The sequence below is a fragment of the Euprymna scolopes genome, chromosome 19, assembly GCF_053919585.1.
Source record: "Euprymna scolopes isolate OS-2025 chromosome 19, ASM5391958v1, whole genome shotgun sequence".
In the NCBI taxonomy this organism is placed as follows: domain Eukaryota; kingdom Metazoa; phylum Mollusca; class Cephalopoda; order Sepiida; family Sepiolidae; genus Euprymna; species Euprymna scolopes.
The window spans coordinates 22535111-22657006 of record NC_136500.1 but is presented as its reverse complement, the minus strand read 5'-3'; the positions used below and the strand labels follow the sequence as shown (position 1 = coordinate 22657006).

The 121896-nt window shown below is 33.6% G+C and overlaps 1 protein-coding gene and 1 pseudogene across 1 annotated transcript; both read left to right on the top strand.

The window, feature by feature from the left end:
* Positions 1-23425: 23425 nt before the first annotated feature.
* On the top strand, positions 23426-102700 carry LOC145303487 (ubiquitin-related modifier 1-like). The gene is made up of 5 exons (XM_080144906.1): positions 23426-23513; positions 45576-45649; positions 94160-94241; positions 99776-99824; positions 102605-102700. Exons 1-5 carry the CDS (start codon positions 23482-23484, stop codon positions 102671-102673), a joined length of 306 nt encoding a protein of 101 aa, XP_080001032.1. The 5' UTR covers positions 23426-23481; the 3' UTR covers positions 102674-102700.
* Positions 102701-112648: 9948 nt separating this feature from the next.
* LOC145240631 (5S ribosomal RNA) lies at positions 112649-112766 on the top strand (annotated as a pseudogene).
* Positions 112767-121896: the final 9130 nt, after the last annotated feature.

The following is a 121896-nucleotide window of genomic DNA, read 5'->3' as shown; positions in this document are numbered from 1 at the left end:
TTGTTTATGAGTGAAGAAGTGACACCAACATGGTTAGTAAAAAGCAATACAATCCTCATACCCAAAACGAGCGAAAAATAACGTCTTAATAAATACAAACCAATCTGCTGTCTCATTATGTAAGCTACTGAGTAAATTTTGAAGTCCCTAAGCCAAGACTGCCAACAAAAGCCAACCATCTGCTCTTCATAGATGATCTCAAGCTGCGTGCCAGCTGAGACACTAACTGAAGTCAACGTTTACAGGTTGTACATACTTTCTTCAAATATATTAGAATGAAATTTGGCCTGGACAAATGTGCAAGTGCTGGGAAGATCCACAGGAAAAGAATTTAAGAAATACTGCAAATCATTGTCTATTGAGTATATGACAGGTTTCAGGCTCCTAAAATTTGTACTAGAATTGTTCCAAGAGTACTTGTAAAAGTTCAGTTGTAAAAGTCACATTTTTCTGACAATTGAAGGTTCAATCTTCAGTGTGGGCGACTGAAAACGTAATTGCGAATTACTTAGAACTTTTATCCAGTCATGGCTGGCGGAATGAGAGCATACTACCCCCGTGGATTAAATAAAGGGTTTCTTCAAAATTCCGATCAAATTCCCAGGTTTGACAGAAAGATTCCTGATTCTGACAAGATACACCTGAAGAAGTTTTGAGGTTACATCGACCGAAATGTTGTGAAAATTGACATTCAATGTGAGAACAGTAGCCCGAAGAATCAAAATAATATGTAAATGTATTAAATAATAATATAAAAATACTATTATAGATTATTTCCCGTTAATTTTGATGTACACTAATATTTTTTCCATATTTCTTAAAGATTTCCTGTTAGTTTAATTTAAACTAGCATAATTAGCTTGCAAGTTAGTTTTGAGAAGGGTCAGAATTTCTTCTTAAGAAGTAAGGAAAGCATAATATGGATGCCTCCTGCTGGAAAATTTTCTTTTGTGCAGTCGATTACTTTGACTCATTGTCACTAAAGAAAATGGAAAATGGGGTGCTTGTTCAGTATTCCCTCTATATTAAAAAAAAAATGCAAAAAAAAAATCTGTGTAATGTATATACTAGTGATGGGACGGTTCAAATATTTTTCCTGATTTCGATACAATTACCAGTGTTGTCTTAAATTCCCAAATCCGATATAATTACCGATTTCGATTCCAATTCCTTTAAAACCTATTAATATGTAGTTGTAAATTTTTATTTTTCAGATTACCGTAAAAACTCATGTATTATAAGCATATATCTTCACAAGCCTGAGACATGCACTTTTTAAAATGATTTATAGATTTTAAATTTACTGGTAGTGTCAACTCTATAAATATCATTTCAACATTAATATGAGCTGTGGAAAATAAAGTTTTAAACAAGTTAAAACTAAAAATAAGCAATTAAAGGCATCATTTTTGACATTGGAAACTAGGCATTAACCTTTTCGATTCCGATACCAATTCCATTACCCCCAAATGTTCCGATATTTCCAATTCCCGATTCTAATTTCGGTTAATCGTCCCAACACTAGTACATACCCAAGAAAACAGTGTACACCAAAATTACATATATTGATCAAGTAATTTTATTTTTATAAAGAAAATCATTTTTAAGTGAATGTTATAAAATGACTTTCTAAAATCTCGCATAACTACTATTACTGTCTCTTTAATTTGGGGATTGTTTATTATTTAAAGGATAAGTGGATTAGAGATATGTTTAAACTTCATAAGCTAAGGGGAAATGAATTACTATGATTATATTCAGAAGTTATCTTATACAGGCAGGGATACCCAACGTTGCCGGAATTAAATGATAATCAACATACTTTGACACTGCCATATTTTATTGTAATCGAAATCAGTGAAATCAGCTATTTTTTTTCAATCAAATCAATTAATTGCCTGCTCTAGTTGCGAACCCATCGCAGTGCACTGAGAGGAAGCTTCATATCCATTCCCACAGTGATTGAGTCCACAATACATTGTAGTCTACATTGCACTGTAGAGAAGCTACTGTTGATTTTATAAAATTATTTTTATATATAATGGTTTGAATTCAAGTTTAAAATGAAAAAGTCAAGTATCATAGTTCAGTTGTACTCTAAACAAAAACATTCATTTCGAACGTACGCCTGTCATATCAAAGAACCTACTCTTGATTTTATATGCTGAATCTTTCTGCTTGTTAATGGGGCAGATTGCTGAAACTATCTTTCACTTGGTGATACAAGCACCAAAATTAGCACACAGATGCTTCAGAACTCCCTCTTTCAGAAAAGCACGTTAGCCAACTTCAAAAACAAAATGGTGGCCATTTTCCAAGATGGCCGATATTTGTACCAGTACGAACAGTATTTGCAGTAAATATTGTGAAACTAATGACATTTTGATGATCTGTACATCAAAATATATGTTTTATGACACGAGGAATCGAATTCTGCAAAAAAAATTTCAATATCATCAAGCGTTATAGTGATATGATGACAATTATATGAACTATCACTGTCTCAGTGAAGTTACCGATGTGGTATCTCAAATTGTTGTGACAGAAGCACAATATGCTACAACAGACTGAAATGACGCTTGAATTTAACCTGAATCATTGCTTTACTCTTTGCATTTACAGCTACACATTAGTGTGCACTTCAGGGTGTAGCGATAACATTTGCATGGTTCCCAACATTCACCCGTGCAACAACATTTTGTCAGTTTCTGACAGGGCTGAGCAATGGGTGGGAGGGTTGACCAGAGAATTTCCCAGGCCTCACCTTTTTTTGCCAGCTCCAGTGGCCAGGACTTTCAGGTTGCATTGTACATTTTGTTGACTGGCGCATTATGCAAGCAGCTTGGAATGCAGGTCATCTAACATGCTGCACAAGAGATGCACTAGTTGGTGGAATGAAGTCATTAGGTCTTTGCTTCCGAGCAAACAAGTGCAGTCTTGCCTCATCAACCTTGGTAATGTTACTGTGTTTGTCATACATAGTGACAACAAATTTCTCGAGAACGTTGAGATCAGCATCTTCTATGGTAGGTGGATGCTGACTCAGTTTGCTGAACATTAGGCTCACTTCAGGACAAACTGCACATGTTTGACATGCAATTATCTTCCCTCTACCTCGAAAAGTCGAGACCACATCATAACCAGTGAAGGCATGAAAGAAGAGCATGTCACTACATTTCTCTTGGCCGAGATTAATCGCCAAGTCATGAATTGGGAACCATCTAATAGACTGTCCCTGACCGAATTCTAGCCAAAGCATTTCTAAGCTAACATTCTGAAGATTCGCAAAGACACCAAATGCTATGACAAGGATGTCTGTGTCGCATGCCTTGATGAACACAGACTTTGTCTTCTGTTTGGCTGCATGAACTATGTGTGTGAAAATCCTGGAGTCAGCTTCTTCATGATTGCAAGGTTGTAGACCTTAAAAGTTGATGGATTTGTTTGACAAGACGTTCTCTCTTTTGGTCACAACTACAACATTGGCATAATTGGCTTAATTATATGAGAATGCATTCATTTCATTTTGGAACCATAAAGAAATTAAGTTAATCGGAGTTCCTCTTCAAAAATTGAAATTTGTCAGGTTTGCTTCTGCAGCCATCTTGAAAACTGGCAGCCACCTTGAATTTTCTGATGGTTAACATTCTTTTCTTAAAATGTATGTTCCGAACGTCATTTGTGCCAATTTTGGTGTTTGTATCACTAAGTGAAATAGTATTATGGAATACTGAGATGACTTGTTCCACTAGTGTGGTGATAATGGCTTGAATTTTAGTTTACAATGAAATGGTCAAGTACCATAGTTTAATTGTGCTCTAAAACAGAAAAATTCATTTAGAATGCGCCCCTGTCATATCAAAGAAACTACTGTTGATTTTATATACTAGGCCTTTCTGCTTGTACGGTAATAAAACTTTTTAAATGCACCTGTGACCTGTGATTTTAGGCTGTATAAGGCGTTAACATTAGACAAAATCCCCTGTTCCTTCTTTCATCAGATTTTTCTGATTATTGATTATCAATACTTATGGCAGGCTTTTCAATACAAAGCCTATCTAAGAACTCTGCCAGATACATGAAGTACATTTGTGTGAAATTTCATAAAAATCGGCCCAGCCGAGGAACTCTCTCTCTCTCTCTCTCTCTCCATATCTCTCTCTCTCACACACACCCACACACACACACACCCACCCACACACGCACACACACAGTTCCTTTTTATATAATAGTAGAGATTTTTGTTTGAACATCTACAGCTAATCAAGGGTGATTAAATTATTTATAATAAAAAACAAAATGAAATTAAAACTGGATTAGAATTCTTCAGTTTCTTAAGACTTGTTACGTGCGAAATGAATAGTCATTCCCCAAAATGTATAAACATTTTAATCCCTTCACTTATAGCTTCACCAAAAGTCAGGAAATAAACCAATTTTAATTAAATTTCATTTATTAATTAAAGATCACAGAACCTTTTAAAATCTTATTTAAAATGTAAATGTGTAAACAAAACACCTTTACTAAACTTTTAATTACCAAACAAACGTCGCGGTTTCAAAATCACCGCTTCCATTTTTTCTTTCTTTCTTCGCCCCCCCCCCCTCCGCTGTTCTCTGGGCATTTCCCTTACCTTAAAGAAAGGACGCGATTGGCCAGCGCGAGCTAACGTATGAACATCTCCAGATTCAGTGAATACATTGACCTTCCCTTTCTCTTTTCATCATCGATTTCGCGTTGGAATTCAAATATATCAACAAAACGCCAACAAAACAGGCAATTGACATTTTTACTTTTAAGACAAAATTAATTTAAATGGAATCAACAAACTCACAATCTACTTTTGATTGCATAAATTTCGTTCTAGAATTAGAGTTGTTTGTTTGTCTTATTGGAAGCGACTTCACTAACATCACGCTGGCCAAATGAATACAGTTCGTTTTTGCCAAGTCAGGTCCAACCGAGGAGGCCCCCAAAGCGACGACTGATGCTACCAGTCATGTCGACCGAATCCACCAGCGCCGAAGAATTCCAGCAGCAGCTACAGCAGCCGTCTCAGCAACAGTTCAAACAGCCCTTATCAGGACTAAGTTTTTTCACAAATGCGATTCCCTACTGCTTGCTTCCTGAGACCTACCAGCAGCAAACTTCACTTTTTCCAGCGCTTGCAGCTTCCTGCACATTCCTGCAGCCTTCCAGCCCTTGGTACCTCCAGCTTGCTCCTGCAGCCTTCCTGCCACCTCACTCCTCTGGCCTACAACCTTGTTTGCACTTCGTTCCTCTGGCCTGCAACCTCTCTTGCACCTTGCACCTCTGGTCTGCTACCTCGCTCACACATTGTTCCTCTGATCTGCAACCTCACTCATGCCTGGCTCCCTACCGACCGTCCGTTCCTTAACACTGATCCTCCGTTCTCAGTGTCATTCTTCTTTGCCATTTTGCTGTTACTTTTTGCCCGTGTCTACATTTTTAGTTGTTGGTTCCATTGTCTCTGAACGACTGGCCCTGCAGCAAAGTCATGAATTTTTTTTTTTTTTTTAATGAAAATAAAGCATTGTAGATGTTAATTTTTTTTTTTAATATTTCAGCAACATTACGCAAAATGCCCCTAAAGTTTGTGTTAATAAAATCAATATAACTTGAAGAAACATTAATTTCCCGAACTAATAATATCATCGTTGAATTAAGCCTTGTACATTCAATATTTTCACCAAAAACTAATATAACTGCAAAAAATATTTCATGTGACTTTAATAAGAATTTTTGTGAAAATTTCAAATATAATATTTTCCTTGTATTTATGAACGTGCAAACATCAGCATAAGAAATTTGTGTTCATGATCTTTAAAAATAAAAAAATTAAGACCCACGATCACTAAGAAAAAAATAGTTTTACACATGAGATTATTTCTACTAAAGATTCATTTGGTGAAGTACAGATGGGCAACATTGTAAAAATGAACAAAAAAAAAAAACAAAAACAGGATTTGCATCCCACTCGCCGAATTCTGTTTCCTTATCAGTAAATAATTGCTTTAGCTTATTCTTTTGTTTTCAATGATTAAATTGTAAATATAATATGTGAATTTAATTGGGGTTTTTTTCACACTTAAAATGGATTTTTACTTTTATTTAAAAAGGATAAATTCCATCGAGTCATCACGTAACAGAAAATTAAAAAATAAAATTGACAATTGTTCAAACATGTTTTTCCTCACATACACACACCCACATGTATGCACACACATACGCACACACACACGCACGTATATACACATCCACGCTCGCGTGCGCAAGCATGCACACATTGGTGACGTCACTCCCTATTAAGTGAAATCCAGATATGTGCAGTCAGAACACTGACCCCGGTATAAAAGTCAACAACAACGTTCAACTTCCTCTCTTTCTTCCCTTTTGCCTTGGTTCGTCAACCAGACAAGTTCGCGTCCACAGCTTGTGGCCTGAAGACACTTCCACATGGCCAACTGCTACCATGCATGCGCGGCTTTACTGAGGTCAACCCTCTCTCTCTTTCTTTTTCTACATGCTGGACTGCCATTTCTCTTTCCCCTATTTTATTCCTCTTTTTCCATGCACATAGTCGTCAACGACTGGACTGAACACATGTTCCACCTAAACCATATATTTTCAACAGAAAATAAATGACATATTTATTTTATTCAGCCATTGAGTTTATTTTCCTTCCTTTCATTCATTTCATTATTTTCTTTTTATAGCGAGTTAGGATTATTATATCCTGGTCTGCAACAAACGATGGTGACACCCGAACATGAGATGAACACGCATTTCCTTCTATGCCACAAGTCTCACAACAAACTTGCGATCGACCGACATGAAACAAACACGCATGGTGACCCCATTTTTTTTAATAAATTGTTTTGAGTGAGACGCGCATTTTATTTGATAAACAAAAAAACGAACTTTTCAACAAAGAAAAACAACAAGTAAACTACTACCGACAAGAATCTCAACAAGCAACAATGGCATTGAACCCCCTTTTCCTCTTCGCGCTAATTGACCTCATTTTTCCAGAACTCTTTTCCATTTCAGACAACGGGCACATCACCCCGTTATTTGACTAAACACAAGCAATGTTGGGTATACAGACGGCGACGAAAAAGAATTTCTCCAGCAGCGGACCAACAACAATGACGAAACCCCTCGTCAGACTCAGCAGAAAAGTAAACACGGAGCTGTCGACTTCATACCGAATATAAAGAAAAATTCGAGCTCGACAAACATTTTTCACGGTTTCCTGACATTACCCTGCAACAAACATGAGGAGCAAAATCACATGGGCCTATACACATTCTCTCTTGCACAACAGAGGCAACAACAAAGTAACAATAACAGGACATCCCTATTAACACATAGGAAGAAGTTGAATCAACAATACGAGTTGAGGTGCACCATGCACACTGATAAACTCACAACTGGAAGTTTCGTTGACAGCCGGCAACTGGACACTCACCATTCAACACGAATGAATGCGCAACAAGTGCCTGTACAGGCAATGTACACACACTATCGCAGACTCACTTGCGAAGACTCATGTCAACACGAACAAAATTTTCCTTCCAAACGAACAATTCACTTCATTGTCCAAGCAACTCATTGCACATGTCAGCACAAAAAAAAAAAAAAAACAAATGTCAGCCTAAAAAAAAGAGTAAACGCTTTTTTCACGCGTAAGTAAATACCTTTTTTATGAACACACTCCGTTTTTGAAACAACCACACCAGCTAACAGCGAGAGACGCGCGCCAAACTGGATTGACTTTCTCACTCTCTCTCTATCTCTCTCTACAACAATAGACTTTCCCTCTCACCAGCTAACTGCGAGAGACGCGCGCCAAACTAAACACGTGCTGTACCATTTCTTTTATTTGTTTCTTCGCGAAATAAATTCTAATTCATTTATTTCAATAAACGCGTTGTTCGTTCCTTTCTCAATTCAATTCATTTTTCCTATTTTGTACGACTGGGGGATATGTATAATATATCCACCAGTCCTCTACACAATGTAGACATTTTACAAAAGTTTGATTTCAAACATTGATAAACAGACTTCATCAATATTTTCAGAATATTAATGAATTTGGGAATTTTTAACTAATAATACTGTTGGCTATCGTTAAAAATGTTCCTGAACTTAAAACTAATACCAAGTTAAATTCAAGCGTTACAAATCTTAATTGAAAAATAATCTATTTAAATAAGCATTTCCTTTTGATTACAACAAAATAGGATTACCTAAATTAATGAACCCGCTTGCAGATTAGATAAACCAACATATCAGGAATCTACGGGGACATAGTTGATGGTACACCGACTGTAAGGGTATCATTTCATTGGTTATTAAAAATGACGTAATTATTGTAAAAGAATCTAAAAATTAAAAACGAAATAATATTGAAATTGACGTAATAAAAATAAATTAAAACAATAATAGAAAACAGAATATCTTTTATTTAATGATTTATCTTAAATACAGGAATTTTTTTGCATGAATTTTATTAAATATAGAAAAAAGCAAATAAGCATAATTAGAAATTACATTGTTCTCAGATACATATTAATATACGGAGAAATACCTGACTCGATTTTTTTTTCCAAACAGAAAAATATTTGCCCCCCCCCCCCAAAAAAAAATGTATCACTATATAATCGTAAAAACATTTAAAAGTCTGCATAAAAAAATATAATTTTAAGTAAAGCAACATTGGATTTTTATAAAGTAAAATTGTTTTTTTTTGTTGTTTTTTTTTTTGTTTTTTGTTTTTTTCATTTATTTTTATTTATTTATTTTTTTTTTCGAACAAATAAATACTTTAAATGAAACATTTTTCGAATTAAAGCAACTTTGGATTTTTTTTTTTTTTTTTTTTTTTTTTTTTTTTTGCGAAACCTTTTTTTGTATTGAAGTAAAATTGGAAAAGAAAAGTTTACTTAAGTTCTTTGACCGAGAAGCGCCACTTTTACAATTGTTATGTGGAGATAGGTAACCAACCCGGAACATTCTACATAAGGAACCGAGTCACCGGATTTCACCGGACCCTTGCAAAACGTAAATAAACTTATCTTTTAGTATTCCAACCACAGTGTATATTTATTTATTCCTCTCACGGAATACTTTATCTTTGATTGTCCGAATAATAAGCCCCCTTAGGACATATCAACAATATTTATCATTTCTATAATTATTAAGTAATTAATAATTAAACAATGATTAAATTCTTTAACAATAATTCCATTTTTTTAGGAATTCTTTTACAATAATTATGTTATTTTCAATAGCCAATCAAATGACATACTGCAAGAGAGCCAATTAATGAATATTTTTATAATCTTCAAAAATATAGAAATTAAGGTATAATAATGTTTCAATTTTTCTATTAATTTAAGAATAAAATTGAATTTCTGACATTTTGAACCTCCATAAAAATTCTGCGCGTCGTCTTTTCATTTGTTTTGATCCAGTGGAGGTTGGTTTCTGTTACTAAACTCGTTTAGGGTTTGTAATGCTTTTAGGGCACACCCTAATGAAATAAATAATTCGATACAAGCTTCTGAAATGACAAACGCAACAACTTCATAAAATGTAACACAGAAAAGGTTTATTGAGTAGAATGTGGTATTTTCCTTGTAGAAAGCTGGACTCCGGCACCTGGTATTATCGTGATAGTTATTCCTGTGGAATCATCGATACCGTAGAGATAACACCGAGGTGGAGAGAGAGAGAGAGAGAGAGAGAGAGAGAGAGAGAGAGAGAGAGAGAGAGAGAGAGAGAGAGAGAGAGAAGAAAAGGAGGTCCGTTCCGTTTGGTGTCTCTCTGCGTAAGAATGAGTTGTTCTTCTTCAAACCGGATGCTGGCCGATTTCCTTTGGAGATAGGAAGTATCAATGCGCCGTACCCCTGACTGGTCAAGATGTGGCCGAATAGCACAGGGGAGAGGCAATAGGCATTGATTCAAGGAAGAAAAAAGCCCCATTTGTTTCTGCTACACTCGCTTTTGGGGGGGGATAATTAATAAATTTTTGGTGCTTATTAAGCTATAGTCGAAAAATCGATTTTTTTTAATATATCTTTATAAGCAAAAAGCAATATTACGTACGTAGTAAAAAAAAAAGTCTTTCGATATGGACAATAAATATTGCAGCTATGACACAAATAATCTAAAATATTCCTTTCAGAGTTATTCCCCTGTGTTTAGCTTCTTACTGCATATTTTATAACGTCTAAGAAAAATGCGATTTTACCCAATTTTCCATAAAAATTACTTTTATCTAGAAATTTATATTCCTACTCAATTTTTCGTAATTTTTTTCGGCATGGCAATTTAGTATACAATATTGTTCTTGCTTAAAACAACATATTTTAACAAATCGATCTGTCGACTGTACATTTTTTTTTTTTTTTTTAGTAAAAACAAAGAATTCAGTATTTTAAGACTTTACTAATTATCTTCGAAACAGTTCAATAAAATTAATATTTATTTTTCAGGGGATTTTTACAATTTCTTTATTAAGCTTACAAATTTAGTTGAATATCCGAGTTTTCAGAGCCGCCGTGAAAACATGTTTCATTATAACTTTTACATTTTTCGTTTTAGAGAATATAATCTTTCAAACACGATGAAAAGAAATCAGAAACGTATATATAAAAAATATAATAAACGGGTTTTCAAAACCATAGGCTCTATCAGGTTTCACTAACCCCCCCCCCCCCCAAAAAAAAAACAATAGAGATTAAATCATTCCTATAATGACCTGGTTCCTGTTCATTGCGGAGTAATGCTGGTTCTGTGCAGTTCTAGGAGGTTCATTTTCCCAGGTTTTGCCTTCTCTCTTTGAGAGGGATTAGTTTATTGCTAATCGCCTCCGCCCGCCCTTACAGAGGAATGACAAAGGTGGTTGCCCAGGCACTTTCTGCAAGTGAGGGTGACCCTCCTCGGGGCGCTAACTTCTCAGTCCCACTTTCCGACCCTGTTGGAACAGTTCTTGCAGTGACAGAGAACTAAATACCTCTTAAATTGCTTGAACCTACTTAAGACACAGTAATAAAAAGTTTTCACGCGCAACGATTTAGTGAAAATACTCATTTGATATTCGTGTAAGGGAGATAACTCATACAAAAATTGCAAGGGAAGCAATTCTTGTTTTTAAATCCATTCTTATAACTCTAAATAATTGATAAAAGTTTGGAATTAGGAATTAATTATTGTTAATTTGAAGATGTTTTTTTTACTCGTTTGATTTATGTGCATTGTGACACATCAACACTTGGGTGGGGGATATTTAATGATGAATCAAAATATATATTGCAAATGGTTTCTTAATTTATTGAACACACCATTTGTGTCATTATGATCATGACATTATCATAATTACCAGGGCTCTTGATCACATCTGAGTGAGAAACGTTCGGCCTTGTATCGTTCCATCTTGTTTTCTCCTAAGTAGGACCCAGTTGGTTATCCAGGTTGTCTCTCTACTGTGGTTTTTGACTTTCCTCCTAGTCTTTTCTATTGCTTCGCGATCCTTAAGTGCATTGTGTACGAATTTATCTGGCTGGGGCCCAAATGTTTTTGTCTTTTTTCTTTCTTTTATTTTCTTTCATTTTTTTTCTTTTTTTTTCTTTCATTTCTTTTTTTTTTTTCTTTTTCTTTCTTGTTTAGTCGGAGTCCGCGTTAATATGGCTGGATATTCGATAAAAAGTTAATTTAATCTTTTTATCAAATATATATATATACTAGCAAAAGTACCCGTCGTTGACTGGGTTCAAAAACAGCCTACAGAAAATGGACTCTGATTTATGAAAGTATGATAGGTTATGAAAAGGAAGGGTTGTAAAGATATAGCTTCGAGGTCAGGTGCGAACGAACACCCCATAATTTTATTATACCATATTTCTTCAAACTGAAACAATTATCAAAGTATACTTACGCAGATAGATATGAAAAGTCTTTATTAAAGTTTATGCCTATTTCCATTCTATGGAGGCCAGGCGCGAACGCAGACCCCACAATTTTATTATACCATCCCTATTCAAGTTAAAACATACTTATCAAAGTATTATTATGTACATCTATATCAAAACCACTTATAAACGTTTTTTTTTTTAATTATTAAATTTTTTATTTCCATACTTTGTGGACTAGGCGCGTATGCAGACCTCACATTTTTAATGAATCATCATTATGCCAGATCAAACATACCCACTCCTGTGTATCGATACATCTTCTATCATTATATGTGATCAGTTTTCTATAATAGTCAACCATATAGGAGCCTAATCGTGACCAAACACACTCACACAGACGTTCAGCTTTATATTATAGATATATATATGTGTGTGTGTAACTTTTTACCAACAGAATTCTGCTATTTACAATATTGAAAACAGTAAAATGTTTATTTATATAAATTTGCAATATGTTGTTGTTAGTGTAAAAAATATAAATATTCTCGAATATTTAAAAAGTTTGCCACAAAATTTATTCGTAATAGGGAATATCTTTGGTTGTTTGGAAGTATAACTAATTATTCTAAGGCAAGTTACTCTATTTTACTAAGTTATTAGATAATGAAATTCTCTATTGAACCTATTGAACACCTTCCTAGTGTCTAGGTGTTCTCAATTTGTAAGATTTTTAATGTGCTAAAATACATAATAGTTAAACGCACTTCTTAGCAAAATAGAGTTGCTTCCCTTAGACCTATCAGTAATACTTCCGAATAACCATATCTTTATTACAATAATAATTTGTATTTATAACGTAGGTTTTAAAAAGGTGTACCTTGGGTGCAAGTGTACAAAAGGGGCCCAAAATTTCTTGCCTGATTCTGATCCCGGAAAAGATAGGTCACTTGGGCTGGATCAGGGGGAAGACACACTCACATTCCACTTCAGCAAAAACACTCTCAAATGTCTGTTGTAGCACTTCCACTCACTACTTGACCCAGCCCTGGCAACAAAACTGGGCACCCCTCTCTCCCATACGGGGCAACACCAGCTTGCATGCATTTGCTGCTGCTACTATATAAAAAACCTTCTAGCCCCCCCCTCGCAAATAATATTCACACGGCTCTCCTGATGATGTCTTCTTCGAAGATGAAAAGCACAAACTTTGAACTACACATGGAACATATTAATTCTTTCGATATACACACTAAAAATATCAGAAAAATTGAAAATAATAGAAATAGGTTTAATTAAATGGGATCTCTTGTTTTTAACAAGGTTTGTTTAAATGAAAGAATGCTGCCTAAATGCACAATATATATATATATATATATATATATATATATATATATATATTGCGATTTTATCTTTTATTTATAACTAGCGGGGGGGGAGGCTTGCATTGCACGGTCATAAAGTACAGTTAAATGTGATATTTTAATTAATAGAATAAATTAAAAAAAAAGAAAAGAACGGGACTTGGTTGCCATCAGCCAGAAGCGAAACCAAAAGCAAAATTTGTATACAAAAACAAAATAGAGGAAAAAATGCAGTGTGCTGGATGTGGACTTGCATAAGCAAACACGTTATTGATAAGACCACAATGTTATGATGTTGTCAATTTAGCTTTTTAAAATGAAACAACAAATCAATTGTTCACGCATGCATGATTAACAAACAGCATCAAAACCAACATTTTTATCTGACCCTCCCTCCTTCAAGCAATACAACATTTTCTACATGAAATAATTGATGATTTCTTCTAATTTTAATGTGTCCGAAAGGTCACTCTTTCTAACGATACCAGGTTCATGCCTGCTTGATGTGGATGACAAAAGATTTTAATGGACATACAAACACACACAGATTGATATTATAGATTAATGGTTCCATACTGTGTTAAATTCTATTCTGGGTCTACTTAATAGGTGATCGTTACTCAGCATATGCTTCTTTGAGTAATCTTCCCACCTTCTTCTGTCTGCAATTTTACTTCATCCCATAGGGGTAGATGGTTTCCCTTTTTCCTCCATATTCTATATATGGTCAGCCATACTCGACTTTTCAATATCTTCACATACAGTTTTTTTTATGTACTTCTAACCTTTCTTTTAGCAGAACGACATGCCTCACCTTTGTACAATTTTGCACATTCACATGAAATCTCGTTCACACAGTTCTTAGTCATTATTTTTTCTGTAGAAGAATTGACTTGTAGATACTTTTGGAGAGTTGAGTAGCTATTGAACACTGTCCTGGTGTCATATGGATTACATATTCTTTGAAGTTTTCTGACAAGCCCTTCATGTACGGTATACAAACTGTGATGCATTTTCAGATGGTGTCCTTTGGGGTTTGACTCAAATTTCTTGGAACTGATGTTATGTTCTCCGGATAGTTGTTTTGGTGGTGGTTTCTCTTGTCCATGTACTGCTGTTACTACATATTACTTTTGCTCGATGTTGTAGACAATGGAAGATTCTTTTCTTTATATTATATGGATGGTGGTGGTTGAAGTTTAGATATTGTAGTATAAACTGCATCAATTTGTATATAACAAAATTAGGTGAATTAAGAAGGAATTCGGAATATATATATATATATATATATTAAATTGTAATTCAAAGAATTTCAAAAAGCTAAGCAAGACAAAGAATGTTTTAGAAAATTTTCTAAAACATTCTGTGTCTTGCTTAGAATAATAAAAATTCTTTGATATGAAACTCAACCACTTCATTTCATTTCAATGAGAGTTTTTTGAAATTCTTTGAATTACAATTTAATTTATTTGCTCTATCGTGCATATCGAGCAATTTTTGATTTAGATGAGATAACTTATAGAATATTACTGCCAGTAATATTTTGTAAACCTACAATCTCACGTTTACATAACCACTGGTTGTTAAATAAAAACTATTCCGAAGTATATATATATATATATATATATATATATATATATATATATATAAACTTCAGAATAAAATTATCCAACAATTAGCTGGTATGGAAACCTGTGATTATAAGACTTACAAGATATTACTGGAAGTAATATTCTATAAATATTATCCCACCTAAATAACAATTGATATACTAGATAGAGCAAATAAATCAAATTTTAGTCATTCAATGAATTTAAAAATTTATGATATGAAATGTTTGAGTTTCAGTTCAAATTTTAGTCATTCAATGAATTTGCTAATATTTACATTTGCTAATATTTTCTTCTCTGAAGAGATGGTAGACATCGAAATCCTATAGGATAAGGAGTTAAAATATTTCTAATGTATTCTTTGTCTTACATAGAATAATAAAAATCTTTGATCTGAAACTCAAACATTTCACGTCATAAAATGTTTAATTCATAGAATGACTAAAATTTTATATATATATATATATATATATATATATATATATATAATTATGACCTTTTCTGTGTGAGAAACAGTCTCTACTAAACTATTGCAAATTTTTGGTCTACAAATTTCAAACTTGACATGTATGACATTTGAATCCAAATTATAATTATTTTTTAAACTTTTGAAATCTCTACTATAAATATTATATTTTGATTTATGCGGGGTTTGCAGTTATTGTTATAGAGCCAATTTTTCTTTGTGCCCAATACATAATAGCGATTTCAAAAGTTTTTCTTTTTAAATATGACTTTGGTGCCATCTGCTAAAATCGTAGCAAAGTGTAGCGCTCCAGCAGTATTTACTACCATATGACTAAAAGATACGTTGATGTCATAACTTTAAAAATTAACCTAGTTAAATGTATAAATGTAATTTGCACATGCAATGAAGTGTTATATCGTAGATTATTATGAATAACAAGTCATTACTGGGGTTGTACAGAAAGGGTTTATTTAGGTAAAAAGGTACACACATTTCTAAGCGTTCATTGACAGCTTATTACTAAATTCTGTCTCCCACGTGAGGAGAGTTTGCTTGTCTTTTTATAGACGTAACAGTCCATTCATTTGAGGGGTGTTGGATCAGTCCATTATATCACCTTCCTCCCAAGCTAAATTCTTCCCTAGAATTTCGCTTCACCATTTTTTTCTTTTTTGACTTTGTCCAAAAAATTCAGTTCTTTTTCTTTTTCTTTCACTTCTCCTTAAAATTTGCGTTTGCGAATTTTTGGATTTTGGAGAGTGACTTGTATTTTCAGTTACTGGTGCTTCCTTTTTTGGAGGCTCTATGTGAAAAATGTCATACAGTACTTCCATCGGTACTTCATTGTTTTTAACTATTTCAGTATATCGGGGTCTGAGTTGGTTTATATGTTTTTTGTGGGAAAATGTCTGACCTTTTATAATGTAGACCATTCTTCCAATTCTTTTTGAGATTATGCCTTCTTCCCCAAAACTCTTCCCTGCCCGATAATTGTTGAAAAAAACTTTATCCCCGTCCTTGTATATCTTGAATCGTCCATTATCTTTTACACTTTTTTTTACTTTTTTACTCGGAATTAACCGGTCAAACACAGAGCGCACTTTTCTGGCAAACATTATTTCCGCTGGGGATAAATTTGCATTTGTATTCAGATTAGGCGTTATCCTGTATACTGCTAAAAATTTCTGAAGACTTTTTTCTTCCGTGTCGATGTTATCGTTCTTTTTTAACGCTCGTTTAAAAGTATCGACAAATCTTTCAGCTTGTCCGTTAGATCGAGGGCTATAAGTTGGTGTTGTGACATGCTCTATGGCCATTGACTCACAGTAGATCTTAAATTCTTGACCTTTGAACATGGTGCCATTATCACTAACAATTGTTTTTGGTACGCCAAAACGCCCAAATACCTCGTCCAACGCCTTTATTGTGTTTGCCACTGTAGGATGTTTGAATTTAAAAATTTCTGGCCATTTCGACATGCTATCTACTATTACCAGGTAATAATATCCTTTTAGAGGTCCTGCGTAATCTATATGGATCCGCGTCCATGGTATATCTGTTTTAGGCCAAGGTTGCGTCTTAATGGGCGGCGCTTTTGCTGCTAGTTGGCAACCCTTACATAATTTTATCATTTTTTCTATGTCCTGATCCATTCCAGGCCAGTACGTATATGCTCTCTTTAGTGCTTTCATTCTGGAGATTCCAGGATGTCCCATGTGGAATTCTTTTAAAATTCTCTTCTGTAATACTTGAGGTATTACCACTCTATCTGCGTACATTAGAGTTTCATCGCACTTTGAAAATGGAAAAACGGTTAATCCTTTCCTCTTCTTTTCTTTTTGTCCCACTTGTTTTTTTATCTTGTTAATGTATTCATCTGTTCTTGCTGCTTTCTTTATTTCCTCAAGTGTTACTGGAAGTTCCCTAACAGTATTTATTAATATATCTGTTAGTTCATTTTCTTCTTTTAGTGCAGCTATAACAGTTTCTTCAAGTAATTCAGTTTTATTTGGGATCAACCTGGACAAACCATCTGCATGTGCAATTTTGCTGGATGCTAGGTGTTTCATTTTAAAATTGTCGTTTAACAGAATCATGCTCCATCTTTGTAACCTATTAGCTGTATGAGTAGGAACTCCTTTTTTGGAACCAAAAATCGATAACAAAGGTTTGTGGTCCGTTTCCAATATAAAAAATCTTCCATGGATGAACCTATGAAATTTCCTCATGGCGTATACAATTGCCAGACCTTCTTTTTCTATCTGACTATAATTTTTTTCTGCGGGTAGCAAAAGCCTTGAGGCATGAATAATTGGTTTAGTCGATCCATCTTTGAGTCTGTGTAGTAGCACAGCACCTAAACCGTATTTGCTCGCATCTGCTGCTATAATTAATTCTTTTTTCGGATCGTAGTGAGCTAGTGCTAAATCCGATAACAGACATTTTTTAATCTTTAGGAATGCTTCATCACATTCTTTTGTCCAGAGCCATTTTTTATTCTTTTTCAATAATTCGTTTAAAGGTGCTCTTAGTTCATGCATCTTTGGGATATAAGAATTATAATAATTTGCTAGTCCCAAAAATGACTGTAGCTGCACTATATTTTCTGGTCTAGGCATGTTTTTGATTGCTTCAGTCCTATTAGGATTAGGTTTTCTACCATTTCGATCAATCACTTGTCCCAAATATTCAATTTTGTCCATCCCAAAATTACATTTTTCGAGAGCCACTTTCAATCCATAGTTTGATATTCTCTCGAATACTTTGCCAATGTGGATTTTATGCTCTTCCACATTTTTACTTCTTATAAGGATGTCATCTAGATAAGCCATAGCAAAATCCAAACCTGCTAGCATTGTATCCATAATTTGCTGGAACAAATTTGGGGCTACTTTTAAACCAAAAGGCAAACGTTTTAGTGAAAATAGTCCTTTATGGGTATTTAATGTCAGGTACTTAGCACAATCTTCCTGGACTTTTACTTGCCAATACGCTTCAGACAAATCAATTTTTGTAAAAATTTTTCCTCCGCTTAACTTCGAAAAAATTTCCTCTGGGGTAGGAAGCGGGTAGTTATGCTCCTTGAGACAATCATTTAGACCTGTCGAAAAGTCCGCGCATACCCTGATTTTATTATTTTTTTTCTTAACGTAAACCGTGGGTGAAGCCCATTCAGAGTAATCCACTTTTTCTATTACTCCAATATCTTGAAGTCTTTAATTCTTTCTCTATAGTTTCTAATGCTGAATATGGAACCTTTCTTTTGGGTTTGAAAACTGGTTTAGCTTCGTCCTTTAGTTCCAATTTCACCTCCGTTTTCGTGCAGCAACCCAAACCTTCAGAGAATACCTCTTTAAAGTCTTTTTTTAATTCGTCAATAAACTTTCCTGGTAGTTTAGACTTTTCTAAACCCGCCAGACTTACTTTATTGCAAAATGAGCTTATGGGTTTTCCCCATAAATTAAAAAGAATCATTAAGTCTATACCGAACAAATTAGAATTTTTCCCCGGTACGACATATAACTTGGTTTTCACAACATTCTCCTTTAGAGACACATTGGTAAAAAATTCACCCTTAAATTTTAGTTTATTTCCAGACACACTTCTGGCAATTTTTTTTGTATTTTGTAACTTTGGAAACCCAATTTTCTTCCAAGTTACTTCGTCAATTATACTTATGTCGCTTCCTGTATCTAGAAGACAGTTCACATTACAGCCATTAATTTTAATTTTAATATATTTTCTTTTATCACACCTAGACTCATTTTTAGAACCAATGGTCTTTATTTCTGCTTTTCGGTATTTTCCTTTCCTGCATACCGTTGATTTATGGCCTTTTTTATTACATTTGTTACATTTTGTATTTAAAGTAACAATCTTTAGTGAAGTGGTTTTTTCCCCCACATGTCTTACAGGATTTTTCGTGTGCACATTTCATCACCCTTTCCATTTTTTTCTTCAAAATTTTTTCCTTCGATGCTTGTATTGTCCTGCTTTAAATTTAACAATTTCTGACACTCTTCTGTAACTTTTTGTAACGTTATTTCTGTGTCTTGGTTCATAATGGATAATATCCTTGAACGAATATCCTTATCTTTAGAGGCTGTTAAACCTTGCACAAAGATTAGACTTTTAAACGTATCCTCTTTGAGGTCTTTTAATTTAAAGGATTCACAATGAGCATTCACTTTCCCTGCATAAGTAATAAAATCTTCGTCCTCCTGCTTCGTGATATTTAAACATTTATAACGTGTATAGAATAGACTATCTCGTTCACTGAAAATGTTTGACAATATTTTTATTGTTTCACTAAAAGAAATCTCTTTAGGTTTCTTTGGCAGGATAAAATTCGTATACTTTGTATTTTCCTGAGATCCAAGTTTTTGAAGAAGAAGGATAATCTTCTCTTCGTCTGTCCAAGACTGACATCTCTTAGAAAAAATATTTTCGTATCTCCGAAAATATGCCGGAAAAGTTAACCCATTTGTCGGCTCGTATACAAATTCGGATAAAGAATTTGCTATTCCTTCAGGAGTGAAACGACAGTCTTTCTGCTGCGTTAAAATACTCTGTAGTATTTCGCTTTGCTTCAACTGCTGCTTCTGAAGTAATTCCATTTGTTTTTGTTGAGCAAACAATGCCGATTGCATAGTTCTAGTGAATTCCGCTAATTGCTCCATGTTAAAAAAAAATTTTTTTTTTTTTTTTTCACAAAACCACACAATTAAACAAAAGATTAACTCATATGTCATATAAATTCAATGAATTAAAAGCACAATGTCCTTCCGAAGAGAAGAAAAAAAAAAAAAAAAAAAAAACACTTCCAGCCGAATAAAACTTGAAATGGACACTCCTTTTTTTTTTTTTTAAATATTCTTTTCAAAAAAAATGTTCGTTTCAAAATGTCAATTTCTTTTTTTTTAGCAACGTAACCGACTGAAACACTTACTTTTTAAATGTTGGCTCTGTCGAAGTTTTTCTTTTTTCTTCTTCCTTCTTTGGATTTCTTTTGTTTTATGCTCGTTAATCTTCTTGTGTGCTTATTCCTTCGCTTTGTTTTTTAGTGAGTTTCGTTCGAATTCTTCGTCGCCAGTTGTTATATCGTAGATTATTATGAATAACAAGTCATTACTGGGGTTGTACAGAAAGGGTTTATTTAGGTAAAAGGTACACACATTTCTAAGCGTTCATTGACAGCTTAGTACTAAATTCTGTCTCCCACGTGAGGAGAGTTTGCTTGTCTTTTTATAGACGTAACAGTCCATTCATTTGAGGGGTGTTGGATCAGTCCATTATATCATGAAGTTACATATTAAGTCGGCTTACACCTGTCAAGTTCCAATTTTTACCAGGTAAAAACCAAATTGAGTTTGTTCCACTTGAATAGACAGACAAAAACTCAAAAACTATGCATAAATTCAAAGTTCCTGCTTAAGCATATTTTTTGACCAGGCCACAGGTGGTGGGGGAGGGGGTTGGCACTACTTTATAAACCCAGATTTTTTTTTATATTCTTTAGAAAGTAATATGATGATTTTAGAAATAATCAACTTAAAATATTTTTGGCACTACTTTATAAACCCAGATTTTTTTTTATATTCTTTAGAAAGTAATATGATGATTTTAGAAATAATCAACTTAAAATATTTTTGGAAAATAATATTTGATAAAAGAAAAACATAATGAAATGATTTAATCATTTGAAAGGATTTAAAATATCGAAAAATAATGCACATACGAGATCCCTTCTATAAGTTTCCAAACTTTTTGTAATTGTCATAGACCCTTGAAAATTTAGTATGTTATTGCTATACATATTATGAGATGACTGGCAAGTTTTTATGACTTCAGGTTCAAATAACCAGCTAGAGTAAGAATTGGAATGCACTCTACTAATACCTGATTGTCGCAGCTGGTGAATTTCAAAAATGCAATCTGGACGTGACGAGACTTTAGAAGAACAATATGTAGGGACTGCCGAAATTCACACGATGTAACTTTATTATAAATTAATATTATCAGTATAACTTTTGTACCATTTAAAAGAAGAAGGGCAAAATAGACTAGTAATAATTAAAAAAAAATTTTCATTGTACAAAAATAATGAAATTGCAAGACGAAAATCTTCTTTACATAATTGATGCTTTAAAATAATAGATGTAGTAGACATTCCGAACGTGAAAACATATCCGTATTTAATAAATCTAGCAAAAATCAACTAATGGTCTGATTTTCGTGAAATTTTCGATACTTATCCATTCTAGAATAAAATTACATATAAAATGTAGTTTCTGTAAAATATATGAGGGGAAATATTTTTTTAATGGGTGTCCACCCCCCCATGTTTATTTTTTCAAAATTCGAATAAAATATATTTAAATCTATCGAATTTTCTGTTTATTATGAAACATAAGAGTTCAAATGAGTAAAAAATATTCATTTTTAAAAGTTTAAATGCACATATTGAACAAAAGCTTACCTTGAAGCTGCAATTAAGAAATTTATATAAATTTAATATTATTATGATTTTTTTTTATACCGTTTTTTCCTAATTCATATAAACTATAATCAGTTGAATTGCCAAGAAAAAATAACTTCTTAAAAATTAACTGATTTTTAAAAGATTCAAATGATTGAAATTCCATTATTTCAAAATGTCCGCTACAACATAGATTTTTTAATTAATTGTGTGAAAATTTTTTTTTAAATATAAATTTATAATATAAACATGGCTCTTGCCACCTATTTTATGGTCAGATTAAAACCGATTCAAAATTAATATTGCGTTAAAATCTAGTTTTTGTACATGCACTGCAATATTCTTGTATGTCTTGTTTTATGAAATAAAATATGGAAGCTGGGACTGAACCAAATGAACTGGTTGATTGGAACATATTCACTTCCTCGGTTGCGTTCGCCGTTCTAAAACTTCACGGCTTAACTCGATTATTCTGTTAGTGTTTACTAAAAACTAACCAAATTATCTATTAAAAGTAAGTTGTTAAATTATTTTTATAAATTTTTTTTCTTGTGTTTTACACAATTTTTCCAATTTTAGATACTTTAAAAACTCAACATTTTTCGTTAGTGTTTGTTTTTAATTTTAGTAGTAATGAAGTGGTCGGACTGGTAAAAGGGAAAATTATTCCCAAAATAGGATTTCAGGGGAGGTGGGGATGCTCTTTCATACAAATAATTTAAATCGTTCCAAAGTATCGAAAACTTAAATGAACAAATAACATGTGTAGTGAACTAACAAAGTATTTTATTGTCGCTTCTGCTCTTCCGTAGATGTCAAAAAAGTCACGTAACATTTTATTTTTGTGTTATGTTTTCTATCCCCACTAAAAAAAAAAAATAGATTTTACTTAATTATTTCTAACGATAATGATGAATCTTTTTTACATTTCGATAATTTAATTTTTAAGTAAACTATTTGAATGTAAAATAAATTCCTATTAAATTTATTTACAGTAGTAAATAATAGTTAAAAAAAAAAAAAAAAAAAAAAAAACGTTTCCTATGGCTCGAATGCAAGCAGATCAATTGATGACGTCACCAGATCATGTGTACAGTTTGGAAAAGTTCACATAAAAATGGTAGTCCCTAACCATATGCAATAAAATTCTGTTTTAAACTTGTAAAAAATGCCACAGTTATGTTGTTTCATCGATGCTATGCAAAAGCTTGCCGAATCCTCATGAGAATGAAACACTGAAAAATCTGTGTAGCTTAATTGGCATATATATTTTAAAATCTTATCACCTAACTCTAGTTACATATCGAGCGAGCACTGTCGAAGTAAATGCTGGAAATAGATCCATAAAATTTTATATATATATATATATATATATATATATATATATATATATATATATATATATGTATGTATGTATGTATGTATGTATGTGTGTGTGTGTGTGTGTGTGTGTGTGTGTTTTGTTCAATTTAATTTATGTCCAATCATTTATCTAGATTACAAGTAAATTTTCATTTCCAAGTATTTTTTTATTAAAAATATAAACTTTTTGAAAATAAATTAAAGGGGGATAACTCCGTGTTGCTCTTCTGTTTTGGGAGAGACGGATATCTTTCAAATAATGGCGGAACTTCCAGTCACGTTGGAGTTAAGGTAAATAAAGAAATAAATTGTGTTTTTAATCTGATACTTCATTAATTTATTCATTTTGAGGATATCAACAATAGCAACGTTGTTTGAAATTTGCAATATACTAATTATTGCAACCGTTGTATTCTTCGTACAAAAGGTGAATGGAATTTATGCAGAATACGGACCGGACCGGACCGTGCTAGTTTTTTTTAGATAAAAATTTCAAATTAAATTCAATTTTTATGGTATATTTTGTTTATTACGTTGGAAGTACACAATAGTTTCATAAAATCACCTCACCATGTTAAGAATGGATTTCTGAACAATAATGTTATTATTTCAGCACGGACCGTATTGTGCATTATTAGTACCGACCCGACATGTGTCTCTTACATTTTTGACGCTCGGTAATGGCTCAAAAATAAAAAAATAAAGCAAAACGCTGGTAGAAACGCAAATAATAAACGTTACCGTGACATCTACTTGGTGGGTTTCTACCAGTATTTTGTTTTGGTACTCATAATAACGTTATTATTTAAAAAGCCATTTTTAACATGACGAGGGGAGGGTATTTTGTACCTAGTCTGTACTTTAACCTTACAATTGAATAAAAAAACATATCATAAAATTTTAATTAAACGTGGAAATACGATTTAAAAAATAGCGCGGATCACTCTCTGCATTAGCACCTTTGTGTTATTTTGGGGTCATCGTCGAGACTTCAGAGATCTCTGCGCTATTTTTTTTTTTTTTTTTTTACAGATACGCTACAACAGAATACCGACCACTCTAATTTGTTTTTTTAGGGATAATCGAGGTCGCTGACAACGAATCTGTGTGCTAATGCACTTACTGATCCGCGCTATTTTTTAAATCGTATTTCCAAGTTTAATTAAAGTTTTATGATATTTTGGTACTCATGCAATGCACTTATTGATCGGTGATGAAATAATAACGTTATTATTTAAAAGCCATTCTTAACATGGGGAGAGGAGGGTGTTTTGTACCTATTCAGTACCTTACAATTGAATAAAAAAACATATCATAAAACTTTAATTAAACTTGGAAATACGGTTTAAAAAATAGCGCGGGTCAGTAAGTGCATTAGCACCGTTTTTGTATTCAATTGTAAAGTTAAAGTACAGAATAGGTTCAAAACACCCTCCCCTCTCCATGTTAAGAATGGCTTTTTAAATAATAATGTTATTATTTCAGCACGGATCAATAAGTGCATGAGTACCCGAATCTGATAACCAAACCTAGGGCAAATTTACTGTTTGCATAGTATTAACCCCTGAACCCACAAACTACTTTCCGATATTTTACAGCTTCCGTTTACGCTACGCACGAGCACGCAATAACATAAACGGCGGTTGTTGAATGTGCCTTCACGTAGCAAACTGCCTTTTCACATGGCGTACGAATCTTGTGGAACATGTAAACTTATACGAAAAAGAAGAAAAGCACCAAGTAATTTCTTCATATCATAAACAAATTTAACTGTGATATTCAGTTTCAGCACCCCAGAAAACCGGCACTGTTTTTTTTCTACTAAGAGATTCTTTCATTTTTTCATCTCATAATTTAGGACGCTAATTATGCTGCCAGTAAGTTTACAGAAGTATACTTTTGTTTTTCGTTCTTTTTTTCATTATAGAACAGTATAGTTGTTAACAGATGCTTCTGCAGTTTAATATTTCACAGAAGAATCGTTTAATATTTCACAAAAATTCTGTTTACATTAGGGGGCAGGTGGTGTTGTGGCGGCCACCACAACACTACCCACCCCTCCACCACCCCCTAATGTAAACAGAATTTTTGTGAAATATGTGAAATATTAAACGATTCTTCTGCTCGGTTAATGTCGGCACCTTACTTACAGAAAAACGGTTAATTAAACTACAGACGCATCTGTTAAAAAACTATACAAGTTCTATAATTGAATACCCATCTGAAAAAAAGAAAAAGAATGAAAAACAAAAGTATATTTTTGTAAACCGCTCGTGTAAGCTTACTGACAGCATTATTAGCATCCTAAATTACGAAAAAATGAACGAATCTCTTAGTAAAAAAACAACGCCGGTTTTCCGAGTGCTGAAAACGAATATCACAGTTCAATTTGTTTTATATGAAGAAATTACTTGGTGGTTAGAAAGTGGGTGCTCATTTTACGTTAAATTTATATAGGAAAGTGATCCCCCACTTTTTGAAAAAGTAATTTCTTTATCATGAAAACTACTTATCTGCCCCAAATTAAATGTGATTTTCCTTTTCAGCACAACCGAAAACCTTTAAAAGTCATCATTTTAAAGTTTGTTTGAGGAGGTGGAAAGAAACTTGACATTGACCAAGTGGTTAAAAAAAAACAAATATATCACAAATAAATGTTATCAAAGGCAAGATAAGTTACTCTTCTACCTATTTGGAAAAGTTTTTAGTGCTTTTACTCACTTTAAAACGTGTAATCGGTTCAAAAATCATACAATGTTTATCGATATATTTTAAAAAGAAAAATGGTGGCATGCTTGCTGTTGAACGCGGTAAGTTTTGAAAAATGAGTTCAAACAAACAAATTATACAAAATACTGTTAGAAACCCACCGAATACATGTTCGCTAACAGTGTCAGATGTCGCCATTAAAAATGAGTGATAAAAATTTAAATAATTAGACTCGCTGTCTTTCAAAGCTTATAACTACTTGAAAAATGTAATTTAAACCATAATTTTTTTTCAATAAAAGGAGCAAAGACCAAATTTTAAAATTATAAAAGTTTTAATAGAAAAATATGCAATATTTTTTTTTTAATCGGTTTTCTTTAAAAACGATTTCAAGAAAATCAACAAATTTTAACTTATTTCAAATATAAAAATATATATGAATTCCAAAAAATCACTTACCTATAAAAATAATAATAAATGGGTGCTTCCATTCTTCATTGTTAAGAATTTGTCCATATTTATATTTTATAGTTCATGCATTTTTTAAATAAAAGAATATTTTTAAGCAAGGTTTGAAAAAGACCGCGATTTTAAATTTACATGAAAAATTTTTTAAATTTATATGAAAGTTGTCTCTCTTTCTTCCAGTTAGAAATAAGGAGGCCAAAAACGTAAAAACAACACATTAGACCAAATATATTTCCCGGTAGTAACCATATAAAGAAATAAACATTTGAAGTACTGATATGTGTCTTATCTCCCCTTTGAATTTCTGACATGTGTTTGCTGTTTTTCGAGACGGATAAACACATTACATTAAATAAAAACACTCAAATATTATCCAGTTAGATGGAAAAGTAATTTATCTTGTCTTTGATAACATTTGTTTGTAATATATTTGCTTTTTGACAACTTTTTCAAATCTATATGTATAGTAAAACAAACCCATAATTTTATTTCATAGACATATATTTCTTATAAACGTTGCGGAAACAAAACCAGACAAACTTGGTAAAAAAAAAACAAACCCAAAAGAACTACCCTGCAGTTAAAATTCAGTGCGGAATTAAATTCGCCACACACCTGCCACTTTTCATTCACTGTGGTGTGATGTTTGACCTCATTAAACACGTACCTTTCACATCACTTTTTTTAATGATTTTATTTCACACATTCTCAGTTCTCTGGCATCTTAGTGTGGCGGTAAGTCCTCAGCCTATTAACCTCAAGGCTTCGGGTTCGAGCCTATCTACCTACCAAACTTTTTTTTTTCTTTTACACCTCCAAACACCCAGGCAATGCCGGGTGTCCCCGCTAGTATATTATAAAGTTGCGATTTCAAAAATATATATCCATATGAATTGGCCGCATTAGCTTGAATTAAAACTGAAATAAAAACTTGTGAAATATATATATACTAGCAAAAGTACCCGCCGTTGACTGGGTTCAAAAACAGCCTACAGAAAATGGACTCTGAATTATGAAAGTATGATAGGTTATGAAAAGGAAAGAGATAGCTTCGAATTTGGGGGTATCAAAACCAAAGAAAAATATGATGAAAGTAAAAATAAAATAGATAAACCCCATAATTTATTATACCATACCTGTTCACACTGAAACACTTATCACAATATTCTGTGGATCTATATTAAAAAACCTTCTTAAATTTTGTGACATATTTCCATTCTATGGAGGTCAGGTGTGAATGAACACCCCATAATTTTATTATACCATATTTCTTCAAACTGAAACATAATTATCAAGTATACTTACGCAGATAGATATGAAAAGTCTTTATTAAAGTTTGTGCCTATTTCCATTCTATGGAGGCCAGTTAAAGTTTGTGCCTATTTCCATTCTCTGAAGGCCAGGCGCGAACGCAGACCCCACAATTTTATTATACCATTCCTATTTAAGTTAAAACATACTTATCAAAGTATTATTATGTACATCTATATCAAAAACATTGTAAACGTTTTTTTTTAATTTTTTATTTCCATACTTTGTGGACCAGGCGCGTATGCAGACGCCACAATTTTAATGAATCATCATTATGCCAGATAAAACATACCCATTCCTGTGTCTCGATACATCTTCTATCATTATATGTGATCAGTTTTCTATAATAGTGAACCATATGGGAGCCTAATCGTGACCAGACACACACACAAACGTTCAGCTTTATATTATAGATATATATCTATAAAAGTGAACGTGCCTGTCTGTCTATGTGTGTGTGTGTCTGTGTACATTTCTCTACACAATAACTCTGTCAATTTTAAGTCTACAGACTCAAAATTTGATATACAGGGTACTGAGATTTGGGAAAATCTTTGTAACCCGTTTTCGGCCAGAAATTTGGCTGTTCATGCATCAAAGTTCAACGATTTGACTTTTGAGAACTGTACTAAACTCTTCCGCCAATTTTGGATATAAATTATTGAAATTTTAGATATAGGTTCCTTGGACATGGATCTAACTTAATAACTTAATCGGAGCCCAAAATAATAAATTTTAAGGGGCCAAAGTTATAAAAAATTGACCGCTTTTTTTTTTTTTTTTTTGCTGAACATACACCTCCAAATACCCGGGGAATGCCGGGCTTAAATGCTATATGTATAAACTTGAGTTCCTTCAGCTATAACCGAAACCAAAACTTGAAGAATTCTTGATAAAATTTATATATCCATAAAAGTGAAATTGTGTGTGTGTACATTTCCCTACCAAATTACTCTGTCAATTTTCAGTCTACAGACTCGACATTTGACATAAGGGGTATTGAGATTTGGGAAAATATTTTTCATCGATTTTCGGACAGAAATTTGGTTGTCAAGAGGTCAGAGTTCAACGATTTGGCCTTTGAAAACTCTACCAAACTCCTCCACCAATTTTGGGTCTAAATACTTGAAATTTTAGATGTAGCTTCCTTGTGTTACAAGAACAAGTTCCCTTTTTTTGTAAGTAAGTAAAAATGAGATAGGGTAGACCCAGAATTCGAACCCGGAAAGCTAGGTTTGTAATTAAAATTCAGGAAGGTATTCCCATTGTTAGTTTTAATATAAAATAGCAGATATGTTTGTTTGAAAAGGAATTCGATTGTGTAGAAATGTTATAGTAAAAAGGAATTTGATGATTCAGTTCTGTTTATGAAAATTTAATTAAAATAAGGTTATCTAGAAGCGAACAATAGAAAACGAAAAACATATTGAAAAATAGGTTAGGCCGAAAATAGGTTAGAAGAATTTGGTCTGCAAAATAGGATAGACATGTGGAGAACAGTGCATGTTTTAGACACGTGAGGCATGTCAGGCCACGGGATCGATCAAGCACGTTTTTGGCCATGTGATGACGTCATGGCTGAGAGATTAGTTCTCAATATAGTTGGCTAGTTTTAGTGGGAACGAACCGAGACAGAGTCAGATGAATCCCCCTTTGGAAGCAAAGGGTTAGAAGTTGAAATCATGTAGTGACTTTTAATTTCTGGATGTCTTCATTGACCAGTCGAAGTAATAAACATCTCATCATTTTGTAACTGCGTCTTGTGTTGCGTCTTTCTACCAAAACAAAGGTAAAGTGAAATTGTATTTATATGAACTTTGAATATGTATAATGTATTAATATATTTTTAAAAAATGTTTTTATGATATTGTAAAATGTCTTAAATGTATGTAAATGTTATTGTATTTTTGCAACAGGAATTAAAAGTCATAATTAGGGAAATATATTAAAATGGAAGGATTTAGGAAAAATAAGATGATACTGACAGGTGGTTTGCCTAGAAATAAGTACAGAATTTTAGAAAATTACGTAAACTGGTGTTTTTGAGAGTTTTTACAGATGTGATAAGCCAAAAGAGAGATGTCCTTTTTTAATATTTGCTTTTTGTATTTTTTTTAAAAGTCCATAAACATTTTTTCGCAAGATGTGTAGCTTGCCGGGTAAGAATTAGAAACGTCCCATTCGGAAAAAATAATGGATCCTGTGAATTAGGTGCTTATTAGCTCCTCACACGTAATGACTCCAAGCAGAATAGTAAGTCTCGGCTCAATAAATTAAAGGCAGGCGGTGAAGGATAGAAGAATCCTTAGGATACCAAAAGGACTATGAGAGTCAGTACCACAGACAAATGACATATAGCTTAATGAGGTGAGAGAAAAGTAAAATATACCGTAGGTATGTAAGAAGAGATAGCCTTATTTTTTTATTTTTTTTTAAAGATGCATGAATGAGGGATATCTCTGCTGGATCTTGGAAGCTCTGATGAGAAAAAAGAAAAATCACAGAAATCGGGCCATAGTTAGAATTTAGTGCGCAAATAGGAATCGTGGCGCAAGGTTTGGGGGTTAATTAGTTAAGGGTGATATTTTCTAAATCTTCATCAAGTTCCGAGAGTCCAAGCAAGGAAATCCAAATGAATCAGTGTGATGAAAAGGTATATCTTAATAATTGAAAGTCAACCACAAAGATTAAGTATGAGCTTTGAGTATGTTCCAAAAAGATAAGACCAGAATGAAACAAAGCCATACTTAATAGAACAACCAGGCAAAAGATACAATCAGGACACTTTTGGGCGAAAGAAGTCATCGATTTCGAAAGAGGTAAAGTGAGACCTTGAGTTTACGGCATAAGGGTGGCTGGATAAAGCAGCTGATGTGGATCAGGAGAGGAATACCCTACACCCAAAAAGTAAAGGCCAGAGAAGATTGGAAAGAGTCTGATCTAATAAATCTGTAGATCAGGAAGAGAGTTAGGCCCAGGATTGACCCCTGAAGGACTCCAGCATTAATACTGAGGACCTCTGATTTCTGCCCATCAATCACTACTCATATTAGCCTATCAGAGAGAAATGATTTAATGATTGAGAAAATATTTCCAGTTATACTGTAGCTGGAAATCTTGTGAAGTAGGCCTTTAGGCATTACCTTATCAAAGGCCTTTGATATGTCAAGAGCAATTTCCCTAAAAGGAAGCCTTTGTCAAGAGATTCACTAATCCTATGAGATATAACTGTTAGCACATCTGTATATCTGGCAGAACGGAAACCATAATGCATGTCACTAAGAAGGTTATTTCTGCTGAGGTGGTTGACGACTTATCACCTGAATTCTTAAATACAGGGCATACTGACAAGGTTTTTTGGAGGGTGTTGGGAAGCATTTCTCCTTAAGGCAGCGCTTAAACAGTTTCGTAAGTATGGGGGCAAGTTCTGGTTGAAGCTTTTTCAGCACTATGATTGGAATACCGTCAGGGCCAGTTGCTTTACTCGAATCAAAGTTCTTGATTAGCTTGGCGACCTCATGCCTAGATGTTTGTATGTTGCATAGCATGTTGTCTGTTATAGGAGGAAATACGGAGAGTTGATGGCCTTCGTCGCATAGAGTAGAATTAGCTGCAAAATTCTTGGCAAATAGTTCAACCTTGTCTGATGCTGACGAGATGACTTCAGGTCCATTGATGATGGTTGGGATAGAACACACGCTTCTGTTCAGGATCCTGTTTGCTGTTTGCCAAAACTGGTGGGAACCAAGCTGCTGCTCAGCTACTTTGGATTTAACAAACTGAGCATATAACTCTGTTGCATTTTTTATTACTCTTTTACAGTGGTTGCTGGCAGTCCTGAAAGCAGCTTTAGTCTCAGTACATCTATTACGTTGGTAGCTATGGAAAAAGTGATTTCTGTGCGTGATGGCAGCAACACATTCTGGGGAGAACCATGGCTGGCTGTTAGGTTTTTGTTGGAATTTTTTGAATGGTATGAATCGGTCTATGCCTACAATTAACCATTCGGTCAGGCAGGTCTGATACTATCGCGGACACATCCTTTTAAAACATGAAATGCAGGGGTAGATCAGATATAAATGTACGGAAGCTATCCTAGTCAACCATTCGTAGTGATAAATATAATTCTTATTTATTTCACATTTTAAGTAATAAGTGCAACAAATTATATCATTATAATAGCGAAATCTGACAATCGAAAAATTGAATTTTCATTAAAAAAAAATGTGTCGATTTCAATTAAATGCAATCATATCTACTTAATTGTCATGTCACAATTAGTTAAATACAACTGGAATATTACATAAAACAAGTATTTTTATAACTTTATTAATCTGTGAAATCCGTCATTAACTGACTTCATGCTGTTTATATGTGAACTAAATTTGAATTTTATTTCGAAAACTATTTTCATAAATAATTTTCTATCATTGTTTTTCGTAATTTTTGGATATTTTACTAAATTCGAGATGACAATTATAAGTAGATATTGATTTTAATTGGAATTTAAAATTTCGAATTCCGCTATTATCATATAACAAAGAAGCGCCGGTTTTTCTGTATTTTTTATATTCAAATACTGATTTATCTCCCTTAGATTTTCTCCTGTTAATAAATTATCTCCCTTAGATTTATTGCACTTTTGACTTAAAATATGAAATAAATAAGAATTATATTTATCACTGCGAATGAAAAATTAAATGCTTTAAAAAGTTTTACATACTAACTTACATTTTCTTTTTCGTGTGCACTTTCAGAGTAGAGGTGTTCACTGAGTTTTGCCGTATTTCGTCCATGAAATGAAGGCCGGGGAGGGGGGGGGGTAAATTAATTTAAGTGACCTAAAAGAAAATCGATCCATGTCCAGAACTGTACGTCTAATGAAAAAAACAAAAGTAAAGAAAAATCTGTATGATGTATGTACCCGTGACGAAAAGAAAATATCCTAAACCAAAAATCACATAAATTGATCAGGTAGTTTTATTTTTATGGAAAATAATTTTTAGGCAAATTTGAGTTTTTCAGTACTCTTGCTCCTCATGTTAAGAATGGATTTCTAAAATTTCGATTAATAGTTACATCCCTTGTTACTTTGAAATATTTTCAAGATGGTGTCGCGAGATAATCAGTTGTAGTTTAGTCCTAAAATGTAATAGGCTTACCTATTATAAAAAAAAAAAAAAAAAAAAACTAGAGTTACCTCCCTTTTGGTTTTCTCATTTCCTTTCCGAACACTTTAAATAAGGCCCTGTCTCATTGGCCAAAGGTGACGCCCATCGACCAATCACGGCAACCTATTTATTAAGCGGGACTAGAGGTTCCCTTTAAACTCTCTCTTTTGTTCAACCCTCTGTGAAGGAAAGACTTATTATTTCATCTCTCTTCTTTCCAAACTTGAATGGGGCCATCAAACTGAAGATGTTAAAATAAGAATTTTTGGACTTCTTAAAAAACCGCAAATGCAATTGTTTTGCAACCTGCTTATTTTATATTTGTATTTATTTGAAGTTTAAATACACTTTTATTGTTCTTTGACTTGTATAGTCGTGTTTCTTTTTCGTCTGAGTCTTAAGTGTGTGGTCGAAACACAATACTATTATTAAGTCATATTTTTGTTTGTTCACAATTTGACTAATATGTACAAGAGGTACAGTTTCATAAATACATTTTCATACTGAAAACGAACGTTTATACACTTTTATTCCCTCATCATTTCTATACATACTATTTATTCAAAGGAAATCTATATTAATGGAGTGACCTCATTCGCATTTTACATTAAATAAAATCTATTTTGATAATTAACTCTGTTATTAATGGTTATTAGTAGCGGAATTGTTTTAATTGTTCTGTTTAGAAATATCATTTAAAGGGCGCTTATGGCAACAAAAACTCCGATCTAGGGGAGATAACCAGCATAAGCATATTTTGCAAAGTATAATTTTGGATACTAAAATAATAAGTGGAACAAGGAAAGAATGTTAAATGAAAAAAAAAAAAAAAATTACACAAATATTATAGCCGAGTCCCAGAAATTGCCGAAACATTTTACAAATTGGAAACCAGCTAGGTTTTTGATCTCATGCCAAAAGACACATCAAAAATTGTTGGGGACGAGAACTGAGATGTTTCACCTTCATCTTATGGAGTTTCTTTAACGGAAAAAGGAGTATTCCTCTGTATAATTATTGCCATCAGGGAGCAAGAGATGATGTGATGTTTTATCTTCGTTAATTAATAAGTTTATTTAATTTTTATTGTTGATTAATTAACATCGTTTCATTGTAACACGTTTTTGTTTTGTGTACGTTAATTAATAAGTGTCTCAAATTACACCTTATAAAATATTCTTATTTCTGCTATGTTTATGCTGATTATCTCCCCTAGATCGGAGTTTTTGTTGCCATAAGCGCCATTTAAAGTTGATTTATGTATTATTATCCGATATTAGTTGCATTTAAAAACGGAAGTAAGCTTTATTTATTTAAACTATGAGAATTACTTCCTGTTTGATTTTCATAGATAAAGATGGATGTGTTTTATGCTTCCATAAATCCAACATGTAGTCCACTTTCAGGAAAATTGTAACAAGTTAGGATATTTGGCGGATCTTAACTAGTATGTGACTAAATCTTGCATGAGGCAATATGTCTTGACCAGGCAATGGTGGATATATATATATACATATACTAGCATTTCGGCCCGGGTGTTTGGAGGTGTATGCTGAGCAAAAAAAAAAGGTCAATTTTTTAAACTTTGACCCCTATTATGGCCCCTCAAAATTGTCGGAGGAGTTTGGTAGAGTTCTCAAAGGTCAAATCGTTGAATTTGACCCCTTAACAGCCAAATTTCTGGCCAAAAACCGCTCACATAGATTTTCCCAAATCTCAGTACCCTGTATATTAAATTTTGAGTCTCTAGACTTAAAATTGACAGAGTTATTGCGTAGGGAAATGTACACAGACAGACACACAGATACACACTTTCACTTTTATAGATATATAGATATATATAGCTAGTTTAAATATAAAACTACTTGATCAATTTACATGATTTTTGGTGTATGATATTTTCTTTCTGTCACAGGTATGTATATCATACAGATTTTTTTTTAGCGAGAGGAATTCTGGACAAGCACTAAAAATTGATGAGTTCCTTTTCTTTTTTTTTTTAAATTATGAAATAATTGCTTTAAATTAACATTCATTTATTAATAAATACTGAAAATTTTATCAAAATTAGCTAATTTTCTGATGTTTGAATTTTTTTCAGTCGGAACTTTCATTTTTGGTGTTAAAAAGCAAATACCTTTTCTTTTCCTTATATGACCCTAGCAATCTAATCCAAAAAAGTATTACTGGATTGGTTTAAATAAGACCATAACAAACTATGGGGAAGTTCATATCAAATTAGATTTAAACTCTGTGTGGTTTTTTTTAAATTTTTTTTACTTGAGAGTCATCACTCACCAAGACCTGAACGCCACTTAAGTATAAGGGGTAATGAATGTAAGGTGGTAGTGTAGTAATTGTTAATGATGTAAATTGGGTAGACTTTGGTTATTTATGGAGACAGTTCAACAAGAATTTGTTTACATTGAACTTGAAGGTTACCATGTTCTATTAAACCGGGAAGCAGGCCAGTAGAACTGTGTTCCACGAGCGGGCAATTTTCAGAAAGAAGATTTGTTTGTGGAATCTAAGTTTAGATTTAAGCACAAATAGAGAGTGGGGGAAATCATGTATAGTGGTTGTAGCTAGTCGAGTGTTTTTTGTGAAAGTTTGGATTTCTGTCGAGCACTTGCCATGAAAATAATGAGCAGAGACAGGCTCACAATGTCTCTTCTGTGGGAAAGAGGTTGCGTAGAAGAGAAAAGGACATCACTTATTAGGTTCCAAAGCCGGTTTTAAACTCTATCAAGGCAGAATAGGGCACACCAAGCAACTCCTGCCCAAATGTGGCAACAGTACTCCATTTTAGGGTGTACCTGGCTCTTATACAGATAAAGGATTGCATCGGCAACGAGATACCTACTGGAACGGTAGAATGATCCAAGTATTTTCCCCTGATCTTCGCAGCAGATTTGATGCAAGTGTTCCATTTCAGATCAGGAATGAAGGTCAGTATGAGAAGCGTGTCAAGACATGGAGCTATTCATTTCAATTACACATGATATTGCCATGTATGAACCTATAATTGTTACCACTCCCCAGATATTGGTAAAATAGCAACTTCTGTTCAATAAATCATGTATAATAGATATTATGTTCCAGCAGTACATTACCCTAGAAGGGGTTGATATGCCATAAAACAGATCTAATCATTATCCAAAGCTATTCTACCTAAATTAATTTTCAGACATGTTCCTCCCTCCTTCTTTCTTGCTCTCTAGATATATATATAATATATATATATATATATATATATATATTTAGCATTACAAGTTGATTTTTTTCTTTTTAGATAATTGTTATTTTATCAACTTGCATGAAAAGAGCTATGTAAAAGATACTTAAAGCCGTTTGAATTATGCAAATACCATCAGTAGTTTATAAGTTATGAGAATTTTAAGTGCCAAAATTTATGCTTTTCTGTGGACATTTTTCTGTAGAAAAAGTGGGCTAAATTACGGACCTCAACATTTCAAGAAATTTGGTAATTTCGCCACCATTTATTTATTTTCCAAGCTATTCTCATGAAATTTGGCAGTCTTATGTAAAATTGTGTGTTCTTTCTGATTATGCAGTCAAATCTAATGTATCTCTTTACCATAAGCCATGAATTATAAATTCAGATGTACAAATTTCAATTTTTTTAAAACTGGCGCATGGTATCATACAGTGGGTGTCTATTTATGAACAAAGCTAAGTATTATAGTGGTATTTAAATATAGCTTTATTGTGAATAAGCATTTTCCTGCCCCCTCACTAAAGAAGAGCTTAATCTTGGGTGTAGCCATTGAATGCCTAAAGAGCATTCATGGCCGGTATTTACTACTTTCCTCAAAAAAAAAAAAAAAAAAAAAAAAGAAACATTGAGTAGATATGAATTAATCTCAGAAATATATCAAAGAAAAATTTTCATATAGATTTTGGATTTCTGTAAAAGATGGAAATTCCCATAGTCAACCAGAACTTATGCATTTTGGGACCAGTCCAATTGTTAATTTTGTTAATCCTCTCTATCTGGCACAAAATATACCCCTATTTTCTGAGATGCAACCATAAATCGTATTCTACATGAATTCTCGATGTAACTTTCACAGTACCAGGATACCAGGAATCCTGATAAGCAACAACTATATATTCACCAGTTGATGGTAATTTTTGTCATTTCTATTCTGTTTTACTGAAAATTCAATTATGTAAACAAAGAAATAAAACGGTAATTTTTTTACCTTGTTTTTACCTTAACATTTAAAATTACTTCTATAGGTTTTAAGGTATGCTGAAAACGAATATTGCATTTAAATTTCTGCAAATAAATAAGGATATTAAGCAATGTCATTTCTTATGTTATCGCTGGTGGCCATCTTGATATGCGCAAGCGCAACCCCGAGAAACTATGCACAAACGCGCATACCAAGATGGCCACCAGCAACAACATAAGAAATGACATTGCTTAATATCCGGAAAGCTACTTATTTGCGAAAATTTAAATGCGATATTCGTTTTCAGGATACTCGAAAACCTATAAAGGTAATCATTTTAAAGAAAAATGTTAAGGTGGAAACACGGTAAAAATTTACAAAATGCATCACAATGAAATTCTTTATCGAACTGCCTAATTATTCGTATTATTATTATTATTTAGATACCCTCAGTTAAAAAAAAAAAACGGTTTCTTTTACAGATTCGAAAAAATAGTCTTGACAATGAATTAAAAATAAATTCAAGTTTCATGATATCTTTTTTTATTTAATTGTTAAGTAAAAGTACAGAATAGTTAACAAAAAACACCCTTCCTTCCCCATGTTAAAAATGGGTTTCTAAATAATAACGTTATTATTTCAGCATGGTAGCATAAGTGCACAAGTACCTTTTATTTGTTATGCTTTTTTGTTTTTTTGACCACTAAAAAACACAATTCTACCTTAAGTACAAATAAGTAGTTAAGCGCATGTACTTAGTACATTTTGTTGTTTTTAACGCTTTTAGTGCATGTGTACTAAAAGCGTTAAAAACAACAATATAGTATTGTTTGGAAATCAAATTTGAAGAACTTAAATAATTTTTTTAAATTGACGAACTCAGAATAAAAAATGACTAGTCTAGTAAGACGAAAGCAGAAACTGTTTTCTATTTTTAAGAGAATGCTTTTCAGCTCAGCGCATGACGTGCTTAGCGACTGTTTTTCCGTAAGCGAATTTGATTTTTATAAAAGATAACATTTGAAATAAAATTCCGCGCAATTAATAATTATCAAATATTTACATATCATACATGAAAATAATTCTGAAACTATTGTTTATATGAAAATGGATGATATATGCAGATTTATCTCATCAATTTTGAAATATTCTTCGTCAACTTTGCTCGGTCGTAACTTTGCTTCCTATCGTCGTAAAAATAAAAATCAAACACCAGTAGAGATGGACTTCTTTGTTTATATAGCCTGTAAAATTTCAGCCATATCCAATCAAATTTAACCCCGCGCATGTGTCTCCAAACGTAACGTATAAAATGAAAACATTGAAAAAAGTGTTTTCCTTTTTGTCGTCATTTTTTTACCAATTTTTCATTTTTAACTTGGAGCATAAAAACATTGAACATATGAAAAATAAATTAACATCATTGGAATGCTTATTTTATTCTCTTTCCATCAACATAATTCTTTTAAAAACTGACCCACAAATAAAAAAGATATGACTTGTTGAAGCACATTAGGTATGTAATATTGCTGATGTCCACGAAAATACAGCATACGCTTGTAATGCTAATATATTGTATATCAAATTATTAATGAGGTTACATTTTTTAAAATATTTAAGGAACGCATGAATAAAAATCCTTGAAACTTTGAGAAAGTGCTTGTAATAATATTCAGCTACTCCAGTCTGAAAGTAAACGTATTTAAAGCAGTATTAACGAAACTATGGCAGAAGATAGGAATATCTGTTGATTTCAGTGTGTCAAGTTATTAACGAGGTTGAGAAAAAAAACACAATATGCCATAACTTGTTTATTGAAATAATTTTCAAACATTAAATGAACTAGGAAAAATCCTTAGAGCACAATAACTACATAGCAATTTCTGCGTTGACATAATTAGTAGGGGATATGCGATTCCTTTTTATGAATGACATGTAAAAGACGTTGGTCCACAGAATTAGTCAAATTTGTGTTTTCATCAACAGTTATTCCTCTCGATACCTCTTCGAGAGCATCCCACAACTCGTGGCACCTCTTGGAGAGCATCCCACAACTCATCTTTGCTCTTAAATTGGCATCCACTTGCATAGAGACGTCACTTCATGATACTCCAAAGATTCTTAATTGGATTCAAATCTGGTGAATTTGCAGTCCACTCCATCTACCATAGCCCAGAGAACCCCAGTTGTTGCAAACACTCTTTGCTTTTGTTTGCTGCATGCAAGGGAGCATTATCCTGCATAAAAATAATGGTTCTTTTGGACGTCAACTTTTGCTTATTCAGCCATGGATCAAAGTGCTCCTTCAGAAAAGCTATGTAAGCATTTGACATCACTTTTATGCCTTCTGGGACTCTCCATGGGCCAACTAAAGTACCTCCGATAATCCCAGCCCAAATCATTATCCCCTCACCACCTTGTTGGTGCCTTAAACGCTGATGACGATGTCATATGTCTAGGACCCATCCCTTGCTCCAGCCATCAAGAGTGACACGCATTTCATCCGTGAACAAAACTTTGGAAAAATCCGTTTTCATGTTGTCCTCTGCCCATTTCAATCGACTTTGTATGTGATATTGCTTTAATGGAGGCTTTGTCACAGCTTAACAGACTGTGCCACTTCTATCAGAAGGCGACACCGAGTACTTTTTGAGACATTCTTCAATCCGGCTTGGTCAAAGACTTCTCAACTTGTCTGCCCAGGGTTCTTAACAACTTCACGTTTAATTTGGAGTAGAGAACAGCATGAAACAACTCAAGATTTACCTTTATCAGCTCTCTTACATACCTTTGTAGGGTCCTTGACAAAGTTCTTCACAGTTTGATGGTACCTTCCTATCATTTTCGATATTTCGATAGTAGTTTTACCTTTTGCTAGCTGTTCTGTAATAGTACTCTTTTCAGAACTAATCAAACCACCTTTACGACCCATTTTATTGACGAAATAAACTGCCTTGTTAATAATTTGACACACCTCAAATACCGTAAATTCAGCAATTACGATGGCAAGTTGTTTACATTGCGCGGAACAATACGAAAATTTCACAGTACGTGGCAGCTCAGCATTGCCAACGTTTCCGAAGCTTTTGATACAAAACTACAAGTAAGTTTCTGAAACTGGTAAAAAAATGTTATCTCGTTAATAATTTGACACGCAGTGTATATTGTGTATTGATATTCATATTAAAAACCTTTTTTTCTATTTATTTAAAAAGAAAATATAATTTTGTTATATTTGGGTCATGGAATTGCATTTATCTGTAAAAGATCTAGATAATTTGCATATTCTTTTAAACATTCATTTTAATTAATTCCTTATTAGTTTTTTGGTTTTCTTATGGGATGTTCATCTTTAGTTAACTATTATGTGTAATTATATTCATGCAGATATTCTACATGATTTATACTTGCATAATATTTGCGTAAAAAGGTTATATTAAACAAAAATCTCTTTCTATATATATTTATGTATGCGTATATACACTCGTGAGCAAAAAAAATCGGCCAAACAAATTTTATACATTTTATTACACTAAAAGCTATATTGAACAATGAACAATTGAACAAGGAAACTTAAACAAGACTAATAACACAGAACAAGACATTTACTTTAATAAATGCTTAGTATGGAATTGCATAAGATCAATCCTTTTAGGCATGCTCTCAACCAAAGTGAAACTCTGAAGAGGAGATGCTATTCCATTCGCTTTGCACAGCTTCCCACAGTTTGTCATTGTTTGGAAAAGTTCTTCCAGCCAATGCACGAGATATTATGGGCCAAATATTTTCAATTGGATTTAAATCGGGGTTTTGACCTGGCGAAAACATCAGATCAATTGAATTATCAGAAAATCATTTTTTTGTGCATTTAGCAGTGTGTGCAGGGGCATTATCATGTTGAAAAATAATGTTCTGGAATATTCCCAGCTTCTGGATATTTGGTAACAGTCCTGTTTCTAATATTTGAATGTATTCCTTTGTATTTGTTGACTTCTCACATTTAATAAGTTCTCCAACTCCTGCTGCAGTAAAAGTTCCTCATACCATTATCCCTCCATTTCCATGTTTAAATTCGGGAGCATCATCACTAACAAGACAAAATCTTGATTCAATTGATTGAAACATTCCTGAACCAGTCTGTATCTGGCTTGCCACAACATAGGAAAACCCTTTTTTTTTATCATTGATATTCTTCTTAGATAAAAATGGCTTCTTTGCACACCTTTTAAAAGAAAATCTTATTTCTTCTATTCGTTTAGATATTGTATATCTAGAAAGAGAATTTACAGCCCCTTTTTTTAATTCTTTGCTATGGTCAACATAAGTTTTCTTTCAATCCTTCAAAACAGTTAATTTAAGCCTGTGGTTGTACTTCAAAGTGGATGCTCTAGGGCGACCAGATCCAGATTTCCTTTTTACCAAGCATTCGACTTCAAACCTTTCACTAATGCGCTTCACTTCAGAAAAAGATGTTTTCACATTTTCTTTTCTTAAAATATCAAAAATCTGTTTGTAAGTCATTTTGGACTGCCTTAACCCTGCAATTTGTTTTTTGTATCCTCACCAAGATGCGGTTTTACAATTTTTAGGATTAATTTTTATACTTGTTATTATATGCTATAACAATAATGATCTGCAAAATAGAAATTTTCAGTTAAAATTAACAAAAATTCACGGAAAAATATTGAAAAAATCGATTTCTTCCTTCTTTCACTCTTGGCCCATTTTTTTTTTGCTCATGAGTGTATATTTGTTTTAAAAAAATTTGCCTACCAAACTCCTCTATCAGTTTTTGGTCTACAGATATGAAACTTAATATATAGGGTATTTGAACCCATGCAAAACTTTATATTTGGGTTTTAGACAGGGAAAATCCATGCAAAAGTGTGAAAATTAAAAAAATGGAATTGGCCAAGTGAAGGTCAAATGACGGCATTACGAATATGCATGCATAACATAATAGCTATTGGTTCATTTTTTTAATTTTTAGCCTTGCAGCAAACATATCTTCTTCATAGTTCAGGCATTAATGCCAAAGGAAAAAGTAAATCATAAGTTAAACGTTTTGGTTTTAATTCTCGGTGATGGTGCATTTTTTTTATATTTTTAATTTTTTAAATCATTACTATATATTGGGTTCAATATAATAGTAAATACAAAATCTGCATTTAGCCTGCTAGTATGTATATATATATATATATATATATATATATATATACTTGTGGAGAATTCCCTGTGAAAGACAATCACGACGCGTATGTGATAAGGGATCCCTATCCCTGTTGCCAGTGACCCGGAAAGGTCACATTTAGTGACCTCTGACAAAGACCCCTTCACATACTGAGCATTATCTTTGATTAAAATATTAATTTATTGTGACTATATGCCTCAACCGAGAATTCCAAATTGGAATTTATTCCAGAGTATGTATCATATTATAAGAAAAGAAAAATGTGATACACCGGTCATGGAATGTTACGACTCCAAATGGCAAGTTAACCCAAGGTTCTTTCATCAGTACTGTCCTGAAATAAGCCAATGCACAATTCAACATGGCAAAAAGAAATGACTGGACAAAAGTACAAGACTATACACATATATGTATATATATCAGCTATTTTATTATGCAATAAAATTTAATAATCACACAACAAAACATAGAATGCAATGTCGCAATTGGTTAAAAAACAAAAAAAACATGGGGCATATAAAAGAAGTCAGCAAATTAAACAATATCTTTTTTTTTCTTTATATCATATAGAATAATATTTGGTTGTCTTTATATCATATAGAATAATATTTGGTTGTCTTTATATCGTATAGAATAATATTTGGTTGTCTTTATATCGTATAGAATAATATTTGGTTGTCTTTATATCATATAGAATAATATTTGGTTGTCTTTATATCGTATAGAATAATATTTGGTTGTCTTTATATCATATAGAATAATATTTGGTTGTCTTTATATCATATAGAATAATATTTGGTTGTCTTTATATCATATAGAATAATATTTGGTTGTCTTTATATCATATAGAATAATATTTGGTTGTCTTTATATCATATAGAATAATATTTGGTTGTCTTTATATCATATAGAATAATATTTGGTTGTCTTTATATCATATAGAATAATATTTGGTTGTCTTTATATCGTATAGAATAATATTTGGTTGTCTTTATATCGTATAGAATAATATTTGGTTGTCTTTATATCGTATAGAATAATATTTGGTTGTCTTTATATCGTATAGAATAATATTTGGTTGTCTTTATATCATATAGAATAATATTTGGTTGTCTTTATATCGTATAGAATAATATTTGGTTGTCTTTATATCGTATAGAATAATATTTGGTTGTCTTTATATCGTATAGAATAATATTTGGTTGTCTTTATATCGTATAGAATAATATTTGGTTGTCTTTATATCATATAGAATAATATTTGGTTGTCTTTATATCATATAGAATAATATTTGGTTGTCTTTATATCGTATAGAATAATATTTGGTTTTCTTTATATCGTATAGAATAATATTTGGTTGTCTTTATATCATATAGAATAATATTTGGTTGTCTTTATATCGTATAGAATAATATTTGGTTGTCTTTATATCGTATAGAATAATATTTGGTTGTCTTTATATCATATAGAATAATATTTGGTTGTCTTTATATCGTATAGAATAATATTTGGTTGTCTTTATATCGTATAGAATAATATTTGGTTGTCTTCATATCATATAGAATAATATTTGGTTGTCTTTATATCATATAGAATAATATTTGGTTGTCTTTATATCGTATAGAATAATATTTGGTTGTCTTTATATCATATAGAATAATATTTGGTTGTCTTTATATCGTATAGAATAATATTTGGTTGTCTTTATATCGTATAGAATAATATTTAGTTGTCTTTATATCGTATAGAATAATATTTGGTTTTCTTTATATCATATAGAATAATATTTGGTTGTCTTCATATCATATAGAATAATATTTGGTTGTCCGAAAGCAAATGTCTGAGGAATTTAGTCCAGCTGTTCACTGCGAATGGACAATTACACTCAACAATCTTGTGACACTATTTTAAAAAGTTTGAAGGATCAAGAAACTCAAAAAAAATTTAAACTTTACTTTAAACTTTTAACAAGTACGTCCAAAGATGGAGTACTGCTGCCACATCTGGGCAGGAGCTGCTAAAAGACTAAAAATAGACTTTGTAGCTTAGTGAGGGATGCCCTTTTTTCTTCCTCGCAACCTCTCTCCCACAGAAGAGACATTGCAAGCCTGTCTTTGTTTTATCATTATTTCCATGGCAAGTGCTCGTCTGAGCTCTAATCTCTGGTCTCCCCTTGCCAATCTTTCACAAAAAACACCTGTTTAGCTGAAAGCACTGTCAATAATTTTCCCCACTCTTTATCTGTGCCTAAATCAAAATGTAGATTCCATGAACAAAGTTTCTTTCTTAGAACTGCATGCCTACAGAACTCTCTTCTGTTTGCCTGTTTCCCAGCTGACTACAACTTCAAGTCCAACATAAACAAATTCTTGATGAACCCCCCCCTTAAGTAATCCAATTTACCAAATTTTCATTACTAACGATTACTACGATATTATCCCATTGATTACTGTATACTCAATAACCCTTATCCTCGAGTGGCCTCCAGGCCTTGATAAGTGGTGACTCCTATTTAAAAAAAAAAAAAACTTTTGCAAGCTTTTAGAAAAGCTTTCTTAACCTGATTAGTTTATTTGATATTTGATTGTGTACAACATTTTTTCCATCACGGTATGTACACCATACAGATTTTTCTATTTTTTTTTTCTGTACAAGCATACTTCAGCTAGTTTGTAATATTGTTATTTGCTACTAGTAAAAAAAACAAAAATCAATTTCTTCCTTTCACTTTATATTCCCACCCCCACCAGGAGAAAAAAGTTTACATCCTGAAATAAGTAAGGGAGATAATCCAATCTTTAGAATGTATTTTTAAATTTATCTGTTTTTTTTTATAACGTAGATTCCATGAACAAAGCTTCTTTCTTAGAACTGCACGCCTGTGGAACTCTCTTCCATTTGCCTGCTTTCCAGCTGACTACAATTTGATTGTCTTCAAGTCCAACGTAAACAAGTTCTTGATGAACTGTTGCTCTAAGTAATACAATTTACAAAATTTCTACTACTTATGATTACTACGCTATAATCCCATTAACTAATGTTTACTCATTAACCCTTATCCTTGAGTGACCTCCAGGCCTTGATAAGTGGTAACTCCTTTGTAAAAAAAAAATTGTTTTCCCTTTCTTAAACTGTAAACTTGATACAACTCCATAGAGCGTCCCATCAACAGATTGATGCTTTTTTTTGTTTTTTACTCTAGTTCATTTTCTGAATCTTTATATTGATGTGGTTTTTAGCTAAAATGTAATTTTTTTTTGTTTTCGTAGGAATGGTAACATTTTCTCTTTTCTTTCCTTTACAGTGGTGGTGCTGAGCTCTTATTCGATAATATAAAAACGCACAATATCAAATTACCTGCCAAAGAATCTAATTCATGTAAGTTAAATTTGAATTTGGTTTCTTTTGCGGCACAAAATGTATATTTGTTTCACTTTATCTGTGAAACGTTATCCATTCGTATTCAGCAAGCAATGATTTCATGGGTACAAATTTCAAATACAAAATTGTAACAAATTATATCATTATTAGTTTAACGTCCATTGTACTTGCTGGCATTACTTTGGACAGCTTTTAGAATTTTACTTCCAAACTCGTCTATCTCTCTCTAATCTGATCTTTATCCATCTTTCTATCAAGTCGATTCTTATAATTTTTTTCCATGTTTTCCTTAATCTTCCTCTATGTATTGAACCTTCTACCTCAGCTGTTCTGCGTCTACTAACCCAAGAACTCCTATCCATTCTTTCAACATGGTTATCTTCCGCTCCAATGGCAATAAAGTCTCAACCATTATTGAAATGGCTTTTTTCCGTATTGACTGTGATATGTTGCTGGTCTTGTGCAGTTCTAGGAAGCCAACCATCCCAGATTTTACCTTCTTCCTTTGAGAAGTAGGTTAGTTTATTGCTAATCGCCTGAGGCGTCCGTTTTAAGGAATACTAATAAGGCTAGCCATGCATTTTTTTTTTAAGCAGGCCAGAGAGTTCTTCCTCAAGAGCACCAGCTTTTCAAATCCAACTTTCTGATCCGTGTGTTACATCATCTCTCTGCAAGAGATATAAATAACTCCTGTTCTGCACACATCTCTCTATACTATTCAAATTTAATCTTACTTTGAAGTCATCAGTTATCTTTTAGACTATCAGCCTATCTTTAAGACTCACATTACACATTTATCACATTATTTTTTCGACCTGTTAAAACATATATATTTTATACTTATATTCTTTTTTTTGTTGTTTTTTTGTAGTGACCGCATGTTTTGGTTTCTTTTCAAGACACAGTTACTATCGTTTGTGTTAGGTTTTCTTAATTGCACACATTAGGGTCAGAATAAAAACGGATAATAATAAAGAAGCAGTTAAATTTATATAAGCATTTATTCTCACATGGAAGAATAGAAAGTGGACCTTGATTTTTGTTTTTGGCAGCCTTATAGCTTGCTTCCTTTATTTTGTCCTTTAGTTTTTGCATTCAATGCATGATGTTTCTGACAAAGAGGGAAGAATTTCTATTTTCTGGGTCAGGATCTATTCATTGTTGGCAAGTTTTTGACCTTGAAGTTTTCTTCTGCTCCTTACATTAAGTGGCTTCATGTCTTGTTTGGAGTGATTTTCATAAAAAAAAAGAAAGAAAAGTTTGTCAAAGACTAAGGTAAATGAAATCTATAGAAACCTTGTATATAAAATGGTTAAAGCCTCAGACATGATTAGCAAATGAAAGTGTATACAAAAATGTTCCAATGTTATATCGTCCAATGTATATAACAGTTGTAATGTTTACAGAATTTCTGGTCACACTTTTGTTAAAGAAGTGCAAAATTATATGCACTTTCTTACATATTACCAGTTCTTACCAATTACCAGTTCTTTTTCTTGGTTTTTAAATTCACAACAATAAATCATTTGAATCAAAGCAATTTACTTGCACTTATTGACTCTAAGCAGACATAAGAGAGAGACAGCAAACAGAATGTCTTTTGATCGGCAATGTGTATGCGAGCGGTGTTATGTCTGTGCAGGGCAACTCAGAAATGTCACTCCCTGCTCTACAGCTCTCGACTATGTTGATCTTTGTGTTGCTCTCTAATATTTTTTCAATTTGGAATGTTCATTGTCTTCAGTTCATATTCCAGTCGCGGTTAGAGTGTTGGACATCCCATTATTTCTGCTTTAGGTCATTTTTCAGGATCCCAACTCTCGATTGGAATGTAGGTTCGCGTCATGGCTCAGCAATCAGCTGATATCTAGCATTGCGCGTGTGCACATACATCCGATATTTTTCGGTGTCACCCTGGCCAATATTCAGTACCAATATAACAAACTAAAGAACATGTATTACCAGAGTGAACGAATAATAGAGAGAGATGTGTGGGCTAGTCTGGGATTATCGGTGACTGTGACCAGAAGGGAGTCTATAGACTTATGACTGTGAAAGATGTTTGACAGATGTCCGTTGTGAAGCCATACAAAGATGCAAAGACAGTCACACTGTTTCTAACAGCTTTAAAACCTAGCCAGAGCAGAGGATAAATCCAGTTTCTTTGAGTAGGGTAGAATTAGATATTTTTGATTTCCAGAAATACGAGAGTACATTGTCTTATTGGCTAGTCATGATTTAGTGAAGATGACTTGTATATGATACAAGGGAGATAACTACTTGCTAATTCGGTGTTTGGATATCAAAAAAATGCATTTTAAGAAAAAAGGTTATAATCAGCTCACCTACTTCCTAGTTTTCTGCGGAGCGCTACCGGAAGCAGTGACAAGGCAAATCAGTTCCTTCATTTTTATTGTTCTTCAGTATTTTTATTGTGAAGTGATTTATTGAAATAAAATATAAGAAAATGACATTTTTGAAACATATGAAACGACTTTTATTCCATAAATAGATAGGCACTCGACCAAGTTATCCGGAAATAGAAATCTTCTTTCGCTCTAGAAAGACATGATATGCCAGCTACCAGTTGACAAAAAGACAGCAGACGGAACACTTGTGCAAAAGCGTTAAGTATTTTTTTTCTTAAAACTAATCCTAAATGTGTGTTTTTTTTTTTTTTTTTTTAATGTTACCTTGTGTTTAAACTTATTTTTCATGTTTTATTTATGTATTTTGTCTGTATTCTCCTGTCTTATCCGTCCCCCCCCCCCATGCTACAAAGTAAACGATCAAAACAAACTAAATGCCGGCAACTAACGATAAAAAAAATAAAAAAAATGCCAGAAATTATTCTTTATTAGAGTAGATAAAGTTAGGACTTTATAAAAAATTTTAAAAAAGTTAGAACTTTTTTAACAATAAAAAAAAAAAATGTAAATTAAATATTTCACACATCCAAACGTAACGACTTTTATTCCATAAATAGATAGGCACTCGACCAAGTTATCCGGAAATAGAAATCTTCTTTCGCTCTAGAAAGACATGATATGCCAGCTACCAGTTGACAAAAAGACAGCAGACGCAAACACTTGTGCAAAAGCGTTAAGTATTTTTTTTCTTAAAACTAATCCTAAATGTGTGTGGTTTTTTTTAATGTTACATTGTGTTTAAACTTGTTTTTTGTGTTTTATTTATGTATTTTGTCTGTATTCTCCTGTCTTATCTGTCCCCCCCCCCATGCTACAAAGTAAACGATCAAAACAAACAAAATGCCGGCAACTAACGATAAAAAAAATGCCGGAAATTATTCTTTATTAGAGTAGATAAAGTTAGGACTTTATTTAAGTAGTATACTTAATATATACTATTACTGCAAGCTTGCCTGTATTGAAAATGCTTGCTTCCTTGCTGGCCAATCAAACCATCTAATATAGTTAGCCTTATGTTCAATACATTCGAAATATAATACAGTGCAAAGAAACAGTTACTCATGAAAACGAACCTCCTAAGTGTCATGAATTGTTAACTTAGCACCGGACTTACTACTTAGATATAAATAAGTCACTTGCACCCATTCCCCCTCCTACCCCCTTTTTTTTTCTTTTCTTTTTTTTTTTAAATGGAGAGTAGATAATACAGTGGATGTGTTATCGGCAGCTCCAGTAACTTCACTTCTCCTATTTTGTCATTCAGTCCTCATTCAATGAGTGATTTTTTTTGACAAAGGGTGAAGAAAAAGCTGCTTAAAGGTCGGTAGTACTTGGTGACCAGTAGTCTGAGATGTCGGAAATTTTTCTGTCTCTGTCTGACCTTGTGGCCATGTCACTAGTAAGGGTGCTGGAGGTAAACGTTTTGTCTGGGCTGACGTTATCCGCCTGATAGTCAGGGACCCGAACCTTGGATTAAACACTAAGGAAGCTGTCCTATCAGCAGGCGCAAAGTACTGGGACTGCTGTATTGCCATTTGGTGAGTGGATCTGGACCATGCAGTAGCCTCTGGTGGGGCCTCTCGATGCCATATTAGTGGGTAATTGTTACGGCTTTACCTTTTCGTGTGCTACAAAAAAAAAAAAAAATTTTCCTTTCTTTTTCTCTCTTACTTTCCCTCTCTGTACTGCTCTAACCAAGTATGCCGACCTATTCCACAAATCCCAAAACCTCAACATGAAATATCTCCAGAATAAAAACTCGATTAAACCTAGAACCCCATCTTCCAACGTAGACCCCTACTACCAGGTCTCCTTCTCCAACATATGGGGTCTACGTTCCAACCTTCCAGAGGTTTAAAACCCAATTACAGGAGACGAAACCGGACATATTATTTCTAAGTGAAACTGGAAGAGGGCCGACCACTTCCCTAGATGAGTTCATAATTAACAGATACTCTAATTTAACAGCTAAATCTGACCTCCAAGATCGCCATGGGCATGGAATATGTGCCTACATTAAGGATGGTTTCCCGTGTGGCAGGGATATCTCTAGAGAAGATCCTAATTTACCCTATATGTGCTTCAGGGTTGCACTTGCTAACACCACTGCATTTATATTTGCCCTCTATAGGCCCCACAACAGCGGAGTTACTATCTTTAAGAGCATATCTGAGAAAATAGACCACATACTGTCTTCACATCCCTCAGCTAACATCCACATCTGTGGTGACTTCAACGTCCATAACGTGGAATGGCTGACCCATTCAAATAAGACAGACGACGAGGGGAGCTTTTGTCATGATTTTGCCATTGCTTATGACCTCACTCAGATTGTTCGCGAACCCACCCGTGTGCCCGATACACCCGGTCAATATGCAAGCCTCTTAGGCCTTTTTCTCTCAACTTCCCCTGAGCTATGTTCATGTTCTGTTCATTCTCCTCTAGGATCCTCCAACCACTCCGTGGTATCAGTTAAGATAAAAACGAAATGTAAGAAGCCCCCAGACGTACCCCTCCACCGTACTGTATACCGATACTCTATAGCTGACTGGGATAGCTTCCGTACATTCATATCTGATTTACCTCTGCACTCCATGTTTAAAAAGGAAGTGTCCTCTATAGTATCAGATCTGACCGAATGGTTAATTGTAGGCATAGACCAATTCATACCATCTAAAAAATTCCAACAAAAACCTAACAGCCAGCCATGGTTCTCCCCAGAATGTGGTGCTGCTATCGTGCACAGAAATCACTTTTTCCATAGCTACCAACATAATAGATGCACTGAGACTAAAGCTGCTTTCAGGACTGCCAGCAACCACTGTACAAGAGTAATAAAAAATGCAAGAGAGCTATACGCCCAGTCTGTTAAATCCAAGGTAGCTGATCAGCAGCTTGGTTCCCACCAGTTTTGGCAAATAACAAATAGGATCCTGAACAGAAGTGTGCGTTCTATCCCAATCATTATCAATGGACCAGAGGTTATCTCGTCAGCGTCAGACAAGGCCAAACTATTTGCAAAGAACTTTGCAGCTAATTCTACCCTATGCGACGAAAGCCATCAACTTCCTATATTTCCTCCTATAACACAGAACAAGCTAGGTAACATACAAATATCCGTGCATGAGGTCGCCAAGCTAATCAAGAACCTAGATTCCAGTAAAGCAACTGGCCCTGATGGCATTCCAATTATAGTGTTAAAAAAGCTTCAACCAGAACTTGCTCCCATATTTATGAAACTATTTAAGCGCTGCCTTAGGGAGAAGTGCTTTCTGACTCCCTGGAAGACCTGTATTTAAGAATTCAGGTGATAAGTCATCTCCCTCTCAGTACAGACCAATAAGTCTCCTGTGTGTTATGAGTAAGTTGCTGGAATCCATATTAAATAGAGAAATAGTCAACCACCTCAGCAGGAATAACCTTCTTAGTGACACACAATATGATTTCCGCTCTGCAAGATCTACCGCAGATGTGTTAACGGTCATATCCCACAGGATTAGTGAATCTCTTGACAAAGGCTTCCTTTCTATGGCAATTGCTCTTGACATATCAAAGGCCTTCGTCAAGGTATGGCATAAGGGTCAACTTCACAAGATTTTTAGCTACGGTTATAACTGGAAATGTTTTCTCAATCATTAAATCATTTCTCTCCGATAGGCTCATAAGAGTAGTGGTAGATAGACAAAAATCGGAAGCCTGCAATATAAATGCTGGAGTCCCTCAGGGGTCAATCCTGGGCCCAACTCTCTTCCTGATCTACATCAATGACCTCCCTAAACACATACTTAAATCATTTGTTGACATCTATGCTGATGACACGACCATCTACGGCAACACATCAAAGGCTATAAACAACAAAGTTCTCTCGGATTCTCTCTCCTCTGATCTCGAGAGCGTGGTTTAGTGGGGGAAGACGTGGCTGGTTACCTTTAATGCATCCAAAACCAAACTCCTATCCTTACATCATCAACACTCTGATCCCCATCTGGCATCAATTGTGATGGATGGCTCTCGTCTGGGTGAGGCCCCATGTTTTGACAAGCTTCTGGGTTTGACCTTTACTCCTGATCTGAAATGGAACACGTACATCAAGTCTGTTGCCAAAGTCGCTGGAAAGATGGTGGGATCCTTCTACCGCTCTAGAAGATATCTCACTACTGATGCAATTCTCTATCTATATAAAAGCCAAGTACGTCCAAGGATGGAATACTGTTGCTATATCTGGGCAGGAGCTGCTAAAAACAGCCTATCCTACCTTGACAGAGTACAAAATAGACTTCGTGGCTTAGTGGGGGATGCCCTTTTCTCTACCCTGCAACCTCTCTCCCACAGAAGAGACGTTGCGAGCCTATCCTTGTTTTATCGTTATTTCCATGGCAGGTGCTCGTCTGAACTCCAATCTCTGGTTCCCCCTCGTCAATCTTTCATGAAAAACACCCGTCTAGCTGAATCCACTGTGAAAAATTTCCCCCACTCTATATCTGTGCCTAAATCAAAACGCGGATTCCATGAACAAAGCTTCTTTCTTAGAACTGCACGCCTGTGGAACTCTGTTCCGTCTGCCTGCTTCCCACCGGACTACAACTTGGATGTCTTCAAGTCCAACATTAACAAATTCCTAATGAACCGCCCCCTTAATTAAACACTTCATCAAATTTCCACACTAACGTAATGTACTTGCAATAACCCTTATCCCTGAGTAGCTTCCGAGCCTTGATAAGTGGTGATCACTGTGTAAAAAAAATAAAAATAAATAAAAATATAGAATAAAAATTAACAAAATTGTAAAAAGATAAAAATAACACAATTAGTCTTTATTTGCACTCTTAATAACAAAATGTAAATTTTAAAAATAATTTTATTAGAATTTATATAACATGTTTATGAAAGTGCAAAAAACGTACCCAATACATAATATTCCCAAAATAGTTTTAAAAGATTTAAATAATCAACAGTGTGCAAAAGTGTTTTCAGTAATTCTTAAAAAAAATAAAAGAAATTTCAATAGTTCTTAATTAAAATAATCATCAAAAAAGAACTTTTTGATGATTATTAAATAAAAGGAGAGTACATGCACAAGTGAGATAAGGGTGAGAGAGAAAAAAAGTGAAGGAACTGATTTGCTTTGTCACTGCTTTCAGTAATGCCAGACCAGAAGTTAGGAAGTATGTTAGCTGATTATAACCGAAAAAAATATATTGTTACTTAGTTATGTGTCATGCCGAAATAAGTAAAAATTATAAAGAAAATGATTGAGTAAAAAAAAAAAAATTAATTACAAAAATAAAATGTATCGAGTAATGCAGTTTTGTTGGTCTAGTCTATTCTGTATGATAAACTAACTTACCTCTCTTGTTTTCTTAACTTTAGCTATTTCAAATTAGAAAATGTCAGATCGCTAATAATGATGTTTTCTTTTTTTATATAACAAAAATAATAATTCTAGCATATCTTCTACCTGATCACTTTCATAATTTTTTTAAAGTTTTATTAATTTCAACATGACACATACTTACATAATAGTGTTTTTACTTAAAATACATTTTTAAAATTTTTAGATATCCAATTATAATGCACAAACACCAATAATTTTTAGCCAACAGACCAAAGAAAGACAAACGACTACATATACTTATGTGAATGGTATGTAGAAGTAATGGATGATGCTAAATAAAAACCATTTGGAGCTCAAAGTGATAAATGAGAAAAGTAGTGTTTCTTGAAACTGGTTACGGAGTGGTTAAGTAGTCAAGTCTCACCAAGGACAGTGCTTAAGATGTGTCACCGTCTAGACTGATGATTGTTTAAAAGAGTTATGAGTTCAAAACTAAGTGTACAATATTCAAATTTGTGCATTTCTTTGATTATATTTTTAAAAAGATAGTGAAACTGATGAAAAAAAAACAAAGATTTCAGTGAAAGTTAATTTTATTGGTAGACATTTTCAATTTTGCATTTAAAAATATTTGAATAACACTTTATAATGAACGTTTATTTAAAAATTGGCTGACTTTTTTTTTAATATTAATTTATTAATCAAACTTCAAGATTTTGATTTCCCTTTTTATTGTTTTATATGCCAAAATTTTACTTTTACAAAATCTTCCCATGTTAGAAAGAAATCCAGTTTTTTTTATTTGTTTTTGTTTTTTTTTTCGGGGGGGGGGGGTCTCTTTCTTTTTTCTTTTTATTTACATCCAAAAATTAGTCAAATTTCAAAGTTTTAGGCTTGTATTTTTATTGGGTAGCTTCTTACAAAAGGTGAAATGTATATTTTTCTGCCCAGCTGCACTTTGAGACTTGTCTACATGTTAGAAATAAGAGGATTTTTACGTATGTGCTGATCTATATATCTATAAAAGTGAACGTGTCTGTGTATCTACATTTTCCTACGCAAACTTTGTCAATTTTAAATCTACAGACTCAAAATTTGATATACAGGGTACTGAGATTTGGGAAAATCTTTGTAATCCGTTTTCGGCCAGAAATTTGGCTGTTATGGGGTCAAAGTTCAACGATTTGATCTTTGAGAACTCTACCAAACTCCTCTGCCAATTTTGGGTCTAAACACTTGGAATTTTAGATATAGTTTCCTTGGACATGGATCTAACTTAATAACTTGATTTGAGCCCAAAACAAATGTCAAGGGGTCATAATGGGTTAAAGTTAAAACAATTTGACCTCTGCTGTCTCTACCAAATTACTCAGACAATTTCTGGTCTAAACATTTGAAATTTGACATAAAGGGATAGGGCAAGCTTTTTAATTGGTTTGGGTCGAATATTTTTTAGTTACCAAAAACTTTCGACAGAGGTGACGGATTTTACCAAGATCAGTATCATTTTGAAGTTCGATCTTTCAGAAGACAAATGTAGAAAAATTGGTTAAAAACATTAATATCTTCATCTTCAACTGGGCACTTTTCTACAGAGTGGGGGGGGGGTCGCTTTTTTCGCTGATATTTTTGAAAGGCATCCTCTCCTTTCGATTGTCTAACTTTAATTTAAACCTATGTTACTTCCGGTTTGGCAGTGGTCGTAACAGCAAAGACGGCAGGTTTTTTCCCCGTTTTTTTCCTCCTTCGCGGTACGTGTTCGAGCCTGCCTTCCTACTACCACTTTTTTTTTTTTCTGCTCAACATACATCTCCAAACACCCAGGCAATGCCAGGCTGAAATGCTAGTTAAACAAAAAATTAACATAATCTGCATGATATTATGAATCATAAGTTTCGATGTGTTAACTGCTAAAATAAGACTTGAATGAATAGTTACAGCTGCTCTTCTGTATCATTTCCATGCAATTTTTATGATGACGTGATTTTAACCCATGTTTAAGACTGGGAATATGTACAGATTATTAATCCTATCTATACTAGCTTTTAATTTAATGAACTATAGCATTATATTTATAAAGATTTTTTTCAATTATTTAAAGCTTTTATCTTCAGGTATATACTGCTTGAATTGTTCTTGTATTCAGTATTTAACAAAGTGCAATATCCGACTCACCTTGAATGGTCATAAATCAGCTACTAATTAAAATACCAAGACAATTCTTTTATATATCGTGCAGCATTATATATGCATACCTACAAAGTTTTTAGTAGATTGAGAAAACGATTCAGTTTGAGATACCTAGTATGATTAATCAATTATTTATTGAAATAAAAACCACAATAGCATAAAATAAAATTCACAAATTTCTACTTAAAAAAAAAATGATTTAAATACGAAATTAAATCCATATTAATTCATTTGATTTTTGCTGAACAAGTCAGCCATTTTAATCTTTTGTAAATAGTTGACAGAAATAATTTGTAACCCTTTGAAAATTGAAAAGATGTAGGAAATCATTTCTGTCTTGAAAGTTGTTAGCAAATGCTCATTTAATTAATAGATTGAACATTTTGGAAGCTTTTTTTTTTAATAAGGGAGTCACCACTTATCAATGCCAATGCTCGAAGGCCATGCGAGGATAAGTATTAATGAGTATAAGGTGATAATATAGTAATCATTAATGCCGCAGATTGAGTGAAATTTGGATTATTTAAGGGGATGGCTCAACAAGAACGTGTTTAGATTGAGCTTGAAAGCTACCATATTGTAGTTGGCCAGAAAGTAAGCAATTCTGGGAAAGAAACTTTGTTCATGGAATTTGCGTTTAGATTTAGGCACAGATAGAGAGTGGGGGAAATTGTTGATAGTGGTTTTAGCTAGTCGAGTGTTTTTGTGGGGGGCCATAGATTAAAGCTCAGACAAAAATAATGATTAGAGCAGAGACAGGCTCACAACGTTTCTTCTGTGAGAAAAAAGGTTGCAAGAAAAAAAGTCATCATCATCTAGGTTTTAAAGCTTATTTTGAACTCTATCAAGGCAGGATAAGGTACGCCAAGCAGCTCCTGCCCAGATGTGGCAACGGTACTCCATTTTAGGGTGTACTTGGCTCTTATACAGATAGAGGATTGCTTCGGCAGTAAGATACCTACTAGATTAGTAGAGTGATCCAAACATTTTTCCAGCAATCTTAGCAATAGATTTGATCGATGTGTGTCATTTCAGATCAGGATTGAAGGTCAGTCTCAGGAACTTTTAGATCCAATTGTTTTATAGATATTTAAAAAAAACGGTACTTTTAAAACTAAACGATGCTGTAATAATTAAATGTATCCTTTAAAATCATATTTAAGAAAGACTAATTTAGTAAAATAACAAGCATAAAAATGTACAAAATCATGTGTCATAATTCGGATCGGTAAAGAGCATGAGTTGTACAGTAGTGCATCTCCGATCTCACTTGTTGAACATTGTGTCACTTTCAGAAATGATAGAAGACTCATATCACTCTTGGGATTTGTTCACAACTGGCCAACTAGTAGATGGTCTGTAAAAAAAAAAAGAAAACAGGTTTTCATCAAACGGAAATGGAATCATGTCGTCTTTTTTAGGGTGACAATTTTATCGTTTCATCTTGTACATATCAAGAAATTGACATTTTATTAGAAACCCTCCACTAAAACAACTATCCAGAGACATCAACTCCAAGAAATCTGGAACAAACACCAAGGGGCACCACCTGAAAACTCCTCGGTTTGTATACTATAAATGAAGGGCTTATCAGAAAAAATTGAAAGAATATGTAATTTATATGACATCATAAGATATTCGGGAGCTATTCTATTTTCCATAAGCATTTTGTGAGAGTCAAGCTTTGTTTGGAAAAAAATTACTTGCTAAGACCTGAATGAGATTCCATGTAAAGTTGGAGAACTATACAAAGGTGAGACATGTCGCCTACTGAAAGTAAGGTAAGAACATCGAAAAGTTATAACATGTGGAGGGATTAAAAAGTCGGGTATGGCTGACCACATATGGAAAGAAAAGGCAAACCTTCTCGCCTTATTAGATAAAGTAAAAATTATAAGATAGAAGTACAGTTGAGAATAAGACAACTAAAAGAAACAGTGCATGTGTTGGACAAGCAGACCTAGTATAAAATTTAATACAGTATGAGAGCCATTAAGTATAAATAATAAAGTTACAATTAAAATAAAATGTATGTATTCACACACACACACACACACATACATACATACATATATATATATATATATATATATACTTGTTTATTGTTATATAAACATGCTCACATCCCGCTGCTACAAATAGCCACTTGTTTCAATCAAACAACAGATATCATCAGGCAGCCACTTGACTATTCAAAAGTTCAATGAATAATGGATTTTTATTTTAGGTAGGAACTCTTTAGAAGTTGGAGTTAAAAAAACTTAAAACACAGAACTTTAATTAAATAAAAAAGTAAAAAGGGAGAGGCAATTTAAATAAAGTTACAAGATTACAATGGGGAGAGAGTGATTGAGAAGAGAAAAAAAAGGAATAGAGACAGAAATAGAGAAAGAAAATAGAGAGAAAACAAAATAGAGAGAAAAAGAAGAGAGAAAATATATATATATATATATATATATATATATATATGATATGGAGAAGAAAAGAAAAAAGGTATAAATGGTTATTATAAAGAGAATAAGAACTAGAAGGAAAAGGAAAGAATAATGAGATCTAGTTAAATAGAGAAAGAGAGAAAGTAAGAATTTGACAGTATTGTAAGAGTATCTTGTGTAGGAGACGGTGAGACTCGTCGTGGGCGACGAAGCGTTTCACTGAAGAACCACAGCAACACACAGCAAACCAACAAACAATCACAGCCACGGCAACTTACAAAGCTCAGCTGACTGCACGAATAGACACGGAACCCAACGGTCACTGTACTGATCGCCACGAACGTCAGAACCCGACTGACTCGCACCTCCAATGGACCGATTTTTATTACTCAAGATGGCCTAGCTAATTTGCATCCCCGCGAGATCTCGCGCGATCCTGCGAGATTCCGTCTCTAATAAAAGCAGGCAGGCGCCATCTTGAAACTCTTTCTTCCGCTGCCCCGACCACAGGATCAGCCACCACCCCACACGCCAGGCACACACGGACCCTCTTGCGCCGAGGGCTACGGTTAGTCTCACACTCCCCCCTGGTCTCCAGATCACATACGTGACACGGCGGACGTGGCCGTTTGATTCGAGCACTCCTGCGGAGGGGTATTGCCGGGACTTCCTCATCGGAGCTCTCAGAAGTGGCATCGGAAGCATCAGCATTAGAGCTCGCAGTTGAGTCATCAGGTCCATGGGGCACAGGTTGGATCCATCGCTCATCGTCGGATGACTCGCTCCTTCCACTGCTCGCAGTTGAGTCACCAGGTTCGTGGGGCACGGGTTGGATCCATCGCTCATCGTCGGATGACTCGCTACTTCCACTGCTTGCCGATTGGTCAGCGCTTAGAGCGGGCCGGACATCCCTTACGTGGCGCGGAGTACCATCGACTAGTATGGCCTGTTCACTGATGACGCCGGTGACCCGCCCCCTCCAAAAGCTGCTGGTGCACCGGCCGCCGGGTGGCTTCACCCAGACGGTGTCTCCCACTTGGTACGTCCCCTGGAGTTCTCGTTGGTCGGGTAGACACACTTCAACGTCCTTGACGCGCACGTGGTAGTGATGAATCGCATCAGCAGGCGCACTGCCGCCAGTCACGGTGTCCTTAGGCGTTGTGTTGTATCTGTAAACCGCCTCCGCGATCGTACACTTCTTCCTGGCCGCGATCCTCTTCACGGTTCGGTGGCATCGCTCCGCTATGCCATTGCCGCTCGGCACATACGCGCATCGGTGTCGAAGGCGGATCCCCCAGTTGTCCATAAAATGCCTAAATTCCCTGCTGCAGAACGCCGTGTCGTTATCTGTGAGGATCTCCTCAGGCGGCCCCCTTTCGTAGAATATGGATTCCAATTCGTGGATGACACTGGTGGAATCCTGCCTTGCCAATTGGCGCCAAATCGCGAACCTCGTTGGCCCGCAGTCTATCAGCGTGAGGACGTGTTGGCTGCCGTAGTGGGTTATATCCATACCCAACCGACTCCAAGTCGCGTCCATTCCCAGCTGTCCTTTCCGCCATCTGGCTGGGGCGGGGTCGATGGACTGGCACGTTTGGCACTCCCTGACCACTGCTCTTACTGCGCTTTTTGGTATTGATGGTCTCGCCAACTTCACAAAGTAGTAGGTCCGTTGCACTCCGGGGTGCCCACTGTCGTGATGTATCTTCCTGATTTCGTCCTCCTCGACGGAGGCAGCACACAGAGGCAATGGCTTAGCTTCTTTCTTCATAGCCTCATACCATCTCCGTGGTACCCGAGTGAGCTTGTCGGCGAGGTTGTAGTCCGAGGCGACGAGCACTACGTCTACGGACAGGTTGTACTCCGTCACCAGTTTTTTCACAGTCTCGAGCCTCCGTCTTATCAGCATTTCGCTGGCTGCCTTGGTGCGTGCCCTGGCCTTGCTCGTGAGTGTGTCCGACACCCAGTGGTGCACGCAAAGTGAGTCGGTGTGCACACGCAGTTTCTTCACTTCCCATTGAAGTGCCAGGTTACTGCCCTTTATTACAGCGTCGAGTTCTGCCAGGTTGATATGGGCAGCATCATTCGCCGGTCGCAGCCAGCAGGCATCCACAACTACGGCCCCATCTTTCTCCAAAACTACACCGATCGCTAGAGAACTTGCGTCCACCCACACGCTCAGTTTGTCTCCCTGCACGCACCAGTCCCCTGTGGCGGGGTCATTCTTTTTCACACTAGCGACGGTCTCCTTTAACATTCGAACCAATAGTTCGTCGGTTATCTCATCGTCCCAGCCTTTGCTGACCGCATTTGCCCTCCTTTTTATGATGCCTGTCGCTGCACGAACCCATCCGCATACTGGAAGGTGCCCCACAAGTTTCCCGCACAGGGAGAACACGGCACGTCTTGTGTAAACGTCGGGTACGTCGGGAACTGCGGTTCCACGCCTCCACCTCAGGATCCCTCGCTCCTCTTGAACGCTCAAGCCCAATACGCGGGCACCATCCTCAAGCCGCTCAGAGTCCTTGCAGTTTAGACCAAACTCGGCAAGTTTGGATCTTACGCGCGAAGAGGACACGATATCTTCGTTCACGTATATATCGTCAATATACGCCGATGTTCCCTTTCTGATCCATTCTTCTTGTGACAACACGGCATTGACGATAGCCTTCATTATCTGGGGTGCTACGTTTAGCCCAAATCCGAGTCGCGTAAGACAGTATCTCTTCCCGGAAAACATCACTGTCTGGAAAGGCCACATCGCCTCGCCGATCCGGACCTGCAAATATGCTTTTCTCAAGTCCAGTAGGGACACATTGGACCCCTGCCGGCGCCACTCTCGAAGCTTGCTGGCACAGACGTCGGCGTCCGCTGTGAACGCATCAACGTGCGCATTCAACTCACGGTAGTCCATTACCGGCCTCACCTTTAACTTGTTAGGTTGGGCAACTGCCATCAGCGGTATCAGGCCCTTGGGGGGGTCCAAGTTTGTCGTAGGGGTATGGAATCAGCCAACCGTTCTTAATCCATTCACGGAGCTCGCTTTCGTATGCAGGCCTTATCTGGTCGGGCATACGGTACTCTGCCACTTTGTTTTGTAGTTTGGCCGGTTCCTTGTCTTCTGACCACCTCCAAGTGGCGGTCCACGCCTTCTGTTGGTCGTCGAATTCCGCACTGAAGTCCGGCTGGTCGACTCTTAGTGCTGCGCACACCGGGGGCCTATCCTGAAACTCTACAACGCCAGCGCGCGTTATGCGCACGCCGCCCAGGGCTTTGATGGCATCGTAGCCTAGCAACAGGTCGAAACTCAGCGGTTTTTCGCGTGTCACCAGCGCTTCGACGTTGGCTGAGTTCCCAGTTCTTGTGCGAATGTGTACCACACCCACGCCGCAACACATTCGTATTTTTCCAGTGATGGTAGTTATCCTGACGTTCTTCTTTTTCCACGCCCGACAGAAGTCCGCACACACTATGGTGCGGGAGCAACCGGAATCAAGGAGGGCTGAACATAACGTGTCATTAACTCGGACCTGAATGACAGGGAGCGCCTTGTTTATTTTCTGTTCGGGGAAGAGGTCGGCACTGGCACCTTGTCCCCGTCCCCGTTTCTCGCACAGTCTCGGGCCATGTGCCCAGTCTTGTTACAGCGGTAGCAGCGAACAGCCGTCGACCGCCTTCTACAATTTCTTGCCATGTGGCCCCGCCCGTTGCATCTGTAGCAGATGACATCACCTTGCGGGCTGGGTCCCTGAGACGGTCCTTCGCCACTTGGTGGGGCCTGTGCGACAGCGACTACCGTTTCCTGCACCGTCGAGTCGTCCTTCATTATTGTCCTGGCTCTGTCCACTAGGTCACTCAGCGGTAGTGAGGACATGGTAGAGGTTGCTCGCAGGAGCTGCTTTGCTCCAGCGGGGAGTCCTGACAGGAATTTGTAGGCTAGGGCCCTCTCGGGAAGACCGCCGAACAACACCGTCAGCTTCTTAAGTTCGGCGAGATACACGTCCACAGTTTCGCCCAAGCGTATAGACCTCGTCTCAAACTGCTCCCATGCAGTGGCGGGGTCAGTGGCGAAAGCCCTGTACAACGCCGCCTTGATACTCGAGTAGTCACACTTCTCCTCAGCGCTGAGTTGCTGATATACAGCGAAGGCCCCGCCGGTCAGCCGCAGAGGAATCACGCGCTCGACATTTTTCACGCCGGACAACTGACAATGTAACTCGACCTTCTCAACCCAGCTGAGTACCGGGTCGGATCCGTCGAATTCCGGTATCAATTTTAGATCGAACCTATCCGCCATTGAAGAAAAGAAAACCAAGTTCGGAGTGGGGAGGCCGAAATAGCTTGTAAGAGTATCTTGTGTAGGAGACGGTGAGACTCGTCGTGGGCGACGAAGCGTTTCACTGAAGAACCACAGCAACACACAGCAAACCAGCAAACAATCACAGCCACGGCGCGAAGGCAACTTACAAAGCTCAGCTGACTGCACGAATAGACACGGAACCCAACGGCCACTGTACTGATCGCCACGAACGTCAGAACCCGACTGACTCGCACCTCCAATGGACCGATTTTTATTACTCAAGATGGCCTAGCTAATTTGCATCCCCGCGAGATCTCGCGCGATCCTGCGAGATTCCGTCTCTAATAAAAGCAGGCAGGCGCCATCTTGAAACTCTTTCTTCCGCTGCCCCGACCACAGGATCAGCCACCACCCCACACGCCAGGCACACACGGACCCTCTTGCGCCGAGGGCTACGGTTAGTCTCACAAAAAGAAAAAGATCTGCGTGTCAACCAATTTACGAACAATTATACAATTCAGTAATGAAACATATTATTACAAATACAAACAGAAGATACAATCCAAGCGTCAGAAATGAACAGTGAATGTATTCAGCTAGCATATTTATCCTCTTACATACGTCCACGAATAAAATCAACGCAACTCAAACATACGTCTACCATTAATTAGGCCCTTTATGCTAAATGATATAAGTTTAAAGTTTTCGCGTTTTTATTAGATAAATATATGAATAAAAGAAGAAAATAATGATAAAACAATATTAAAATTATTATTAATAACAATAAACATAATAGTAATGATAATAATAATAATAATAATAATAATAAAAACAGAATAAAATTAATATTTATTATCTTTTTAATATAACATATTTAGCCATAAGAGGGGATTAAATAAATTAAATAGGTCCAATAATTATAAATAAAAAACTACTAATATTTATGTATATAAAAAGAATACAATACAAATATGTATATATACACACACACATATATATATCCATATATACATACACACATATATATATATATATATACATATATATATATATATATACATATACATGCACATAAGTAAAGGTGTAACTATACTATTAAGTTGGAAGTTTAAGCTATTTAAGTATAGATATAAAGTCATATTAAATCACAAAATAATACATTCAAGACCAGATTACTAATAACACAGATACAAGTACACTTACCTATAAATATATAAATATATTCAGGCAAAAGAAGTAATTAAATCAACGAAATACCCAAAATTAGCGACGCACAGGTAGATAGTACCCAAATTAAAAATAATAAGATACATATGTATATACCCACAGAGAACCAACCGACATACAAATAAGCATATATATATATATATATATATATATATATATATATATATATATATATAAAATCCTATGTATACACATACATACAAAAAATACACAAATATATGCACACAATCATATACTAATAAACAACAACGCACACACACATATATATACTCACACATAAATATGTATAATTTACATAAATTATATATATAGAAATACATAAGAATACAAATAATTTGGCAAGAGTACAGATAGATGCATACACACATAGAAACATACAAATGGATTGAATAAACATGGGAGGGTATACCAAATAATATAGAAATATATAGATCTAAGTACACACGGTCATAAAATAAATACATAGACACATACAAATACACATAGACACACAGGTATATAAGATAGGAGAGGTAAAGAATGAAATCAGGAGAGGAGAAAGTATATTAATAGTATTTTAAAAAATTATAGAAATCAGTGACAATTTTTAATTTATTTAAATTTTATATCTAAACTAAATTACTTAAAAGATGGTTTTTATAATGTTTGCAATTAATTGAATTTTCGTGCTTCTTATTTAATAATTTATCTCTTTCTCTAAAAGTAAGTATAAATAATTTCTCATAAAGACATAGGTAGCAAGGCGAGTTTAAAGATGAACAGGTTTTCGCTTTCTTTAAAATTTTCCAATTTACTATTGGGGAGTAACCTTGCTCTACTAGTTCATTGTAATATTTAGACAAGGAAGTTCTATTTTTGTACTCATTATTTTCCAAAGAGCACTTGTGACCGGTAAATCTTTCTTTAAAATTGTTATTTGTCATTCCTATGTAATATTTTTTTTCATTCGGATTTTCCTTAGTAGAAATAGTTGCTTGGTACACTACAGAAGTAATTTGACAATTTCCTTTAAGAGGGCATTTTGATTTAATTCTACAGTTACAACTTTCGGTAGCAATGGGTGTGCTATTTTTGTTTAATATTTTGTTATTATGTTTTTTAATTATTTTTTCAAGGTTTTCATTACAGCTATAACTAAGTTTTATTGTATTTTTATTGAAAATTTTATGTAGTATGTTATTAATAGGGAAGTGCTTTTTAATTAAGTTTAAGAATTTCATTCCTAGATTTGTTTTAAGTTTCAGATTAAAAGGGGGATTGTACCACAGGATTTTTCTCTTACGGTTTCTATTTGTATTTGTGTTTGGGTGTGTTGGTTCTATGAACTCAATTTGGGTGTTTTTGTATCCACTATCCTTAAGGGCCCTGTTATAGAAATATTTATGTTTATTAAATGTTTCAAGATTGGAAGAATTATCACTGATTCTTTTACTAATGGATTTGGGGATATGCCTAATGATAGATTTTGGGTGATTTGATAGGGGGTGTACATAAATTGGGTTTGAGTTTTCCTTCCTATATGGTTGGTAGATGCCTTTCCTTAAATCAAAGTTCACATCCAAGAAATTTACAGTTTTAACATCTGATATAATATCCACTTTTAATTTAATTCTACGGAATTCATTTAAGATAATCTTTTTGGTTCTTTCACATTTAGGGCCGTTGGATTCCTTGATGATCATCAGTCCATCATCACGATACAAGCCTATATCTATGACATTGATGTCTTTGGTTAAGTTGTATAGTATGAATAGACCTACTAAGTCTGTCATTTCAGCCGAATCCAAAGACCCCATGGAGATGTCAAACAGGTCATTTTGATCTTTTTTCAACCACTGATCATTTCCACTAATTAATGTAGTATTTCTACATGTCCGTATAATTTCAATTTCAGTGTCTTTTATATCAGACAGGAGTTTAGCAAACTCCATCACCTCTTCGAATAGTTCCTTAGATATGGAGGGATAGTAATTCACAATATCGAATTGTAAGAAAGTACAATTCTTTTTATTATGTATATTGGAAAACCATTTAATGGTACCCGCTGTGTTAATCCATAGATTTAGCTTATATGTTGATTTAATTTGATAGTTAACTCTTTCTAGTATATTTTTACTTAATTTACCAATTTCGGGTTTCGTAGGATTAATTAACCTAGTTGTAGGTTTATTTTCAAAATTTATCTTATGGTCTTTAAGCAAAATATATGACTGTTTTTTTTTGTAAAATTCCCACTCTATTACTAATTTTAAGTCTGTCAGTTATTTCTTTACTATCCTTGTCAATTTTTTTGCAAATATCTATATTTGATTTTTTGTAATATTTTCTTTAATAAGCTTGTTATATTCATGTGTAGTTAGTTTGTAGAAATTTTGCGTCTTATCTGCTTTAACGTAAAGGTAATCCGAGGTGTTGATTTTCACTTACTTTTAGAGAAAGAGATAAATTATTAAATAAGAAGCACGAAAATTCAATTAATTGCAAACATTATAAAAACCATCTTTTAAGTAATTTAGTTTAGATATAAAATTTAAATAAATTAAAAATTGTCACTGATTTCTATAATTTTTTAAAATACTATTAATATACTTTCTCCTCTCCTGATTTCATTCTTTACCTCTCCTATCTTATATACCTGTGTGTCTATGTGTATTTGTATGTGTCTATGTATTTATTTTATGACCGTGTGTACTTAGATCTATATATTTCTATATTATTTGGTATACCCTCCCATGTTTATTCAATCCATTTGTATGTTTCTATGTGTGTATGCATCTATCTGTACTCTTGCCAAATTATTTGTATTCTTATGTATTTCTATATATATAATTTATGTAAATTATACATATTTATGTGTGAGTATATATATGTGTGTGTGCGTTGTTGTTTATTAGTATATGATTGTGTGCATATATTTGTGTATTTTTTGTATGTATGTGTATACATAGGATTTTATATATATATATATATATATATATATATATATGCTTATTTGTATGTCGGTTGGTTCTCTGTGGGTATATACATATGTATCTTATTATTTTTAATTTGGGTACTATCTACCTGTGCGTCGCTAATTTTGGGTATTTCGTTGATTTAATTACTTCTTTTGCCTGAATATATTTATAGGTAAGTGTACTTGTATCTGTGTTATTAGTAATCTGGTATTGAATGTATTATTTTGTGATTTAATATGACTTTATATCTATACTTAAATAGCTTAAACTTCCAACTTAATAGTATAGTTACACCTTTACTTATGTGCATGTATATGTATATATATATATATATATGTGTGTATATATGGATATATATATGTGTGTGTGTGTATATACATATTTGTATTCTTTTTATATACATAAATATTAGTAGTTTTTTATTTATAATTATTGGACCTATTTAATTTATTTAATCCCCTCTTATGGCTAAATATGTTATATTAAAAAGATAATAAATATTAATTTTATTCTGTTTTTATTATTATTATTATTATTATTATTATTATTATTATTATTATTATTATCATTACTATTATGTTTATTGTTATTAATAATAATTTTAATATTGTTTTATCATTATTTTCTTCTTTTATTCATATATTTATCTAATAAAAACGCGAAAACTTTAAACTTATATCATTTAGCATAAAGGGCCTAATTAATGGTAGACGTATGTTTGAGTTGCGTTGATTTTATTCGTGGACGTATGTAAGAGGATAAATATGCTAGCTGAATACATTCACTGCCTTTTTTGACACGTTCATTTCTGACGCTTGGATTGTATCTTCTGTTTGTATTTGTAGTAATATGTTTCATTACTGAATTGTATAATTGTTCATAAATTGGTTGACACGCAGATCTTTTTCTTTTTCTTTTTCTATATACTGTCAAATTCTTACTTTCTCTCTTTCTCTATTTAACTAGATCTCATTATTCTTTCCTTTTCCTTCTAGTTCTTCTTCTCTTTATAATAACCATTTATACCTTTTTTCTTTTCTTCTCCATATCATATATATATATATATATATATATATATATATATATATATATTTTCTCTCTTCTTTTTCTCTCTATTTTGTTTTCTCTCTATTTTCTTTCTCTATTTCTGTCTCTATTCCTTTTTTTTCTCTTCTCAATCACTCTCTCCCCATTGTAATCTTGTAACTTTATTTAAATTGCCTCTCCCTTTTTACTTTTTTATTTAATTAAAGTTCTGTGTTTTAAGTTTTTTTAACTCCAACTTCTAAAGAGTTCCTACCTAAAATAAAAATCCATTATTCATTGAACTTTTGAATAGTCAAGTGGCTGCCTGATGATATCTGTTGTTTGATTGAAACAAGTGGCTATTTGTAGCAGCGGGATGTGAGCATGTTTATATAACAATAAACAAGTATTATCAGCTCTTTTTATTGAGCACTATCTAACAACCTCGTTGAATTCATTAGTCCATTACTTTTGAATATAAAAAAAACCGAGTATATATATATATATATATATATATATATATATATATATATATATATATAATGAATGAATGACAAAAGTCTATATTCCGAATTTCATGATGTTGACCATCTTACAATTTATTTCTTTAATTCAGTTGACACTTACAATTCTTGACAATATCTGTTTCGTAGCACAAAAGCATTCACTTAATTATTATATCAATCAGTGAATATATTTTGCCCTTAACTCATCAGAAGAAATAGCAACAATCAATCAACCAAAAGGAAATAAATTTGGACATGATTAAAAAATCTGAAAATTGGAGGAGAAGCCTTATATTTGTCTTTCATTACGCCATTTTGAATTTTCAAATTGATTGGTTGGTTGATGTAATGATTGATTTTTTGCTACGAAACAGATACTATCAAGAATTGTGTCAACGTAATTAAAGGAATAAATTGTAAGATGATCAACATCATGAAATTTGGTATATAGACTTTTGTCATTTATTCATTATATCCTCTGTAATTACATTGAACTTCTTAAATAAGGATTGATATAAATGAAAAGGAAAGTGAATAAAGAATATTTCCACAGATATATATAGTGATAAGTAATAAAATTGTACATCTAAAAACAAGAATAGGTTTAAGGCTCCCAAAATTCATACTAGAATTATTCGCAAAGCATAACGAATAAAGTTCTTAGTACACTCTTCTGGAAGGTGAACATTCAATCCTCAGTGCAGGCAATACTTAGAATACAATTTTTTTTAATTATTATCACATTTTCACCCCCAAACAAGGCACATTGCCACTTTGATGTAGGGGGCTACTATCAGGGACCTAAGCTACAGGGGTACTATGTGGGGAGTTGGGCAACAAGATGTCAGTTCACGTTACACTTGAACTTCTGCATGTCAGTACAGTTGGGAAAGCAAGGACCTGGAAGGGAATTCCAAAGTCTAGCAGTTCTTGGGAAGAAACTACTGGAGTAGAAGGCTTTCTTAATCTAGGGATCTCTACTGTGTAGGGATGGGATTTAGTTGCTTGTCGGGGGGGGTGCAAGTGCTTGCAGTTCGTTGGACCATTCACCATTAAAATACTTGTAGAACAGGCAGAGGGATGCAACGTTTCGTTAATGGGACAAAAAAGAGCATGGTTTAAATAAAGGGTTCTGTTTGAAATTCTGTATAGATTCTCGCATTCAATAATAAACACCTGAAAAAGGTCAGAGGTTACATTTTATTACATTGTGAAACTAACACTCAAAATTAGGACGAATGATTTAAATAATACAAATTCTCATTTCGTGTAATAATAGATGTGAACACACTTCAGAGAATTAGTAATAACTATTTCTTGTATAACAATTTGTGACAATCAATATACAATACAAAATTATTTTTATGGTTTTTTTTTTTTGTTTCAGTGTTAATGAGAAAGTCATATTGACAGGTACATGGAATGTCATTGTTGATTACAATATTAATTATAAAAAATAAAAAACATAACCGAAAATAATTTTTTTTAGATCATTACAAATCAAGTCACTCATTGAATTTTCAATACTTATTTATTAACAAATTAGTGACCCTTTTCTATGGTTGTGAAATGTTGCCAATTCAAACAATTGATCTACATAGTAGATCAATTGTTTGAATTGCTTTTGCTGTATTCTGTGCTGCCAGTGTGTGGATTGAGTGCTAACTCAAGCTCTCTGTCAATGACTAAATCTTTGACACTTGCCACCTATCCTTCTTCAACGATGTCCAAGATGGTTTGTGTGTGTAGTCTATAATAGAAAAGACGAAAATGTGTGTGTGTGTTTGTATGTCTGCTAAAAACTTTCGACAAACGCATCAGAACATGACGAAACTGATATCGTTTTAAACCTCGACCCATTTTCGCAAGTCCTCATATTGGTTGGATTGACTATGCTTAATTTCAACATTCAGAGTTTCCGGTTGGACGATGGAGACACTGGCTAAGATGTCATTTTTTTTTTTTTTTTACCTTTTTTTTCTCTTTCGCGTTACGGGTTCGAACCTGCCTGCCTGCCTGCTACCACTTTTTTTTTTTTTTTTTTTTAAACATCTCTGCTGATCCTCTCCCCCCCCCACCCCCGCTACTACCACTTTTTTGGCACACCCGGGCATCCCCACTACTGTTGTTTGGAATTCTTCCCTCCTCCCTCCCCGGGGTTCCTTATTACACCACCTAAACACCCGTGACAAAATGGTATTGTTTTAAAGTTCGATCTCTTGGATGACAAATATTGAAAAATTAGTCAAAAACATTAATTCTTTCCCCGTCAACTGGGCCGTTTTTTTACAAGGAGAGAGGGTCACTTTTTTCGACATTTTTGCAAGTCATTCAAACCTCGCATCAATGATGTCATTTCGACCGCCTGTGATGTCACAATCGCAGTATTTGCTTTTTTCACCTCCTTTTCTCTGGCACGTTACAGGTTCGAGCCTGCCTAGTACACCCTCCCTTTTTTTTTTTTCTTGCATTTACATGGACACTCGCTGTTTTTTTTGTTGTTGTTTTTTTTTTGTGTTTTTTTTTTGTTTTTTTTTTGCTCAACCAAAACCCTTACACACACCTGAACACATCCAGAAAATGCCGGGCACCCAAGCTAGTTTAGTAATAAAAGTCAACCTAGCAGCACTATATCAGGCTCACAAGTAGGTCAGTCTTCGACTATGGAATCATTCTCAACTAGCCAGATCATGAGAACTAGCTCAGGATCAGTGAAAATGAGTTACAATGGTCCAAGACAGTATACTTGCTGGAAAGAAAGCCGATTTTACTCAACTGAGTGATAGCTATTACAGGTACATATCATATATGGGTTATTTCATAAGAAATTTTGAAGCTAGTGCCACGGAAGTATTTTTTTGTTTTCATTTTTGGAAGAGTTATGGAAGAAACAGAGGAGACAATTCAAAATTTAATATTTTAATTGAATAATTTCAATTAGATTGTTATATCTTAGATTTAAATAATTTTATGTTCTCAAAGATATAGGTTCTATCCATTTATTAACATCGTAAACTTATGTTGTATTTTATTTGAAAATTAAAAAAACAAAAATTTTTAATTATTTTGAAATATAGGATGTTACATTTTATTTGTAAATATATAAAAAAAATTGCTCATTTAGTAAATTTTAAAACATTTAATTTAATGTTTCAGCGTTTTCTGTTGTGTTACTCCATTTTTGCTAAACTTGTTTTGAATTAATGGATAAAAGTTTGGTTTGAAAAATCATTAAATTTTGGATTGCCTCCTCTTTTCCAAAAATAAAAATCAAAAATTTTCTGGTCAGCTAACTAGTGCCAAAATTTTGTTATTGTCAAATCACAGTTACTACACTACTAAAGTGTAAATTATGATAATCTTGTGTCAAAAGACTGTCTGTCTCTGTATTTTCAAACTCTATCTCTTCTGAAACTAAAAGTCATAGAGCGGCAGTACGAGCCTGAAATGATTGGATTTTTTATGGACCATTCTTTTGTTTGTCACTCGCTGGTTAAAATAGTTTTTAACGGGTAAAAAGGCGGGGTCAAAATTGAAAACATTGTTATACATTTTGTCTATTCATCTTAGTTTATTTTTAATTTTTAATCAGTTTATACGCGTGTTACATTGGTACAGTGGTAACATTACCAGCTTTGAATGCTACAGTTTTGTTTTCGGTTTCAATTCTAGCTGATGGCACACAAATACTTTTTTTTTTACTTTTGAAATCACGACTCTTTATTAATGTATACGGAATCTGGAGAGATTAAAATATATTTAAGCATATTTTATGACCAGGCAAAGCCGGGTGCCCCCATCCTCTCTTAATATTAAATATATTAGCAAATATTTGAAAAAAAAATCCTCTAATCATAAAAATAAAACTAAAAAAATATTTATTTTCAGACTGTTATCCTTATCTTCATAGTTGTTGTTGTTTCACTATGTTTCGGTCAACTATTCCTTTGGCCTTCTTCAGGTGGTTGATAACCACGACGGGATAGGAATGCTGAGTCTCTTAAATGTATCCTTAGTAGTTACTGCCTTCCATAGTTGTTGTTCCATGTGAGCACTGTCTGAAGAGGAATAGTTGGCCGAAACATAGTGGAACAACCACTATGAAGATAAGAATAATAGTCCACAAATAAATAAATAAATATACAAATTACTTGCCTTAAAGAATTCCAATAAAAAATAATATATAATGAAAAACTATTTCTTGTATTTAGCACTATTATAATTTGATAAAATGTACTATTTTGAATTTTGACAAAGAATCTAATTATCTAATAAATATTTAGTGGAAAAAAATTAAACATTTTCATTTTTGTAAATGTTGAATAACTATTTCACTTTTAAATCATGCAGAATATTATTTAACGATGAATTTCAATTGTATTCAATTTATAATTTCATAACTTTGAATTTGTGGTGCCTGTCATGTGGCAGTTTTTTGTTTTTTTTACATTTGGAAATATTTCGTCAAATATGGGAATTTCGTCTTATGGAAATTTCAAATCTTAACAGAAGACATTTTTCATTAAATATTTAAATGAAACAATATGATTGGTATTTATTTATTTTTTTGTGTGTGTTTTTGTTTTTAATCTAAATGCAAATGAAATAGTCTGATTTTGCAGATCCATTTTAAATTCATCTCATTTGTGTGCATCTTTTGCTGCCATCGATAAGATTTGTTTATTATTATTATTATTTACTCTCTAGGAGTTTTCATACAGATCATTAGCAGTGATAACTCACTGGCAATAACCTGTGGTGTTCTCTGGAATGTGAGTGACAAGTTTCCCCAAATTTCCAGTGCTCTGTACTTCTCAATAACCAGCACATTATTACAACAGTCACATACCATTGATTTCTGGTTATTAGCTTCTATTGGGGTTCAGGTGTCATAAAAGCCTCCCTAAGGTCCTAGTGTTATCGGCACTTTTCCAATGGAGGTCTGCTTAGTGTTCTCTCTTCTCAGTCCTCTTGGAACCTTCATGAGTCTTCTTTGGTGTAGTGCCAGCTGATGGTATATACCAGCATTTTCTTTGTTTTTTTATGCATAGTTAACTAAGAATTTTGCAGTTTCAGTTTTCTTGGTTCCTTGTGGTCATGTTCTTTCTATTTTTGTTTTATTTCTGTTGCAACATCCAAGTTACTGGTCAGTGTTTGCAGTTTATATGAGTGGGTTTTCTGCATTCTAGGATGTTCCTTAAGATTTCAGCTGTTTATACCATTGCTATGTGTTATATCTTCTCAGCCTTCCCTCTGCTTGCAATTTTTCTCATTCTTTTTTCAAAGTTTTTTGGGATTGTTCCTAGTGCTCCTACAATTATTGGTGTTTTCTTTATTTTTTATGTTGCATATCTCTTTCTGGCCCGTTCTGTGTATTTTCTTTAATTTTTTATTTCCTTGGTGTTCACCCTATGAACTGCTGGGATAGCAAAATCTATGATCTGACAAGATTTTTTCCATCTTGTTAATTATTATGACATCCAGTTTACTTGCTTGGATGAGACTATCTGCGTGTACCTCCATAATAACTCATTATGGAAATCTGACTTGCTATTTGTTTTCTCAATCACCCTTAAGCACTCAAAATGTTGTCTGACAGTTTTTTGGGGGGTTTTTTACTCAATAAATTTTGTATAAATATACTAGAATGGAGACCCAACGTTGTCCGGGATTGAATGAGGATCAACAAATGTTCCATCCTCTCATACTTTTATTGTCTTCGAAATCAGTGAAATTACTCATTTTTTTTTTTTTAATCAAATCTGTTGATTCCCTGCTCTGGTTAGCCCCCCCCCCCCCATAGCAGTGTACCTGGAGGAAGCTTCACGTGCCTCCTTGCAATGACTTAGTCCACAATACATTGTAGTCTACATTGCACTGTAGAGAATCTACTTTTTATTTTATAAAATTATAAGTAAATAATGGCTTCACTTAAAGTGTAAGATGCAAAAGTCAAGAATCATGGTTCAATTGTGCTCTAAACAGAAACACATTTTGAATGCACTCTTTTCTTAGCAAAGAACCATCAGTTGATTTTATAGGCTGTCTTTTTGCTTGTGCAGTGATAAAACTTCCCAAATGCACTTGTAAAGTTAGGTTGTATAAATGTGTTAACTTTGGTCAAAATCTGATTCATTTTTTAATCGGATTTTTTTTTGATTATCGATTTTGCATACTTTTCAGATGCATTCCAATACAAAATCTGCATAAGAACACTCCCAGACTCAGGTACCTTCGTGTGAAACTTTAAAAAAATAGGCCCATCCATTTCCAAGTCCATAGGGGATGAGCTCGCTCACAAACACACATACGCACAAACACAAAGTTCCTTTTATATAATAGTAGAAGGTATATACTAGCGGGCTACCTGGTATTACCCAGGCATAAAATACACTGAAATATAATATTTTTATTTATGCAGATTTCATATTTATTATAGAGCCAATTCTCTATTAATTATTATATTGTACCCAATATATAGTAGTGATTTCAAAAGTAAAAATAAAAAATATGACTTATGTGTCATAAGCTAAAATGAAAACCAAAACATATAACTCTCTAGACTTATTTGTTCAAAGTTCATATGCATATAAAAAAATTTTTTAAATAACGTTGTTAAAGATATAACTGTTTATTTGCGCATGCATAAAAATGACACATCTAGTCAACTTAGGCTTGCCAAGTACCAATTTTTCAATTTTGGCTTCCTAGCAGCTATTTTTACCAGCAACAAACTAAATTGAATTTGTTCCACAGGTTCAAATTCTCTATATATCAAGTTTCAGGTCTGTAGACCAAAAGTGAAGTTTAGTAGAAACTGTTCCACAGATAGACAAGGTCACTTATATACTAGCAGGGCTACCCAGCATTATATAAAAAAAAGAAAACGTTGTGATTGACTACACTTGCTAAATGATTTTTGTTTTAATTATTTTTACTGTACAATAATTTATATCAGTTTGAAAAAAAAATCCACTGATGGCAGCCCACTGCTACGAATTCAGAACAGGAGCATGTGAGTGAGAAAAAAAAGTTTTAAGCATTTTAAAAAAAAATATGACTTACGTAAGTAATATTCATGTATTTAATAGTAATCTGATCTTTGAATCAATCCTCATCTAAATTAGGGATATACCAATTATCAAATTGACCGATTACCGATCAATCGGTCTTTGATAATCGGCTGATTACCAATTAATTGATTTTCTAATGCCGATTTATCAGCAAATTTTGTTGTCATAAATGATACTAATATTAATTATATTGGAAAGGAAGACAAATTAACTCACTCTTTTGCTTGCCAGTGAAAATTTATCGAAGAGACATGCATCGCTAAACCATATTATCAAATGATGCGCTGTTAACATATAGACTTTTACAACTGCACTGAATTTGAGGCAAATAGATGTAAGCATATGAAAAATTTCCCTCCTTTCTTTTCCTATTGAATTATCATTATTATTTTTTTACTTTAAATCACTGTCAAAGAAAATTATTACTTTACCTTTCAGTTTTCATGTTGAGGAATTGTAAATTGCAACGACGTGTGAACCGAAAATAAAGTATTCTTTGTCAGTCATACTCTTGTTCCTTATTTTCAGACTCTTGTTACCATTACATATTGTTATTTTTCTGGTTTAGATAATATTTTATTGAGATAAATTACTAATTACATAGCAGACATAAGTAGTGTATAAAAAAAATTAACTAAATATTAAAAACAACCTTCAAGCATTATGGTAACCGGTTTCTGCTGGAAGTATTTTGATGGCAATCCCAAGAATAAGAATACTGCTGCTAACAAGTTATGTTAAGCCATCACATCAAAAGGTGGAAAACCAGCAAAAACTTTTACAATGACTAATATGGTAAAACATCTTAGAAAGGTTCGCTCAAAAGAAGCAAAAGTTGCAGATAAGAAAAGGAAGCATAATGAATACTCAAGGACAGACATTCTAGGAACAAGTAGCAGCAACTTCAAGCCTCCAGTGAAACACCAAATTACTATAGACTCAATATTAGCCAAAAAGAAAATTTGGGATATTAATGATCACAAGTCACAAGAGATCCATTATCTGATAAGAGAAATGATTGCTGTTGATATCAAACCATATTCGGTAACATCTGACATTGGATTTAATAGGCTTGTTGCAAAACTTTGTAGTAAATTAACTAAAATACAGGATTAACTTAATTTGGAAAATCAAACCCATTCAAGACGTGATCACATGGTGGAATTCAACATATTATATGCTGAAAATAAATTAAGAACTACGAAAGCTCTTATAATGTGCTGTTGATAAGATTCCTACCATAACAATTTACCAATGGGGACTTGTTTGAAAAAAAATGTCCAGTTACTGTGTCCTTTTGAAATCACCAAAGAAGCAAGTTACAGAACATCAACCATATCAATGATAATACAGGCAAATTCAGCTCTCAGGTTATTTTTGTCAAAAGCTGTCCAATCTAATTCTAGTATTTCTGACTTTAGTGAAATCCTTTTTACCATTGTTGAACAATTCAGGTTATCAATCGAAACAAAATTTTCATCCTATCTAAATGATAAAAACTTGTGTATGTCTATTTTCCTATACCCATAATACAAATATTAATTTTAAAAGATTGGCATAGAAAACATATTTAGAATTGGATTCTACATCTACTTTTCACGAATGATCAGCAGTATACACTGCCCTGCTGCTGATGAAAAAGCACAAACATGTGTAAATTACAACATGGCACCTTTGAAACCAACTGACAAAAAATAACCAGTAAAAATGTCACAAAAGATGTTTTCATCACCCCTAATATAAGAAGACAGTAGGAAGTAAAAGTACAATTATTTCTAATTCAATTTCGGCCTTTATTTTTGAGGTGTGGAAAGTGAACATTGCATCATTTATAATAGCAAAATTGCACTGATGGACAATTTTTAAAGTATCAGCAAATAAAACTGAATAAAACAACAGTAAATATGAAAATTAAATATAATTCTATACATAATGATTATTATGCCTATTTTTTTTTTTTACACGATTCCAGCTGCAATTTACTTCATTATAAGTCGATAAAACTGCTGATATGTTTAATTTTGATGGCTGGAATAAAGTACCAAATGTCATAAACATATACTAATTTCCAAATTATATATCACAAAAACTATTAAAAGATTTGGAATATTGTATGCCTAATCAATACATATTGTAGAATGCTATATCCAAATTCCAGCTCTTCACACCATGTACTTTTTAAATAGTATCCTCAAGAAAATGCAATAATTTTATGTAGTACTAACATGGGTACCCGGCGTTGCCTGGATTGACATGAAGCTCTGTTTGGAACACACCTGCTATACTAATCATTTTCATCATGGGTAACGTGGATACCCCCACAACAATTTCAAAAATAAAAGAACGGATAAAAACATGTAAATGTAATCGCCTCAAAATTTGTGAAAATTCAAATACCTCCAAGTTTGTTAAATTTTAATGATAGGTATTAAACATTAATAAGTTTTTTGTAATCAAATTTCAGTTTCTTTGGAGTGTTTTTAAAAGGATCTTAGAGGGCATAATAGGGGCACAACTTCAGATCCCTTCAGCTTAAATCTTAAATTTTAGACATTTACCAGAATAAAAATCCATGTAATAGGTCTTTATCAAAATTGGAATAAGAATTCTAGACATATGGTTTAGAAACATATCTTGATTTTGATCTGCATAAGGAGACATAAGTGATACAAAACTGTTCTGTTTGGAAAATGTTTACCCATCCTGGAATGGGTATTCTTCTAGGCTATACTCCTATAAATTCGTTTTTCAAGTGTGTGTATTGATATTCATCCTAAAATCCTTTTCTCTATTTATTTAAAAAGAAAATACAACTTTATTATATATTGGGTATGGAATTACATTCATCTACAAAAGATCTAGCTAATTTGCATATTCTTTTAAATATTCATTTTAATTAATTCCCTATTAGTTTCTTCGGTTTTCTTATGGGATAAGCATCTTTAGTTAACCATTACATGTAATTATATTAATGCAGATATTCTACATGATTTATACTTGCATAATATTTGCATAAAAAGTTTATAGTAAACACAAAATTGTTTCCATATATATTTATGTATACGTATATATTTTTGTTTAATAAATTTTGCCTACCAAACTCCTAGAGTTTTTGGTCTACAGACATGAAACTTCATATATAAGGTATTTGAATCCATGCGAAACTTTATATTTGGGTTTTAGCCTGGAAAAATCGGTGCAAAAGTATGAAAATTAAAAAAAGTGAAATTTGCAAGGTGAAGGTCAAACGCCACCATTACGAACGCATAACGTAACGTAGTAGCTATTGGTTCATGTTTTAATTTTTAGCCTTGCAGTAAATATGCCTTCATGGCCCAGTCATTGGCGGCAGAGGCAAAAATAAGTCGTAAGCTGAAGAGTTTGGTTTCGATTCTCGGTGGTGGCGCACGAGTCTTTATTTTTTTTAAACTTTTTAAATCATTACTATATATTGCGTCCAATATAATCTATAATATAAATCTCACCTGTTTGTTTAAATGTATGTATATATGTGTGTATGCTTGTCTGCCTAAAACTTTTGACAGGCGACGGATTTTCACGAGATCGGTATCGTTGTGAAGCCGACCCTTCGGATGACACATACGGAAAAATTGGCTAAAAATCAATGCACCCTCAGCTGGGCGCTTTTTCGCCGATGTTTTCGAAAGCCATCCCCTCTTTTCGATCGACTAGCCTTAATTTAAACATACATCACTTCCGGTTTGGCAATGGGCGAAACAGCAAAGATGTCACTTTTTTTTCCATGTTCTTTTCCATCTTCGCAGTGCAGGTTCGAGCCTGCCTGCCTACAACCACTTCTTTTTTTTTCCTCAACACATACATTCAAACACCCAGGCAACGCCAGACTAGTTTCTTATAAAATACTTAATTTATTGAATAAATGCTGAAAACCAAAATAAAATAATTTTTTTGTTTTGTTTTGAAGGACTTGTGTATTGCTTCTCATACATTTATATTAAGGGTATGAGCAACCTTTATATCTGCACTGGAAACAATGAACAGCTTGTTTGGACGAGTAAATTTCTACTTATGAGATTGCAGTGTGAAACTATGCAGCCTTTTATTTATTCTCTAATTATAATTACGCTTTCAGTGTAATGAACTTCATATCGCCCCCCCTCCTCTTTCAACTTTAACTGATAAAATGACTCAGATGGAGTCAGATGGTTTAATCAGCTAATTAGAATTGTAAATAAAAAGCATTCTTTGTTTGAAACCATGTTATTTCACAAATCCTATTAAGCCAAGTTATTTGTTGTGCTTCTCCTTGTCTAAGAATCGATTGATCTGCTACTAATTATCAGTTTGATTGCTACTGCTTTTTCAAATACTACTGTAAACCTAGCATTGTTTTCCAGGAAACCATACAATAGATAATTAAAAATAATGTAAATAAAATTCCATGTATAAAGAATAAATTGAACAGCTGTTGCTGCTGAGACCCTATTTGGTAATCTCGAGCTAATTAACGTTTTCTGTCCATAGTCGTCTCGCACTAGCTGGACTAGCTAACCATTGTTAGTGTTAGAGGAGTGCTACGTTGTTCAATTATATCGCATAAAAAAATTTGCATCCTTCCATCTATGAGCCAGTATGCCTCCATGCAGAGTGGATCTTATTTCAGCATCAAATAATATGTTGTTTTTGTTTTGTTTTTTTTTTTTAATATTTGTCTGGGTTTACTTGTAGGGTCAAGTATCCTCATGCCAGGTTTTCTTGTTGATCCTCTGTACAGAGAAACTAAAGACAATCTATCTTCTTTTTTTTTTTTCTTTTTTACACGAGTATCACCACTTATCAAGGCCCAAAGACCACTCGAGGATAAGGGTTAAGAGTGTACAGTAGTCAATTGAACAATATAGAAATTGTTAGTAATAGAAATTCGGTAAATTTGTTAACTTAAGTAGAACGGCTCATCAAAAACTTGTTTACATTGGACTTGAAGACAATCAGATTATAGTCAGCTGGAAAGCAGGAAAACAGAAGACAGTTCCACAGGCGTGCAGTTCTAAGAAAGAAGCTTTTTTTCATGGAATCTACGTTTAAGTTTAGGCAAAGATAAAGAGTGGGGAGAATTATTGATAGGTTTTTCAGCTAGACGAGTGTTTCTTGTGAAAGTTTAGTGAGGGGGGACCATAGATTGAAGCTCAGTTGAGCACTTGCCACGAAAATAATGATAAAGCAGAGACAAACTCGCAACATCTCTTCTGTGAGATAGATATTTTGAACTCTATCAAGGCAGGACGAGTCCTTTCTAACAGCTCCTGCCCAAATGTGGCAACAGTACTCCATCCTTGGATGTACCTGGCTCTTATATAGAAAATTGCATCAACAGTGAGATATCTACTGGATCGATAGAAGGATCCTACCATTTTTCCAGCGGCCTTGGCAACAGATTTAATGTACGTGTTACATTTCAGATCAGGAATAAAGGTCAAGCCCAGAAGCTTGTCAAAACATGACACCTCCCCATTCATTTCAATTGATGCCAGATGGGGATCAGAACGTTGATGATGTAAAGATAAAAGCTTGGTTTTAGATGCATTAAAAGTAACAAGCCACTCCTTTCCCCATTATATCACATGTTCAAGATCAGAGGAGAGAGAATCAGAGAGCACTTGGTCGTTTACAGTCTTAGATGTGCTACCAGCATTAATACTGTGAGCTTCTGATTTCTGCCCATCAACTTCTACTACTATCAGAGAGAAATGATTTAATAATTGAGAAGACATTTTCAGCTATACCATAGCTGGAGATCTTGTGAAGTAAACCTTCATGCCATACTCTATCAAAGACCTTTGATATGTCAAGAGCAATTGCTCTAGAAAGGTTGCCTCTGTCGAGCGATTCACTAATCCTATGAGATATAACTGTAAGCACATCTGCTGTAGATCTAGCAGAACGGAAACCATATTGTGTGTCACTAAGAAGGTTATTTTTGCTGAGATGGTTGATTACTTCTGTATTTAACACAGATTCCAGCAACTTACTCATGATGCACAGGAGACTTATTGGCCTGTACTGTGAGGGAGATGAGCGATCACCTGAATTCTTAAATACAGGGCATACAGATGAGATTTTCCAGGGTGATGAGAAGCAATTCTCCTTAAGACAACGTTTAAACAGTTTTGTAAGTATGGGTACTAGTTCTGGTTGAAGTTTTTTGAGTACTATAATTGGAATACCATCATTGCCAAGGCTGCTGCAAAGAAGGTTGGCTCCCTCTACCGTGCTAGAAAACTACTTACGCCTGAAAGTATCCTGTACCTCTATAAGGCCACCATTTGCCTATGTATGGAGTATTGTTGTCACATCTGGGCTGGTGCATCTGCTGCTTGTCTCTCACTCCTGGACAGGGTTCAAAAGAGAGTCGCCAACCTGATAGGTCCTGAACTGTCATCTAGGCTACATCCTCTGTCCCATCGATGAGATATTGCATCCCTCTGCCTGTTGTACAAATACTTTAATGGTGAATGCTCTGACGAACTGCAAACACTTGTACCTCCTCGACGTAACTACCCCCAACAAGCAATTAAGTTTCACCCCTTTACAGTAGAGATCCCTATATGCAAGAAAGCCTTTTACTCCAATAGTTTCTTCCCCAGAACTGCAGGTCTTTGGAACTCCCTTTTGGGATTCTGCTTTCCCAACTGTATTGATATGCAGAAGTTCAAGTGTAATGTGAACAAACCTCTTTCTATTCATCTCCCTTCATAATGCCTCTGCAAATTATGTCCCTGATAGTAGCGCCCTGCTTCAAAGTGGCACTGTGCCTTGTTTTGGGTGAAAATTGAATAAAAAAAAGGGGGGGCAGTTGCTTTACTGGAATCAAGGTTTTTGATTAGCTTGCCAACATCACAAATATTTGTATATCATATAGCATGTTTTCTGATACAGGAGGAAATATTGAGGGTTGGCGGCCTTGGTCGCAAAGAGTAGAATTAGCTGCAAAGTTCTTGGCAAAGAGTTTGGCTTTGTCTGATGCTATGATGATTGAATATCATATTCAATCTTTACTGCATAGGTTGCAGGTTGCTACCCCTTCAAGATAGTTCACATGTTCTTGTTGGAGATGACTGTGACTTTCAAAATCTGCTTTGCTTAGGCATACTCTACCACAGTCACCTCATGGAATCTCAATGACACTTTCCTTGGCCCCAAAATCAACAAAGATTAGACTACTCTTGTAATGACCTGTTCCATGTTGATTGCAATATAATGCTGGTTCTGTGCAGTTCTAGGAAGTCCACCCTCCCCCAGGCTTTGCCTTTTCTCTGAGAAGGGATTAGTTTATTGCTAATCATCTAAGGCAACTCTGCCAGGAAATGCAAATGAGGCTGCACTGGCATCTTTTGCCAGGTCAGAGGGCTCTTCCTCTGGAGAGCTGACTTGGCATTAGTCACATAATGTGATGCTCGGGCAACAATTTTGTGATGTTATTTCTTTTAATACAGAAATTATATTTAAAGTTTTGGTTTTCTGTTCTAATATGTTTTTCCTCATGTTTTTCATCAAAATGTGTAGCGTATTAGCTGTCTCACAAGCCATCATCAGTGATTGCTCACTGGCATTAACCTGTGGTGTTCTCTGTAGACCAAGTGACAAGTCTCCCCAGATTTCCAGTGTTCTCCACCTTTTTATCAGTTACATGGTTAGGAATCCTATACTCCGCTATAGTCTTCATTTTTATATCAGTGCAAAATACATGAATACAGAAATGAAGTTCACATAACTACTAAAAGGTTAAAAACTAAGAATATATAGTAAACATCTACAATATTAAATCAGGGTGGTGGTGAATTTGGGAGGGGGGCATTTTTATTATTATTATTTCACTCACTAGGAGTTGTCTCACAGCCCATCATCAGTGATCACTCACTGGCAGTAACCTGTAGGATTTGCTGGAGACTGCGTGACAACAAGTCTTCCCAGATCTCCAATGTTCTCCACCACAATGTTCTTGACCACTCATGCAGATGATTGCATGTTGTTGCAACAGCCGTTTGCCATTGATTTCTCATTGGTATCGACTATTGGTGTTTCCTGGGGTTTGGGTGACAAAATGCCTCTCCAAGGTACCAGATTTGAACTGCACACTTTCAGTGGAGGTCTGGTTAGTACTCTCCCACCTCGGACTTTCCATCCTCCCTGACCTTTCACAACGAGTTGGTGTGGCGCCAGTCGATGTCATCTACAGTTTTTTTTTTTTTTTTTTTTTTTGGTACTTCACGGAGAACGTGGACCTTGTGTAAACGGGTTTTAATTTAATGGCTGTTCCCTGAGTTTTCTTTCACTTTCTTCGTATATATCTCATACACTTTTTTGTAATCGAGCATGTATTTTATTTTTTTAAATTTTTTTTTTATTTCTTTAATTAAATTTGATTCATACTTTTATTTCGTGCTTGTTTTTATTTTATTTTCATCCTGTTTTAATTTACTTTTTATTATATTTTCCATACAAATATTTTTATTTTTTGTTACATTTATTTTTTCATAAATATTCAAATAATGCTTTTGGCCTTTTCTTTTTGCCTCAAATAATACCTTCAAAAAAGTTTTCATGATTAAATAAACCAATGAAAACCGTTTGCATATGCACTTTTTAGGGAGTAACCATTAAATTATAACCTGTTTATGCAGGTTCAACTCAAGAGAAATTTGTGGCAAAAGCATCTGAAATATTCTTTTTCAGTCATATCATCTCTAAACATGGTATCAAACCAGATCCTAAGGCAATTATACAAATACAACCACTCGACGATGTAAAACTGCTAACCAAATTTCTAGGGTTGGATAATTACCTAAACAAATTCTCACTACAACTTGCAACCTTGACTAAACCACAGCCACCGAGATATAGAACGTCTGTTAACTGAAAAATGCCTGCAGGCAATGTAGGTAAGATTTGTCGAACTGTTACTGTCGATACTACATGACAGCATTTTTAAAAAGAGCATTAAAACATGTTAAAAAAGAAAAGGAAGGAACCCAATTCGATTAATAATGAAACTGAACTTTATTCAATATAAAATATAAATATTATCTATGTAAAATTACGTAATTTTAAAGCAATATACAATCTAATACTGATAAAACTGAATTATGAATTTAGGGAACAAACAATTAAAGAAACATAAAACAAACAATTCTTGGCCTTCGGGACAAGATCACAGTGTAGTAGTTTCTGATATGATGGTACAATTCACCTTTTCTGACCTCGGCCGGTGGAGGAGAAATCTTTCATGAATAGGACAATTTTTATTTTTGTTCGTATTGGATTTTCCCACAAGATTATATGTTGAAATATTTAAATAACTATTACTTTTAATACAGAAACTGCATTTAAAGTTTTGATTTTCTGTTCTATGTTCATTTTTTTCCATGTTTTCATCAAAATGTGTAGCGTATTTTCATCAGTTACGTGGTTAGAAATCCTATACTCCGTAATATTCTTCATTTTCATATCATTGCAAAATACATGAATACGGAAATGAAGTTGACATAACTACTAAAAGACAATCATACCATAATGTGAACATTGGTTAAAAACTAAGAAAATATAGTGAATATCTACGATATTAAATCAGGGTGGTGATGAATTTGGGAGGGGACATTATTATTATTATTATTATTATTATTATTATTATTATTATTATTATTATTGCTTCACTTACTAGAATTTGTCTCACAAGCCATCATCGGTGATCGCTCACTGGCAGGAGCCTGTAGTATTCGCTGGAGACCGAGTGACAGCAAGTCTCCCTAGATTTCTAGTGTTCTCCACCTTTTGACCACTAATGCAGATGATTGCACGTAACAGCCGTTTGCTATTGATTTCTTTGTTGGCATCGGCCATTGGTGTTTCCTGTGGTTTGGGTGGCAAAATGCCTTCTCAGGGTACGAGATTTGAATTGAACATTTCCAGTGGAAGTCTGGTTAGTACTCTTCAACCTCGGACTTTCCATCCTCCTTGACCCTTCACAACTAGTTGGTGTGGCGCCAGTTGATGTCATCTGCAAATTATTTTGGCACTTCACGGGGAACGTGGACCCTGCATTAATGGGTTTTAATTTAATGGCTGCTCCCTGAGTTTTTCTTTCACTTTCTTCGTATATATCTCATACACTTTTTTGTAATCGAGCATGTATTTTACTTTTTAAAATTTTTTTTTATTTCTTTAATTAAATTTGATTCATACTTTTATTTCGTGCTTGTTTTTAATTTATTTTCATCCTGTTTTAATTTATTTTTTATTATATTTTCCATACAAATATTTTTATTTTTTGTTACATTTATTTTTTCATAAATATTCAAATAATGCTTTTGGCCTTTTCTTTTTGCCTCAAATAATACCTTCAAAAAAGTTTTCATGATTAAATAAACCAATGAAAACCGTTTGCATATGCACTTTTTAGGGAGTAACCATTAAATTAAAACTCGTTTACGCAGGGTCCACATTCCCCGTGAAGTACCTTTCTTTTATTGTTGTTGTTGTTATAATAATAATAGTGCTTATGTAGTGTAAGCACTGTATTATAATTTAGACAGGATTTTCAATTTAAATTAAATTTTTATGGTATATTTTTTATTTTCATTAAATTGTTAGATGAAAGTGCAGAATAGTTAGAAAGCCCCCATTAAGAATGGCTTTCTAAATAATGTTATTATTTCAGCACGGTGTGTGCAACATTTATTTATAAGATAAAACACAAGATAATATGTTAGTTAAAATTTAATGTACTCTTTATTTTTAGTTTATATCAAATTTTTATTTAAAACTGATTAGTTAAGGAATTTTTAAGATGAATTTGTGTTTGTATGACTCTGGAGAGAATTTCCCATTTTAGTCATGTAAATTATTTACAAATAAAATGTCATAAAACAAACAAAAACTTTTAAGTTTTAAATATATTTCAAAGAAATAAATTATGCCCGGTGCTAAAATATTGAATGCATTGATCGTTTTAGTTAAAAAAACAAAACAACAACAAAAATAAAAACAAAAAAACTGTTGTGAAAAATGCTTCTAACTTTAAAATATTTGGAAATACTCAATGAAAAGTTTTATTTATTATTAAAAGAACGGACTGAGAAATATTCTCATAAAATTGTTTTGCAGTCTAAAAAAATAAAATGAAATATTCGACTTCCTTCAATAGAAATAAAAGTTCCTTCGTTAGAAATAAAACAAGTTCACTTACCGTTATATTTTGTTAGATCAAAATTATCCCAATGTGCAATTTATGAAAATTGTAATAATAATCTAAATGGAGAATTGTTTTTTCTCTTTAGGAGAATAAAAAATATAATTACAACAGCTACAATATAAGGTAACAAAAAATATTTTTTATGGCCACGTGGTTGAACACCGGAAAGTTGAGGCACCTTCATGCCTTTACCTACATGTTGATCTGGTAATGACGTCATGCTGTCCTGTTCATTGGCCTGCTCTCTCGGTAGCTGTGATCAAACTCAGACACTGACTGTTCACTTGATCCAAACCTTATTACCGCATGTGAACAAATGTTTGCTGCGAGGCTCAATATAAATCTTCAAGAATTTCATCAATTTATGTTTGCATAAGGAGGACTCTGGTATTGAAGATGAGTGGGTTTTCTTCGTCACCAGTTATGGAAAATCCCTTATGATGGAATTGGTGGTTCAGTAAAATGCCATGTGGTTAAGCGGTCACTCCAACGCTCTCTAAATAATCAAATTTTTTATTATAAAGCCATGCTTCCTATCTACCAGACATCTGCCATCCGTTTCTTTGCAATCAGTGAAGAAACCATGGAGAAGGTGAGAAAGTTGCTTGAAGCAAGGTTTTCCAGTGCCAGGAACCAGAGCTAGTCACATTTTTATACCATTGTCAACATCACAAATTGGCCACAAGTTGTCCAGTGTGGATGAACTATGTATTGATATTCATGACTAACTTGCCATCAATTCTTTATATCTCTGACATCACACCAATTCAATATACAACCTGTATTTATAATTCTTTCTGGTGGATTGGTATCGTGAATGGAATAAACGCAGAGGAAGGTAATGTAACTGTCAAGTTCATGCATCTCCATGGACGACGCAAGACATGCAGTTGGCTGCAGATTGATGATACATGGTTTGTTCCCTTCAAGAAAATTCTTTGTATTGTATCCCCAACAACATGTACCGAAGGACATACACAGTAACTTATCAAGAGTATCAAAAACCATTTCTGCATTTCAGTGGCATAAAGAACACGGCCGCATGTAAATGTTTAATGCTGACTTTAATTGTGAAATTCACTATTTTTTAATACCATTTCACTGCAACTGTTTTATCTTTATTTTTACTTATTCAACTTTTTTTAATGGACACTTGTTTGAAGATGAAATTTATGGAATTTGGCATGAATGGTCACTCCCCTGACTTTACTCCATACAGATCGAATCTGGTTGCTTCCCATGAACGTACTTCTCAGGAAATAGTTCAAGTTCGTTTTTGTGTATGAAATAGTATGTTTGCTCACAGAGGCCTAGCTAAAACAAACAGCCCTTATCAAAATTGCCGTGTTAAGAAAAAGGAACAAGGTGAGGAGTCAAAAATGAGTGTACATAGTTTTTGAAAAGGTTTTTACTTTCAACAAATAATGTGAATAAAACAAGAACTTTTAACCAATTTTAATGGAGACACAGTTTAATGTATGAGATAAATATATGAGGAAAACCTTTGTGAGAACTACTTTTATTGTAAATATCTTATGGAATTGAACCTGTTTACTTTTAGCATCTGGCTTACTCCAAAATTTATTCCAAAATTAAGGTATGACATAAGTTTAACATATGTCTAAATTGATTATCACATCCAATAGGGGGAGGGAATATTTTTCATTATCATCAAAAATATACCCGACTTTCGACAGAAAGTGTGAGTGAACGAAACAAGAACTTTTAATCATTTTTGGTCCAGAGACAATTTGTGTCTAAAAAAAATATATGAAAAAAGTAATGCATTACCATGCCAGCCACACTTTTTTTTTTATTCAAATTTGGGGCAAATGTGAAAACAATGCAAAAACCCTTAAAATCTCTATAAGCTTTCATTTTTGAGAAAATCTGATGCCATTATTGGATTCCTTGGGTCAAAAAACTTACCTGGGTGAATTTTTAGAGTCATACAATCTTCCAATCAGAAAATATTCAAAGAAATGACATCACAAAATTGTCGCCCGAGCATCACACTATGTGACTAATGCCACAACAAAAAATACTCTAAATCAGGAACTGCTTGGAGTTATGGTCTCAAATTTTCAGGATTTTTTAATCCCTATATTGTCTATCTGCAGTGCAAACTACAGCCAGATCTATGGATATGGGTGTCAAGCCCTGGATGATTTGACACATAATAACCCAGCACATATTTCTTTTTCACCTATATTAAGTGTCATTAGCTTATTTTATTTTTAAATATCACATGACTAAACTCCTGATTAATGTATTGGAAACTTTTTTAGACTGTACTTTTGTTTAAGCAATATCGCTTGAAGAGGTCTCTAGTTACTTGTAACTGGCTGACCGAAACATGCTCATCAATGTCTAGCAACATATTAATGCTTATGTAAAACAAATAAAAAGTATATTTTACCTTACTTAGGTATTGAGCACTCTTGTATAAACTTCGTTAAAAATTTATTGGTTGCTTCACTTCTGGAAAATATTAACCTGGAATTATATATATATAACTGTGTGATGTTTGTGGGGAAAGAATTCCAGCGCAGTGTTCGATTATAAAGAAAACATTAAAAATAAGAGAATAATATTTATTTTAACATTTTACAGAAGGTCAGAAGAACATTGGTACCGTCAGTTTCAAATCCAATTTAAAGGAACCAGTTTATGGTAAAAATATATTGGATTCTCTTCAGTCTTTGGTTTTATCTGTTTTTCTTGGAAATAGCAACTGCACATTGTTATTTTTAAATCACAAATTATTTATTGATTGATTTTTTTTTTTTTTTGGAGAAAAAATTCTATTTATTTTATATTCTAAGAATCCATTCATAATTTAATCACTTTATTTTAAATAAAACCCATGTAATATGGGCATATATTTTCACAAACATAAAAATGCACTTGTTGGAGAGATCTATAAATTCTAGTTTTACTGATTGTTGAAAATCAATAAATATTTATCACTCCTTGATTAATACGAGTCATAGAAAAATTAAGTTTTAAACAACAAACAAAACATATTAAAGAACATTCTTAGCATTGATTTTTCTGATTTCAATATCTGAAAAGTTCTGATTTTTTTCGATTTCCAATGCCAATTAATCATCCCAACACTAATAAGTGAACAATATATATATATATATATATATATATATATATATATATATATATATAGTGACATTTCTGATCCAGTATCAAGCACTATGATTATCTTCAATCCACGCATGAAGATTGGTATGTAGATTCGCTCCGTTTTTGTTTAGTCAAGGTTAGAGGACTCCACCATTGGAAATGCGCTACCCAACTCTATCCCACCAAATGAAAAATCTTCAAATGATACCAAGCCTGGTATGGACTAATATGCTTATATCCCTCTGGAGCCACTATATTTAGATTTTTTTTTTTATCCCTTGAATAAGAAAGGCATGGAGATTGGCAGGTTACCAAAAAGCATAAATGTTCAACAAAGGCACAAATGGAAAGGAGGACACAAATCCGGACAATTAAATTTATATTGGGGGGAGGGGGGGTATTTTTTTTTTATAAAATCAACAACTGAAGGGAACTAAAATAAGAAAAACAAAGACAAAAAAAATGAAAGTTTTTTAAAGTTCTCAATTGTAGAATAGCATAATGTGGTTAACAATTCTCAGGGCATTAAAAATTGACAGGAGGATTACTTATTGAATGAATGAGTATAAAGGTGAAAGTCAAAGTACATTATCCAAATGCGCATGAATGCGCCAGTTCGAAAGTCATTTTAGATCAAGCTGGCGACCGTTAAAAACATTACATAAGATATAAAAAGAAATAGAGAAGGAAAATGATTTCTTCACCAACCTTTCCATGTGAGGAATATTAATTCACACATTATGACCTTTTTTAACGGCCATGGCATTCTCTTTTCTTTTCCTTTTTTTTATTGTGTTCTTTTTCCTTACTAACGAAAGAAATCCATGACTTGCAAAACTTGAGGCCTTGTGCCCTACTTGGTTAAATCGAATTCAAGGCTTGCAAAAATTAAGTAAAGTTCACGTCTTGCAAAAACACAACGATCTTGACTTACTGGGTGCCCTCATAGAAAGACGCATACTTCCAACTCGAGCTGCACCAAGCTCATTTTATTTCCATTCGAAATAAAATATCTTTCCATTTCTCTCCGTTACTTCTGCAAGTTAGTAACTCCAAACTTAAGGCCTTCTGCCATCCAATTTGGAAGTAGGAAAGCACAAGTATTCATAAAATTCTCATCTAGGCAGTTGATTCATTTCAAAACACTCTTTTTACATTTCGTGCATCTGTCTTTTCCTGTCCGTCAGCCATTACGCATTTCAATGTGATTCATTTCCGCTTCTCTCTTTACCCTTGGCAACATAAACACAAGGGTGCTTCTTTTCATCGCCACGGCCACTTAAAAAGTGATTTTTTTTTTCTTGAACCAGGTCCTGGCATGTGTTTCCACCCATACCCACATACATGTTAAACGAAAAGGGTTAATTTGATTGGCCAAATTCAATTGTCTGACTTAGAGTTTCCACAAGCTCCATCTGCTTACGTGACAAAGTGAAATAAGACAATGACAACATCTGATTGGTTTTAGGAACAGCACAATATATATATTTATTTTATTATACAAACATTATTGGCTACATATATGCATACATATTTTAGCTGTGATTTTCTTTAATTTTTTTTTTTTTTGCCAAACTTTGAACTTTGGAAAAAAGAACTCTTTCATTCACATTTGAAACCAGTTGAGACTAGTGGCCTGATGACGCTGGATTTTAAAAGAAATCCCAGCTGAAGCATGTAAGCATATATGTACCTATTTACAATGCCTCCCCATGGGACAGAGTTAGACACCAGGGTCATTTTTTAACGTAGAGAAAAGATACAAAAATAAAAAATTGTCTCAATCGTGAAGGACTGCTCCTCCACCGAAAGAGAATAAGAAATGGAAGTGCAGCATCTGAAGAACAGATGGTATTTATTTGCTCCCCCACTGAGCAAATTAGGCACAAGGCCGTTTTTAATGTGAGGTAAAAACCAGCTCCCCTAAAAGTAGGCAAAAAGGGGGCACTCTGGTTACCAAAAATAATAATTGTCCCAGTATAGAGGGTTTCCCCTCCATCGACTGGTACAAATTATCTTAAGTGCAGCATCTGAAGAACAGATGCTACACTTTGATCTTGGCCAAAAGGCCTTGTGTAAATAAAGAAAATTATACAATAATACGGCTGTACTTGTTATTGAGCACATTTTTATAAACACCAGAGTTTCATTGGATTAACCCCTAGGCAGCTACAATCATAATATATATATATATATATATTATAAAGAGATAGAGAGAAAATAAAATAGTAAATGTATGTATATGTGCATTTAATCAATAAACACCTAAACTATTGGTCACATTACACTGAAATTAACAAGAAATAGTAATTATACACTAACGATGGTTTATAACAAGTAAAATCTTTGTTTGGATGGATGAATATCTCATACAGAAATATGTCAAGTTGAAATATAAAATGTTAATTTTAACTTATTTTTATTAGTTTTATGCCTGTGTGAATTCAATCATTAGTGGTTTAATTTTAAATCTTTTTTTATCTATCTGTCGGGTTAACTCAAACAAAACTGATGGCACCCACGTTTTGGCTCTGTAATAATAAATATGGAATCTATATGAATTAAAATATATTTAAAAGTATTTTATGACCAGCAAGGTTGGGTGCCCCTGCTAATCGCCATATATATTTAAAAACTTATATATATATATATATATATATGACTACTTCATTTAATCACATAAATTAATATACAAAAGTATAATTTTATGCGTAAACTTTAAGACTTCAACAGCACTTAGTACATAGGTAGAGCTAGGTAGCAAGTTATAAAAATATATATGGCAATTAAGCTACACAGAATATTCAGCATTTCATCTACGCTAGGATTCGTCAGGTTTATGCATATGCCTGACAAATCCAAGCGTGGATGAAACGCGGAATATTCTGTGTAGCTTAATTGCTATATATCTTTTTATAACTTACTATATATATATATATATATATATATATATATATATATATGATTACTTTATTTAATCACATAAATTAATATATGAAGATATAATTTTATGCATAAATTTTTCAGTATTTACTTCAGCAGTGCTCAATATATAGGTAGAGCTATATATATATATATATACTCAAGTTAACATCTAACCTCAATATGAGATTAAAAAAGAATAATAGTTAATTTTATTATGTTTCTGGATTTTTTGGATGATGATTGATAATTTATAATATTTGAATTACTGTTCTCATCATGAGTGTTATTCGCACAAGGTTTCGGCTGACGTAACCTCCAGCCTTCTTCAGCTGTATCTCCTTGAATTTGGAAATCTGCATGGAATTCAAATGAAACCTTTTATATTATCCATGAGGGTGGCACATTCTCGTTTTGTCGGCCAGTCTGAACTACTGCAAGTATACTCTTCATATTGCTCGCACTAAAAACGTAATTACAACCAGAATGCTTTATTTAATCCACAAAATTCTGCACAGATTCTCAAGTTCAGCAGAAAGATTCTTGAATTCGCCAAGATATACCTGAAGAAGATTGACAGTTACTTTCAGTCGAAACGTTGTGCGAGTAACATCCAGGATGAGAACAGTAGTCTGAATAATCCAAATAATGTAAATTATCAATCCGTATCTAAAAAAAAAAAGTCAGAAACATAATAGAATTAACTGTTATTAGTTTTTGTTTTTGTTGTCTCACGTTGAGGTTAGACGTTTCGTGAATGACTTCCAACTCATCCTATCCATTGTCATCTCACTTGTAACACCTGCTGCCTATTGTGCAGCCTTGTACCATAGATAGCAATATGTGGTATTGGAGCATTTCAAATTATTGTCAGTTTAAACGTCGTTGACCAAAACAATTTCTCATGGAAGCCTTTACAGTGCAACCAGCAATTTTTTATATGTGGCGCTTCTACGCTATTGGAACAAAATTTCGGAAATAGTAATTCTGAATTTCACATGAAAACAATGGTATCTACGTATTCCTCGTATTTTTAAGATGATTGTATTAAAAATTACAAAAATCGATAAGGTAAAACTTATTTATTAAAGAAAATAAAAGATGGAATTTGATAAAAACTATCATAAGACACAGGAGAGTTCAAAAGCAAGGTAATTTTCTGTTTCAATTTAAACAAGATGGCAGCAATTTTTTACATGCTACCACGATTAGTCATTTTTTTTTTTTTTATAATTCAGTGATATTCAGATAATTTCGACTGCATAATTTGGAAGCTACTATTGCAAATTATTAGAATTGACAAAAAATCAGTTGAAACCATTGTTTTTATCTGAAAACTCCATTTATCAACTACAAAATCTCGTCCCAATAGTGTAGAAGCACTGAAAATTTTTCTTCCCTGCTGACTATAATTTGGTCATTTTCAAGTCCAATGTAAACAAGTTCTTGATGAGCCATCCTTTTAAATAATTAAATTCTGCCCAATCTCCATCATTGCCAGTCATCACGGTGTCTGTTCACTAACCACCCTGCACTCATTAACCCTTAACCCTGAGTGGCTTTTGGGCATTGCTAACTGGTGAATTTGAAGTTTAAAAAAAACAAACAGTAAATGCATTTAAAAATGAATTCACTATTCTCGAATCTTTTAACTTTAAAAAGAAATTCATCTATTTGTCAATTATTAAATTATGTTAATACTTTCAGTGTATCATGTTTATTTTCTTTATTTTCTTTAGGGCAAATACGACACCTTCTAGTTTGGATAAGAGACAATATGCTGAAAGAGAGACCAGAACTTTTTTTACAAGGAGAAACAGTGTAAGTTTCCAGTTTCCTAATGAACAGTTTTTACCTACAGTTGGATTTGTTTATATTAGGTTGACAAAGAAGGTTCTTGCAGAATTTTTAATTTTGATTTCAAATGACATATTTTCGAATAAGTTTTCATCATTATCATCAAGTGGCGTTCTGTCTGGTACAGGCATTGACGGCTATATCTCTCCATCTATCTATCTCTCTCTCTCTCTCTCTCTCTCAAGGCATTCATGAATTCATTGTTGCTCATGATTTCTGATGTTGCCCAGGTATTCACTATCAACTTGTGTTTCTTGCTGTCACCTCTGCTTCTTCTACCCATGATCTTTCCCATCAAACTAATCTGTTCTATTCCACTTTTTCTATAGACATGGCCTATGAATCTCATTTGTCTTTTTCGTACTGTTCTTATTAATAATTATCAAATATTTACATATTGTAGATGAAAATAATTCTGAAACTATTATCTATATGAAAATGGATGATGTATGCCGATTTATCTTATCAATTTTGAAATATTCTTTATCAACTTTGCTTGGTCGTAACTTTGCTTCCTGTGGTCGTAAAAATCAAAATCAAAGTCCAGTAGAGATGGACTTTTTTTTTTTTTTTTTTTTTTTTTTTTTTTACAAAGGCATCACCACATTATCAAGGCCCAGAGGCCACTCAAGGATAAGGGTTAAAGAGTGTACAGTAGAAATTGGTCAATATAGTAATCATTAGTAATGAAAATTTGGTAAATTTAATAACTTATATGGAACGGCTCATCAAGAACTTATTTACTTTAGACTTGAACACAACCATATTGTAGTCAGCCGGAAAGCAGGAAAACGGAAGACAATTCCACAGGCGTGCAGTTCTAAGAAAGAAGCTTTGTTCATGGAATCTACGTTTAGGTTTAGGCACAGATAAAGAGTGGGGGAAATTATTGATAGTGTTTACAGCTAGACGAGTGTTTCTTGTGAAAGTTTGGCGAGGGGGGACCATAGATTGAAGCTCAGTTGAACACTTTCCATGAAAATAACGATACATCAGAGACAAACTCGCAACATCTCTTCTGTGAGATAGAGGTTGCAAGGAGGAGAAAAGGACATCTCCTACGAGGCTACAAAGTCTATTTTGAACTCTATCAAGGCAGGACAAGTCCTTTCTAGCAGCTCCTGCCCAGATGTGGCAACAGTATTCCATCCTTGGACGTACCTGGCTCTTATATAGGTAGAGAATAGCATCAGCAGTGAGATATCTACTAGATCGATAGAAAGATCCCACCATTTTTCCAGCGGCCTTGGCAACAGATTTGATATACGTGTTCCATTTAAGATCAGGAGTAATGGTCAAGCCCAGAAGCTTGTCAAAACTTGAGGCCTCCTGAAGACGAGAGCCATTCATTTCAATTGATGACAAATGTGAATTAGAATGTTGATGATGTAAAGAGAGAAGCTTGGTTTTAGATGCATTAAAAGTAACCAGCCACTCCTTTCCCCATTGTACTACGTGCTCAAGATCAGAGGAGAGAGAATTGGAGAGAACTTGGTCGTTTACTGTCTTAGATGTGGTACCATAAATGGTAGTGTCATCAGCATAAATGTCTACAAATGATGTAAGGATATGATTTGGAAGATCATTAATGTAGATCAGGAAAAGAGTTGGGCCCAGGATGGATCCCTGAGGGACACCGGCATTAATACTGTGAGCTTCTGATTTTTGCCCCTCAACTACTACTCTTATGAACCTATCAGAAAGAAATGATTTAATAATTGAGAAGACTTTTCCAGCTATACCATAGCTAGAGATCTTATGAAGTAAACCTTTATGCCATACCCTATCAAAGGCTTTAGATATGTCAAGAGCAATTGCCCTAGAAAGATTGCCACCGTCGAGAGATTTGCTAATCCTATGCGATATAACTGTAAGGACATCTGCTGTAGATCTAGCAGAACGGAAACCATATTGAGTGTCACTAACAAGGTTATTTTTGTTGAGATGTTTGATTACTTCTGTATTTAACACAGATTCTAGCAACTTACTCATGACGCACAGGAGACTTATTGGCCTGTACTGAGAGGGGGATGAGCGATCACCTGAATTCTTAAATACAGGGCATACTGATGAGATTTTCCAGGGAGATGGGAAACTATTCTCCTTAAGACAACGTTTAAACAGTTTTGTAAGTATGGGCGCTAATTCAGGTTAAAGTTTTTTGAGTACTATAATTGGAATACCATCAGGGCCAGTTGCTTTACTCGAATCAAGGTTTTTGATTAGCTTGGCAACATCACATACAGATATACGTATATCACATAGCGTGTTTTCTGATACAGGAGGAAATATTGGGGGTTGGCGGTCTTGGTCGCAAAGGGTAGAATTAGCTGCAAAGTTCTTGACAAAGAGTTTGGCTTTGTCTGATGCTGACGAGATTACCTCAGGTCCATTGATAATAGTTGGGATGGAGCACATGCTTCTGTTCAGGATTCTGTTTGCTATTTGCCAAAACTGGTGGGAACCAAGCCGCTGCTCAGCTACTTTGGACTTAACAGATTGAGCATACAACTCTCTTGCGTTCCTTATTACTTTCTTACAATGGTTGCTGGCAGTCCTGAAAACGGCTTTAGTTTCCATACATCTATTACGTTTGAAGCAGTGGAAAAAGTGATTTCTGTGCGTAATGGCAGCAGCACATTCTGGAGAGAACCATGGCTGGCTGTTAGGTTTTTGCTGAAACTTTTTAGAGGGTATGAAATGGTCAATACCTACAATTAACCATTCAGTTAGGTCTAATACTATAGAGGACACATCCTTTTTAAACATGGACTTCTATGTTTATGTAGCCTGTAAAATTTCAGCCTGTAAAATTTCAGCCATATCCAATCAAATTTGACCCCGCGCATATGTATCCAAACGTAACGTATAAAATGTAAACATTGAAAAAACAGTTTCCCTTTTTGCTGTCGTCATTTTTTACCATTTTTTTCAGTTTTAACTTGGAGCATAAAAACATTGAACGCATAAAAGAAAAATAAATCAACATTATTGGACTGCTTATTCTATTCTCTTTCCATCAATGTAATTCTTTTAAAAATTGACCAACAAATAAAAAAGATATGACTTGTTGAAGCAGATTAGGTATTTAATATTGCCGATGTCCACGAAAATACAACCTATGCTTGTAATACTACTCTATTTGTGCCTAAATCTAAACACAAATTCCATGAACAAAACTTCTTTCCTGGAACTCTGTTCCGCTTGCCTGCTTTTCAGCTGACTACAACTTAGTTGTCTTCAATTTCAATGTAAACAAATTCTTGCTGAGCTGTTCTCTTAAATAATCAAATTCTACCCCATTTTCACCAACTATCACTACGCTGCTTGTTGTAAAAATAAAAAACAAATAAAAATAAAAAGTTTCTCTGAGTTCTGATTGCTTGCTGGTTTCTGAGTGAATATTCAATCATAAAATATTGCATCGTTCATTTTTTTCTGTTAACTCAAAAACAGTTGAAACGTTTATGCTCATATATGATAGAATGGAGACAAGAACATTCTAATTTAATTTTTATCTTTTTTTTATTCATATTTATTTATTTTTTTTTTTTTTTCTTAAGGTTGGTTGTTTTTGTTTTACGGCTTATCAACCCTTTTCAGATTATTTAATGCCGAATCCAGTGATTTTGAAGAAAAGTTTTTGATAGAATATATTTGTTTTTTTTCAAGTTGGTTTCTATTTAACCCATAGTTGGGAACCTAACAGATACTACCACTCCGGGTCAGAGTGGACCTGGGAGCAATGGCAATTAAGGGGTTGCTCCACATTCCCCAAAGCCTGCAAGCTGGAGCCTCACCATCGGATATAGTTTAAGGTCATATCCAGGACCATTTTACTAAAGGGTCATCACTTGAGGATAAGGGTTAGAGAGATCGTCAGTTGAGCGATGGTCGCTTCTACAAGAGAACTCGAAACAATTGGTAGAATGAGAAGGAGGTTGTTTAAGAGGAATTGAATTATCCAAGAGGATGGATCAACAAGTGTTTGTTTACATTTGACGTGTTGAGCTATGCTGTAGTCTGTGGGAAAGCATTGTCATGATATTCTATTCAACAGGCAGGACATACAGTGAAAGAAGTTTTGTTTTTTTCGGAGGGTTTTGTAAGGAGAGATAGAAAACATGTTCTCCACTGCCTAAAATGGCTAGAAGAGTTCTTGCCATTAGAGAGGCTGACAACTTGTGTGAAAAAGATGTAGAGGCAAAAATAAAGCATCCTCATCTAGAATATACAGTCAATATTTGTACTCTGCAGCATCTCCCCAGACATGACATAGGATGTATCTAACTTTTATACAGGTTGAGGATTGTGTCAGGGGTAAGGTACTTTCTGGAGTAGTAGAACGATCAAACCATTTTTCCAGCAACCATAGCAACACATTTGATGTAAGTTATTCATTTCAGGTCTGGGATAAAAGTTAGTTCTAGGTGTTTATCAAAAAAGGGGACTTTCTCAAGGAGAAATCCATTCATTTCAACCGGGAATAAGTGAGGGTCTGAACATTGGTGGTGGTAGCGTCGTTAAATTTAACAAACCAATTTCCATCCTCCCACTGCACCATTTGCTCCAAGTCAAGAGAGAATCAAAAATATCATAATCATCAATGCTTTTCAAAGTGCTGCCATAAATAGTTATGCTATCTGTATATACATCAACAAATGATTTGGAAGATTGTTTTTAAAGATCAGGAAGAGGATTGTTTGCAGCCAAAATGGATCCTTGAGGTACGCACATCAACATGTACTTCAGACTTTTGCCTATCAACAGTTACCTTTTATAGTCCTGTCAGAGAGAAAGGATTTGATGGTTGAGGACATTTCTAAATATTCCATAACTAAGAAGTTTGTGCAGAAAATCTATGTGCCAAACTCTACCAAAGGCTTTTAATATATCAAGAGTTATTGCCCCAGAAATGAAGCTCCCATCGATAGATTCACTGATCCTATGTGATATCACAATCAGCGCATATTCTTCATAACTACTTGGATCCATTTTGCTAATTAAAAAAGTTTTTTTTCCCTGGCAAGATTCTCAGAAAACACGGAAACATTAAAGGCTACTGTTTATCCAAACTCTATGTAAAGACCTTTACTTGTAAGTTCTGTAGTCCAACTTATTTTTAAATTATTTCCGATATCGCCCTTGACCAATCGATCAGTCTGCTACCTGTTTTATAAACCTGAACTCTGTGCTGTTGAGGTCTGTCACTCACACCTCCTAACCTTCTACATTTTCAAAAAAAAACATGTTCTTTCTAAATTAATATCTAACATATAAAGTCAATTTTCAAAGTCAAACCCAAATAGCATTTAAGCGGACAAATCAGACTTTGCTCCTGATTAGTCAATCTTCATTTGTTATTTTTGTACTATGTTATTGGCAATATGATTAAATTTTTTTATTTCTCATGTATATAACATATGTAAGCCTTTTTGCTCTTTTATTGAAACTGTATCATCAAATTTCTTAGTGATATTTTTGCTTTTTGTTTCTAGACGGCCTGGTATTTTAGTTCTCATTAACGATGCCGATTGGGAATTAATGGTAAGGAAATTTAGTTTCTGATTTTTTAGATGAGAATTATTTGAGTTATTCAAACTATTGTTCTCACCTTGAATGTAATTTCAGCCGATGCAACCGCTGATCTTCTACAAGTGCATCTTGTTGAACTTAGGAATCTGTATGGAATTTCCAATGCAAGAAAAGAGACTGAGATTTAATCCAGGAGCATGTTTTTCGCACAATGTTTCTGCCGATGTAACCTCTGTGCTTCTTAAGGTGTATCTTGTCAAATTTGGGAACCTGTAGAGAATTGCAAATGGGACTTTTTGTTTAATCCACAGGAGTATCATGTTCTTGTTCTGGCAGCCAACCTTAAGTAATTTGCAGTTGTATTTTTCGTATCATCTTGCATGAAAAGTATGAGGTAAAATTCAGTTGTAAATGATACCTTTCTGAAGGTTTAAAAGTTCAATCCTCAGTGCAGGCAATAAAAAGAATATAACTGGAAATTACTTAAGGCTGGCTGACAGAACAAGAGTATGCTATTCCTGTTGATTAAACAAAGAGTTCATTTAAAATTCCATACAAATTCCCATGTTTGACAGAAAGATTTCAGAGTTCAACAAGATACACCTTAAGAATGTTTATCTATCTATATATATATAAATATATATAAAAGTGAACGTGTCTGTGTGCGTACATTTCCCTATGCAATAACTCTGTCAATTTTAAGTCTACAGACTCGAAATTTGATATACAGAGTACTGAGATTTGGGAAAATCTTTTTAATCCGTTTTCAGCCAGAAATTTGGCTGTTTAGGGGTCAAAGTTCAACGATTTGACCTTTGAGAACTCTACCAAACTCCTCCAACAATTTGGGGTCTAAACACTTGAAATTTTAGATATAGGTTCCTTGAACATGGATCTAACTTAATAACTTGATTTGAGCCCCAAACAATAAATGTTAACGGGTCATAATAGGGGTCAAAATTAAAAAAAAATTGACCGTTTTTGTTTTTTTGTTTTTGCTCAGCATACACCTCCAAACACCCGGGCAACGCGAGGCTGAAATGCTAGTATATCTATAAAAGTGAAAGTGTGTGTGTGTGTTTGTCTGTGTACATTTCCCTACGCAATAACTCTTCAGGCTACAGACTCGAAATTTGATATACAGAGTACTGAGATTTGGGAAAATCTTTGTAATCCGTTTTCGGCCAGAATTTGGCTGTTAAAGGGTCAAAGTTCAACGATTTGACCTTTGAGATCCCTACCAAACTCCTTTTAGATATAGGTTCCTTGGACATGGATCTAACTTAATAACTTGATTTGAACCCAAAACATTGAATATTAAGGGGTCATAATAGGGGTCAAAGTTAAAAAAATTGACCGCTTTTTTTTTTTTTTTTGCTCAACATACACCTCCAAACACCCGGGCAACGCTGGGCTGAAATGCTAAACCTTGTATGAAAACCATTAAAGGTGAGAATGGTAGTCCGAATAATCCTAATAATACAATGAACTTTAGATTAATAATTCTTTGTTTTGTTTTTGTTTGTTTTTTTCTTTTCTTTTTTTTTTTGTCTTTTTTTTTCCGGGGTGGGGGTTGTTTTACAATAAGTCTGTGGTCCTATAACACCTGAATGAATTCTTTCACTGCATTTTTTATTTTTTTACATTTCATTTTTAAATATTTATTCACCTCAAACAAGACACATTGCAACTGAAACATAAAGACGTACTATGAATTAGGAGCCATATCTACGGGAGCATCCTAATTGGAAAGTTGTGCAGTGAGATATTTGTTCACTTACATTTAAATTACAGTCAGAGAAATGGAGAACAGTGAGGGAAACCCAAAGGTTAGCAGTTTAAGAAAAGAGACTGAGATATCAACAGTTATTGAGTGGGATTTTGCTGATTGTTGAGTCGGTTAGGGGTGTTTACGTCAAGTGAGGGAAGCAGTGCAGCAAGTTTTTTTGGAGCACATTCCATTAAAGTACTTGTAAAACAAACACAGAAATACAACATTGAGCCGATGTAACATGGACTGAAACTTGGTAGATTGTGTAGGAGCTATTTTGTGTAGATGTTCCAGTTTCTTCTGTAACAAACCGTATGTACCTCATTGCAGCTGTCAGGTAAAGGATAACAGCTCCTTCCGTTGAATCATGATGTTGAATTTCTATGGTTCGGTTCATTTCTCCAATCTGATGACTTATGTATAACATTTCCAGCCAATAAATGCTAATGGTGCAACATTGTCAAATTTGCACTTCAATTTGTCCAACTTGCAATTTTTCACATATTTCTGGTACAATTGGTTGCAAAAAAAAAAAAAGTATATATTTCTAAATATTTTATTTTAGACATTCTATTATTTGTTCTCATGAGTTAAAATGGGAATTGAAATGTCTTGCATCAAAAAAAAAATATGCTGATATTTATACTTATTCAAATAATGGGTTATAGTTACAATTTGAGTGCAGAATCAAAAAGAGCGTATATAATTTTACATAAGATGTTAAATTGCTCCCAAACTAGAGAAACAGTGAAGAAATTATTGTTGCAAATTAGTCAATGATTAATTTTTGCATATAATTATGTCAATTTTGAACCCTGAATTTCAGAGCTTTAAATTCTCATAACGTTTGGAATATATTTGCACAATTCAAGAAGTTTTAAACTCCATTTAGTTTATAACAAATGTGATTAAATAGCAATAACCTCGAATCATAAATAATCAACTGGGAATGCTAATCTGTATGTTTTCATGTATTTTTTTTTTTTTTTTTAATTCTGATTTTTTATTTTTGTCTTTCCAGGGAGAACTAGACTATGAAATCGAACCAAACGATCACATTGTTTTTATATCAACTTTGCATGGCGGATAAATAAATAAATTTAAATTCAATTTTCAATTATCTTACCGTTTTCTTTTTAAATATATACATGTACTGGGATGATTGCCCCCACCCATTCTACAGTCAAGATCACTGGAAAATATTAGCTAGAAAGTAAATGACAATATGAAAGCAATGGACCCACTATCGTACACAAACAAAGCGACACCATGAACAGTTAACCATTAATAACCAGGAGGAAAATTCAGGATAGAAAATTTGAAAGTTCCAATTGAAGTAAGATGAGAGTAACTGAGAAAAAAAAAATAATGTATCAAATTTCCAATAGATATATTTGGGAAGAAACTACTTGTTCTAAAAGATGTTTGAGGATAATGCCGAGAGATTAGTTTGAGGAGATTATCAGATGCATCAGCAGTGAATATTTTTGACAGCAGATGAGTACAAGTGGACAACAGTGAATGATATTGTCAAGCAGATAGATGAGAGACTTCAGGGTCGGTCTTAGCTGATGTCCTGGACTTGAAATCTGGAAATGAGGAAATTAAGCTCAGTATTAGTATATTTAAAAAAAAAAAAAAAAAAAAAAGAGCTCCTTTAATCTTTGACAGACTATGGATACCCACGAAGGGATGCCTGTGCGTGAAATTTTTGTGGAAGGAGGTGCGCAATCTCTAACCACACCTCTTCTGAGTCGACATTGTTAAGTACCAATGGCAAGTGAAGTGTTTGAACAGGATGACTGGAAACAAATGCCGAGATAAACGGAGAGCACATACAGCGCCTAAAATTCTGAAATGGTCACCCATTAGTATATACAGAAGCGGCATTAACCCTATGTGAGTTGAACTGGCTTTCTCCAAAGGAGGAAATTTCATGAGAATATCATATTTACAAGCAGTTCCTAGTTGTATGTATCAGACACTAATGACAGGACCCCCTCCCACACACACATGTTCAACAAGTCTTATGTCTCATGTATATATCTGTATTTCTAGATTTTATTATGCACACAAATCATGCAGATTATGTTGTGCTACTTTAGAATCAGCACAAGAAGAAAAAAGATTGTGTTTTTGCTTCAGCTAGCCATACAAAAAATAATGAAAAAAGATTTAGTTTATTTTAATATTGCTGCCGACTCTATCTTGAGGCATCTGTGATGACCAATATGTATTATGGGCCTATTGTGCTACACAAACAAAGCGACACTATGAAGAGTTAGCCATTAATAGCTTGAGAAAGAGTCAAGATATAGAATTAGGAAGGAGCAATTTAGTTGTAGCTGAAGTAACTAAAAAGACCAGTTTAGATATATTTGAGGGACACGTGTGATAATGTTGTTTTTTGTTTTTTTAATACATTGACTGTTTGCTATAAATTATAAGGATAGGTTTTGTTTTTTTGTTTTACGGCATATCAACCCTTTTTAGGTTATTTAATGCCGAATCCAGTGATCTTGAAGAAAAAGTTTAATAGAATATTTGTTGTTTTCAAGTCGGTTTCTATTTAACCCATAGTTGGGAGCCTAACAAGTACTGCGACTCCAGGTCAGAGTGAACCTGGGAGCAATGGCAATTAAGGGGTGGCTCCACACTCCCCAAAGCCCACAGGCTGGGGCCTCACCATCGGATATAGTTTAAGGTCATATCCAGGCCCAAATTATAAGGATAGAGGCCATTATGAAAACAAAGGGTCATCAAATATTTTGTTTGGCCAAAGAATAACGGACTAATTAAAATGACTCAAACAATTCTTATTCCACAAAGGGAATGTTGTTGATACAAAATGTGGCAGAATTATTGACAGATCTATTGGTAAAATGTGACTCCAGCAAATAAGCAGAAGTCTCGAGTCTGAAGTCATTTCTCGAGAAGGGTATTATAGTGTCTGTTCCTGACAGCTTTTGAAATGAGTTGATGTAAAAAGCAATTGCTTGTCCCAGCCCAATGTGTGTGGGGAGTAATGAACTTTGCCTATCTCTGTATCTATATATATATATATATATATATATAGTAATTTATAAAATATATATGGCGATTAAGCTACACTGAATATTCTGCGTTTCATCCAACTATAGGATTCGTCAGGCTTAAATTACTAACTAGCTCTACCTACGTATTGAGCACTTTTGAAGTAAATACTTAAAGTTTACGCATAAATCTATACTCTCGTATATTAAATTTATGTGAATAAATGAAGTAGTTATATATATATATATATATATATCCATCCTAGCAGGGAGACTCAACATTGCTTGGAATCGAATGATGATCAATGAATGTTTAACACTCCCGTAATGTTATTGTCATTGAAATCAGTGAAATCACCCTTTTTTCAATCAAATCGATTACCTATTCTAGTTATGAGTCCATCATAGTGCACCAGAAGGAAGCTCACATGCCTCTTGCAGTGACTTAGTTCACAATGCATTGCAGTATGGAGAATCCATGATTTTACCAAATTTTTATAATGGCTTGAATTTAAGTTTAACACGAAAGTAAAGTATCATGCTTCAATTGTGCTTTAAACAGAAACATTCATTTTAAACGCACCCTTATCATAGCAAAAAAAAATCTACTGTTGATTTTATATATCAGTTCTTTCGGTTTGTGTGGTAATAAAAGTTCTCAAATGCACTTGTGATGTTAGACTGTGTAAGGTGTTAACTTTGGTCAAAATCGCCTGGTTCTTCTTTGATCGGATTATTTCGATTATCGATTATCATCAAAGGCATTCCAATGCAAAACCTATCTTAAGAACACTGTCAGGCACATAAGTATCTTTGTGTGAAATTTCATAAAAATCGGCCCAGTCATTTTGGAGTCCATAGGGAACGAACTCACAGACACACACAAAGTTCTTTTTATATAATAGTAGGATAGATAGATAAAACATCTTAGTCAATAAGTATACATATATATATATATATATATATATATGTGTGTGTGTGTGTGTGTGTCTATTTACTTGCCTCCCCATGAGGACAGAGTTAGATACTGGATTGGTTTATAATATATGAAAACTCTGGCTCTTAAAAATGAGAATTCTGGAATGGAACAAAAATAAAAATCGCTTCAGTCTAGAATTTCTCTTTCATGAATCAAGGACAGGAAAGTGAAGTTTAGTATCCGAACAGATACTACACTTTTAGCCTAGCTAAATGGCCAGTATTTTTATATAGGCTGCGCTTTCTCCGATTTCTGTAATTGTTTTGTTAGTGTGTTGCTCGTGCAAATATATCCTCCATCTGAAAGACCTCTTGTGAATTAACCTAAGACTGCGATGGAAATGATATGGGTTAAGCTGAAAGTGTGTGTAATAATGAATACACACGTTAAGAGAGGAGTCAGTATATAACAGTTTATATAACAATTTAATAATATCAAAGCTTTGATGTTATTAATTTTTTATTATCAAACAATAAACTACATAGAACGTCTTTTTCTTCACCTCTTCTTAATGAAGTATTATAATAAGAACAGGAGAGGGAGAGAGAAATCTGTCTTTGATGTTTGCTGGGTTCTCCTTACTGGCTGACCGTGATTACCAAAGGAGCTAAAAAAGTCCCTTAGGGGAGAGATGGAGTCAATGCCCCCTGCTAACTGATTGGTCAATGTGGGATCAAATCACTTGACATGTACATTGGTTTGTGAAAGAAAATAGATATTAATTTTATTGGTAACTGCTACATCATTCTCTGTTTAGACGGAAAGCTGACAGAGAAGAAAGTAGCAGTTATAAAAAAACAAAAATGCCAATTCAGTTTACAGACAAATTCTTGCTGAAGAAAAAATGTTCTTGTTTGTAAAATATTTAGGAGGAAAAATTATTTATTTTGGGGGAAAAATATTTCTTTTCGGTGAAAAATATATTTTGTGGGGTGGGGGAACAAGCAGAAATTGTGCAAGAGTACCAAGACTCAAAAAAGCTCATTCTATATGTATATAGTCTTACATAGAGTTTTAAGCTAATGTACTTGTTGACCACTACGTGTGGTGGTGACAATTCATAATTTTCATTTCAGGTGCATGTTGATGTAATGTAAGGGAAATATGTGACTCTTGCATTTTAGTGTCGATAGAAACAGTCTCTTTTTTGCCACTAAGGTAAAAAGTTTGACAGCATATGAAAGCAAGCGATAAGGACCCGTATAAGCGAAATCTATTCAGTTTTCTTCTTCCTATTTATAAATGTAATGGAGCCTTCATTAATGGAAATTACCGTTATCCATAGAGTCAACCCCGTATGGTTAGAAAGTGGAAAAGTTCTAATGTTCTGGACTCCACAATGTGAAAATGTGATAAAATTACTGTACGTACCACATAAAAGTTCTTTACTCAATGAGTTGAGATGTTGTCATTCCGGGGAATTCCTTGCCAAATGGGTTGATGCGTCGTTATTCTTGGTGTGATGACAGAAAGAAAGATAAACAAAACAGAAGCAACGCTTGCTGTTAGAGTGAATAAGGCAAAATAATGCCGCAAGCCATTCCTTTGATCTGTCAGACACATTTTAACCAATGCCATAGTTCAGGTCAGTGAAACAATCAGCAATAGATAAAAAAGGCAGAAAAACGGTCAATAAAAATACAACATTCGAACTTCCCGTTCTTGTTAGAACACCAAAAAAATTGATTGTTCACTTTTCTGACTTCTATTCTATCTACAAGCTGGTTTTCAGTTCTCTTCATCAACAACTGAAAAATAATGCGCATGCAATGGATACACAAGAAAAAAAATTCAAGTGTTGGGTTATAAATAGTCTATAAAACGTCTTTGATTCTTTGTTCAAATGAAAGCAAAAGATGTTTTGTGATTACAGCTATTACTACATGCAAAGTCTATTGTTAAAACAAAGATAATCCACAGTTCACCTCGTCGAGACAAGAGGAACAACTCTTGACTCATCTCCCGGAATAGTTTCTCTTGAGTCAGTTTTTTCTCTTTCTCCCCCCCCCCCAAACATTTCTTTAAAAAATACAATTTTGCTTGATTCAATTACTTATGCTCAAAAGTTTGATTCTTATCCTTATCAGTCCAAAAGAAGGAAGGAGAATAAAAAAAAAAGAAAAAATTTATATTTTCTCTTGGCTTCAGTCTACATCCTTCATCCACCACATCTTCTCTGGACGTTAGCTGTGACCTACTAGTGGTCTTCTTTGTTGGTTCAGTTGTTCAGTCGGAGTCATTTACTTTTCACTTAAGACATAGCTTCCAGATTCTCGCTTCCACACCCATGAGTCCTGAATATGACCTTAAACTATATCCAGTGGTGAGACCCCAGCTTGCGGGCTTTGGGGAGTGTGGAGCCACCCTTTAATTGCCATTGCTCCCAGGTCCACTCTGACCCGGAATGGTAGTACCTGTTAGGGTCCTAACTATGAGTTAAATAGAAAACAACAAATATATTCTATTAAAAAAATTTTCTTCAAAATCTTTGGATTTGGCATTAAATAACCTGAAAAGGGTTGATATGCCGTAAAACAAAAACAACCAATCCACACCCATGTTAACGCCACAAGCCTCATTGCATGTATATTCCATAATATCTTATGTGACCGCTTGCTTATCAATACCGGCAAGCAATCTACTGGCAGTTTAAAGACTTTAAATTCCCTATCACCTGATTCATGGACCTTCATTCATAAAATCCCTGCTTATAATCGAAGTATAACTGCTTACTAAGACAATCCTAGAGCCAAATATTCAAATGGCACAACACAACTAATTTTCCTCAACATCAGTACCGTCGGTTTCACTCCTCCCAAGGAATTAAATTAAATTGAATAACTCTCGGCTTTTTACAACTTTGGATTAATCTTTCTTTCTTAGTTTGATTTCTATCCTCCCCCAGTAGCATCATTAAGGAAGAACTGTATCACACCAACAACTCCATGCACGCATAGGGGCCAGCCCAGCTCGTAGACATTACATGTACATTAATCCTTATTCCGACTTCCTGTCTAACTTCAACCGCTTATTGGCAGTTGCCCACTTAACCTCTGGGGTTCCATCCAAGCGTCAACATTACACTGTTATGTAACGAAGCAGAAAGAAGAGACAGGAGATCTGCACAATGTGAGATGAAGCCTCTCTAGTAAGCAGACCGAGAAAGTGCCTTAGTGAAGTGAAGTGAATAATTGAAGATTTTGTAGAGCCTTCATCTTTTCAGGTAAAGGAGATACACCTACAAGGTTGATAATGTGGCCCAAGAAAACTAATGATGAAACACCAAAAACATATTTACTTGCTAAAACCATTCGAACAGTAGGCGGAGGTGAGTAATATGTTCCTCAGGTGAAGCACTTGCCACAAAAATATCAAGTATATAGTTATAGACAAAGTTCAAATTACACACTACTTTATCCATGAAGCACTGGAAGGTACTAGCCGCGTTTCACAAACCAAAAGATATAGTGAAAAATTCAAATAGTCGAAATGGAACTGTTACCATTGTTTTAGGTATATTGGCCGGATTAACTAGGATCTGATGGTAAGCTTTAACAAATCTATCCTGGAGAAGGTCTTACAAGAATGCAGAGAGGCAGCAAAGTCTTCTATATGTGAGATTAGTTAATGGTCAAGTACCGTCATGATATTCAGTCATCAATTGTCCCAAGTCGGACACCAATCTCTAGAACACTTTCACTTTGGACCATATGCAAGGGGGAAGTCCATGGACTGGACAAGAGACTGCAGCATATGATTGACCTTTGCTTTCGTTGCCTTTAGTTATATGCAGGGTGGTGACATCTGTGGTCCCAATGTGATGAGTTGTTGAGTGAGTTGGTTTGCTCGCAATGAAATTCAAGTTTGTTAACTTCAGTTGGGAGTGTAGTAAGGTTTAGTATGGGTCGATGACGACAATGAAAAATATCGGGCTGATAGATGAGGCGTGTGATTTCAAATCCAGGATGGAAAGCTCCCTATAAGCATCTATCAACCGACGTTTACACATATCCACTAAGCAATTAAAGTGGTGCTGGAAGTTCACACCTAGAATGGTGGAGGGTAAAGCAGCTATGGTAAAGTCCATGTAAAGCAGCTATGGTAAAGTCCATGTAAATCAGCTATGGTAAAGTCCATGTAAAACAGCTATGGTAAAGTCCATGTAAATCAGCTATGGTAAAGTCCATGTAAAGCAGCTATGGTAAAGTCCATGTAAAGCAGCTATGGTAAAGTCCATGTAAATCAGCTATGGTAAAGTCCATGTAAATCAGCTATGGTAAAGTCCATGTAAATCAGCTATGGTAAAGTCCATGTAAATCAGCTATGGTAAAGGCCATGTAAATCAGCTATGGTAAAGTCCATGTAAAGCAGCTATGGTAAAGTCCATGTAAAGCAGCTATGGTAAAGTCCATGTAAATCAGCTATGGTAAAGTCCATGTAAAGCAGCTATGGTAAAGTCCATGTAAAGCAGCTATGGTAAAGTCCATGTAAAGCAGCTATGGTAAAGTCCATGTAAAGCAGCTATGGTAAAGGCCATGTAAAACAGCTATGGTAAAGCTCATGTAATGTCTAAGCAATTTTAAGAGAACAATGGATTTAACTATACGTGCGAAAAGAGAAGTGATTTGCTCGTTGCAGTGTAATGAGCGACACTTTGTTCGGCTTTCAGTGAGGATTTTAGTGGCCAAATAGTGCAAGTTACTCCTGTGTCTACCAAACAATGTGCTTAGGATCGTGAATCTGTAATAAAATAAATATAATTGTTCCATAAATCCTGTGAAGACTTTGTTTTTTAGGGGTTTTGACACAGAGAGTCAAAGTGTTTCTCATAATTTCTTTAATTGACTTGTTGATAAAGAAAAACTGTTGGTTACTGTCTCTTGAATAGTTTGGTGGCATCTTGTTGTCTATTAGAAAAGTAGCTTAAAATTTTTTTTTTTAACTATTAATCACTTATTTATTAAAATCAAAAACAGCATAAGATACCAAAATAATCTTTTGAAAATCCTATAAAAATATAAATTGTCAGACGTATATCCATCGTTTGATGTTATGTGCGGCCATGAATCGTTCTTGTTCGTCTCCATTTGACTTGGGATAAATTAAAGTGATCCGTGAAGGTTGCATTTCAAAGTATTTTCTCACTGTTGAACCGAGCGTGTATTGGGAGGGATTGTCTTGTGAAAGAATACCCTGGTGGCAGATAACAGCTTCAAATTTAAGTATGATTTCTTTTGCAGAAGTAAAACGACAAACTCTACTTTGAAGCAGCGAATCTGTTCATCAATGATCACAAAACAAATAATCACCTAAGAGGAAACACTCCACTCAGTATCGGATCCATTACTATGGATTTCGACAATTTTTTTTAATATATGTATAACTATGCATGTGCGTCTTTTGACAATCGCCAATCCTCTCACTTATGTGCCATGGTTTTCTTCTCCTCCATTTTCTATTCTGGCCATGCTGTCTTAGAGATTACCGAGAGTATGGGTACTGGTTTACAAGTATAAAAAAAACAAAAACTACATAAAACAAAACATATTGATCAATTATACTCTTGGTATGTGAGTGTGTGTGTGAGTGATACTATAATTGGAAATGATCCTTCAAATGCGAAAGTCCACATATGGGTTGAGTTCCAGTGTATCAACTGAGACCCAATTGTGAAATTTGGATGTCACGGCCATCACTATCGTTCAGTTGAAGTCAGCTCGTTTTAGGTCGACTAAAACTCCGCCCAATCTGCTCCAAAGTGAAAACTGTTTTCAACTGCCGCGAACTGAAAACTGTTCTAAAACTAACTCTGAATATACTGCTCAGAAATCCTATTGGAAAAAGAAGCATTGAGCATCAGTTTTGCAGTAACAAGACTTCACTATTTAACATAAACCTTTATTAACAATCTATGGTTCCAATAAGGGTTTATATACACATACCATTTACATATTACAGAGATGGAGAACCATCCTCTTAAATTATAATTGCAAGATGGAATATCTGTGGTTGGACTACCTAGATTGATGCCGAAATTTGTTTGACTTTTGGAGGACACGATAATTGCCTCTATGAACAGAGGTCGAGGTGAAAAACACGTTGTGTACTGTCATAAGAGAATTTTCACTGACACAGAGAGAAATAAAGACAAAGGCGATGAATGATGATTTTTATTTTTATTTTTTTTTTTTCAAATCTATTGAAACAGAACATAATTGAAAACGGACAAAAGATCCAGAAGTATATTCCCTCTTCAACGATCTAGTAACGTGTAAAGATCAGGTAGTAGTCATTTTTACGGCATTGCAAAAACGAATTCAAGGTGAGTTTCATATTGGGCATATCACAAATCAAGAGTCATATTCGAAGTTATTTAGGTAAGTTTTTATGCGAGAATGCACAGAGAGGAGAGGAGAGAGGTTTGGTGGTCTGAGCTCCTTTGCTGGCTGCTGACTAGTTACTGATAGGAGTAAGTTCTTTAAGAGCCATATAGAATTAATTCGCTATAGTAGCTGACTGGTCAGTGTGTGGCCGCATTACTCAGCAAGGGGGCATTAATCCACAAGAGAAAATAGTTTGTTATGGTGACCGCTACTGGACCAACATAGACTGAGATATTAAGAATACCATTTCATCATGCAAAATGTGTGCAATTGTGTATTAGCAGCAAAAATATAAAGCCTGACCTAAAACAGACTGACAATGATTGAAAATCAATATTAACTTGCTGGGCCATTCAACGGGTTCTATTATCTGTTTGTAGTCACTAAATGGCCAGAGATTAGTGTAAAAATCTACCGACATAAACAACAATTGGGTTTCTGCATGAATTATTCACACATTTTGGAGTTGTAAGTATATGTTGAAGGTACTCAATTCACGTCCAGTGTATTCAAAATATTTTGTCAGTTGTTTTTAGTGGAACATCTCAATCGTGTCATATCATGCGAGATGGTAAAGCAGAACAATTTATTAATACTTTTTAAAAGACTGTTAAAACTGGGAAAGGTACTCTTATGGAGAAACCCATACAGGATTTTCTACAGATTATAGAATATACAGCATAATAACGTTGACACGCCGGTTCCTATTAGATCACTGAAGTTAAGCAACGTTGAGCCTGGTTAGTACTAAAATGGGTGACCATTTGGGAATTCCAGGTGCTGTATAGCTTCTCTGCTTATCTCGGCATTATTTCCAGTCGTCTAACCCTTCTCCAGTGCTGATTCAGGTATGGCTAGAGATTGCACAACTCTTGTCGCATAATTAAAAATGCAGTTACCCTTACAGGGGGTATCCATTATCTTTTGAGACTGAGTGGAGGTTACCACTTCCACCTCCATTTGCACTAAATGATAATGTTCCATTCTGCGAGACGCCAGCAAATGCTTTGCTTGCAAAAAAAAGATTTTCGGCAGATTTTTATCAACTCATAAAAAAAAAACAAAAAAACAACAAACATAAATGACAAAAAGAGGACGTTATCAAATTGGAGGAAAACGTTTATTTCCGAATCTTTAAGAACGATAAATCATTTTGAGGTATCGGAATCGTGAGTAAAAGAATTGGGAATATGATCTAGATGGTTCAAGGACCCAGATATACCCACAAGAGACACAAGAGACATTTAAGCGAAATCAGAAAAGATATTCTGATATTGCATAAATATTACAGAAGAAGAATTGATGGACGTCGTGTTGACATTATCAATCTCGCAAGTAGTTTCTCAAAGGTGAATATCTAAAAGGAAAAAAGAAAATACCGACTTTGTGGAAATCAACGCCAACTGAAAAAAGTATTGAAATCTTAAAGGGGGGGGAGGATAATGATTTAAGGAGATCTGCCTATTTTAAGAAAAAATGGGCTTACTCAGACACAATCAATATAGTTACGACTAAACATTGTGGTAGCTATTAGTGGCAGTTATAGCTGCAGAATCATGATGCATACTTCTGTAACATACTTTTGTTAATATGATTTTGTTAATTATACCATCATGTTTGTTTTTATTACCAGCCATACAAGAGCACAAGAAGAAGTAAAGTAGGTTAAAAACAAATTTTTAAGTTAAAAATTAGAAAGAACTGGAAATGATTGAATTCGGAGTGGTGAGTGTGTTTGAGTCAAACACTATGCCCACAGGTATTGGAGACAGTTTGGAAATAAACTGCAGAATGTAGTCAAAATGGTCGAATACTTTTGAAAGTTACGATGCACAAAAAAGCAAAAAAAATGAAATCACCAGACATGCCCACCTTATTTTTTTCATTTCAAAGAACATGTTATATTTCAATTGACTTTTTAATAATTGATAGAGTGATTGTCATTCAAAAACCTGCCACATATTTTCTTTAGTTTTTCAAGTCTGGTTAGCAAATCTAGAATAAAAGTTGAACAATGGAGATTCAATGTATTCACTTATTTACAATAATGATTGTATTCAAACAATAAGGCACGTATTTAATAAAAGGGGCATATGGTCTCGACATATTGAATAAAGTTGAATAATAATTTATATGTATTTATTTATTTATTTATTTACTTATTTATATTTATTTATTTATTTATATGCATTTATTTATTTATTCACATTCACCCCTTACAAGGCATATTGCTACTAAAAATTAACAAGATGTTGGTTTACAATACTTTTAAATTTCTGCATATCAGCACAGCCAGGGAAACGGGTAGCAGGAAGGAAATTCCAAAGTCTGGCTGTTCCAGGGAAGAAACTATTAGAGTAGAAAGCTTTCTGGTATTTAGGAACCTCAACAGTGAAGGGGTGAGATTTTGTTGCTGAGCGAGTTTGTCAGGAAGATCTATGCCAAGGGGGCACAAGTGTAATGAGTTCATCAGAGCACATTCAATCAAAATATTTGTAAAACAGGAACAGAGATGCAAGATTGCAGCGATGGGACAGGGGTTGGGGCTTAGTTGACAAAGAGGGACCTATTAAATTGAAAACTCTTTTTTGGACTCTGCCCAAGAAGGAGAGGCTAGTGGTAGATGCTCAGATGTGACAACAACACTTCATGCATGGGCAAATGATGGCCTTGCAAAAGTACAGGATACTCTCAGGTGTGCGTAGTCTTCTAGCTCGATAGAGGGAACCCATCTTCTTTGCAGCAACTTTCGCAATGTCCTCAATGTATTTGTTCCAGTTTATATTGCCTGCAAATGTTAGGCCAGCTAGCAAAAGATAAAACTACCCTCGAAATATCGAAAACGATACATCAAACTGTGAATAACTTTGTCAAGGACCCTATAAAGGAATGTAAGAGAGCTGATAAGTGTAAATCTAGAATTGTTTCACGCCGTTCTCTACTCCAAATTAAACGTGAAGTTGTTAAGAACCCTGGGCAGACAAGTCGAGAAGTCTTTGAACAAGCCGGATTGAAGAATGTCTCAAAAAGTACTCAATGTTGCCTTCTGAAAGAAGTGGCAAAGTCTGTTAAGCCTGTGACAAATCCTCCATTAAAGCATCACATACAAAATCGATTGAAATGGGCAGAGGACAACATGAAAGCGGATTTTTCCAAAGTTTTGTTCACGGATGAAGTGCGTGTCACTCCTGATGACCCATATGGCTGGAGCAAGGGATGGGTCTTAGATAAATGACATCATCAGCGTTTAAGGTGCCAACAAGGTGGTGGTGGGACATTGATTTGGGCTGGGATTATCAGAGGTATTTTAAGTGGTCCAAGGTGTAAAAATGAGGTCAAATGCTTACATAGCTTTTTTGAAGGAGCACTTTGAACCATGGCTGAAGAAGTAAAAGTTGATATTCAGGAGAACAATTATTTTTATGCAGGATAATGCTCCCTTGCATGCAGCAAACAAAAGCAAAGAGTATTTGCAACAACTGGGGTTCTCTGGGCCGACGAATTCACCAGATTTGAACCCAATTGAGAACCTTTGAAGTATCATGAAGCGACGCCTCTATGCAAGTGGACGCCAACTTAAGAGCAAAGATGAATTGTGGAATGCTCTCCAAGAGGTATTGTGAGGAATAACTGTTGACGAAATCACAAATTTGACTAATTCTGTGGACCAACGTCTTTTACAAGTCATTCATAAAAAAGGATCGCATATTCCCTACTAATTTTGCTTTCCTGCCTGCTGGAAAACTGCTTCTGTAGTACAAGTTTTCAAGAATTCTGGCGAAAGAATGAACCCAGTAAATTATCGCCCCATTAGCCTCCTCCCACGTTTCGCCAAAATATTTGAGACAATAATTAACCAAGCTCTAGTTCATCACCTTACAGATGCTAAGCTTCTGACTGGCCAACAATGTGGATTTAGACAAGCCCGTTCAACAGCAGACATCCTAACTGTAATCTCAGAACGTATATACGAGTCACTGGACGAAGCGGGGGAGGGTAGAGCAGTAGCTCTAGATATATCTAAGGGTTTTGACAGGTTATGGCATGAAGGTCTTCTCAGAAAAATCAGATCATATGGTATCACTTGAAGAATACATAACATAAGTACAAGTATTTTAGTGGTGAATGCTCTGACAAACTGCAATCACTTGTGCCTCCACGACGTGAGCACCCTCGTCAAACCCGACAGGCTGCTAAATCCCACCCCCACACTGTAGAGATCCCTAGATGTAAAAGATCTTTTTACTCCAGTAGTTTCTTCCCCAGAACCGCTAGACTTTGGAATTCCATTCCGGGTCCCTGCTTCCCCAACAGTACTGACGTGCAGAAGTTCAAGTGTAACGTGAACCGACATCTTGCTGCCCAAATCCCTACATAGTACCCCAGTAGTTGTTGCCCCTGATAGTAGCCCCCTACACCAAAGTGGCAATTTGCCTTGTTTGGGGTGAAAATGTAATAAAAAAAAAATAAATAAAAAAAATAATTAAATCCTTCTTAGATAAGAGAAAAATCCAGGTTGCCCTCAACGGTCGTACATCTAAACAATACAATATAAATGTGGAAGTGCCTCAGGGGTCTATCCTGGGACCTCTGTTATTTCTAATATTCATAAATTACCTCCCTGACAAAATTGTCTGTGAGATGGGTATATATGCTGATGACACCACACTCTATAACAGACATGAACGGAAAACAAATGAACACATATCTAAAGAAATGGCAGAAGCACTAGAGGATGACCTCCGATCTGTAGTAGAATGGGGACATAAATGGATGGTCACATTCAATGCTGCCAAGACTAAACACTCGTTTCCTTCAATAATTACAAGAAACCTTCTCTACCACCAATAGTAATCGCCAATGACTCTTTATCTGAAAGTACATCCTTTAAACTCCTCGGCCTAACGTTCACAGGAAACATGAGTTGGAGCAATTACATTGAGAGTATCGCCAGGACTGCTGCGAAGAAGGTAGGTTCTCTCTACCGTGCTAGAAAGATACTAACGACCGAAAGTATCCTATACCTCTATAAGGCCACCATTCGCCCATGTATGGAGTATTGCTGTCATATTTGGGCTGGTGCATATACCACTAGTCTCTCGCTCCTAGACAAGGTTCAAAAGAGAGTCGCCAATCTGATAGGTCCTGAACTGTCATCTAAACTTCAGCTCCTGTCCCATCGTCAAAACGTTGCATACCTCTGCCTTTTCTACAAGTACTTTAACGGTGAATGCCCTGATGAACTGCAAGCACTTGTGCCCTCTCGACGTAAATACCCCCGATAAACCCGACAAGCAGCTAAATCCCACCTCTTCACAGTATAAATCCCTAGATGTAAGAGAGCCTTCTACTCCAGTAGTTTCTTCCCCAGGACAGCTTGACTTTGGAATTCCCTGCGGGGTCCCTGCTTCCTCAACTGTACTGACATGCAGAAGTTCAAGTGCAACGTGAACCGACATCTTGCTGCCCAACTCCCTACACAGTACCCCTGATGCCTATGTCCCTGATAGTAGCCCCCTATAACAAAGTGGCAATATGCCTTGTTTGGTGTGAAAATGTAGTAATAAAAAAAAAATTATGTCAACGTAGAAATTGCTATGTAGTTATTGTGTTCTAAGTATTTTTCCTAGTTCATTTAATGTTTGAATATTATTTCAATAAACAAGTTAGGGGTATATTATGTTTTTTCTCAACCTCGTTAATAACTTGACACATTGAAATCAACAGATATCCCTATCTTCTGCCATAGTTTTGCTAATATTGCTTTAAATACTTTTATTTTCTTACTGGAGTAGCTGAATAGTATTGCAAGATCTTTCTCAAAGTTTCATGGATTTTTATTTGCTCGTTCCTTAAATATTTTTTAAAAAAATATAAACTCGTTAATAATTTGATACGCAGTGTAGTTGTGTTTATCTTGAAAGAGAAATTCAACAAATCACAAGCTGCCACCATTTGAAACTAAGCAAATAATGCACAGATATTATGTATATTATGGATTACAATAGAAAAATACGAGCATGAAAAGTAATATGGTTAGGCTTAAACAAGGAAAAGTAAAGGACTAGTTGTTGAAAATGGAAAAGAAAAGAACAAGATATTCTAGTAAAAAATATAATAAATTTATAACTTAAAATATTACAGCATTAGGAATTGATTATATGATGTTATAAATTGAATTAAAAAAAAATTTAATGCTGCAATATTTTAAGTTATAAAGTCATTGCGGGGAGGCATGTTCTGCTTTCTTCCAGAGCCTGTGATCAATCAATTTGATTGAAAAATGAGGAATTTCACCGATTAGAAGTGTGGAATAGTCGTTGATCCTAATACAAGTCTCCCTTCTGTATGTTGTAAATGTTTTCATATTAATAATGCATATCACTATTATTAATAATACATATTTCTATTATTAATAATACATATTTCTATTATTAATAATACATATTTCTATTATTAATAATACATATTTCTATTATTAATAATGCATATCACTATTATTAATAATACATATTTCTATTATTAATAATACATATTTCTATTATTAATAATGCATATCACTATTATTAATAATACATATTTCTATTATTAATAATACATATTTCTATTATTAATAATACATATTTCTATTATTAATAATACATATTTCTATTATTAATAATGCATATCACTATTATTAATAATACATATCACTATTATTAATAATACATATTTCTATTATTAATAATACATATTTCTATTATTAATAATACATATTTCTATTATTAATAATACATATTTCTATTATTAATAATGCATATCACTATTATTAATAATACATATTTCTATTATTAATAATGCATATCACTATTATTAATAATACATATTTCTATTATTAATAATACATATTTCTATTATTAATAATACATATTTCTATTATTAATAATACATATTTCTTTTATTAATAATGCATATTTCTATTATTAATAATACATATTTCTATTATTAATAATGCATATCACTATTATTAATAATACATATTTCTATTATTAATAATGCATATCACTATTATTAATAATACATATTTCTATTATTAATAATACATATTTCTATTATTAATAATACATATTTCTATTATTAATAATACATATTTCTATTATTAATAATGCATATTTCTATTATTAATAATACATATTTCTATTATTAATAATGCATATCACTATTATTAATAATACATATTTCTATTATTAATAATACATATTTCTATTATTAATAATACATATTTCTATTATTAATAATGCATATCACTATTATTAATAATACATATCACTATTATTAATAATACATATTTCTATTATTAATAATACATATTTCTATTATTAATAATACATATTTCTATTATTAATAATGCATATTTCTATTATTAATAATACATATTTCTATTATTAATAATACATATTTCTATTATTAATAATGCATATCACTATTATTAATAATAAATATCACTATTATTAATAATACATATTTCTATTATTAATAATGCATATCACTATTATTAATAATACATATTTCTATTATTAATAATACATATTTCTATTATTAATAATGCATATCACTATTATTAATAATACATATTTCTATTATTAATAATACATATTTCTATTATTAATAATACATATTTCTATTATTAATAATACATATTTCTATTATTAATAATGCATATCACTATTATTAATAATACATATCACTATTATTAATAATACATATTTCTATTATTAATAATACATATTTCTATTATTAATAATACATATTTCTATTATTAATAATACATATTTCTATTATTAATAATGCATATCACTATTATTAATAATACATATTTCTATTATTAATAATGCATATTTCTATTATTAATAATACATATTTCTATTATTAATAATACATATTTCTATTATTAATAATACATATTTCTATCATTAATAATGCATATTTCTATTATTAATAATACATATTTCTATTATTAATAATGCATATCACTATTATTAATAATACATATTTCTATTATTAATAATGCATATCACTATTATTAATAATACATATTTCTATTATTAATAATACATATTTCTATTATTAATAATACATATTTCTATTATTAATAATACATATTTCTATTATTAATAATACATATTTCTATTATTAATAATACATATTTCTATTATTAATAATGCATATTTCTATTATTAATAATGCATATTTCTATTATTAATAATACATATTTCTATTATTAATAATGCATATTTCTATTATTAATAATACATATTTCTATTATTAATAATACATATTTCTATTATTAATAATACATATTTCTATTATTAATAATACATATTTCTATTATTAATAATACATATTTCTATTATTAATAATACATATTTCTATTATTAATAATGCATATTTCTATTATTAATAATGCATATTTCTATTATTAATAATACATATTTCTATTATTAATAATACATATTTCTATTATTAATAATACATATTTCTATTATTAATAATACATATTTCTATTATTAATAATACATATTTCTATTATTAATAATACATATTTCTATTATTAATAATACATATTTCTATTATTAATAATACATATTTCTATTATTAATAATACATATTTCTATTATTAATAATGCATATCACTATTATTAATAATACATATTTCTATTATTAATAATACATATTTCTATTATTAATAATACATATTTCTATTATTAATAATGCATATTTCTATTATTAATAATGCATATCACTATTATTAATAATACATATTTCTATTATTAATAATGCATATTTCTATTATTAATAATGCATATTTCTATTATTAATAATACATATTTCTATTATTAATAATACATATTTCTATTATTAATAATGCATATTTCTATTATTAATAATGCATATCACTATTATTAATAATACATATTTCTATTATTAATAATACATATTTCTATTATTAATAATGCATATTTCTATTATTAATAATGCATATCACTATTATTAATAATACATATTTCTATTATTAATAATGCATATTTCTATTATTAATAATACATATTTCTATTATTAATAATACATATTTCTATTATTAATAATGCATATCACTATTATTAATAATACATATTTCTATTATTAATAATGCATATTTCTATTATTAATAATGCATATCACTATTATTAATAATACATATTTCTATTATTAATAATACATATTTCTATTATTAATAATGCATATTTCTATTATTAATAATGCATATCACTATTATTAATAATACATATTTCTATTATTAATAATGCATATTTCTATTATTAATAATACATATTTCTATTATTAATAATACATATTTCTATTATTAATAATACATATTTCTATTATTAATAATGCATATTTCTATTATTAATAATGCATATTTCTATTATTAATAATGCATATTTCTATTATTAATAATACATATTTCTATTATTAATAATACATATTTCTATTATTAATAATACATATTTCTATTATTAATAATACATATTTCTATTATTAATAATGCATATTTCTATTATTAATAATGCATATCACTATTATTAATAATACATATTTCTATTATTAATAATACATATTTCTATTATTAATAATACATATTTCTATTATTAATAATGCATATTTCTATTATTAATAATGCATATCACTATTATTAATAATACATATTTCTATTATTAATAATGCATATTTCTATTATTAATAATGCATATTTCTATTATTAATAATGCATATTTCTATTATTAATAATGCATATCACTATTATTAATAATACATATTTCTATTATTAATAATACATATTTCTATTATTAATAATACATATTTCTATTATTAATAATGCATATTTCTATTATTAATAATG

Bases quoted from the DNA above. Each gene is read 5' to 3' on its own strand.
- LOC145303487 (XM_080144906.1), top strand. From the start codon at position 23,482: ATGGCGGAACTTCCAGTCACGTTGGAGTTAAG. The intron at 23,514-45,575 runs GTAAATAAAGAA...TTTCCTTTACAG, and splicing joins CCAGTCACGTTGGAGTTAAG to TGGTGGTGCTGAGCTCTTAT. The intron at 94,242-99,775 runs GTAAGTTTCCAG...TTTTGTTTCTAG, and splicing joins TTTTTACAAGGAGAAACAGT to ACGGCCTGGTATTTTAGTTC.